The sequence below is a fragment of the Scyliorhinus canicula genome, chromosome 17, assembly GCF_902713615.1.
Source record: "Scyliorhinus canicula chromosome 17, sScyCan1.1, whole genome shotgun sequence".
NCBI lineage: Eukaryota > Metazoa > Chordata > Chondrichthyes > Carcharhiniformes > Scyliorhinidae > Scyliorhinus > Scyliorhinus canicula.
In genome coordinates this window covers 92,830,338-92,974,516 of record NC_052162.1, presented here as the reverse complement: position 1 = coordinate 92,974,516, position 144,179 = coordinate 92,830,338, and the positions used below count along the sequence as shown (strand labels likewise).

The window sequence follows — 144,179 nt, the reverse complement described above, 5'->3', positions numbered from 1 at the left end:
TTCGCAGCATTTGGATCCTAGATTTGGAACCAACCAATACGATGGAACACGTGCAAGCTCCACGGCAGCTGAAAACTACCGATAACTTAAATAGTAACTGGAAAATGTTTAAACAACAGTTCCAAATATATATGGCAGCTACTGACTTAAACATAGCCTCCGACGAGAGAAAGATTGTGCTGCTACTAGCAAGGGCAGGCCAGCAAGCTATAGACATTTATAACTCTTTCACTTAAGTTGAAAATGACGACAAAATTAAATTTCAAGTGATACTCACAAAATTTGAACACTGTAAAACATAGTCTAATGAAATCCTGGAAAGATTTAACCTACGCAATAGGTTCCAAAAAAATGGCGAGACAATCTCTAATTTTGTCACATATCTCAGATTAATATCACAAGGCTGTAACTATGCTGATTTAACAGATTCCATCATCAGAGATCAATTAATCTATGGACTCTCCGATGAACACTTAAGGGAATCACTAATACAACAAAATGATCTAACTCTAAAAACCACCACAGCAAAAACAAAAGAAAGAGCAGTACCTTGAGTTTCTTCAGAATAAAATGGGGAGAACTTCCTCCACGAGGTGGAAGAAGTTAAAATGGTGTCCTCTTCTCACAGTCATCTTCTTCTGGCCGCTGGCTCCAATTCAAATATGTACGCGCATGTGCACAGTCAAGAGAGACGTGACCCGGTGAGATCCCATTCTGCACATGCGCAAAATAGATTAGAATAGAATAGATTCGGCAGAGGAACTTCAAGCGCCGACCACGAATCCTCAATATATTAATGCCATTGACTCTGAAAGTGAATGGAACGCCACGGTGCAAGTGAACAACTTCCCAATCACGTTCAAGCTTGACACGGGAGAGTCCGCAAACTTGATGACAAGCAAAGATCTCGCATCCATCCCAGGGACACGCGAGATGATACCTGCTGCATGCAAGTTAAAAGACTACAATGGCAACCAGATCACCTCAAGAGGATCAAGCTACCTACAAGTAGTCAATAAGAGGGTCACAAAAGGACGATGCTTCGAGGTCATTGATGACAAAAAGACATCACTATTAGGTGCTCAAGCCTGCAAGGACTTGCAGCTGGTCCAGAGAATATTCATGCACATGAATGACTCATCACGACTAGACGATGACATCCAGCTGTTACTCAGCGAGTATCCTGACGTCTTTCGTGGTATGGTATGTTACCTTACAAATACAAAATCTTGCTCAAGGAAGATGCAAAACCTGTCATACATCCACCTCAGAGGGTACCAGCTCCCTTGCGAGACAGGCTAAAATTAGAGCTCCTATGCCTACAATCTCGAGGCATAATATCAAAAGTTACACAGCCAACTGACCTGCGTCAGCTCGCCTGTGTGTGTTAAGAAGTCATCAGGTGACCTCAGAATCTGTTTAGATCCCAAAGATCTGAACAAAAACATTCACTGGGAACACTACCCCATCCCCAAGCAAGAGGAGATAACATGTGAAATGGCAAACGTTCGCATCTTTACCAAACTTGATGCTTCCCAAGGCTTCTGGCAGATGCAGCTCGACGATACCAGCAGACTTGTGTACGTACAACACGCCATTTGGACAATACTGCGACAATCGCATGCCTTTTGGGATCATCTCTGCATCCAAAATCTTTCACAGAATCATGGAGCAGATGACGGAGGGCATTGAAGGTGTCAGAGTATATGTCGATGACATCATCATATGGTCAACGACAGAAGAAGACCACACTGCCCGATTGAGACAAGTCTTTAAAAGAATTCCCCAGTTTGGGTTGAAACTCATCCAATCCAAGTGCACCGTCGCACGATCTCTGACCTTCCTGGGTGACACTATATTAGCGCAAGGGTTGAGGCCAGATAATGAAAAGATCGCAGCAATCCAGAACATGCGGCAGCCAAGAGACAAGAAAGCTGTGCTCAAGTTTCTTGGATTCATCATCTTCCCAGGCAAGTTTATACCGAACTTATCAACAAGGACATCAGCATTACGAAATGTGATAGGACACAGAGTTTGACTGGACTCCACACCACCAAGAAGAGTGGGTGGATCTAAAGCACCAATTGATGGCAGGTCCAACTCTGACATTCTTCGAACCAACGAAACCCATAAAGATCTACACCAATGCCAGTCAATTGGAATTGGTGCGGTACTCCTCCAAAAGGATGACCCCAGTTGCATACACGTCTAGAGCGATGACCGCCACAGAGTGCAGGTATGCACAGATAGAGAAGGAGTGCCTGGGGCTGATCACAGGTATAACAAAATTTCACCACTATGCGTATAGCCTTCCCACGTTCCTAGTTGAGACTGATCATAGACCGCTGGTCAACATAATTGAAAAGAAATTTCAATAATATGACACCGCGCCTGCAACGCATGATGATCTGAGGAGGTATGACTCCGTACTGGTCTACACTACTGGGAAGGACCTCATCAAAGTTGACACCCTGTTCCGAGCCATTGACCCTGACAGTTCAGCTCCTGCGTCAATTTACGATGTAGAAGCTCAAGCATAGTTGTGCAGAGAGACTCTCCCGGCATCTGACTAGAAGCTGCAGCAAATTCGTCTGGCGACACGAGAAGATGCGACCTTGCTCCAGGTCATTCACAACCTTCAGCATGGCGGGCCAAAAGGATGGTGCCCACAGTTCCAAAACATCAAAACTGAACTGTCAGTAGTGGAAGGATTAATATTGAGAAATGACAGAATCGTCATTCCACTAACGCTCAGGTCAGACATGCTCCGCAGGATTCACGAGGGACACCTTGGAATCGAAAAATGCAAAAGAAGAGCAAGGCAATCCGTGTACTGGCCTGGGATAAATGAGGATAGTACAAACATGATACTCACATGTGACACATGTCAAAAACATCAACCAGCACAATGCAAGGAGCCACTCCAGTAGCATGAGATGGCTATGTTACCGTGGAACAATGTTGGCATAGATTTGTTTCATTGCATGGGTCGAAACTATGTTCTTATCATTGACTATTACTCCAACTTTCTGGAAGTAATGAAACTCCCGGATCTCACGTCCGCATCAGTTATCAAAGCCTGCAAGGAAACATTCTCGAGGCATGGTATTCCACAAACAGTCATGTCCGATAATGGTCCTTGCTTTGCGAGCTGGGAGTGGACAGAATTCTCCAAGAAATACAACTGTAAACACGTGACATTGAGTCCACACTTTCCCCAATCCAACAGCAAAGTAGAGAAAGGTGTACACATTATCAAACAACTCATAAGCAAGGCCACTGACTCAAATCACTTGGCTCTATTATCATACAGATCATCACCGTTGACCTCAGGGCTATCACCAGCTCAAATGCTCTTCAATCGAGATGTGAGAACAACGCTACCAGCGTGACACTTCAGCAATCCGGATCACTCACAAGTGCTTGACAAGATACAACATCAATGTCACAAACAAAAGCAGCACTATGACCGGCATGCAAAATTGCTGCAACCATTAGCGATCAATGACATGGTTCGACTGTGACACCCAGGTGGAGGATGGTCCAACACGGCAACAGTGCTATGACAAACAGCATCACGATCATACATTGTAAAGTCCAACGAAGGTGTGCTGTTCAGACACAATCGACGAGACCTGCTAAAGGTTCCACTTCCTGAACCTGTCTTTCCGACGTTAAATCTACAGGACTCACTCACTCGACAACACTTGATACCATCAGTCGGTGAACAGTCAGACATTAAAACCTCAGTGTCTCGATGCCCACTTAGGAGAGCCTCTCGAATCAGACACACACCTAACTGTCTGAACCTGTGCACATTGGACTGATGCAATCATTGATTTCTGTAATGCAATTGCACAGGATACCAACTATGTTTGTTCCATTCTAGTAACAACACTGAAACTATGTAAAAAAAAAAGGGGGGTGTAGTGATCTTTACATGGGTATGTACATAAGGGGGTAATGCGAAATTGAAAGATCACTAGGGGCAGCACTGGCGGGTATAAAAGCCAGATGCAAGTGGCTCTCTGCCTCTCTTGGTGATTAGACTGTGACAAGAGCGGGAGCATAGATCTAGCTCAGGGCTACTAGTTGGTCAGACAAACCTACTGTATATAAACATTGTAACCTTTCTACTGATATTGATCTTAAAGTAAGAACTCGCACAGTTGTTAAATTCTGTCACTCAATAAACCTTTCAATACCTCTGGATGACTTCGAGCCTTCTTCATCAAGGTGCAGAAAGCCTATGCCGCAACTGGATTGAATAACGCATGTTACACACAGTAGTGCTACCAAACACACTACAGTGTGTCCTAATTTCTTAATAAGCTCCCCCCCCCCCCAATTGAACATTGAACCCTAATCCTCAACGCAGCAAAACTAAAGAGCTGGTCATTGACGTCAGGAAGCAAAGTACTGTACACACCCCTGTCAGCATTAACGGGACCGAGTAGGAGATGGTGAGCAGCTTGAAATTCCTTGGGGTACACATCTCCAAAAATCTGCCCTGGTCCACCCACGTCGACACTACCACCAAGAAAGCACAACAGGAAACAAAGGAAATTCGGCATGTCCACATTAACTCTTACCAACTTTTACAGATGCACCATAGAAAGCAACCTATCTGGCTGCAACACAGCCTGGTATGGCAACTGCTCGGCGAAAGACCGCAAGAAACTTCAGAGAGTCATGAACACAGCCCAGTCCATCACACAAATCTGTCTCCCATCCATTGACTCCATCTACACCTCCCACTGCCTGGGGAAAGCAGGCAGCATAATCAAAGACCCCTCCCATCCGGTTACTCATTCTTCCAACTTCTTGCATCGGGCAGGAGATACAAAAGTTTGAGAAAATGAATACATTGAACCAGGAATGACACTGTGAGCCAAAGCAAATAGGGATAACCATATCTTTTATTGACAGACTTTAATGTGCTCAAAGTATTGTATTGTCTTTAGAAATTCCACAGTTTTACCAAAAAAAGCTATAAATGGGAGGTACAGATCTTATGACACAGGGAGTGTCATAAATACTGAACTTTGCAAGATGCTTATGTTGTGAAATACCCCATCCATTGACTCCATCTACACCTCCCACTGCCTGGGGAAAGCGGGCAGCATAATCAAAGACCCCTCCCATCCGGTTACTCATTCTTCCAACTTCTTGCATGGACTGACCTCATCAGCACTATACCTCTGTATGCTTCACCGATGCCGGTGTTTGTGTAGTTACCTTGTGCTGCTCTATTATGTATTTTATTTTATTTTATTTTATTTTCATGTGCTTAATGATCTGTTGAGCTGCTGGCAGAAAAATACTTTTCACTGTACCTCAATGCATGTGACAATGAACAAACAAATCCAAATCTAAATCCCTCTACTGCAGCCAACAAATTATATTTCAAGAACTGTTTTAAAACACTTAAAACGTTCCCTTCAAAAGGGCCTGAGCAATACTAAATCGTGATATTGATTTCCCATTAAATGCAGCAAAAGTAAGCGTTCCACTCTCCCTGTCTGTTAGCTTTGACAAAGAGTCATCGGACTCGAAACGTTAGCTCTTTTCTCTCCCTACAGATGCTGCCAGACTTTTTGAGATTTTCCAGCATTTTCCCTTTCGAAACAGATTCCAGCATCCGCAGTAATTTGCTTTTATATAAGCGTGCATCTTGTTTGCCTAAATTCTGAAAAATTCCAGTGAACCCACTTTACCATCTCAGTATATCGATCCTGGATGTGCCCCCAACAGAAAGAATCCAATGGACAGATTTTACTTGTTAAAACTTGGACAATAACAAAAAACCCGTACAATCAAACTAAAGTCAACATAATTCAAGCACCAACGAACAGGCAAATAATACTTCAATCAATACAATAAATTTAATTTATACACATATGGCATCAATAAACGTCCTAACGTTCCTTCCAGTCTTCCAGTAGAGTTCCACCACTCCTCAAGACACCATGTCAAATGTTCCAACAAACTTGCCAACTGTTCCACTCCATCCAAGTTTTCAAAATGTGACCACCAGCAAGGCATCCTTTTTTTCTCCAGGAACCTCGGTCCTAACAGCACAGATTCCCAGAGCCTCCTTTATCTGTCCTCTTTGATGAACCAAATAAACAGTTTAATTGGCTCTGGTAAAGTGACCTATTTCCAGTGAGAATTCATCTCCCTATCACCTTTTCCACTAAATAGTAAATACCTTTTCCTGGAAGTGGCTTGCATCTTCTGCTACAAGCGAACATCTGTGAGAGCGTCTTTATTTCCGCCAAGCTACAGCAGTACACCAGCTTTAACTTGAGATAGCTTTTCTTTAGTGAACTGTCATTTTCCTCGCACCCTGGTACACATGAGCACTTCCTATAAGTTTCATGATAACGTATCGAGGAACCACTTTCATGTCTTATCCCTGAATTTTGGTTAAAAATTAATTTCACTTTGGATTTTAAGGGGTATTTCACAATATAAGCATCTTGCAAAGTTCAGTATTTATGACACTCCCTGTGTCATAAGATCTGTACCTCCCATTTATAGCTTTTTTTTGGTAAAACTGTGGAATTTCTAAAGACAATACAAGACTTTGAGCACATTAAAGTCTGTCAATAAAAGATATGGTTATTCCTATTTGCTTTGGCTCACAGTGTCATTCCTGGTTCAATGTATTCATTTTCAGGTATTCCACAATAAATGAGTTATTCAAATTTCAGAACATTCTCTCCAGAATGAGAACGTTGGATCTGCACTTACAGCACATTCCTGTGGCCAACTAGTATATTCTTATTTGACATCTTGTAGACCAGTGTTGTTCAAACTTTTTTCCCAGAGACCCATTTTTACCAACAGGCCAACCTTCGGGACCCAACCCAGCTGACCTTCACAACTTCCGCTGGCTAACCTTCGCGACCTACGCCGGCCGTCCTGTGCAACCCACCATTTTCTATTACCTTGTTTGCTGCTGACAAAAGTGGAGGAAATGGTTTTGGGTCCCTTTGGCCTTCGTACACGCTCCTCCAGTGGAACCTGTTGGATGAAGGTGAAGCCTTCCAGTGTGGAGTCTCCATCTGTCCAAAGTTCTGCATTTTTTTCTGGTAAAATTTTATCAAATAAACCCCCCCCCCCACCACGAACCTGTTAAAAAAATATATATAATGAATAAAATAAATGAAAAAAATAAAAATTAAATGAGTATAATAAATGGATAAAATGAATAAACAGCCCCACCCCCCCTCCCGAACTTGTAAAACAAAAAACTGCGACCATTTAAATTAAAAGTTTGCAGCCATTTTGAAGGCCGCTTGCAGCCGGCGTTTTTAACAGCCGGCTGCTGCGGCTGTTGCGTGCAGATTCGAGCGATCGGGAGCGCAACGACGGATAGCTCCGCGACACTCCCGACACCCGCCTGCGACCCACCCGAGTCTGACAATGTCGGTTGTAGACTCCTGTATGCTCTTTCAGCGCACAACCAGCACACTCTCAATGCACTCCCAGCACACTCTGGTTCAACTCACAGCCTGTTCCGAGTACAATCATGATGCACTCCCAGTGCACTCCTCATCCACATGAATTGCAATGTGATTGATTTTTAACTGCCTCGAGACTATTCAGCTGCATCAAACCAGGAAAAGCTCTAACAAAGCAAAATTGGATGGACTCCTGGTATCAGCCTAGTCTTCAGGGGTAACAAAGTCAGGCAATGCCCTATTGGGCCCCGCTCCACCAACTCCCCCCCCCCCCTCTCCTTCCCCACCACCCTCCTTTCCCCTCACTCCCCTTCCCCCTTCCCCTACTCCCTCCCCATATGCTGGTACAGAGGGGAGGGTACCCAGTTTCCCCAACGTAAAATTAGCCCCGCATCCTTCTCCGTTCTAATGACAAAAGGCCTAGACCCCTCAACCTTTCCTCGTAAGACCTACTCTCCATTCCAGGCAACATCCTGTTAAATCTCCTTTGCACCTTTTTCAAAGCTTCCACACCCTTCCTAAAATGAGGCGACCAGAACTGCACACAGTACTCCAAATGTGGCCTTACCAAGGTTTTGTACAGCTGCATCATGACCTCACAGCTCTTCAACTCAATCCCTCTGTTAATGAACGCTAGCACACCATAGGCCTTCTTCACAGCTCTATCCACCTGAGTGGCAACTTTCAAAGATCTATGAACATAGACCCCAAGATCTCTCTGCTCCTCTACATTGCCAAGAACCCTACCGAACTCTGCCACTTCTCAGCCCAGCTCTGCATCCTATCTATGTCTCTTTGCAGCCGACAACAGCCCTCCTCACCATCCACAACTCCACCAATCTTCGTATCATCTGCAAATTTACTGACCCACCCTTCAACTCCCTCATCCAAGTCATTAATGAAAATCACAAACAGCAGAGGACCCACAACTGATCCCTGCGGTACACCACTGGTAACTGGGCTCCGGCTGAATATTTGCCATCCACCACCACTCTCTGACTTCCATTGATTAGCCAGTTTGTTATCCAATGGGCCAAATTTCCCACTATCCCATGCCTCCTTACTTTCTGCATAAGCCTACCATGGGGAAAAAGCAGTGCAGGTTTAATTCCTGTACCAGTTGAGGTTATTGATGAAGCTCCCTGCCTTCTCAACCTTACCCCTTGCCTGAGGTGTGGTGATCCTCAGGTTAAATCACCACCAGTCAACTCCCCCCTCAAAGGGGAAAGCAGCCTGTGGTCATCTGGGACTTTGGTGACTTTACCTGTCAAGCTGCATCTACCGATAATAGCATTGGTAGGAGTTAGCACCACATGGGCCTCATGGCACAAAGTTTTGCCTTCATCCACCCTCTTTCATGCTGTGTGGTATTTAGTTAAATAGGTTTGCCTGAGAACTGACAAGGCAGCATAAAACTGGCCATCAATGAGGCACTCTCTGTGAGTGACAGCAGAAATGTATTCCATCACATTCTGCAACATTGTGCGGAGTCTGTACGTTCTCCCCTTGTCTGCGTGGATTTCCTCCGGGTGCTCCGGTTTCTTCCCACAGGTCCGAAAGACATGCTTGATAGGTGAATTGGACATTCTGAATTCTGGCAGCACGGTAGCATGGTGGTTAGCATAAATGCTTCACAGCTCCAGGGTCCCAGGTTCAGTTCCCGGCTGGGTCACTGTCTGTGTGGAGTCTGCACGTCCTCCCCGTGTGTGCGTGGGTTTCCTCCGGGTGCTCCGGTTTCCTCCCATAGTCCAAAGATGTGCGGGTTAGGTGGATTGGCCATGCTAAATTGCCCATAGTGTCCAAAATTGCCCTTAGTGTTGGTGGGGTTACTGGGTTATGGGGATAGGGTGGAGGTGGTGGGCTTGGGTAGGGTGCTCTTTCCAAGAGCCAGTGCAGACTTGATGGGCCAAATGGCCTCCTTCTGCACTGTAAATTCTATGATTCTATGTACATCTCCCTCAACTCCACCTTTTCAAATTATTCCTATATCCTTTACTTCCCTTAAGGGCAGACACGAGCATAACTTGGAAGTGCATTGAATTGCGTGATAAGGCATAAGGCATTCAACCCAGCAGCATTTAAGGGCAGTGGGCACCTGCGCAACAACAATTAAAAGATCAATTAACTTTTTTTGTTTCATTTAGAGTACCCAAATCATTTTTTCCAATTAAGGGGAAACTTAGCATGTCCAATCCACCTACCCAGCACATCTTTGTGTTGTGGGAGCGAAACCCACGCAAAGACCGAGAATGTGCAAACTCCACACGGACAGTGACGCAGAGCCGGGATCGAACCTGGGATCTTGGCGCCATGAGGCAGCAATGCTAACCATTGCACCACTGTGCTGCCTCCGAGACTGTTTTTTCTGAAAAATGTTAAGGGATTGACTTTTACCCTGGAAATGTTTTCGAGAGGCTTTCTTTCAATTGGAACATAGGCATGCAGCCCACTTTATATGGCTGTTAAAATAATTCACAAGGTACTGTCCACAGCAGCCATTTATTTCTCTCTCTTTCACTATCTCTCTGAATTTTAATTAAGGATGTTTTTTCCTGCACCCATCCCCAACCCCAGGAGACAATGCGGCATCATCAGCTGAGCCTGCCATTTCAATGATGTTCAGGGGCTGAGGAAGAAAGGAAGAAGGTCACATAGTTAGATAATGCAATGTTAATGGCCCCAAGACTCAGATCTAGGCCTTGCCTTCCCTTCCCTTCCTAAACCTTTCTGACTCTCCATCTCATTCTTCTTTGACGGCACTTGATAAAACCCGTTTGACCTGGTTTTTGGCCATGTTAATATATCCTTGTATTGTTCAGGGTCAGTGCCGCTGTGAATTATCTTGGGAATGTTTTACTAGATTACACATTATTGATGCTGATGCACCATCAATTGGACTCAAGTCATGAGGTAGTTCCAAACAACAGTCTTTAATACACTAGATGTGTGCCCGGCAGTGGTCGTACAGAGAAAGGCCGACTGCCAGCCGGTACAAGTTCTTATACCCTGCCTTGTAGGTGGAGCTACCAACCACTCAGCCAATCGGCAGGAGTCACATGACTAGCCACAGCCAATTGGCAGAGAGGCACATGACTTGCCTGGGCCAATGGGCAGTGAGTCTGCTGTACCAATGGCAGCTTGGTTCTAAGGTAATATGATCTCCCTAGTCAGACTACCACATTCACCCCTTGTTGAGAAAGAAGCGGGGTGGGTGGGATGAATGACAGGAAAGATGGGGGGTGGGGGGTGTGTGACCCATAAGACTGGTAGTATGACTAGAGACCTTCTGCCCACTGGCCCGCGACGAACGTGTAAGAAAACCAATGTACTGTATACAGTGCACAGAAAAGAAAACAACAATAAAAATGAAAAGAAACAGGCAAGGAACATATGCAGAACATGAAAGTCCATCAAATTGACTCGATCAGCCGGATGGGTGCCTTTGGTGTCCTGCCGGACCTCCGCAGCAGCGCCGGTGACGTTGGAGCAGTGGTCATCCATGACTCCGGGAGCGGCGGTCGTGGTCGTTTGTCCATACTCCTGGTCGGAGCTAGCGGTTGTCGGGCCGGGGGAGGGGGTTCCTGTGCGCTGGGTTGCGGGGGCGCTGGGGGTGCTGGGGGCGGTTGGGACTGGGGGGAGGGTGTTGGTGCTGGGGGGTGTGGCCGCACTCCAGCGGGTGCCAGGTTCCGAAGGGAGACCATGTCCTGTCAAACGTCGGGATACTCCACGTACGCGTACTGCGGGTTCGCGTGGAGTAACTGGACTCTTTCAACCAACGGGTCGGACTTGTGCACCCGCACATGCTTCCAGAGCAGGATGGGCCCGGGGGTGGCCAGCTAGGTCGGGAGTGGGGTCCCAGAGGAAGACTTCCTGGGGAAAACAAGAAGACGTTCGTGAGGTGTTTGATTCGTGGCAGTACAGAGGAGAGACCGAATAGAGTGGAAGGTGTCTGGGATGACCTCTTGCCAGTGGGAGACTGGGAGACACCTGGACTGCAGAGCCAGTAGGGCGGTCTTCCAAACCGTACCGTTCTCCCTCTCGACCTGACCGTTACCCCGGGGGTTGTAACTGGTCGTCCTGCTAGAGGCGATGCCCCTGCTAAGCAGGAATTGATGCAGCTCGTCACTCATAAAGGAGGATCCCCGGTCGCTGTGGATGTCCGCGGGGTAACCGAACAGGGAGAAAATGGATTGGAGGGCTTTGATGATGGTTGTTGTGGTCATGTCGGGGCAGGGGATGGCGAATGGGAAGCGGGAGTACTCGTCAATCACGTTTAGGAAATACGTGTTGCAGTTGTTGGAGGGAAGGGAACCTTTGAAGTCCATGCTATGACGCTCAAAGGGGCGGGAAGCCATTATCAGATGCGCTTGCATGGGGCGGTAAAAGTGCGGCTTGCACTCCGCGCAAGTGTGACATTCCCTGGTTACAGTCCTGACCTCCTCGATTGAGTAGGGCAGGTTGCGGGTCTTGATAAAATGAAAAAAGCGTGTGACCCCTGGATGGCAGAGGTCCGCGTGGAGGGTGCGGAGGCGGTCCACCTGTGCGTTGGCGCAGGTACCGCGGACAAGGCATCAGGAGGCTCGTTGAGATTCCCAGGATGATACAATATATCGTAGTTGTACGTGGACAACTTGATCCGCCACCACAAGATCTTGTCGTTCTTGATCTTGCCCCTCTGTGCATTATCAAACATGAAGGCTACTGACCGTTGGTCTATGAGGAGGGTAAACCTCCTGCTGGCCAGATAGTGCCTCCAATGTCGCACAGCTTCGACAATGGCCTGTGCCTCCTTTTCCACTGAGGAATGACGGAGTTCGGAAGCGTGGAGGGTCCGGGAGAAGAAGGCCACGGGTCTGCCCGCTTGGTTGAGGGTGGCCGCCAGAGTTGCATCGGATACGTCGCTCTCGACCTGGAATGGGAGGGACTCATTGATAGCGTGCATCGTAGCCTTTGCAATGTCTGCTTTGATGCGGCTAAAGGCCTGGCAGGCCTCCATCGACAGGGGGAAACGTGTTGGACTGGATGAGTGGGCGGGCTTTGTCAGCGTAGTTAGGGACCTACTCGGCATAATAGGAAAAGAAGCCCAGACAGCGTTTGAGGGCTTTGAGGGAGTTGGGGAGGGGGAGTTCCATTAGGGAGCGCATGCATTCGGGGTTGGGGCATATCACTCCGTTACGCACTATGTAGCCGAGGATGGCTAGACAGTCGGTGCTGAACACGCACTATCCTTATTATACATGAGGTTAAGGAGTTTTGCGGTACGGAGGAATTTTCGGAGGTTGGTGTTGTGGTCCTGCTGGTCATGGCCGCAGATGGTGACATTGTCGAGATACGGGAAGGTAGCCCGTAAATCGTATTGGTAAACCATTCAGTTCATCTCCCTTTGGAAGACCGAGACCCCATTTGTGACACCGAATGGAACCCTTAAAAAGTGGTAGAGTCGCCCATCCGCTTCGAACGCAGTGTACTTTCGGTCACTCGCGCGGATGGGAAGCTGGTGGTAGGCGGACTTAAGGTTCACCGTGGAAAATACTTTGTACTGCGTGTTGCACGTTTTACTATGGGCGTAAAACGCGTTTATTGGAGTGTATTAACACGCCTCCGAGTTCGACGTGTGCTTAACACTGCTAGGCTCTGTTCTATGTAATTATTTAGCTCTGGAGTCGCCAGTTGCCGTATAGGCAACGTCACAAGTATTCCAAGGTCAAGTTCAAAGTAATAAAGACGATACACCGATTAGTAAAGTTCAAACGATCAATATTTATTATACAGTTATAATAAATACTCATGCACACACTAAGAGACTAAGCTATAACTAAACTTAAGCAAACAGAATACTTATCTAACAGGAACAGGCAAGGTCAGAGAACGAGGCCTTCGTCCTGGTTTTGTCTGCAGCCTTCAGCAAGCGTTCTGGTACTTGGGAGTCTAGTGGGCTTGGATCGCGTAGCGAGCGTTGAACTTACGGTTTCGGCGGCTGGTGCTCAACGGCTGGAGTCAGGATGCAAGGTGTCAGTCAGAGCCGGAGCACGGGTTTAACAGACCGGACAACACGAGGTCCCTATCTTTTATAGGGGTTCCATTGTCCTTCCCTCTTCTCGGGCGGGCTCTACCTATTGGATCAATTTCTTATCGATACTGGATTAATTCCCCAATGCGAGGGGGTCTCCGTGATGGAGGGGGCGTTTCTTATGTCCTTTTGTTTGGAGGTTTCTGGTGCCTCGATGTCTGGGTCTTGATTGGAATGTGTCCATTCAGAACCAAATGTATCTATTGTGTGGGTGTTCAAGTCTGATGGCCTCATTAGCATGCAAAGCGTTTTGCCATTTGCACCTAGCTAAGGTCTTTTCACCTGAGCCCAAACTGGTTTCTGCTGCTGCAGAATGCAAACTGCTCTTTGCAGACTGCTGTTCTGGCTAAACTGTCTGTTTCCCAGCAGTCTTCCATTTTAGTTTGGCTCAGTGTCCATTTTGCGTGGCCAGCATGGCTACATTCCCTCCTTGTGATCCTCACAATCATACTATTGTGAAGGATCACCTATGTACTTTGCCTTCCTTGTGTTCTGACCTCTTGCCAGTTCCTGTTCTACTCTGTTCTAAACTATGGGAAGAAGAGAAAAAATCTTTTAACTAACATTTCTACTTGGCCCTATGTCAAAGGGACATGCATTACTACAACTGGGAACCTCTACCTATCACTATTTTTTTTTTTTAAATAATTTTTATTGAATTTTTCAAAATACCAACATTTTAACCCCCCCTACATTTACATTTAAATTATAACAACACAAAGTCAAACCCCCCTACTTAACAAGAAAGAGAAAAAGAATCCCCCCCCCCCCCCCCACCCTACCCGCGCATCCCCCCCCCCCCCCCCCCGCCGGCGAACCGACAGTCAGACCAACTTATCATTTCTAGCAGCGTCCTCGGGCAGGCCTTGCCCGTGCCACCGCCGCTACCGTACTTCCTTCGTCGTTTTCCCCCCCTCCCCCCCCCCCCCCCCTCCCCCCCTCCCGCCCTCCCCTCCCCTCCCGGGTTGCTGCTGTCATGGCCTCAGTTTCTATCTCTGATCCAAGAGGTCTAGGAAGGGTTGCCATCGCCTGGAAAACCCCTGCACCGACCCTCTCAGGGCGAATTTGATCCTTTCCAATTGGATAAAGTTTGCCATGTCGTTTAACCAGGTGTTAACACTCGGAGGCCTTTCGTCCCTCCACTGAATCAGGATCCTCCTCCGAGCCACCAAGGACGCAAAGGCTAATATTCCAGCCTCCCTCGCCTCCTGTACCCCCGGTTCCACCCCAACCCCGAAGATCGCAAGTCCCCATCCTGGCTTGACCCTGGACCCCACCACTCTCGACACCGTCCCTGCCACCCCCTTCCAGAACTCCTCCAGTGCCGGACATGCCCAAAACATATGTGCATGATTCGCAGGGCTTCCCGAACATCTAATACACCTGTCTTCACCCCCGAAAAACCGACTCATCCTTGTCCCCGTCATGTGGGCTCTATGCAGTACCTTAAATTGAATGAGACTTAGTCGCGCACATGACGACGACGAGTTAACCCTCTCCAGGGCGTCTGCCCATGTCCCGTCCTCTATCTGTTCCCCCAGCTCTAACTCCCACTTATCTTTCAGCTCCTCTACTGGTACCTCCTCCACCTCCTGCATAATCTTATAGATGTCCGAGATCTTCCCCTCCCCGACCCAGACCCCTGATAGCACCCTATCACTCACCCCCCTGTCGGGGAGCGCGGGGAACCCCGCTACCTGTCGTCTGGCAAATGCCTTCACTTGGAGGTACCTGAACGTGTTCCCCGGGGGGAGCCCAAATTTCTCCTCCAGCTCTCCCAGGCTCGCAAACCTCCCCTCTATAAACAAGTCCCTCAGTTGTCTAATACCCGCCCTCTGCCAGCTCTGGAATCCCCCTCCTGTGTTTCCCGGCGCAAATCTGTGGTTCCCTCTTAGTGGTGCCCCTATCAGACCTCCCACTTCCCCCCTGTGTCGCCTCCACTGCCCCCAGATCTTGAGGGTGGCCGCCACCACCGGGCTCGTGGTATACCTCGTGGGAGGGAGCGGCCATGGTGCCGTTACCAGTGCCCCTAAGCTTATGTTGCCGCAGGACGCCCTCTCCATGCGCTTCCAGGCTGCCCCCTCCCCTTCCATCATCCACTTTCGTACCATCGATGTATTTGCCGCCCAGTAATATCCTGAAAGGTTGGGTAACGCCAGCCCTCCACTATCCCTACTCCGCTCCAAAAAGACCCTTCTAACTCTCGGGGTGCCATGTGCCCACACATACCCCATGATACTACTCGTTACCTTCCTGAAAAAGGCCCTGGGGAGGAAGATGGGCAGACACTGGAACAAAAACAAGAACCTCGGGAGGACCGTCATTTTAACTGACTGCACCCTCCCTGCTAGCGACAGCGGCACCATGTCCCACCTCTTAAACTCCTCCTCCATCTGCTCCACCAGTCTGGAAAAGTTCAACTTGTGTAGGGTCCCCCAGTTCTTTGCCACCTGCACCCCCAAATACCTAAAACTTTTAACTGCTCTTTTGAAGGGGAGCCTCCCAATTCCCTCCCCTTGGTCTCCCGGGTGTATTACAAAGACCTCACTTTTCCCCAGATTTAATTTATATCCCGAAAAGTCCCCGAACTCCGCTAGTATCCCCATTACCTCCGGCATTCCCCCCTCCGGGTCTGCCACATACAACAACAAATCATCCGCATAGAGCGAGACCCGATGTTCCTCCCCTCCCCTTGTCAGTCCTCTCCACCCCCCTGAACCCCTCAGTGCCATCGCCAACGGCTCAATCGCTAATGCAAAGAGTAAGGGAGATAGGGGACATCCCTGCCTGGTACCTCGATGGAGCCCAAAATATTCTGACCTCCTCCCGTTTGTTACCACACTTGCCATCGGAGCTGAATAGAGCAGTTTTACCCACTTGATAAATCCCTCCCCAAACCCAAACCTTTCCAACGTCTCCCACAAGTATTCCCACTCCACCCTGTCAAATGCCTTCTCCGCGTCCAGCGCTACCACTATCTCCGCCTCCCCTTCCACTGCTGGCATCATAATCACATTTAACAATCTCCGAACATTTGTGTTAAGTTGGCGTCCCTTCACGAACCCCGTCTGGTCTTCATGGACTACCCCTGGCACACAGTCCTCTATCCTGGTTGCCAGGACCTTTGCTAACAGCTTGGCATCTACATTTAAGAGGGAGATAGGCCTGTAGGACCCGCACTGGACCGGGTCCTTGTCCCGCTTCAAAATCAAGGAGATCAGGGCCTGCGACATTGTTGGAGGCAGAACCCCCCCCTCGCGCGCCTCATTGAAGGCTCGCACCAGCACTGGACCCACCAAGTCCACAAATTTCCTGTAAAACTCCACCGGGAACCCATCCGGCCCCGGCGCCTTCCCCGCCTGCATCTGGCCTATCCCTTTAATTAGCTCCTGCAGCTCTATCGGCGCCCCCAACCCTTCCACCAGCTCCTCCTGTACCTTTGGGAACCCCAATTTGTCGAGAAAGTTCTTCATTCCCCCTCTCCTCTTCGGCGGTTCAGACCTATACAATTCCCTATAGAAGTCCCTAAAGACCCTATTCACCTCTTGCCCCTTCTGCACTACATCCCCACCCCTCTCTCTCACTCCCCCAATCTCTCTGGCTGCATCTCGCTTACGAAGCTGGTGTGCCAGCATCCTGCTCGCCTTTTCCCCGTACTCATACGCCGCACCCTGCGCCCTTCTCCACTGCATTTCCGCCTTCCTAGTGGTCAGTAGGTCGAACCTGGCCTGCAAGCTACGCCGCTCCCTTAATAGCCCCTCCTCTGGCGCCGCCGCATATTTCCTATCTACTTCTAGGAGCTCCCCCACCAGCCTCTCCCTTTCCTGCCTCTCCTTCCTCTCTCTGTGTGCCCTTATGGAGATCAGCTCTCCTCTAATCACTGCTTTCAAGGCCTCCCAGACCGTCCCCACCTGCACCTCACCTGTGTCATTCGTACCCAGATAGTTCTCAATGCCCGTTCTCACCCTTCTGCACACCTCTTCGTCCGCCAACAGCCCTACATCCAGGCGCCACAACGGGCGTTGGTCCCGCGCCTCCCCCATGTCCACGTCCACCCAATGTGGTGCATGGTCCGATATCGCAATGGCCGAGTACTCCGTGTCCTGCACTCTCGGTATCAGCCCCCTGTTCAATACGAAAAAATCGATCCTAGAGTACACTCTGTGGACGTGGGAGAAAAAAGAATACTCCCTCGCCCTAGGCCTACCAAATCTCCATGGGTCTACCCCTCCCATCTGCTCCATGAACCCCCTTAACACCTCTGCCGCTGCCGGCCTCCTATTCGTCCTGGAACTCGATCTATCCAGCCCAGGGTCTAACACCGTATTAAAGTCCCCTCCCATGATCAGGCCCCCTGCCTCCAGTCCCGGGATGAGGCCCAGCAGGCGCCTCATAAAACCCGCGTCGTCCCAGTTCGGGGCATACACATTTACCAGTACCACACTCTCTCCCTGCAGCCTACCCCTCACCATCACGTACCTGCCCTCCTTGTCTGCCACCACCTCTGCCGCCACAAACGACACTCTCTTTCCCACCAAAATCGCCACCCCCCGGTTCTTGATATCCAAGCCTGAGTGGAACACCTGTCCCACCCACCCCCTTCTCAGGCGGACCTGATCTGCTACCCTCAAATGAGTCTCCTGCAGCATTGCTACATCAGCCTTCAGTCCCTTCAGGTGTGAGAAGACCCTTGATCTTTTGACCGGCCCATTCAGCCCCCTTACGTTCCACGTGATCAATCGGGTCGCAGAGCGACCCGTCCCTACTCCCTGTCGATTAGCCATGTCTTGTCCCTTGCTCGCCCCGGGTCATCCCTTCTTTTCTGACCCGCTTCCCATAGCGATGGCCCCCCCCCCCCCCACCCCCCCCCGGCTCTCCCCTTCTCGTCCCTGGTCTTTCTAGCAGCAACCCGGTGTCCCCCCCCAGTCCCCTCCCCTTCCCCCCCCCCCCCCCCCCCCTGGCTAGGACCCCTCCTAGCCGCGATGTACCCCACATCGTACTCCCGAGAGTCAGCTGGTCTCCGCTGACCCGGCTGCTCCTGCCACATTCCGACTCCTCCCGGTTCACCCCATCTGCGCCCGTGAAAGATCCCCTTAAAACCCCCGAGAAAGACCCGCATAATCAACCCGCTCCCCCCCGTCCCGTCTCCCCAACTTAACGCTATAAATACAAATACCCAATGGCAACTAAATACATAAATACTTAACTACATACTTAAATAACAAAATAATTAACTAACTATCAACTAACCGCGTGCCCAACCATCACCCTCCATCAAACAGTATAAATAACCGCAGATAACCATAACCCGAAAAGAAAAAAAAGAACCAAAAAACCCCCCCAAGCACCCAAAGAAAAAGGGTAGGAGGGGTAAATAACTAAGGGAAATTGGAAACGGGAAAAAACACCCCATAAGAAGCCAACGACCCACAATAGAGATTTCAACAGTACAAATATACAGAAACACCCAACAACTCGAAACCTTCAAAATATTCAGAAAAGTCAACCGTTCGAGAAAAAACACCCCAAACACTCCACGAAACTGTTACCCAGTTCCGACCTGGCCTGAAAAAGAAAAGGGCCACTTGCACAATCAAGAGTCCCCCGGCGGCTACGACCGCCGGTGCTCCCAGGTTTTAGTTCGTGTCCAACTTTTCCTCTTGTACAAAGGTCCAGGCCTCCTCTGGGGACTCGAAATAATGATGTTGGTCCTTGTAGGTGACCCACAAGCGCGCCGGTTGCAACATTCCAAATTTGATCTTTTTCGCGTGTAGCACCGCCTTTGTCCGGTTGTACCGGGCCCGCCGCTTTGCCACCTCCGCACTCCAGTCCTGGTACACCCTTACCGTCGAGTTCTGCCACTTGCTGCTTTTCTCCCTTTTAGCCCACCTCAGGACTTTCTCTCGATCACTTAGCCGCTGGAACCGCACCAGCACCGCCCTCGGGGGCTCGTTTGCCCTAGGCCTCCTGGCCATGACCCGGTATGCCTCTTCCAATTCCAGGGGCGCCGGACCGGCCCCTTCCCCCATCAGGGAGCTCAACATCTCCGCCACATATCCCGGGAGATCCGACCCCTCCAGGCCTTCTTCCAGGCCCAGGATCCTCAAATTTTTCCTCCTCATCCGAGTGTCCAGCTCCTCGAAGCGGCTCTGCCACTTCGTGTGGAGTGCCTCGTGCGCCTCCACCTTTGCCCCGATGACTGTGGCCTCCTCCTCCCTCGCGGCCATCTCCTGCTGCAGATCTTTAATCGACGCCTCTTGGATCGCCTGGGCTCCCACCAACCTGGTGGCCGTCGCGTTCATGGACTCTAAGAGTTCCACTTTCATCTCCGTGAAAAAACGGAGGAGAGCGGCCTGCTGCTCCTCCGCCCATTTCTTCCACTCCTCCGGTGCACCGCCGGCCGCCATTTTGATTTTCTTCCCCCGCTTTTTTTGGGGAGCTGCTGCCGTTTTTCTTGCCGCTCCGCTCCGGGTACCGACCATAAAATCGGTCTAGTTCTCCTCAGGGGACCTTCCCCCACCGGGATTCGTTTTTTCAGCGCCGTTGGGGCCCTCCAATTGGCCCAAAAACACCTTTGTTGCAGGAGCTTCCAAATGTGCGGCTTAGCTAGTCATAGCCGCAACCGGAATACCTATCACTATTAACCTTAACCTTAACTTAAACATTTAATCACTCTAAAATCTTAACCATTCACACCACAACATCACACTTCCCAACTCGGCAGCCGAGTATGGAACAATATAATACATGGCTGAATTTTATTTACAGAGTGTTGTAATCAGTGAGGGGTTGAGGGGTTTGGTGGAATCCGAAGATGGGGGATTGCACTCTATAGATGGGTGAGGTGCTGGAACGAGAGGCTCTCCTCTTCCATTTCCTCAACCTGAGGGTCTGCACTAGGATGATGAGGATCGCGATCACCAACAGTGATTCGATTATGTAGGACATGGAGTACCACGTCATGAATTTAGTACACCAGGTCTGAACCTCGCTGATCAGAGCTGAGCACTGGGGTTTTGTTGTACTAACATTTACGGTGGGGGTTGTGGGGGAAACGTGTCTTGTTTCCACACATATACATATGACATTAAACAGTAATAAGTGGGCTTCCATCATTTTGCTGTTCTTCTTCTTTCTCTTCCTTCTTCCTCCGGTATTGACAATCCTGGCTTCGACCTCTGTCTCGTCCTTTGAAACCTTTGGGATCAAGCACAGTATCTGTCAATACACAGTTTAAGACCTTTACTTGTTAGTGCATCTGTCTTTCAAAACCCAATTGACCCTTTAAAATGACTGGCTAAGTCACACCCTGTGACTCCCCTCATTTTTTTTTTTCAAAAAGCGAATTTAAAGACCAGCATACACCTAACAATCCTTCCTTCTGCGAGCCGTCTCGCAGGCTTTGCTGATTTACCATCCGAATGTTCCCGGATGTAAATAGCATGTGGGATGGTGGCCGGAGGGCTACCTAACGTAAAATGAAAACAAACTTGGAAACAAACATCCGAATGAGTTGCGTATGGGCCGCTACGGGTACGAGTTGGATGGGATCCCCGGGTAGGGCGTGCTGTGCCATACCCGAGCTTGGCTGACCAAGGGTTGGTTCTCAGACAGGGCGGGTCCTCAGTGCCGTTTGTCCACTGCCTGAGTAACCTGGAAAGAAACGGGTACGAATGTGTTCATCATGACTTGCAGCCTCTATTTCGCCGAATAGAGGGGCACCTAAAAAACCAAGGGAGCCAAGATGCTCCAACTGAGGACATGAGCTGGTCTTCAGATATTTTAGACGATACGGTGAGCTGCTCACCAGGCTGTCACAAGTGTTACAACTTTGGAAAAGATCTCCAATCAAACCGAAGTTCTCAAAAGTATCTGCGGACAAGCTAACGTGTATGTGAGGTGGTCACAATCTTTTCAGCTGAAAAGAAGATGTCCATCCTCCAGCTGAACAATGTACAAACCTGAGACAAACAAACATAAAACGAAGACAAACATACGTGCAGGTTCCATCAGAAAGGACATCGTTTCCCTCAAACGATTCCTATCTTACATCATCTGGACACCTCACTTTGATTCTGCCTCTGTGAACAGGGTCACAAAGGGGTTGCCGTGTCGGGAGTCAGACACCGTGTCGTCCTGCTCTCCCGGATCCCACACCCTTGTGTGGATCAGGCATGCTATTTTGGAATTGTGTGACCGGGGGTCACTCTCGTCATTGCGGACAAGTCTGTAGGAATTGTCCCTGTGCCATCGTGTAGTGTCGAGTGTGTTGTCGGGGTAGTCGGGGTCGGGTGGTGGTTCTGGGTTTTTAAGGTAAGTGACTTCCATGGGGTCACTGGAGTCGGGGTCGTAGTTGGTGCAGTGTGGGCTGTATGGCTGTGTGCTGTCGCTGTCCTCAGAGTCAGTGTCTGTCCTGCTGTCTCTGCTGTGGCAGCTTGTGGGCGTGTCGGGGCGTGGTCTGTAGTGGTCTGTGGGCGGAGTCGTGGGCGAGTCCGTTGATGAACTGGTCTGTGAGGGGGATGGTGGAAAAGTGTCTCTGGTGGGCGGGGTGAAGTGTTCTGCTGCATCCAGCAGGACATGGTGAGCATGGTTGGCCTGTGTTCCATATGCCTTTAACTGGTTTATATGGAACCACGCGGTCTTCCCATTAGGATATTTGATCCTGTAAACGGAGGGGCTAATTTTGTCCGAAATTGAGTAGGGACCGGAATATTTTGGAGCCAAAAAACTGCTGGGGTTATAAACAGATAACATTACCTGTTGCCCAACCTGGAATTCTGTGGTGTGGACGGTCTTATTGAAACAGGCAGTCCGTTGCTGTCGGCGTTTCCCTAGCTGGACTGCGGCTGCGAGCTGTGCAGACCTCACAGTCTCAACTAGATCTTTAACTGCCTTTTCATGTGTGAGGGCCGTCACTTCGGGGCTTGTCATGTCCAGTCCTAAAAGGAATTCTGTACCTTTCATAGGGCGTCCGGTCATGAGTGTGTGTGGTGTGTATCCTGTCGATGTGGAGACAGTGTTCCTTATGAACATAAGTGCAAATGGGAGCACTGAATCCCATGTGGAATTATTCTCTTGGACCATTTTCCTAAGGGTAGTTTTTAGGGTCCGATTCATGCGCTCCACAATCCCGCTGGACTGTGGATGATACGCAATGTGGAAGTTCTGTTTGATTCCGAATATTGTCAGGACGTTCCTCATGACCCGTCCTGTAAAGTGAGATCCCTGGTCCGAATCGATACTTCGGGGTAAACCCCATCTCGTGAAGATGTGGTGGGTCAGGATCTTTGCAGCTGTCTTTGCTGTATTTGTTCGTGAGGGAAATGCCTCTACCCACTTGGTAAAGGTATCTATCACCACCAGAACGTATTTATAGCCATTCCTACAAGGGGGCAATGGACCTATAAAGTCGATCTGGAGGTTTGTCCAAGGGCCGTTAACTGGGCGAGTATGCCGAAGTTGTGCTTTCTTAGAATACCTCTCCGGGTTATTCTGAGCACAAATCAGGCAATTCTCTATGTAGTGCGTTACATCATTCCTGAGATTAGGCCACCAACAGAGTTGCCTGAGGTGCCTCGTTGTTGCATCAATTCCCTGATGCCCGTGTCCGTCATGGAACAAGGCAATCATCTGATTCCTGTCCTGCTTCGGGACCACATAAAGTTGGTCCTTAATGATCACACCCTCATGTGTGGTCAGTGCGTGTTTAAAGTGCTCGTAAGCAGGCACAAAGTTTCCCTTGAAAACCTCCCTGAGGTCTCCGTCCTGTTTCTGTGCTGCCACGAGATCTTTAATATCAGTCTGTGAGACTTGGACTGCGCTCACAGGGGCGCTAGCTGGTGCGCTAGCTGGGGGGGTCCATAAGTGTCCTCTCCTGGAACCTGCCTTAGCCAACGCGTCGGCCTTTACATTCCCAGGGGGTGATGACCTATGGTGGCTTCGAACTTTTATAATGCCGAAGGTCCTGTCCTTCGCTTTCTCTAGGATATGCTGGAGTAAGGGGGCTGATGGAAGGGGTTTTCCGTCTGCGGAGACAAAACCTCGTGTCCTCCACAGGGGCAGAAAATCTGTCAGGCTATTGCATACATATAAGCTGTCTGAATATATGTCTGCTGGGCTGGGGAAAGAATCGGGGTGGTCCACTATGTACGCTATGGCTGCTAGCTCTGCTGCCTGCGCGCCTAAGTGACCTGGTAACTTAAGAGCTATCTCTTCGAGAGCGCGCCCCTGCGCGTCCTCTACATAGATGCCGCATCCTGTGATACGCTCACCATTTAAAACTGTGGAGGAACCGTCTACATAAATCCTCAAGGGTCCACACGTGTCTGTGGGCTGGGGGCTTTGTTTCGGGTTCCCTATCTTCCTGGGGGGTGTTTTTGCTAAGAAGGGTCCTGTGTTATGCAGGGGAGCTACAATTTCACAGTCATGGGGCTGTCCGGGGTATTGGAGGTTGTCTGCTAAGTATGTGTGGGTGCGTGTCCGTTTCACTGTAATGTCCCGTCCTTGTAAAAGTAGGGTCCACCTAGCTGCCCTAATCTGGCTAACTGAACCGTCCTTCAGTCGACCGTCTAGTAGTAGCTGTGTGGGTGTGTGTTCGGTCAGAATAGTAATGGGGTTGAGTCCGGTGATGTATGAGAAATACTGCACTGCCCAGAAGACAGCAAGGAGGTGCCTCTCACAGGCCGAAAATCCTTGTTCTACTGGGTCTAACAGTCGGGAGGCATAAGCCACTGGTCTTAGCTGCTCGTGCCGTTCCTGAAGCAACACGGCCGAGAGGGTCAGATCTGTGCTAGCTACCTCGATTGCGTACGGTGAAAGTTGGTCGGGGACTAGCAGCGCGGGTGCTGCACTAAGGGCTCGTTTTAACTCTTCCACAGCGCCTGTATGCTGCGGAAGCCATTCCCAGGGGGCTCCTTTCTTAAGGAGGTCTGAAAGTGGGGCGGCTTTTGTCGCGAATCCGTCTATGTGGTTCCGACAATAGCCAACCAGTCCTAAAAACGACCGGAGGGCTGATACATTTTGGGGAAGGGGCAATTTGACAATCGAATCAATTCTTTTGAATTCGATCTCGCGTTTGCCGTGCGTGATGACTGATCCCAAATACATCACTTTACTTTCCAATATTTGGGCCTTTTTCGGGTTAACTTTACAGCCAATTTCAGTTAAGAGTTCCAGGAGTTCGGCCAGAAGCGAAATGTGCTCTGCCTTTGTGTCTGTCTGCAGTAGTAGGTCGTCTACATACTGTACCAGACATTCGGGTCGGGAAAATTTCTCTAATCCACTTGCCAGCTGTCGGTGGAAAATGGAGGGTGAATTGTGGAATCCTTGTGGGAGGCATGTCCACGTGTACTGCTGAGTTTTGAAAGTGAATGCGAATTTGTATTGGCACGCTTTTGCCAATGGTATTGACCAGAATCCATTACTGATGTCCAATACCGTGAAGTACTTGGCGTTGCGACCCTGCTTGAGCATGGTCTCGGGACTAGTAGCTACCGTTGGGGCTACTGCGGGGGTTACTTTGTTGAGTTCCCGATAATCGATGGTCAGGCGCCATGATCCATCGGGCTTCCTCACTGGCCAAATAGGGGCATTGTTGGTGGAGGCTACCGTTCTCAGTACACCTTGGTCCAACAAGCTGCCTATAACCTTTTCTATTTCCACCTCTGCCTCGAGGGGAAATCTATATTGCTTTTGCGGTCGGGGGTCCTGTCCGGTAACATGAACTTGTCCAGTCATTCTACCACAGTCATGACGGTGACTTGCAAATGCTGTCCTGTGTTTGTTCAGTAGGGCCTTAATTTGTCTGTCGGTGTGGAGTGTAGTCAGGTCGAATGAGTACTCTCCCACTGCGCTAATCCGATTAGCGTAGTCTCCTACTGTGAGGGTGGCTGGGGCTCTGTCTGATCTCGCCATTCGCCAGACACACTGGTTCACTGGGTCGAACGACAAGCTGTGAGCGTTCATAAAATCTATCCCCAGGATGTGCTCTGCTGTCCGGGGAAGATTTACTAAAACTACGGGGTGCCTTGTGCTAATGTTCCCTAGCTGGATCGCTACGGGTGCTGTGATATGTCCCTGCTGCGAGTGTCCGGTGAACCCGCTAAGTGTGATGGTGGAGGTGGTCGGCCACGTGTCTGAGTGTGCCGTGGTTGTGGAGTTAATGGTGGTGCGGGATCCTCCTGTGTCCCACAGTAACTCTATGGGCTTCCCTTTGACTTTTGCCGTGACTACGGGCCTCCCTGATGAGTCCCATAGTGTGTCACAGACCCAAGTGGGGGAGCCCGAACACCGTCAGTTCGTCTCGTCCACATTGGTGGGTCCTGACTGTACTGCTACATTGTGGATGGGTTTTGCCTTGTTGCGGTTCAGAGTGCCTGTCTGCTGGCCTCTCTGAGATCGCTGGGGTGCATTACACTCTTTTGCCCAATGCCCTAACTGTCCACAGTTATAGCATTCCTGTCCTTTCTGTTGAGGGCTGCTCTTGCCTTCATTTACCCATGCGGGCTTCTGGTGCTCTCTGACTGCTTGGATATCTGCAGCAGCCTGAGCCTCTTCTGGGGATCTAACTTTTCCTTTTGCCTGAAGCGATTGCTCCCAAGCGCGGGACAATCTTTTCAGGACCCATTTTTCGTTATGGGCCCCTTCTGAGGGGTCGTAACTATTGCAAGCGCTCTGTCCTGCTTCTGTTGCGTGTGAGATAATTGTGCGCGTCCACTTAACCATGTTTTCGCGGGTTAAATGCGCTCTATCTAGCTGTCCGAAAACTGCGCTGAAATGAATCCACAGCCTTCCTGCGAATGCTGTGGGGTGTTCGGATCTCTTCTGCCTGCACTTATTCAATCCTTCTACGGGGTCACCTCTATTGTACCCGATGGCATCTAAAATGGCAGTGTGCATCTCCTCTAGGCTGCCTCCTGCCACGTTCTGTGGGTCGGGGAGGGCTGCCACTACACTCTGGTCTAAGCTCAGCACGGTGAGCTTAACCTGCTCTCTCTCATCCAGGCCGTACATGGTAGCCTGCTGCTTTACTTTAGCGAAAAACTGGTGGGGGTCTGCGGTGGGGAGGAACGGAGTGATCTTTTCACAAGCGTCCCTTAGCTGGGTTACTGTTAAAGGGGTGGTGTAAGTTATGTCTGGGGCGCCTTCTGATTCGGCTTTCCTCTGTGTGGTTACGGGATTCATGGGTGCGGTTATGATCTGAGCTGTGGGGGGTTGGGGTGCCTGTCGTTTCTGCTGAGCTGCGGGCGCACATGTTCCCTGAACATAACGCTGCGCTGTCTCGCTTAATTCCTGCCAATCTGGGGCGTTTTCCCCATCTAACTGAGCTCCAAAGGTGCTTTGGAAGCCATTCTGCACCGAAAGCAGAGATTGCAGTTCCGCAATCTGTTTCCTGCATTTCGCGTGGTCAACTGTGCTTTGTCTTTGTTCGGTTGTTGCAGCATGGAGTGCTCTCAAAGCTGCTTTGAGATCGGAACATTGCCTCTGCAATGCCTCCACCTGCTTTTCCGATTCCTGTCTTATCAGAACGGCACGTTGCACGTCCTGATAGGCTTTCTCATACTGGGTCTGGGAACTGCTCAGATGAGCTAGACAAGACTGGTGAGCCCTCTTGGCATCATCCACCTCTCTATCCTTCTCTGCCAACTTCCCTTTTAATTCCAGGTTTTCTTTCTCGACGTCCCTGACATCGACCTTACTCATTCGGTTCCTTTCCTCTAAATCTGTCCGGAGCGTCCTGATGACCTCCTCTGCGCCTCGCAACTGTGCCAAGCAGGACACAATTGCCATCGGCTTGCGTGCTTTACCTAAACTCTTTTTGTGTATTTGAGAGAGGTTCTCCCACCAAGTATGACCTATACTCCCGGGACCTGTCTCCTCATTTGCACAAAACTCTTTCCAAAGGGGCCATCCCTTTCCCTGCAGATATTTGCGGAGTTCCAGCTCCCACGTGGGACACTGGCCTACTCTGCTACTGCTGCTGGTCGCTGCGACCACAAACTTTGCTGGATCCATCAGACGTTCCATTGCCTGCATGGCCATTTCCTCTGACTCTCTTTTTATAATTTGGAACAGGGGGTTGCTGGGGTGGTGTTTCGTAAAAAGGGTACGGCTTACGCTATTTTCCGATCACAAAACTACCGAAAGTTTGTCGCAACAAAAAGCTTTCAGTTTTACCTTACAGCCCTGTTAGTACGCATGCACTAAACACACTTCCGAATTTCGCTTATTATTTTGAACACCTTGAATACTTGTGATCTCTTTCTTTCTCTGCAATTTGGAGTTCTAATTCAAATTTCAGGGTCCTGGACACTGTGGTGTTTCCACTTACAACAGGGTCCCGGCGGATGTCGCCACTAAATGTTGCACGTTTTACTATGGGCGTAAAACGCGTTTATTGGAGTGTATTAACACGCCTCCGAGTTCGACGTGTGCTTAACACTGCTAGGCTCTGTTCTATGTAATTATTTAGCTCTGGAGTCGCCAGTTGCCGTATAGGCAACGTCACAAGTATTCCAAGGTCAAGTTCAAAGTAATAAAGACGATACACCGATTAGTAAAGTTCAAACGATCAATATTTATTATACAGTTATAATAAATACTCATGCACACACTAAGAGACTAAGCTATAACTAAACTTAAGCAAACAGAATACTTATCTAACAGGAACAGGCAAGGTCAGAGAACGAGGCCTTCGTCCTGGTTTTGTCTGCAGCCTTCAGCAAGCGTTCTGGTACTTGGGAGTCTAGTGGGCTTGGATCGCGTAGCGAGCGTTGAACTTACGGTTTCGGCGGCTGGTGCTCAACGGCTGGAGTCAGGATGCAAGGTGTCAGTCAGAGCCGGAGCACGGGTTTAACAGACCGGACAACACGAGGTCCCTATCTTTTATAGGGGTTCCATTGTCCTTCCCTCTTCTCGGGCGGGCTCTACCTATTGGATCAATTTCTTATCGATACTGGATTAATTCCCCAATGCGAGGGGGTCTCCGTGATGGAGGGGGCGTTTCTTATGTCCTTTTGTTTGGAGGTTTCTGGTGCCTCGATGTCTGGGTCTTGATTGGAATGTGTCCATTCAGAACCAAATGTATCTATTGTGTGGGTGTTCAAGTCTGATGGCCTCATTAGCATGCAAAGCGTTTTGCCATTTGCACCTAGCTAAGGTCTTTTCACCTGAGCCCAAACTGGTTTCTGCTGCTGCAGAATGCAAACTGCTCTTTGCAGACTGCTGTTCTGGCTAAACTGTCTGTTTCCCAGCAGTCTTCCATTTTAGTTTGGCTCAGTGTCCATTTTGCGTGGCCAGCATGGCTACATTGCGCGATCCTGTTAACCAGGTCGGAGATACGGGGGAGATGATACACGTCCAGCTGCGTAAACCTGTTGATGGTCTGACTGTAATCGATGACCATTCGGTTTTTCTCCACAGTCCTAACCACCAGCACTTGTGCTCGCCAGGGGCTGTTGCTAGCCTCTATAACCCCTTCCTTCAGAAGCCGTTGGACCTCGGATCTGATGAAGGTCTGGTCCTGGGCACTGTACCGTCTGTTTCTGGTGGCGATGGGTTTGCAATCCGGGGTGAGGTTGCAAACAGGGAAGGGGGTGTTCGACCTTGAGTGACATGAGGCTGCAGACAGTGAGGGGGGGAATAGGGCCGCCAAATGTAAAGGTTAAGCTCTGCAGGTTGCACTGAAAATCCAGTCCAAAAAGTGCCGGTACGCAGAGGTGGGGAAGGATGAGGAATTTATAGTTTTTAAACACCCTTCCCTGGACCGTGGGGTCCGCCACGCAGCACCCGGTGATTTTGACTAAGTGCGAACCAGAGGCTAAAGCGATTTTGTGCTTTACTGGGTGAACGGGGAGCGCACAGCGTCTTACTGTGTCGGGGTGGATGAAGCTCTCTGTGCTCCCAGAGTCCAGTAGGCAGCTCGTCTTGCGACCGTTGAGGCGGATCTGTGTGGTCACCGTGGAAAACGTGCGGGGCCGTGATTGATAAAGTATCACCGAGGCGAGTCGTGGAAGGAACTCAAAGTCGTCATCCACTATGGAGTAATCGCTTGCGGGGTCCTCCGTGCTAATCCAAGATGGCGGCACCCGTCGGCCACACGTGGTGGGGGATGAACAAGATGGCGGCACCTGGGGGTCGGACATGGAGTTGGAGGCCCAAAATGCACGCGGGCCGCACGGCGTCGGGGGCCCAAGGTGGCGGCGTCCGTGAATCGCTCGTGGCGGTGGGGGGTGGAGGCAGCGAGGTCTGCAGGCCGCACGGGGCCCTGGAGGAGTGCAGGTGGGGGGGGGGTACCCGTGGTCGCTGTCCGGGACGACAGCGACCGACTTTGATAGACAGATGGCAGCAAAGTGGCCCTTTTTGCCGCAGCTTTTGCAGACTGCGGTGCGGGCCGGGCAGCGTGGGTGGGGGTGCTTGGCCTGACCGGAAAAATAGCAGCGGCGGCCCGTGGACTTATCAGGGCACCCTGCGGCGCATGTCTGGGGGGGTCAGAGTCGGCGGGGGTGAGGGGGACCGCGTGCCATGCTGCCCAAGGTGCTGCCACGTGGCCGGAGGCGTACGCACGGGCGTTGCGGTCAGCGACCTCCAAGGAGGATGCGAAGGTCCGTGCCTCAGCGAGGCTTAGAGTGTCTTTTTCTAGAAGCCTCTGGTGTATCTGGGGTGACTGCATGCCCGCCATGAAGGCGTACCTGATCAAGAGTTTGGTGTGTTCGGCCGCAGAGACTTGCGGGCAGGCGCAATTTCTCCCCAGGACAATGAGGGCCCGATAGAATTCGTCGAGGGACTCACCGGGGAATTGGTGCCTTGTAGCCAGGAGGTGCCACGCGTAGACCTGATTCTCTGACCCGATTAAATGTCCTTTTAGGAGATCCATAGCGACATCATAGTCCAGTTCATCCTCTATCAGAGAGTAAACGGCGGTGTCCACGCACGAGTGGAGGATGTGGAGTTTCTGTTCCTTTGTCGGGCGGTTTTCTGCAGTAGTGAGGTAACTGTTGAAACATGCCAGCCAATGTTTAAAGGTTGCTGACGCGTTTGCAGCATGCGGGTTGATTCGGAAGCATTCTGGCTTGATCCATAGCTCTATTTCAAAATTCTAGTGTATTAAATTGATGCACCATCAATTGAACTCGAGTCGTGAGGTAGTTCCAAACAACAGGCTTTAATACACTAGATGTGTGCCCGACAGTGGTCGCATAGAGAAAGGCCGACTGCCAGCCGGTACGAGTTCTTATACCCCGCCTTGTAGGCGGAGCTACCAACCTCTCAGCCAATTGGCGCGGAGTCACATGACTAGCCACAGCCAATTGGCAGAGAGGCACATGACTTGTCTGGGCCAATGGGCAGCGAGTCTGCTGTATCAATGGCAGCTTGGTTCTAAGGTAATATGGTCTCCCTAGTCATACTACCACAGATGTTGTTCTGACTCAGTGATCAGAAAGCTCCTCGCAAAAACAGAGCTCAGAGCTGAGCAATGGTGTTGGAAGAATGGTTATAATTCCTGGAGCACTAGGCCAAACTCCAGGTCTACTGGACTTCATTGAAACAATCATAAGCCTAATTACTAGGAGTATAATGTGCTTGGGATGAGTTGAATGTAATGGGGTTGGTGAAAGTTAAAAAGTGAAGTGAGGAAGCAGAAAGGAGGACATTGTGACAAGAAATCTTAAAAAAAATTAAAAGAGAATAAATAGGTGAGGAGGTTGGAGATGAGACAGATTGCAAGAGAGAGGGATGTTTGTGTGAGAAGGTAATATGAAGAATTTACAGTGCAGAGAGACCATTTTTCCAATCAGGTCCATGCCATTGGAGCTGCCACAGGAGCTTCCATGCTCAAACCCCCTCCTGTCATCCTCTTGCTCCCTCATCCTATAAATCCTTCTGATTGGAAAGTTTTCACAAGGGTAAACACTTCACACATTCCATCCTCTCCTGACATCAATTCGTTAATGAATCAATAAATTTGGTGTGAAATGCACAGTTTCAGTGCATTTTATTATTGTGTTGTACACAAATAAGAAGGTGATGTGAATGGAGGAAAGGTAAAGGCCGGGATTCTCCGAGTCCGCGCCGTGGGGGCGCGAGAATCCCACCAAGCCACTCCGACGCCGGGTCGCCGATTCTCTTGCCGCTGGAGAATCGGCGGCAACTGCGATGGGCTGAGTGCCCACCGAGTTCCAGCGGGTCCCACCGGCGTGGTTTACATATGGTCCCACCCGGCGGGAACTCGGTGTTCTGGCTTCGGGGGCTGTCCTGGTGGGGGGGCAGGAGGATCTGACTCGGTGAGGAGGGGGGTCGCCACGGTGGCCAGGCCCGTAATCGGAGGCTACCGATCGGCGGGCGTGCTCATTCCGTGGGGAGGGGTGGGGGGCTATGTTCCTCAGCGATGGGTACCTGTCGGGCTCCGCCATGTTGCCCGGGACCGGCGCGGAGATGGCAACCAGACGCAGGCGCCGGCGCAGAGACGGCCGTGGCACACATGCACGGACCCACGCTGGCTGTGTAGGGCCGGCTTTCAGCACCAGAGCAGCGCAAAGCACTCCGGCACCGTTGTAACCCGCAAAGAAGAGAATTACTGGGCCAGTAGGCCCGTTGACACCAGCGTCGCTCGTGCCGGTTTTGACGCCAGCGCCAACATGTGGCCGCGATATCAGGAATGTGGAACAGTTGGCAAATGGGAAGGTGTGTTTGAGATTCCTAAAAGGACCTGTCTGTGTTGTATCCATCATTTCTCTTCTTGTTCCTCCAATTCACGTTGCACTTCCATCTTCTTCCTCCTCTCCCTCCTCCTTGTGCTTCTCACCTGATTATATTTGTGCTGTTCACATATCTACATACTGACACATCCTGAGTGAGACACAGCCAGAGTGGGAATTGGAACGTGGTAATTTGGTGCATTGAGGTAATCAGGAAAGGTAAGTGGTAAAACTAATTTTACCGTTTTTCAGTAAAAAGTGCAGTGTGTAGCTTAGTGTCTGATTGGCTGAAGCTGCCCCCACCCTAATTGCTGAGGGGCAGTTATCTGTCAGTCACCTGATGCCTGCTTAGAGGCACTTGGGTGTGCATTGTATTCTTCTGTTTGAAGCTTAAGTAGTGTGAGTCACCCTGGTTTAGCTGAGTTCTATACAAGAGACAGATATTAAACACACACCCAGTAAGCTGCGCACATGAAGGAGAAACAGCCAGAGTGGGAATTGGAACTTGGTAATTTGGTGTAGTGAGGTAATCAGGAAAGGTAAGTGGTAAATCTAATTTTACTGTTTTTCAGTTACAAGTGCAGTGTGTAGCTTAGTGTCTGATTGGCTGAAGCTGCCCCACCCGAATTGCTGAGGGGCAGTTATCTACCAGTAACCTGAAGCCAGCTTAGTGGCACAAGGATGTACATTGTATTCTTCTGTTTGAAGTTTAAGTAGTGTGAGTCACCCTGGTTTAGCTGAGTTCAATATAAAAGACAGGCATCAAGTGCACACTCAGTAAGCTGGGCACGTGAAGGAGACACATGAAGGTGCTTTTTCCCTACAATTTTGTTTTCTTTCTTCTGGCTTGTAACTGTTAAGCTGCATTGAGAGAACAAGAGAGCACCCTGGGAAGGTAAGTGATTTTTATTACCTTCTCAAATTGTGTGGGGGGAAAAACTGAAGTGACATCCAAGTATAGCTGTGACTGATTGGCTGCTTGGGAATCTGTTAAATTAAAAAAAAAATTATATTGCAAAATAAATCTAATTGATTAACTAAATAGTGGGGTAACTAAACCTCAGGGCAGAGATCGGTATTTAGCATTTAATTTTACAGTAGAAATCTAGCGTCAGGACCATATAGTTCATTGTAACTCAATCTAACAACAATTCAAGTGTTTATTTTAAATTAATTAACTAGTGCTTAAATGTCACTCAGGGGTGCAGTGCTCCAACTGTGAGATGTGGCAGATCTGTGACGCTTCCAGTGTTCCGGTCGGCTACAACTGCAGCAAGTGTAACCAATGGCAGCTTCTCACAGACCACGTAGTTCGGTTGGAGCAGCAATTGGATGCACTTAGGAGCATGCAGCGTCATAGATAGGAGTTATAGAGATCCGGTCATACCCAAGGTGCTAGTAGAGAGATCGGTGACCACCAGAAGGGGCAGACAGTCAGTGCAGGAATCCTCTGTGGTTGCCCCCTCTTGAACAGGTATACCTCTTTGGATACTGTCAGGAGGAATAGCCTATCAGGGAAAAACAGCAGCAGCCAGAGAAGTTGCACCACGGCTGGCTCTGATGTTCAACTGGGAGGGTCAAAGCGCGGAACAGCAATAGTCATAGGGGACATATAGTCAGGGGCACAGATAGGCGCTTCTGTGGATGTGAAAGAGACTCCAGGATGGTATGTTGCCTCCCTGGTGCCAGGGTCCAGGATGGCTTAGAACGGGTAGTGGGCATCCTGAAGAGGGATCGCAAACAGGCAGAAGTGGTGGTAATTATTGGTACTAACGGCATAGGCAGGAAGGGGGATGAGGTCCTGCAGCAGGGGTTCAGGCAGCTAGGCAGAATGTAAAAAGACAGGACCTCTAGTGTTGTAATCTCAGGATGACTCCCTATGCCATGTGCCAGTGGGGCTAGAAATAGGAAGATAGAGCAGCCAAACACGTGGCTAAACAGCTGGTGTAGGAGGGAGGGTTTCAGTTATCTGGACCACTGGGACCTCTTCCGAGGCAGTTGTGACCTGTATAAGAAGGACGGGTTGCATCTAAACTGGAGAGGCATAAATATCCTGACCGCGAGGTTTGCTAGTGTCACCCCTTTCCCAGGGTAGAGGCGTCAATTACTAGGGGGCATAGGGTTAAGGTGTGAGGGGCAAAGTTTAGAGGAGATGCACAAAGCAAGTTTTTTAATACAGAGGGTATTGGATGCCTGGAACTCGCTGCCGGAGGAGGTGGTGGAAGCAGGGACAATAGTGATGTTTAAGGGGCATCTTGACAAATACATGAATAGGATGGGAATAGAGGGATACGGATTCCGGAAGTGTAGAAGATTTTAGTTCAGACGGGTAGCATGGTAGGCACAGGCTTAGAGTGCCGAAGGGCCTGTTCCTGTGCTGTACTTTCCTTTGTTCTTTGTTCTACAGGTCTCGGGGCAAAATCATGAGCCATGTGCTGATTGAATAATGCTTATCACTCAGTAACCAGCCTTTAACATCATGTGGTGAATCAAGAACTGCTGTGCAGAGGGCAAAATCCAAAAGGCTTCTGCAGGTCAATAAATAATAAAAAGGTGGTAAAAGGACGAGATGGACAGTTTAGCACAGTGGGATAAACAGCTCGCTTGTAATGCAGAACAAAGCCAGCAGGGCGGGTTCAATTCCCATACTGGCTTCCCCGAACAGGTGCCGGAATGTGGCGACTAGGGACTTTTCACAGTAACTTCATTGAAGCCGACTTGTGTTAATAAGCGATTATTAATAAAAGGGAAATTTTCATCTGAGCAAGATTCATTAAGGTGTTGACAATTATGTTGCATTTCTTGAGGTAAGCCTTCAGGGTGTCTTTGAAGTGCTTCCTTTGTCCTCCTCTTGTTCAGAAGTCTTCCTTGAGCTGGGCAATGGAGATTTGCTTTGCCAGTCGAATCTCTGGTGTCCTCATTTTCCAGCAATTTCACGTGCGGGAGGAACAGATTGGATCCTGAAGAAAGCTGCCGAAACTCTCTCTTGTTCCTATTCCAAGCGAGACATGACTGAATCAAATTCCGCCGCCTACGTGCCAGTCTGAAGATCAGTACTATCAGATCTCACGGTCCCGTCACCTCTTGCCAATCACTGTAGCATTTTGTCTGTGTGGGCAGAATGCTCGTATCCACCAGATAGACGCCTGGAGCGGGACATATTTTATCCTGCAGAGGGCGGCAGAGCGGCAACGCTGATTGGCTTTTGCAGGGAGTGAATTGTGGAAAGATGCTGTCGGGTGAGTTTCTAGAATTAATATATTTCAGGCAGTTGTTAAACCTGAGACACTACACAGGTAGTTTCTCCCACCCATCCTCCTCCTCTAACCAAAAAAATAGACTGTGTGGTGAGTTGGTGAGGTAACCTTTTCTTTCCTTTCCCTTTCTCCACCCTTCCACCACCTCTAACCTGCGGGGAGTGTGAAAACCAGGTAAGATTTTTTTTCTCTCTGTAATTGTCAAGTGGATAAATGGAAGGGATGGCAGTGCAATGTTCCTCCTGCAGGATGGTCGAGGTGAGGGACACTGTCAGTGGCCCTGCTGAGTTCACCTGCGGGAAGTGCACCCATCTCCAGCTCCTCAAAGACTGTGTTAGGGAACTGGAGCTGGAGCTGGATGAATTGAGGATCATTCGGGAGGCAGAGTCGGTTATAGATAGAAGCTACAGAGGTGTAGTTACTCCTAAGAATGAAGATAGCTGGGTGACGTTTAAAAGGAGGGGGAAGAAGCAGTCAGTGCAGGGATCCCCTGTGGTTGTTCCCCTCAATAAGAGGTAGACCGTTTTGGATACAGTTGGAGGGGGGGACCTACCAGAGGTAAGCCATGGTGACCACGTCTCTGGCACTGAGTCTGTCCCTGTGGCTTAGAAGGGAAGGGGGGCGAGCAGGAGAGCATTAGTTCTTAGAGACTCTATAGTTAGAGATGTAGAGCTTGTTCAAGGAGCAAATACTGCGTATCCTTGATATGTGTGTCCCTGTCAGGCAGGGAGGAAATGGTCGAGTGAAGGAACCATGGTTTATAAAAGAGGTTGAATGACTTGTCAAGAGGAAGAAGGGGGCTTATGTAAGGATGAAAAAACAAGGTTCAGTTAGGGCACTTGAGGGATACAAGATTGCTGAGAAGGAGCTCAAGAACGGGCTTAGGAGAGCTAGGAGGGGGCATGAGAAGTCCTTGGCGGGTAGGATCAAGGAAAACCCCAAAGCTTTTTACACTTATGTGAGGAATAAAAGAATGACCAAGGTGAAGTTAGGGCCAGTCAGGGACAGTAGTGGGAACGTGTGCATGGAGTCTGAAGATATCGGAGAGGCCCTAAATGAATACTTTTCTTCAGTGTTCACAAAGGAGAGGGGCAATGTTGTTGAGGAGGATAGTGCGATACAGGTTGGTAAGCTGGAGGAGACAGATATTCGGAAGGAAGATGTGTTAGAAATTTTGAGAAGCCTGAGGATAGATAAGTCCCCTGGGCCTGATGGGATATATCCTTGGATTCTTTGGGAGGCAAGGGATGAGATTGCAGAGCCTTTGACTTTGATCTTTATGTCCTCACTGTCTACAGGAATAATGCCAGAAGACTGGAGAGAGGCAAATGTTGTCCCCTTCTTCAAGAAAGGGAATAGGTATAACCCTTGGAATTATAGGCAGGTTAGTCTCACTTTGGTCATAGGTAAATTATTGGAAAGGGTCCTGAGGGATAGGATTTATGATAATTTGGAAAGATGCAGCTTAATCCGGGATAATCAACATGGATTTCTGAAGAGTAAGTTCTGCCTCACAAATTTGATTGAATTTTTTGAGGAGGTAACTAAGTGTATAGATGAAGGTAGAGCAGTTGATGTTGTAGACATGGATTTCAGTAAGGCGTTTGATAAGGTTCTCCATAGTCGTCTCATGAAGAGAGTAAGGAGATGTGGGATAGAGGGAAATTTGGCCAATTGGATAAGTAACTAGCTATCACATAGAAGACAGAAGGTGGTGCTGGATGGAAAATTTTCAGACTGGCGACTAGTAACCAGCGGTGTACCACAGTGATCAGTGCTGGGTCCTCTGCTATTTGTGATTTTTATAAATGACTTGGAGGAGGGGCTGAAGGGTGGATCAGTAAATTTGCTGATGACACCAAGATTGGTGGTGTAGTGGATGAGGCGGAGGGCTTTTGTAGGCTGCAAAGAGACATTGATACTATGCAGAGCTGGGCCAAAAAGTGGCAGATGGAGTTTAACCCTGATAAGTGTGAGGTGATTCATTTTGGTAGGACAAATTTGAATGCAGATTACAGGGTTAACGGCAGCATTCTGAAGAATGTGGAGGAGCAGAGAGATCTCGGAGTTCATGTCCATAGATCTCTGAAAGTTGCCACCCAAGTAGACAGAGCCATGAAGAAAGCCTATAGTGTGTTAGCATTTATTAACAGGGGGATTGAGTTTAAGAGCCGTGAGGTTATGCTGCAACTGTGCAAGACCTTGGTTAGACCACATTTGGAGTATTGTGTGCAGTTCTGGTCACCTCATTATAGGAAGGATGTGCAAGCATTGGAAAGGGTGCAAAGGAGATTTAGCAGGATGCTGCATGGATTGGAGGGTAGGTCTTATGAGGAAAGGTTGAGGGAGCTCGGGCTTTTCTCATTGGAGCGAAGGAGGATGAGAGGTGACCTAATTGAGGTGTATAAGATGATGAGAGGAATTGATAGAGTGGACTTTCAGTGATTTTTTTACTCGGATGGATGTAGCTGTAACAAGGGGGCATAACTATAAAGTTTGTGGTGGAAGATATCGGAGGGATGACAGAGGTAGGTTCTTTACTCAGAGAGTGGTTGGGGCGTGGAACGCACTCCCAGCTATGGTGGTGGAGTCGGACACTTTACGAACTTTCAAGCGGTTATTGGATAGGCACATGGAGTACAACAGAATGACAGGGAGTGGGATAGCTTGATCTTGGTTTCAGACAAAGCTCGGCACAACATCGACGGCTGAAGGGCCTGTTCTGTGCTGTACCGTTCTATGTTCTATGGCATAGAGGGAAATTTGGCCAATTGGATCAGTAACTGGCTATCACATAGAAGACAGAGGGTGGTGGTAGATGGTAAATTTTCATCCTGGATCCCAGTCACCAGCGGTGTACCACAGTGATCAGTGCTGGGTCCTCTGCTCTTTGTGATTGTTATAAATGACTTGAATGATGGAGTTGAAAGTTGGGTTAGTAAATTTGTTGATGACACCAAGATTGGTGGAGTAGTGGATAACGTGGAGGTCTGTTGTAGGCGGCAAAGAGACATTGATAGGATGCAAAGCTGGGCTGAAAAGTGGTAGATGGACCTTAACCCTGATAAGTGTGAGGTGATTCATTTTGGTAGGACAAATTTGAATGCAGATTACAGGGTTAACGGCAGCGTTCTGAAGAATGTGGAGGAGCAGAGAGATCTCGGAGTTCATGTCCATAGATCTCTGACAGTTGCCACCCAAGTGGACAGAGCCATGAATAACGCCTATCATGTGTCAGCATTTATTAACAGGGGGACTGAGTTTAAGAGCCGTGAGGTTAAGCTGCAACTGTACAAGACCTTGGCTAAACCACATTTGGAGTATTGTGTGCAGTTCTGGTCACCTCATTATAGGAAGGATGTGGAAGCATTGGAAAGAGTGCAAAGGAGATTTAGCAGGATGCTACCTGGATTGGAGGGTAGGTCTCATGAGGCAAGGTTGAGGGAGCTCGGGCTTTTCTCATTGGAGCAAAGGAGGATGAGAGGTGACTTAATTGAGGTGTATAAGATGATGAGAGGGATTGATAGAGTGGACGTTCAGCAACTTTTTCCTCGGCAGGATGTAGCTGTTACAAGAGGGCATAACTATAAAGTTGATGGTGGAGGGATGTCAGAGGTAGGTTCTTTACTCAGAGAGTGGTTGGGGCATGGAACGCACTCCCAGCTATGGTAGTGGAGTCGGACACTTTAGGAACTTTCAAACGGTTATTGGATAGGCATATGGAGTGCACTAGAATATTGGGAGTAGGTTGATTTGATCTTAGTTTCAGACTAGTTCGGCACAACATCGTGGGCCGAAGGGCCTGTACTGTGCTGTACAGTTCTATGTTCTATGCCATGGCACATCAGTAGACAGATGGGGCTAAATTCTCCGTTCCTGAGGCAAAGTGTTGACACTGTTGTGAAAACACGAGAGTTTCACAACGATGTCAAAGGGTCCACAGGTGGAGCGATTCAACCGTTCCTAAGGGGCTAGCAATGGCGTATCGTGAAAGGCCCGACGGACCAGCGGCCGATTCACTGGTTTCCTCATTGATGTGACGCCGTGGCTTCACTTAGTTATTCCCCCCCCCCCCCCACCATACACACAGCAGGCAAGATTGCCGCATGGAGAGCAACGCCGCGATTCCGTGAGGGCAAACTCAAGGCCCTCCTGGAATCCGTGGAGGAGAGGAGGCTGGTGCTGTACCCCGGCCGGGATGGAGGTCAGCAGGTGCCATCGTTCGCCATGCCTGGGCAGAGGTGGCAGATGTCTTCAGCGCCATCGGGGCGGTAGATAGGACTGCAGACCAGTGCAGGAAAAAACTGCATGAACTCCTCAGGGCGGCCAGGGTGAGTACCCAACACTGTGCCCCTGGCACCAAGCCACACATGTGACCCGCAACCCCCCCTCCCACCCTCCCCAGGGGACGGTCGCACCTCCACCCTGACCCACATGGCTGCACTCACCCATGCCAGGCATACTGGCCGTGTGTCCTGGCCACTGATGCAATCAGAGACCCAACCCTGGGCTGCATGCGTCGGACCGTCCAACACTGTTGCTGTTTCTGATTGCCCCCCCCCCCCCTCCCCCACAGGAGAAGTCTTCATATAACCGCCGGGAGTGGGAGAAGGCCAGAAGGAGGGGGGGGGGGATTTAGAAGAACTGCGCTCCGTGCTCGAGCAGAGGGCACGAGATATTGTCGGTGGACCGGAGGAGAGGGAGGTCGCCGTGCGGAGGTCGGCATCGCGCCATGAAGTGGACCCCCTGCCTGGTTGTGGGTCCTCACGACAAATGTGTGCCCACCCCAACCTCCCACACCCCTTCCCACCCCCACCCCAACAGCTCTCACCACCTCACCCCCCTGTCCCGCTGTCTAACCATACATGCTGTCTTGTATATTACAGGACCAGCCGGCGATGGCCACGCCTATCCGGGGCACCCCGCCCCCAGCGAGTGCCCTGAAATCCATGCACTGACGGGGAGAGCAGCCGGAACACCAGCCATCTCGGCCCGAGACGACGCAGGAGACCACCACCCAAGGGACAAATACACAGAGGACAAACACACAGGGGACCACTACCCAGGGAACACGCATACCCGAGACAAACACACAGGAGACTACGATCCAGAGGACAAACACACCGGAGACCACTACCCAGGGGACAAACAGACAGGGGACAAACACACAGGAGACTACTACCCAGGGGACAAAGAGACAGGGGACAAACAGACAGGGGACAAACACACAGGAGACAAACACATAAAAGACCCCAGACTTCAGGTCGGATGAGGACATTGACTTTCCGTCACAGCTGTCTCCAACATCCTCCACCATCTCAGAGACTATCACCTTGGTTTGGCAAATTAGTGAGAATGCTTCTGGGACACCCACTGGTGCGCACTGCACAGTGGTTCTGGTACAACAGGTGGAGGTAGGAGCAGCCGAGGTGCCGGACGTCGGAGGACAGCCTGGCCCCAGCAACCAGCTGCCAAACTGATGGATCCTGGGCTCATGGAATATCCAATCCCACCCATAGTGCAGGTGGCTTCAGAGACCCAGGGACTAGAGGCGGAGATGACGGCTGGTTTCCAGCACCTGCACGGGCAGGTTGAGGAGTCCATCCGCCTGCAGGAGAAGGGGATGGTGCCTGTCATGCCTGCCACCAAGGCCAAAACCACACGAGTGGCATCCGCGGTGGAGGCACTGGGGGCGACGGTGTCGGACATGGATCAGATTATGCAAGGCCTGGGGCATTCTGTGCAGACGGGGAACATGGCCCAGGACTGGGGCTGCCCACTCACAGGCAACCATGTGCCACAGCCATCTGGAGATTGCAGCAGCACTTCTCAGTATGGCCGAGTCACAGCAGACCATTGCTGACAGCATCCGCGGCATTGCCTAGGTGATGGTCGGTGTCGCACAGACACAGAGGGCGGTGGCCCTGGTGGGGTGCCGTCAAACCTTTCATCTCAAACTTCACTATCTTTTATTGTGTTGAGTTGTGGATGGCCGTAGTTCACCAGGTCGGCGGAAGAATCTTCTCCTTTAATTCTTCAGCCTATTTCACCTCCTCTTCTCGGTTGGTATCTTTAAATGTTCTGCACCCCTGGTACCATGTTGTGTTATGTGCTATAACCATTGTAATGATGTACACAGAACATCTTGTTATTTAACTAGAAAGATGATTTATTATCAAACACGTGGAAATATCATTAACAAACTACTATACAGGAAATGGATACTAAATTAATTCAATTAATTCTCCTGGAGCTACTCTAAGTGCGACTATCCACTCATACACCTTACTGCCAACTAGCGGGTATCTCAAAAATCACATGAAAGATGTCTGACGCCACCACCTGGTTGAAAGTCGCATTGCTAACTATATACAGAACTATGCACAGGCATATCACCACACCTTCCAGAATGGAAGGTCCACCTGCAGATGTTCTGTCCCCTGCCCCCATCCATTGCTGTGATGGCCTGGGACCCAGAGTTACCCTTGGGCTCCATCCTGAACACCAGAGGCAGGTCCTGGCATTGTTCAGGTGGGACCCAACATTTGCTCACCAACTTTCCAATCCCGGCCACAGTCTGAATATCTGCGGTAGCCTCTCGATTTCTGCAATGGGAACAGACTGTTCCATATTTCAGCAACAGATATAGAGCTTGGGATTGGCTGAGCCTCTATTCAGTGCACTTGCTGTCCCTTTTAAAATACAGCTTGAAGAAACATGTGGAAGCAGAATAATTGTACTTTGGTACTGACACCTGTGGAACTATTTCAAATGGTTGGTAACAGATAACTTTAGTCTGTGAATTGAATAGTTAATAACAGAAATGGTCTGAGATAAATGTGAACCGAGCTACAATAATTTTAAGCAGACTAACTTCTGACTATGAAAGAGTCATTGCATTATGTGGAATTTATTAATCCTTAACCAGGATTCTGGAGCTGTATAAAGTTCACAGTTGTCCCCAGTTCCAAATCCTGAGCAAGTGGAAGAATCATTCACCATTGACCACAAAATGGATCAGAGAGAATTTACTTTATCGGAGTTCTCACAGACCGACCCTCCAGAGGCCACGGTGAGTAATTTTATGAAAACGTAACAAAAAAACTCATGTAAAACTCTGAGAGGTGCTGATGATCTGGGGATTTTGGTTGTTGTGAATTGCAGAGTCTCTCTGTGGGGTTTAGGGTGTAAACTACCAACTGATTTCTGTCAAATGGAGAGTAGCACCTTGAACAAATGTTACATTTTTTTGACTGAGAGCGGGATTTAGCGACCAACCTGCTGCATGTTTGTCGATTATGGAGGTGGCCCGCCAATGGGATTTACTGGTCCTGCCGTTATCAACGGGATTTTCCAGCATGGGACCGAATTATCTCACTGGCTTGAACAGCCGGCAGATCGCACCGTAAGTGGCAACGCAGCGCCGGTTTTACCGCCATAATTTTTGATACTTGGTCAAAATTAAATCCTGGATGCAGGTCCCATAATGGCACAAGCCCGCCCCATCAGCAACATCATGCTTCAAGATTGGGCACCCTAGTCTAAACAAAATAAAAATTAGAAAGAGGCTTCCCCCACGGACACAGGAAACAACCCCCGCCAGGCACATGCCCTTCGCAACAGGAGGGAATCCACCCCACACGGACAAGGGGAGCACTCCTCCCTCCAACACACATGGCAAGCCCCCACGCAGACACAGGGAACCCACCTACAGACATTCCAATGGGAGCCCTGGCACTGCTATTGCAAGGGTTCAGCGCTAAGGCACTGTCATGGAACTGCCTGGGCTTGACCCACTCCCCTTTGGAGCTGCACTCAGCGGTACGGGGACTGCTCGCCGGGTACCTGTTTTACAAAACCTGGGCCGGGATTCTCACCTACCCGGCGGGGCGGGGGGTCCCGGTGTGTCAAAGTGGCGTGAACCACTCCGGCGTTGGGCCGCCCAAAAGGGGCGCACCTTTAGGGGCCAAGCCCTCACATTGAGGGGCTAGGCCGGTGCCAGAGTGGTTCCCACTCCGCCGGCTGGAGTGAACGGCCTTTGGCGCCACGCCACCCGGGGCCGAAAGGACTTCGACCAGCGTAAGTCCGCGCATGCGTGGAGCGTCAGCGGCTGCTGATGTCATACCGATGTATGCGCAGGGGAGGGGGTCTCTCCATGGTGGGGGTGGAGAAAAAGAGTGCCCCACGGCATAGGCTCGCCCGCCGATCGGTGGGCCCCGATCGTCTGCCAGGCCATCGTGTGGGCACCCCCCGGGGTCAGATCGCCCCGCGCCTCCCCCCAGGACCCTGAAGCCTGCCCGTGCCGCCAATCCCACCGGTCAGGTAGGTGGTTTAAACCACGCCGATGGGAGAGGCCTGTCAGCCACGGGACTTCGGCCCATTGAGGGTGGGAGAATCGCCGCGGGGGACCCGCCGACCAGCGTGGCGCGATTCCCGCCCCCGCCGAATCACGGGGGGGCGAAGAATTCGGGACATGGCGGGGGCGGGATTGACGCTGGCCCCGGGCGATTCGCCGACCCCCCGAACTGATTTGGGACTCCCCTTTGGTTTTCCGACTTGCTGCCATTCCCGTCCGCCGAAAATGGGGGCAGTAAATCTGCCTCCCATTAGTATTTCTGTTGTGGGTAAAAACTGTACTTTGAGATCTAGTCTGAGAAATTCTGATTTCTGAGTAGATAATTTCCTCTCCCCCGCTCAGGCTCTCTCCAATGAAGATATGGGTGACGAGAACTTCGAGCGAGGTAACTGGTCGTCGAAGTCTGAGTACTTGCTCTCAGTGATCGGCTCTGCTGTAGGTCTGGGCAATGTCTGGCGATTCCCTTACCTGGCTTACAAAAATGGAGGAGGTAATGTAGAAAAACATAGGCCAGAATTCTCCGGTCATTACATTTCAGTTTTCCCACTGGCTGCGCACCTGCGCCAGCGGATTTCGCAGCGGCACAGGATGGTTACAATGGGAAATCCCATTGACAATCGGTGGGAAGATCGAATCCCACTGCTCGCGAATGGTGGCTGGTGGACCGGAGAATCCAGCCCATAACGGCGGAGGAAAGGCAGGAACAAAATAATGCATTTATAATGAATGCTAAATTCTATGTACTGTGTAGGGTAAATAATACAAAGTTGAGTGTTTCTGAAATACGGAGCAATGAATTCAATATCGTAACCTTAAATTGTTGCCTATCAAATATTTTGCTTTAGAGTGTGGACATGTGACAAGGTGGCATTTCATACCCATCTCTGAAGGCAGTGAGACAGAATAACCTGTGAGAAGGGAGACAAATTAAGATCACACCACTTGCTGGTGGCGATGACCTTTTCAGCTGAGGATGTTAATAAAGCTCCATGACCAGCTATTTTGATTTTTGACTGGTAATTATTTATTTTGGAATATTCTTGAAAGCATCTTCGATGCAGCTTTATTAGGCAGGGTGTAATGGGCTGGTAATGATGAGAATTTGGACTTGTGTATTTATCCTGTTGTTAAGGTTCAGTTTAATTCTGCTCCCAGTAAAGGGGCAGGTGCAGGAGGCATTGGTCTGGACATCCACCAGTAATTTCACTGGGGTGAAACTAATGACAATGGGTCCCAGCCTGAAATCATCGATTGACTTAAGAACAGTGAAGAAATTCAGGACTGGGTATTTTAGACGTGTTAATTATATGGATCCGTACCCGAATGGGGACAGGGCCCCACGGCACTCGAAATTAGCTGGGTATTTCCCAGTGATCAGCACGCCGAGAAACACTCGCTACCTAATGCCCATCCAGGTAGATCAGGGACTCAGCGGGGACTCCCCAACAGGGCCACAATTATCCCTGTTTCCTGCACTGAGTAACTCTGCTCGGCAGAATTCCTCAGTATATTTTTAAATGGCATCCCAATTTCTCAACATGACCCCGATCCCCAAATCAAGACCCAACTCACTATCAGGGTGTCCCCAGGACCGCATCCCCCGCACATAGCACACCCTGGCCCAATCACCGCCGTGTAGAAAATGCCATCTCTGCACCTTGGCCGTGCCTGCATGGCACCATGGCAGTGCCCCTTCCAGCAGGTAGTGCCACCTGGGCACCTTGGCAGTGCCAGGCTGACTCCCAAGTGGACTAGGGGCTTTTCACAGTAACTTCATTGAAGCCTACTCGTGACAATAAGCGATTTTCATTTTTCGAATTGTCAAGCTGGCACTGCCAGCATGCCAGGGGTCTCCTGGCATTTGGTCACACTGCGCCATGCTATGTTGGTTTTAACACGCAACACGACCCGTAGATCCTGCTCCTATTTCCAGGAGCAATATTAATGCAAGGGGAGCGATCCAATTGCCATGCAGCGCCAGCTCGCCGCGATGCACCGTGGCGGAGAGCCCCCTCCTGGGATCTACCTGGCTTTCATTGCCTTGCAAAATCAAATGTGACCTCATGAGATATTTTGATGTAAATACCGCCCATTGCAGTTTATCTCATTCTTATGTGCAGATTCCTGAAGGACTTGAGGCTTCGGGATTCATCCATTTCAGATGGCACAGCACTCGTGAGGGCCTCCCAAGGGATCGGAGACTCCCAGGTGCATGTCCTTTGGGAAGGTTGGTACCCTGTCACTGCTGGTACCACCTGGGCAGCCTAGCTGTGCCACCTGGGTGCCAGCCTGGAACTTCCAAGGTGCCCAGGTGGTATTTTCAGCTGGCATGAACAGTGCCAGCGTGCGACATTGGCACTGCCAAAGTGCCAAGCTGGAAGTTTCTGCACGCGCGCGATTGGGATGGGTGTGCCCTGTGTGGATGTTGTTGGGAGAGGGGGCGGAGCATCCTGATTTCTTGCTGCACTTGGGAGTTTCGGTTAGCGGAGCCAGGAAACAGGCAGCTGAACCCGCTCACAATGGGACTTTGTTTGTATTAGTTGAATCAAGTCCACAATGTTTCTTCTGGGATCACAATATATATTTTCATCTGAAGCACTGATGCCATAATAAATTTTGTGTAAGCTACTTGACTGTCAGTCTTAATGTCATAGAGTTTTAAAGCACAGAAGAGGCCTTTCGGTCCATAGTGTCTGTGCCGGCCATCAAGCACCTATAAACTCTAATCCTATTTTACAGTACTTTGCCCATAGCCTTCTGGGTTGCATTTCAAATGCTCATCTAAATGCTTCTTAAGCATTGTGATTGTTCCCATCTCTACCATCCTTTAAGGCAGTGAGTTCTAGATTCCCACCACCCTCTGAATGAAAAGGTTTTTCCTCAGATCCTCCCTAAATCTCCTGCCCCTTACCTTAAATCTATGCTTCCTGGTTATTGACCCCTCTACTAAAATGATTTTTTTCTTCCTATCTACCCTATCCATGTCACTCACTGTCGTCTAGACCACCAATGCCTTCCCTGCTCGAAGAAAAACAACCTTAGTTTATCCAGGCTCTTTTCACAGTTGAAACGCTCCAGTCCAGGCAACACCCTGGTGAATCTCTTCTGCACCCTTTCCAGTGCAATCACATCCTTCCTATAGTGTAGCGACCAGAACTACACATAATACTACTGCTATGGCCTAACAAATGTTTTATACTGCTCCAACATGACCTTCTTGCTCTTATATTCTATGCCCCGGCTCAATAAAGGTACGTATGTCATATCTCTTCTTAACCACTTTATCTATCTGTCCTGCTGCCTTCAGGGACAAGGTGTAATAATAATAATAATCTTTATTATCCCAATAGGCTTATATTAGCGCTGAATGAAGTTACTGTAAAAAGCCCTTAGTCACCACATTGCGGCACCTGTTCGGGTACACAGAGGGAGAATTCAGAATATCCAATTTACCGAACAGCACATCTTCCCTCTTGTCCTCTGTACGTTCCAGTGTTCATTGTGTAGTCCTCAGCTTTGTTAATCCTCTTAAAATGCATAAACTAACACTTTTCAGGATTAAATAGAGCCTGTATTCAGATACTGAATAAATTTGCAAAATGTAGTCACACTGTTCTGTCAATGATAATATTTAGTTCCCGCGTTGATATGAAATGGAGCATTAGTTGTTGAACATCCATTTCAAACTGCCTGAATAAGCCTGGTCACTCTAACAACCAGATAACGTTTCCCTTTCCTATATTCTGCAGGTGCATTTCTTATTCCCTACACACTCATGCTGGCGCTCATTGGGATGCCAATGTTTTTTCTGGAATCTTCCTTTGGGCAGTTTGCCAGCCTCGGACCTGTTGCAGTTTGGAAAGCTGTGCCAATGTTCCAAGGTGAATGTTTATTGAATGACACAAATTCAGCAAAAGTTAAACCTCTATGAATCATTTAATTTTGCTTCGGGTGATAGAGAAGAGCTATCTAAGAGTCGACTGAATTAGTGTTGCTTACTTTACGCTAACACACTGTCATTCATTTTTTTTCTATACTGATGTTGGTTTCATCTTAATTTTTCAGAATGAGATATCGATCAATTAAAATTGCGTTATTTTTGTTTCGTTGCAACAACTGGGGATTGATGACATATTTAAAAGGGATTGAAGGATATGAATAAATACATTGTCATTCTGTGGAGGAGGGAATATAGTCTCTTTGAGTGAACTGATTGCATAGAATTACAGTGGACGTGCAATACAGAAACTATTAATTTGGTCAAACCGGTCCATTGATGCTCCACTTGAGCCTCCTCCATTCTTTCCCCATCTAACACTGTCATTCTACTCATATCCTTATCAAGCCTCTCATCGAGTGCACCTTATCCTGGGGCTGGTTAGCTCACTGAGTTAAATCACTGGCTTTTAAAGCAGACCAAGCAGGCCAGCAGCACGGTTCGATTCCCGTACCAGCATCCCCGGACAGGCGCCGGAATGTGGCGACTAGGGGCTTTTCACAGTAACTTCATTGAAGCCTACTTGTGACAATAAGTGATTTTCATTTTTTCATTTTTCATCCATTTGACTTAATCAACACCTCTGACAGAAAGTTCCCACTTCTCTGACTAAAGAAGTTTTTTCTGAAATTCCAACTGGATTTCTCAGTGATTGTCTTCAGTTGGAGGCTTCTAGTTATGCCACAAGTGGAAACATTGTATATGTTACTATGTGAGACCTGCATGTAAGAGGGAGGGTGGTAGCTGCCAGCTGGTCAGGAAAGTATTTGTTTTAGCAGCGGTGTTTCCTTTGTTATTCAACATGGCCAAAGAATTAGCATCCCATTTTGGGTTTCCCAAAATCCCAGAGTCTGGGTGTGATGACAACCACGACTGATGCTTTAGTATTTAAAGGGAAAAGTGGCAGAGGTCAGAATAGTTATAGGGGACCCTGCTTCCAAAAGCTACTGGAGGCAAAAGCATACAGGACGAGGTGAGAGGGCTGGCCTTTCGTCTATGACTTTTCCCTGGAGGTAATGCGATGTTAGAACCAGAATGGAGATGGACTGGAGGAGGAGGAGGAGGTGAGCTACACTGATGAAACTGGTGTGGCAGGCTGCTGTGGAGGCTGGAAGCAGCAGGAATGCGGTGCCCAGGACTTTACAGTGTTGGAAAAAGTGAGTGCTATCCCATTTTCAGATGATATCCATCAATCTCTGCCTTCGCCAGCGTTCTGCTGTTCAGCACTTCTCTAACCGATGCAGCCCGTGGTTCCATACATTCTTTTCTCTCTGGTTTTCTACTCAAATCGTATTCTGAGCAGCCCACACTCATCCTCACCTTCATCCTGCTGCTATCTCGCACCCCTCCATCATGGTCACCTACTGCAAACTTATCTCATTCCATCCTTCCCACACATTCCATTTAGCACATTTCCAACTGTCCACTTTCTCTCAATGCAGGATAAGAAAACACTGGAAGGCAGAGAGAGTCAGAGAATTGTGGGTCGACCTGCAGTCATAGCCACCTTGAGCTCAGATGAGAACATGCCTTGTATATCGCCAGGGTGGCACAGATATTAGGGATCACAGATCAATTGGACTCATCAATTGGACCAGTTAGTGATTTATGCCATCACTCTGGCAAGGCCGAGCCTGATAGAGACGGCAACCGGCTCCACCGAAGTCGAGTTGCCTTCTTTGAAGGGCGCCCCGATCAGAGCTAAAAATAACCTCCCCCCCGACCCCGTCGTAGAGGCTCTCTCTCCTTCCAATCATCATTGCCGGCAAAGTGGCAACCTGGCAAAGGCAACCTGGCAGTGCCAACCTGTGCCAAGCAACAGTATCAGGGCACTGCCCAAGCATGTCCCTTTCCCCGAGGGGTTACAATTACCTTAGTGCCACCAGAGGGATCTCCTCGACTATTTCCCGTTATGCCAAACCAGTTGTAAACCTTGCTGACATGACAAATGAATAGTTAGTAAGAAGTCTCACAACACCAGGTAAAGTCCAACATGTTTGTTTCAAACACTAGCTTTCGGAGCACTGCTCCTTCCTCAGGTGAATGAAGAGGTATGTTCCAGAAACATATATATAGACAAATTCAAAGATGCCAGACAATGCTTAGAATGCGAGCATTTGCAGGTAATTAAATCTTTACAGATCCAAAGATGGGGTAACCCCAGGTTAAAGAGGTGTGAATTGTCTCTAGCCAGGACAGTTGGTAGGATTTTGCGAGCCCAGGCCAGATGGTGGGGGATGAATGTAATGCGACATGAATCCCAGGTCCCGGTTGAGGCCGCACTCATGTGTGCGGAACTTGGCTATAAGTTTCTGCTCGGCGATTCTGCATTGTCACACGTCCTGAAGGCCGCCTTGGAGAACGCTTACCTGGTGATCAGAGGCTGAATGCCCTTGACTGCTGAAGTGTTCCCCGACTGGAAGGGAACACTCCTGCCTGGTGATTGTTGTGCGATGTCCGTTCATTCGTTGTCGCAGCGTCTGCATGGTCTCGCCAATGTACCACGCTTCGGGACATCCTTTCCTGCAGCGAATGATGTGGACAACGTTGGCCGAGTCGCACGAGTATGTACCACGTACCTGGTGGGTGGTGTTCTCACGTGTAATGGTGGTATCCATGGCGATGATCTGGCACGTTTTGCAGAGATTGCCACGGCAGGGTTGTGTGGTGTCATGGTCGCTGTTAGTAGGCTGGATAGTTTGCTGCAAACAATGGTTTGTTTGAAGTTGCGCGGTTGTTTGAAGGCAAGTAGTGGGGGTGTGGGGATGACCTTGGCAAGATGTTCATCTTCATCGATGACATGTTGAAGGCTGCGAAGAAGATGTCGCAGTTTCTCAGCTCCGGGAAAGTACTGGACGACAAAGGGTACTCTGTCGGTTTTGTCCCATGTTTGTCTTCTGAGGAGGTCGGTGCGGTTTTTTGCTGTGGCGCGTTGGAACTGTCGATTGATGAGTCGAGTGCCATATCCCGTTCATGTGAGGGCATCCTTCAGCGTCTGTAGATGTCTGTTATGCTCCTCCTTGTCTGAGCAGAGCTTGTGCGTTCGGAGGGTTTGTCCATAGGGAATGGCTTCTTTAATGTGTTTAGGGTGGAAGCTGGAGAAGTGGAGCATCGTGAGGTTACCCATGGGCTTGCAGTAAAGCGAAGTGCTGAGGTGACCATCCTTGATGGAGACGAGTGTGTCCAAGAATGCAACTGATTTTGGAGAGTAGTCCATGGTGAGTTTGATGGTGGGATGGAACGTATTGATGTCATCGTGTAGTTGTTTAAGTGATTCTAGGGCCGCTGCCCTGGACTCGACATGTATGCTCAAGCCTCCAGGAGTCACGTCAATGCCAGATTCATCAGTCGCATTCACAAGACAGCCCCGAACATCACCCAAGCACAACGCAATGCCATTTGCGCTCTCAAGACCAACCGCAACATCGTTATCAAACCAGCAGACAAAGGAGGGGCCACCGTCATACTGAACAGAATGGACTACTGCAAAGAAGTATACCGACAACTCAACAACCAGGAACACTACAGACAGTTACCCGCAGAAGTGGAGCATCGTGAGGTTATCTGAAAGACGTGCCAGATCATCAACATGGATGCCACCATTACACGTGAGAACACCACCCACCAGGTAGGCGGTACATACTCGTGCAACTCGGCCAACGTTGTCTACCTAATACGCTGCAGGAAAGGATGTCCCGAAGTGTGGTACATTGGCAAGAACAGGCAGACACTGCGACAACGAATGAACGGACATTGCACGACAATCACCAGGCAGGAATGTTCCCTTCCAGTTGGGGCACACTTCAGCAGTCAAGGGAATTCACCCACTAATCTCCGGATAAGCGTTCTCCAAGGCGGCCTTCAGGACATGCGACAACGCAAAATCACCGAGCAGAAACTTATAGCCAAGTTCCGCACACATGAGTGCGGCCTCAACCGGGACCTGGGATTCATGTCGCATTACATTCATCCCCCACCATCTGGTCTGGGCTTGCGAAATCTTACCAACTGTCCTGGCTAGAGACAATTCACACCTCTTTAACCTGGGGTTACCCCATCTTTGGATCTGTAAAGATTTAATTACTTGCAAATGCTCGCATTCTGAGCATTGTCTGGCATCTTTGAATTTGTCTATATGTTTCTGGAACATACCTCTTCATACCTGTTCACAATTTACATAGATGATTTGGAGTTGGGGACCAAGGACAATGTGTCCAAGTTTGCAGATGACATTAAGATGAGTGGTAAAGCGAAAAGTGCAAAGGATACTGGAAGTCTGCAGAGGGATTTGGATAGGTTAAGTGAATGGGCTAGGGTCTGGCAGATGGAATACAATGTTGACAATTGTGAGGTTATCCATTTTGGTAGGAATAACAGCAAACGGGATTATTATTTAAACGATGAAATATTAAAGCATGCCACTGTGCAGAGAGACCTGGGTGTGCTAGTGCATGATTCACAGAAAGTTGGTTTACAGGTGCAACAGGTGATTAAGAAGGCAAATGGAACTTTGTCCTTCATTACTAGAGGGATGGAGTTTAAGACTAGGGAGGTTATGTTGCAATTGTATAAGGTGTTAGTGAGGCCACACCTGGAGTATTGTGTTCAGTTTTGGTCTCCTTACTTGAGAAAGGACGTACTGGCACTGGAGGGTGTGCAGAGGAGATTTACTAGGTTAATCCCAGAGCTGAAGGGGTTGGATTATGAGGAGAGGTTGAGTAGACTGGGGCTGTAGTCGTTGGAATTTAGAAGGATGAGGGGGGATCTTATAGAAACATTTAAAATTATGAAGGGAATAGATAGGATAGGTGCGGGCAGGTTGTTTCCACTGGCGCGTGAAAGCAGAACTAGGGGACATAGCCTCAAAATAAGGGGCAGTAGATTTAGGACTGAGTTTAGGAGGAACTTCTTCACCCAAAGGGTTGTGAATCTATGGAATTCCTTGCCCAGTGAAGCAGTTGAGGCTCCTTCATTAAATGTTTTAATATTTATTAATATTTTTAAGGAATTATGGACACACAAATATGTAATGGCGGAGATTACCATGGTAACCAACTCTAATGGAACAAGATTCATTTTTCTGACTACCTGAATTCATGTGAAATAGTTTACTTCAAATTAATAGTTTCTGCTCTTTCATTGATCCATTTTTCCCCCCATTTTAAGGTGTGGGTATAACTATGGTCCTTTTTGGTGCAATTGATGATATTTCCTACACCTGCATCCTCGCCTACAGCCTGTACTACTTGTTTGCCTCCTTTCAAAACCCCCTGCCGTGGGCAGACTGCTTCAGCTGGTGGGGCGCAGATGAAACATGCAGCAGGACTCCCAAAGGTACTGTCTGAATGTCTATCGGGTAAAGTACAGTCTGAATGAGATAGAAAAATGGATAGCATTTGAAGAGGCAGAAAAATTAGGAGAATGGGATACAGCGATTTCAAAAAGCAAAAGATGGAAGATGGTCCATGGGAAGGTGAGAGATGGGCAGAAAATGGAAGCAAAACTGATAAGGTTTTCCAGTTCCAGGTGACAGCATTAAGCAATACCGATATGACATTATCAGACATTTCCCTTCCCTTCTTTAGATTTTAGTCTCCATTTTTGCTGGTAAACAGAATATTAATATTCATTACGAGCCCAACGGCTCCCACAGCTACCTTGGCTACTTGCCCTTCTCAGTTTTTCCATCTCCATTACATCTACTCCAGTGATGCTACCTCTCACACCAGTGCTTACAACAAGCCTTTCCTTTCCTTTAGCCAAGGATTTGCTCTCCATTGTTTGGCAGGACCTTCAACGATGTCCAACCCATTTCCTGCATTTGAACCCTTACCCCTTGTGGTGAATGTAACTTAGTAAGTCACACTGTATTTACCAATACCATTGTAAGCGCAGTAGCGTTATCCGACCACTAGGGGGAGTAGCTCTGGGAATGTTCAGGAGTTTGTACAGGGCTCCACCCTTGGCTCCGCCCTTGATTCCTCCCTCCGTACTGCTGTATACATACCCTTGTCCAGAGCCAGCCTGCAGTTCATCGAGAGTTCAACGGGTAACAGGCTGGCTCTGTAGTAAGTAGATTAAAACCACTGTTCATATCTTAAAGCACGTGTCTAGTGAATTGATGGCTCCATCACCCCTTCCCTTCTCTTAAGAAGAAATCCCCTTGTCCTCACTTCACACCCCACCAACCTCCGTATTCAAAGAATTATCCACCACCATTTTTGTCTACTATGGCATGAAGCCACCACCAAACACATCTTCCCCTGTCACCTTTCCAATTGGACTGTTCCCTCCATGGCAACCTGACCCTTTCCTCCATCACTCCTAACACTTCATCCCCTTCCCACAACACACTTCCATGCAATCATAGGAGATGCGTAGGGTGGCATGGTAGCACAGGGCAGCACGGTAGTACATGGTAGCACATGTGGCTAGCACTGTGGCATCACAGCTCCAGGGTCCCAGGTTCGATTCCATGCTGGGTCACTGTCTGTGCGGAGTCTGCACGTTCTCCCCGTGTCTGCGTGGGTTTCCTCCGGGTGCTCCGGTTTCCTCCCACAGTCCAAAGATGTGCAGGTTAGGTGGATTGGCCATGCCAAATTTCCCTCAGTGTCGAAAAAGGTTAGGAGGGGTTTTTGGGTTATGGGGATAGGGTGGTAGTGAGAACTTAAATGGGTCAGTGCAGACTCAATGGGCCGAATGGCCTCCTTCTGCACTCTATGTTCTATGTAACATCTGTCACTTTACCTACTCCATCCTCACTGTGCAAGGCCCCAAATACCCCTTCCAGGTAAGCAGTTATTTACTTGTCCTTCTTTCAATTTAGTCCACTGTACTCACTGCTCATAATGCTATCTCTCCAAAGGAAAACATCCTCGTTCAGTTTGCAAACTTAACCCCAATTTTCCAGTCATTTGCTGGTTCAATCAATCATATTTGTGTTCTCGGCCTGCTATAATGTTGAGGCAAAGCCCAATACAAGCGAGAATACCAGCCCCTCATCTTCTGATTAAGCACTTTATAATCTCTGATCACAACAATGAGTTTAACAATTTCAGTCCATGAAATGCGTCCTCTATTTTGATTTTGTTTCCTCCCAAGTGCAAGCGTCTATCTTCTTCTTGTTACGGCATCTTGGGCCCTGGAGTCACAACACTAGTGAATTAACCAATAATTCTTATAAACATACCCAAAGTATTTGGTTCTTCGCTGCGCAATAATCACAGTCATCCAGTTTGTAAATGTAAAAATTATTACAGTTTAGTCATACCAAGAACTATTATATGAAGCAAACATAACAGGTTAACGACAAGCTAATATCTACTACCCACTTTAACTACCCCACCATCTACTCACAAGCACAAGAGAGACAAACACAGAGGGGTGAAAAAATTATGAGGATCAAAGTAATAAGGGGCTGGATTCTCCGTTTCAGGGACTATGTCATAAAAACTGTGGCCTTTCACCCCAGAAAAACTGCCGTCAAAAGGCCACATATTCACCGCCCCGCAGGAGGCTAGCAGGGACCCGTTATGAAGCTCGCAGCTTTATCTGCAGATATGGGCCCCTGCACATCCTCGTCAGAGGCCGCGCATACGCATGGCAGTGGCCTCCAGCAGCTGCGCTGTGCTCCATGGTGGACTCAGACTACGTAAACAGGACCTCATAAATAGTTCCCCAATTGGCCGTGCGACCGACCCAGACCACCCGCCCAAAAGTAGCCCGGTCCCATAAGAGGTGGGTGATAAGCAGCGCGGCGTACTTCCCGGGTACGCCACTTTTCGGGGGCTGAAGAATCGAGGAAGCACCGCCGCTCCTGATTCAATGCGCAAAACTGGATTCTCCGCCCCAACCCTGGATGTGATTTCGGCGTCGGGGTCCAGAGAATCCAGCCCAAGAGTCTTTGCTTCAGATGGGGGTTCTTTTAGCACACTTTCTTTTTTTTAATATAAATTTGGAGTACTCAATTCATTTTCGTTAATTAAGGGACAATTTAATGTGGCCAATCCATCTACCCTGCACATCATTTTGGGTTTTGGGGTTGGAACTCATGCAAACACAGGCAGAATATGCAAACTCCACATGGACAGTGACACAGAGCCGGATCGAAGGGACCTCAGCGCCATGAGGCAGCAATTTATTTTTTCAAATTAAGAGTACCCAATTCATTTTTTCCAATTAAGGCGCAATTTAGTGTGGCCAATCCACCTAACCTGCACATCTTTGGGTTGTGGGGGCGAAACCCACGCAAACACGGGGTGAATGTGCAAACTCCACATGGACAGTGACCCAGAGCCGGGATCGAACATGGGACCTCGGCACCGTGAGGCAGCAATACTAACCACTGCGCCACCGTGCTGCCCTTAGCACACTTTCTTAACAGCAAGCTTGCAGATTAGATTCTTTGGCTTGCAGCATGAAATGGTCTTATTTGTAGAATCATTCATTCAAGGTCCCCAAAGTTTGGAAAATGTAATACTCAAAGGAAACAGCCTTTCTAGAGAGTCAGCATGGGCAGGATACTCCGTCCTGCCAGCCCTGATTTCCAGCGCACCATACCTTCATCGTTGTGGGATTCTCTATTCCTGCAGCCGGTCAATGGGGTTTCCCATTGTGGGCCACCCCACGCCGTCGGCAAAGGTGAGGGCATGGGTGCACTGGTGGCGTGGCAGAGAATCCCGCCGACGGAGAATTCCACAGCTTATTTATCATACTGGGCCTTCAGCTCAAGGTTCACATTCAGGTGAATGTCTTTCTGGAGAGACACTTTCTGTCAAATTAAACATTACTTTCAGCTTGTGGTTTTTCTTTAGGCCCCTTGAATCACTACAGAGCAGGAAGCCATTTGGCCCATTGAGTCTGCACCGACCCATTGAAACAGGACCCAACCCAGGCCCATGCACCACCCTATCCCCGTACCCCAGTAATCCTACCTAACCTTTTGGACACTAAGGGGCAATTTATCATGACCAATCCACCTGAACTACACATCTTTGGACTGTGGTAAGAAACCGGAGCACCCGGAGGAAACCCACACAGTCACAGGGAGAAAGTACAAACTCCACACAAGCAATGGCCCAAGGCTAAAATTGAACCCAGGTCCTTGGTGTGTGAGGCAGCAGTGCTAACCATTGTGCCACCTTGCCACTCAGTCAGCCCTCACAGTGGCCTTCAGGAGAGAATTAACTGGATCTTCTTGGAGAGAGTTTGTTGGATCTCTTCAGCAGGCATACAGAATCAAACTGAAACCAAGCTCAAGCCTCGGGGCTCTGATAACCAAATTAGTGGGATCAGATCCAATCATCACATGTTACCAGCAGAGCACAGCCATTTGGGCCAATTCATTGGTCACAAGCCAATCAATCAAACCAAGTCCTCACTCATGCAAGTCTACAATCAGTTGAAACTAACACAACCTTCCAGATTCTTCTGTTTGAATTAGTGCCTTAAAGTCACATGTCCATCAATCATCAATAGATCAAAAGTGCAACAGCAAATCAAAATTAAATGGATAATAAGGGAATCATAGAATTTACAATGCAGAAGGAGGCCATTTGGCCCATCAAGTGTGCACCGGCCCTTGGAAAGAGCACCCTAGCCAAGCCCACACCTCCACCCCATTTCCGTAATCCAGCAACCCCGCCCAATCCTTTTTGGACACTAAGGGCAATTTCGCATGGCGTAAACGGAATAAGCAGGAAGGACCCTTACATCCTCGTTTTCTTGCTTTCAGAAATTGCTGACCTTTATTCTGCTTTCATCATATTCTACTATTTTGTTTTCAGACAGTCCTGACCTTTATTCTGCTATTAACACCTGTTGGACCAATGTTTAGGGTCTATAATACTGTCTTACTATTCCTTTTGCCTTGTGTTCTATGAAAACATTGTTGTGTGATCACCCCCAGCCTCTAACCTATCGCTGACCTACTTGGCTCCAACTGCCCTTCTCCCTTACTTCAACAGCGGAAAACACAAAACATCCCTATTTCTCTTCAGTTCAGAAGAGTCTTATTGGACTTACAATGTTAATTCTGTTTCCCTCGCCACAGATTTTGCCAGACCAGCTGGTTTTTTTCCAGCATTTTCTCTTTTCATTTCAGATCGCTAGCATACGCTGTGAGGAAAGTGGTGAAGGAACCACCATTTGAAGTAAAGACTTATCTTTTGACCTTCATCCTTATTTTTTCATACCTTCCTCACTCTGTGTTTTACTTTTACTCAAAGAAATCTAGCATGTCTTGGAAAGGTCCTTCCTGTTTATTCCCTCATTTCCCCTTTCTTTTATTTTTGCCATTACATTTTTGATCCATGGATGTTTAATTGAACTGTGACTTTAAGGCAAAGCAACTTGTACCTTTAATTCAAACAGAAAGGCCCAGAAGACTGTGCTGTTTTAGATTAGTGTTTGCAGATTGGCCAGTGTCAGTAGTGACTCAGTTTGATTAATTTGGCTGGTGGTTAATGAATTGGTCCAAAGGGATGTGCTCTGCCCAGTAATAGGTAGCGATTGGATCTGATCTGACTGGACTGCTTTTAGAGTCACGAGTTTGCAGTTTGGTTTAACATTTGATTCTGCAGCTTTATTAGGGTTCTGACTAATTCTCCCACAAAAGAAGGAGCTAAACTCTCATTAGGAGGCGGTTGTGAGGGCTGTCTCTCTCTCCACCAACACTGGGTTTCATTCTCAAACCCCAACCTGAAAGCAAGGATTAATGTGAAACAAAGTGTCTATCCAGAAAGATATAGGCCTGGGTGTTAACTAAGATGAAGGTCCTGTTTGATAAGAAATAGAGCGCCTCTCCAGAAAGCCTGCTGCCAGTGAGTCCGAAATTTTCTAACCTGGATGAATGACTCTGCAAAGAAGGCCATTACTAAATGTAAACCAGAGACTTCCATCAACCAGGAGGCGCTGTGAGGAAAGTGGTGAAGGAACCACCATTTGAAGTAAAGACTTATCTTTTGACCTTCATCCTTATTTTTTCATACCTTCCTCACTCTGTGTTTGCCTGTCCTGTGTGTGTGGTTAGTGGGTGGGTCAGTTAAAGTTGGTAGTTGGTTTGCTTGTCATTATCCAGTTGAATTTACTGGATGTTTCATCATAGAATCATAGAATTTACGGTGCAGAAGGAGGCCCATTGAGTCTGCACCGGCCCTTACAAAGAGCACCCTACTGAAGCCCATATATCTACCCTATCCCTATAACCCAGAACCCCGACTTAATCCTCTGCACTTAACCTCAAAAACGGTGAATCCAGCTGCATGAGTCCAGTGGGGCTAAAATTTACAACAGGTGCCCACATGCATAAATAAATATAAATAAAAGTGCGCCTGTCTGAAGTAAAAGGCTCTGTGGACTACTTAAAATGTTTCTCAGAGTAGCTTTGCAGCCCAACATTCAATGAATGAAAGAGCCACCCACATGGCCTATTTAACTGTTCAGCTGCACTTTCAAGATTTAATTAAGGCTAACGCTTTTGACATATTATACAGTGGCCACAAGATGGCACTATCACATTATCGTTCTCATACCATCAATAATTACTTCATCAAACCATTTGATAGTCATATTTGATACTGCACCAGCAAGCTTCAATGCATAGTTTACTTGAGCTAAGAGACAGGCTGCATAGTACCTACACCCTGTAATACCTGAAGCTCACGTCGAACAAAATAGTGACAATTGTGATGAATTTACAAGGAATCAATCTTATATGTGCAGCACATACATTTTTAGAAAAATATTTAATAAGTGAATTTCACAATAAATGTTTATAAAAACATAAGAAATAAAAGGAAGAATAGGCCCTTCAAGCCTGTTGCACTGCTCAGTAAGATCACATTTGATCTGATTGTGATCTCAACTCCATCCATTTTCCATAGCCTTCGGTCTTTTGGCTAAGATCAAGCATCGATCAAGCCCAAGATGAGGTGCAATGCCTGTTCTTGTCAGCTTGGATCTAGTATGTCTCTCTTGTGGAGACCATAAATTGAATTTAATATGAATTTGAATTGGGTTTGGAGCAAGTAATGAGATGGATTAGGGTTTGCTCTTTCCTCTCTGAGAATTGGCTTTGTAACTTTAAGGATGGGATAAAAAATGTGAAACTCAAATCTGTGCTGAAGTCAGTATAGAATATATTCAATGACAAGCCTCCACAGCTCTCTCTCATCATTCTTGTTATGGATGAATTGCGTTTTTACTTACAAACCTGTTGATTATAATTTTTGGGCAGCAAGGGCCAAAGTCTTCTGGAAATTTATAAGTACTATTGGTTAGTTCACTTGTGTTGTGACTCCGGGGAACATAGGGTTGGTATTAACCGGGCACTTGCTCCAGGAGGCGTAACAATCTCGCATGGAGTGGCCCTTCCTTCTGTAACACATCTGCTGACATTATATTCTCGAGTTCTTTCTCATTCACCTGCGGAAGGAGCAGTGCTCCGAAAGCTAGTGATTTGAAACAAAGCTGTTGGAATTTAACTTGGTGTTGTAAGACTTCTTATTGTGCTCACCCCAGTCCAATGCCCGCATCGCCACATCTTTCTTTTGTAATCTTGCAGTTTTTCTATTTCGCCTCTGCTCATTTCACCCGTAAGGTTTAGATCTGGGAATACTCATTCCATATCTTCTCCCTAGTGTTAGCATCCTGTGCACAAATAAAGGGTCCCGCACCTCATCATCATGAAACCTGTGCAGTGGCCCACAAGGGTGTACATCTTATCAGCAACTATGTTTGCTGAGTGTATCTCGGCTTGAAGTTTACACAAGGATCAAGAGGTCAGGAGGGAGGGATCAGGTTGGAGACTATGTTTGGTATCCAGAGGAAGGTTCAGAAGTTGGGACCAATGCTTGGATGTCAAACACCCCGAGATCGTAAGAGTCAGAGCAGTGCTAATTAAGGTAAACACATCCATTATCTTTCACACACAAATGGTTTAGAAACGTTTTTGCCTGAGGCAGACAAAACTGGCAAAACATTTTAGGACTTGAAGCAGGTGTTAAATTGCTTCTTTGCATTTTCAAAGGGTCTAAGGTCTATTTCAGATGTGGGTAAAGGGCAACTCCCGTTTGTCCTTATCCAATACAATGGAAGTGCACTTCCAATCTTAAATATGCCCACGTATCCAGTCTGTCATTTTGTATCTTGCAGACTGCATAGATCCTGGAAAACGGGTAGTACATTGGGGATTTTACATGGTCAAAAGGTCTAGGCGTGTCACTGGTACACCTGTTGCCAGATAGATCATTTGATTTTATGACTTTCTGAAGCAGTTTGGAACAACTGAGTGGCTTGCTATACAGTGTCAGAGGGCAGTTAAGAGTCAACCACATCGCTGTGGATCTGGACTCAAATGTAGGCCATTCAGGTGAAGGTGGCAGATTTCATTCCCTCATGGATATGAGCAGATGTTCAGTCTGGGTGCCAGATCGGCCAAGATATCTTAAGCGGCCAGGAATTTCGGCTGAAGGCGCTAAAGAGCCTCAATGGAATTAAATGGGGCTGTTAGGGCCAGAATGACCACGGCGGGATTGCCAATGGCTCTTCAGTGATGGGTGGGCCAACCAGAGTGACCATTAAATCCTGCCTTTATTGGTATAAGTAAGAAACAGGAAAGAATTAATGATTAAAGATTAGAGAAACATGTAGTGAAAGCAGAGTGATTTATTTGTGGTGGAGCAGGGGACAAGCAGAGCAGCACATACCAAAATTAATTTCTTGATTGAGTCTCAGCTATTTTTTGTTTTTTCAAAAATACATCTTGAACCAACTCTGCAGCTGAAATATTAGGTTAATAAGTGATGAGGCAGATTTATCTAAAAAGATAAAATGTAGTGAATTTTCATTTCATAACCATCACATTATGATTGAGTCAAAGTCATGTTTGCAAGGAGGAAATGTGAAACAGCTCTTGACGTTCTAGTAAAGCTGTTTCCAATGGAATGGGACAGAGACAGTCCACAGTAAACTGGGAAAACCTGTTAAGGTGAAAATCTGAAAAATAACGTACAGGAATAATTTACACCTATAAAAGGGCAAGATGGCTACTTGCCAAAAAGATAGCTGTAGAAAACCGAAGAGGCAAGTGACATTATGAAACGAAAAAAAATTGCAAAAAATAGCACAAATCCTAGTAAATGGAATGAGGCAAATAACAGCAAAGGATACCAAAATAGATAGTACCAGCCACAAAAGGGAAGAATAAAAATAAACCTGCAAGGGACATTGTGACAACTGTGAGGAGCTAGTGACCAACAATGCAGGTAAATGAACAGGACATTTATTTGGAAACAAACAATTGTATACATAGTGCAAGTAATAAAAAAGCGTGTTAACTCAATGGCTCCAGGACTTCACCTGTCAAATAATTGCCTCTCCACGATAGGTCATATGACCTGATAACTCCACCACCCCTCAAAGAGGCATATCACCACAGATATCAAAATGAACATAAAAAATATTTTACAATTACATTCGGAAAAAGTCATCAGGGACAATGTGGGTCCTTTAAGGAAATGGTGAAGTAATTATTTTGCCTCAGTATTTCCAGTAGAGAAATACATCAGCATGTCAGACATCCCAAAGAAATTATTGTTGAATAAGGGACATGGACTCACAAAAATTACCATAAGTAATTTGTCAGGCCACATTTGGAGTACTGTGTGCAGTTCTGGTCACCTCATTTTAGGAAGGATGTGGAAGCTTTGGAAAAGGTGCAAAGGAGATTTACCAGGATGTTGCCTGGAATGGAGAGTAGGTCATACGAGGAAAGGTTGAGGGTGCTAGGCCTTTTCTCATTAGAACGGAGAAGGATGAGGGGCGACTTGATAGAGGTTTATAAGATGATCAGGGGAATAGATAGAGTAGACAGTCAGAGACTTTTTCCCCGGGTGGAACACACCATTACAAGGGGACATAAATTTAAGATAAATGGTGGAAGATATAGAGGGGATGTCAGAGGTAGGTTCTTTACCCAGAGAGTAGTGGGGGCATGGAATGCACTGCCTGTGGTAGTAGTTGAGTCGGAAAATTTATGGACCTTCAAGCGGCTATTGGATAGGTACTTGGATTAGGGTAGAATAAGGGAGTGTAGGTTAACTTCTTAAGGGCAGCACGGTAGCATTGTGGATAGCACAATTGCTTCACAGCTCCAGGGTCCCAAGTTCGATTTCGACTTGGGTCACTGTCTGTGTGGAGTCTGCACATCCTCCCCGTGACTGCGTGGGTTTCCTCCGGGTACTCTGGTTTCCTCCCACAGTCCAAAGATGTGCAGGTTGGGTGGATTGGCCATGACAAATTGTCCAAAATTCTATGATTAACCTAGGACAAAAGTTCGGCGCAACATCGTGGGCCGAAGGGCCTGTTCTGTGCTGTATTTCTCTATAATCTGTAATAGGAGTGGAAAATATAATTGCATTAAATAATTTTGTTTTTAAATCCCCAGAAATTAATTTCTGGTATGAAATTTCTGACAGATGACTAGCCATCAGGATTCCAATTCCTTCATTTCCTTCTTTTACATTCCTGGAAAGATGGAGTGGCCATGTGCAATTTTCCAATTTTCAAATCTTGAATTCAGGGAACTTTGGAAAATTACTCAGATTTATAGTTAACAACAGACCGATTAAATATCCTGAATAGCAGAGAGAGCCAACATGGATTTGTAAAGGGTAGATCAAACCTGAAGAATCTCATTGAATTTTTTGAAGATTAAGTTGGTGCACAATGGGAAGTATCTGTATGTCATTGATATGGATGTCCAGAAGGCATTTCATAAAGTCCCACATAACAGACTGTTAGCTAAACAAAGAACACAGTAAAGTACAGCACAGGAACAGGCCCTTCGGCTCTCCAAGCCTGTGCCGACCAGCTACCCGTCTGAACTAAAATCTTCTGCACTTCCGGGATCCGTATCCCTCTATATTCCCATCCTATTTACGTATTTGTCAAAATGCACCTTAAACGTCACTATCGTTCCTGCTTCCAACACCTCCTCCAGCAGCGAGTTCCAGGCACCCACTACCCTCTGTGTGAAGAACTTGTCTCGTACATTATTCAACTTCTCCTCATAGCTAATGCCCTCCATACCAGGCAACATCCTGGTAAATCTCTTCTGCACCCTCTCTAAAGCCTCCACATCCTTCTGGTAGTGTTGGATTGAACACTATACTCCAAGTGTGGTCTAACTAAGGTTCTATACAGCTGCAACATGACTTGCCAATTTTTATACTCAATGCCCCGGCCAATGAAGAGAAGTATGCCATATGCCTTCTTGACTACCTTCTCCACCTGTGTTGTGACCTATGGACCTGTACACCTAGATCTCTCTGACTGTCAATAATATTGAGGGTTCTACCATTCACTGTATATTCCCTACCTGCATTAGACCTTCCAAAATGCATTACCTCACATTTGTCCAAATTAAACTCTATCTGCCATTTTTCCGCCCAAGTCTCCAAACGATCTAAATCCTGCTGTATCCTCTGACAGTCCTCATTGCTATCCGCAATTCCACCAACCTTTGTGTCGTCTGCGAACTTACTAATCAGGGGCGAAATTCTCCCCTACCCGGCGGGGCGGGGAGTCCCGGCGTAGCGGAGTGGCGCCAACCACTCCGGCATCGGGCCTCCCCAAAGGTGCGGAATTCTCCGCATCTTTGGGGGTCAAGCCCTCACATTGAGGGGCTAGGCCGGTGCCGGAGTGGTTGGCACCACACTGACTGGCGCCCAAACCGGCTCCAGCGGCCTTTGACGCCCGGCGCTGGGGATGGCAGCAAGGCCTTCGCCGGTTCGCGCATACGCCGGTGCGTCAGCTGCCGTTGACGTCACCACCGGCGCATGCGCTGGGGGATTCTCTCCCGCCTCCGCCATGGTGGAGGCCATGGTGGAGGCAGAAGAAAAAGAGTGCCCCCACGGCACTGGCCCGCCCGCCGATCGTTGGGCCCCGATCGTGGGCCTGGCCACCGTGGGTGCACCCCCCGGGGTCCGATCGCCCAACGCCCCCCCTAGGGGCCCGCTCGCGCCACCGATCCTGCCGGCACAGAGTTAGTTCAAACCACGGCGGCGGGAGAGGCCTCTCAGCGGCGGGACTTCGGCCCATCCGGGCCGGAGAATAACGGCAGCACAGAAACCCGTAGCCTCCCGCCGCCCCCCATCATTCTCCGAGGCGGGCGGCGGGATTGGAGGCATGCCGACTTTTTGCGGGTGGGAGAATACTGGACATGGCGGGGGCGGGATTTCCGGCGGCCCCGGGCGATTCTCCGACCCTGCTGGGGGTCGGAGAATTTCGTCCCAGACCAGTTATATTTTCCTCCAAATCATTTATATCTACTACGAACAGCAAAGGTCCTAGCACTGATCCCTGTGGAACACCATTAGTCACAGCCCTTCCTTGAAACTCAAGGAATTGAAGGCGAAGTGTTGACTTGGTGAGAAAATCAGCTGAGTGGAAGGAGACAAAAAGTACAACTGGAGAATTAATTGTGCATAGTTTTAGTCCCCTTATTAGAGGAAAGGTATAATGGCATTGGAGATAGTTCAGAGGAGGTTCACCAGGTTGATTCCAGTGATGGAGGGGTTTGTTGTATGAGGAGGGTTTGAACAGTTTAGGCCTTTACTCTCTAGAGTTTAGAAGAATGAGGGGTTATCAAATTGAGGTACAAAAAAAATAATAAAAGTATGGATTAAGTATATGTGGAGTGGATGCTTCCTCTTGTGGGGCATTCCAGAATGAGAGGTCATAGTCTTAGGACAAGAGGTATCATATTTAAAATGGAGTTGAAGAGAAACTACTTTGCCCAAAGGGTTGTGAATCTGTGTAATTCGTACCCCAGATGGTGGATGCTGGGAGAGTGAGTATATTTAAGGAGGAGTTAGACAGATTTTTAATTGGTAATGAGTTGAAGGGTTATCGAGAACGGGCAGGACAGTAACGTTAAGGCCAGGATGAGGTCAGCTGTGATCGAATGGCAGAGCAGACAATATGGGCCAAATGGTCTAATTCTATTCCTATATCTTATGAACTTATGATGTGGGAATCATAGTAAGGGTATGACAAGTAATATCCTGCAAAGACTGGTGTCAAGGTTGCAACCATTCACTGTATTTCTTATTGACGTAGATGATGACAATGCAATGCCAGGTGATAGTGTTGATGGAAGTTTACAGAGAGATGTTGATAGATTGCTGGAATGGACAGAAATGTGGCAAATAGATTTCAATGTAGGAAATTGTGAGATAAAATTGTGAGAACAGGGGATTTTCTAAATGGTGAAAAGCTGTTAACAGTGGTAGTTCAAAGAAATTTGGGTTTCAGGTGTGTAGATAATTACCATGACACAAACTGGGACAGAAACAATCAAAATGGTGAATAGAATGTTCTAGTCCAGACTAGAACCCAACGGAATAGAAGCCATGCTTCAGTCATACAAAGCCCTGATTAGGCCACACTTCGATCTCTGTGATGATTTCTGGCCACCAAACCTCAGGAAGTATATAATAGCCTTGTGGGGTAACCAGCATAGATTACTAGAAGGATACCTGAACTTCAAAGGTTAAGCTAGGAAAAGAGGTTTTAGAAAATGCTGATGTTGAATTCCTTGGAATTTAATAATAATCTTAATTATTGTCATAAGTTGGCTTACATTAACACTGTAATGAAGTTACTGTGAAAAGCCCTTAGTTGCCACATTCCTGAGCCTGTTCGGGTACACAGAGGGAGAATTCAGAATGTCCAATCCACCTAACAGCACGTCTTTCGGGACATGTGGGTGGAAACCGGAACACCCGGAGGAAACCCATGCAGACACGGGGAGAATGTACAGACTCAGCACAGTCAGTGACCCAAGCCGGGAATCAAACCTGGGACCCTCGCGCTGTGAAGCAACAGTGCTAACCACTGTGCTACCGTGCTGCGACACATCTTTCGGGACTTGTGGAAGGAAACTGGAGCACTCGGAGGAAACACACGCAGACAAGGGGAGAACGTGGATTCTGCACAGACAGTGACCCAAGCCAAAAATAGAACCTGGGATCCTGGTGTTGTGAAGCAACAATGCTAACCACTGTGCTACCGTGCCGCCAATTCTGCATTTAAAAAGTTAAGTGGTGATTAGATCAAAGTTTTCAAGATATTAAAATGAACAGATAGGGTAGGAAGAGAGAAACAATTTTCATTGCCTGGGGAGTCGCGGTCCACAGATGTAGTCTGGAAATTTAAGCCAGACTTTTCAGGAATGAAATGAAGAAAGAGTTATTCACACAAAGGGTGGTAAAAATTTGGAATACTCTTCTGAAAATGGAAATTTATATTTATGATAAACATCAGTTAGCCATTGGTTTTAAGGGATATGGGCCAATGAATCATATATATAGAATGAGGTTGCAAATCATCCATGATCTGAATGAATGGATGAACAGACTCTCGGGTCTAAATGGCCGACTCATGTTCCTATGCTACTGTGTTTCTCTCTTTCTATATTCTATGCTCCAGCTCCTGCAACACAGAAATCTTCTGTCTTTATCACCTCATCTTTCATGATTTAGATTTCGAACAGTACAGCACAGAACAGGCCCTTCGGCCCTCGATGTTGTGCCGAGCAATGATCACCCTACTCAAACTCACGTATCCACCCTATACCCGTAACCCAACAACTCCCCCTTAACCTTACTTTTTAGGACACTACGGGCAATTTAGCATGGCCAATCCACCTAACCCGCACATCTTTGGACTGTGGGAGGAAACCGGAGCACCCGGAGGAAACCCACGCACACACGGGGAGGACGTGCAGACTCCGCACAGTCAGTGACCCAGCCGGGAACCGAACCTGGGACCCTGGAGCTGTGAAGCATTGATGCTAACCACTATGCTACCGTGCTGCCCTTAAGGTTATGATGTTAAGGTTCAGATCTTCAGTTATGGTAAAGATGTGCAGGATGCAGAACAGCATGCCAGCGCTTATTATTCTCTTCGGTGTACTGAATTTAATGAACTCTCCAGCCCTACAAAACAGTGTTCGTGAACCGTTGAATGCTGTTCCTCACTGCTCCTTCCGACTGATCCATTGTAGGTTTCTTCATGGAAGGATCAGAGCTGAGTATTAGGACTGTGACAACATTTACTTCCAATTTTGAGGACTTTGTATTGCAAGACTTCAGGTGATCACAGAGCCGCTCACGTCATGTGTCGATAGTCGTTGTCAATCACTAACCGTGCAAAACAGTTTCTCCAACATTTCCAGGAATGTCAGTCGCACTCTGCACACTCTCTGGGCAGAGTTTCTGTGACTGTGATGTGGACTCCCCCTGTTGGGTTTCACACTTTGGGCTCCTGTCTCTGGTTCTATACAACAAGATGCAGGGATTACAGCCCTGACTTGAGCTCTCCTTATTCATTCATACTGCTTAGCATGATGCAGCAAGAAATGGTGATGGCTTCAATTCTCTTCCTTCACGGACGATCTGTGCTTTCTCCAGTTAAGCACAGGTTCCTGTACAACTGAGAATCCCAAGTCAATGTTTAGAGATCAGCCCCAAATGAAGGAAATTGGAGAATATTCATGTATCAGAGCTAGAGGCAAGGTTAGAAATAGGAAAGAGATTAATTTAGACACAGGGCTCGATGGATGGGCATGAAATATCAAGGAAACCCATGTAGGTTTTATTTTTGGACATATAATTCCCTGACAATTAAACATGTGATTCATTCATACCCACCACACATCTCTTGGAACTAATATGGAATAAACTTCAAGCAAGAAATGTAAAGTTGAATCTTCGAGTAATATATCAGCCAGAGGTTAATAGTTACTGTGCTGTTGTGCAACATCAAAGGTTTTTGTTCTGCAAGCAGATCATGTGTTATCATAGGGTCTGTGTTACAACGGACACAAGTTGTGATGGGATTATGTCTTATAATGGAGTCATGTGAACCTCACATAAGGGGGGAGATAACAGCAAGGAATGTCCTGGAGAAGGTTTACATACATGGGGCTGGTTTAGCTCACTCAGCTAAATCGCTGGCTTTTAAAGCAGACCAAGCAGGCCAGCAGCACGGTTCGATTCCCGTACCAGCCTCCCCGGACAGGCGCCGGAATATGGCGACTAGGGGCTTTTCACAGTAACTTCATTGAAGCCTACTCGTGACAATAAGCGATTTTCATTTTTCATTGTTTCATCAGCCCAAGCCTGCCACCACTCAAAGGCCTCACCAATCCATCTGCTATGCCTTGCATCATGCCAGCTTGTATGGCTAGATCATTGTGCCAAGGAATAACAGCGGAGGCCCTGTGGCAGCAGGAATGGAACCAACATGCCACCATAAAAATCCACTTCCTCATCACAGACCCCGTACCCTGTCTACGCGCTTCAACCTGCCACGCCAACACTGGCACTCCTCAAACATCTCAGCATTGGTCAAGGCCTTTTGTGCAGCAAGTCAACACAAGTGGGGCCTTGCAGGGACCCAGACTTCAGATGTGAAGCCCCCTAATTCAATGACTCATACTGCTGAAGACTGTTCCTGTGGAGGGCTCAGAGAGTTCCATTTAGCCGCTGTGGAAGCTATTACCTAACATGTTGATTGCTGCATGTGCCAAAAATAAGTGATGCAATTATGCCGTGTATTAAAATGCAGTCTTGTATTGTAATGGGATCAGATATTACATTAGGATCCGTGAGTAACGCTAGGACCATATGTCCCACTTGAGGTTCTGTATTTCAATGGCATCACTTCAACTCCATGGTATTTCTACTGATTGCTTCTGCTGAAACTAAATGAAGCCACCAGTACATTGCATTTATATTGATATCATGAGCTCCTTTAGTAATTTGCTGACTGGTGGAACTGTAAAATTCCAAACCTTAATCTGTTTTAATGATTAGAAGCATTACAGAATTTGTAGGATAAAACTACCATTACACACAGAGTGAGCACAAAAGCTGGAATGTGCTGAGTGCAGTGCAGAGACTGTACTGCTGTGTTCTGATCCATATAACTTTCCCCATGTAATAAACAGGATTGGACCGATTCTGTCAGAGTGAAACAGTGCCCCTGAATATGTCTCTCCTGGTAAAACATAACTCTAAAACACATTCCCCATTTTCTAGATCCACTCTGCAATCTCACTCTGGATAATGGATATTCCGAAATCGTGAATGCAACATGGCTATATGTAAACAATGAAACTTGTCCAAATGGATCAGAAATCTACGTTCCTCACCAGGGTCCAAGTGAGCAATACTGGGAGTAAGTAAATAACTATAGATTGCTAGTAGCACCTAGAACCTGGACAGCTGTACCAGTAGCTTCCTCTCTGGAAGGTTCGTTGGGTGAATGTCCTGTTTAATGAGTGAAAAACTGTTTGATTTAGATAGAGGTACCGTTCACAACATACACCTGTTGCCAAACGCATAACAGGGGCCCTTTCATCAGTTGACAGCTCCCTGGTTTCTAACACTGCAGGTTCACTTTGACAATATTTATACAGTGAAACGTTTATTGGACTTTACATTTATTTCTTCAAGGAAGTGATTAACCACTAATATTCTTAAACATGAAACGGTTCCAATTATCAGGGACTGGTGTCCCTTTCTCTGTGTTTTTAATTGAGTCCAATGTTGTGTTTAACCCATAGACCTGGGAACTGAATTGGGGGAAAGTGTCTGGGAGCAGGGACCATGTTTAACAATATGAAGGAGCTGAATTCATTGGGAGGCACAGTGACTAACCTAGATAGCTTTAATGGTGCAATGTAAGGTAGTCAGTGAAGTACTGTTGGGAACTTTGAAAATAAATCTTTCACAGGATGTGGGCATCGCAAGCTAGGCCAGGGGCTGTTTAGCACAGGGCTAAATCGCTGGCTTTGAAAGCAGACCAAGCAGGCCAGCAGCACGGTTCAATTCCCGTAACAGCCTCCCCGAACAGGCGCCGGAATGTGGCGACTAGGGGCTTTTCACAGTAACTTCATTTGAAGCCTACTCGTGACAATAAGCGATTTTCATTTCATTTTCGTTTTCATTTGTTGCCGATCCTGACTTGCTCTTGAGAAGATTGTTTGAGCAGCCCTCTTCAACCGCTGCAGTAGGTGTGGTGTAGATACACCAACAAGGTACAGTCTTGAACTCAATTCAGATCTCTGGAGACTTCCATCAGCACTTCTTTAACTTTGCATCAAGACTGCATCAAGCCTATCAGTAGAAGTAGAGATACAAATCATAAAGAATATCAAATTCCATCTCAAATTGCATACAGGGGCTGGTTTAGCACAGTGGGCTAAACAGCTGGCTTGTGCTGCAGATCAATGCCAGTATCACGGGTTCAGTTCCCGTACCGGCCTCCCCGAACAGGCGTTGGAATGTGGTGACTAGGGGCTTTTCACAGTAACTTCATTGAAGCCTACTTGTGACAATAAGTGACTATTATTATTATTATTAGTTTTGCCAAGTATTCACTTTTAGGAGTGGAACTAATTCTGTTTAAATTGGATATTTTTCAAACCATTTGCCAGAATATATGATTTATTGTAGTTAATAGTGCTTGTGTGGAATAAACAATATTCTTAGAATAACTCATCTCATTTTATTTAGTGAAGTGGTTTTACGCCGTACCAGTTCAATCGATGAGACTGGGGAGATAGTCTGGTATTTAGCCCTCTGCCTGCTTCTGGCTTGGCTGATGGTTGGGGCAGCGTTATCGAAAGGAATCAAATCTTCAGGGAAGGTAAATTGGCTAGTGATGCAGAGTTAAAACCAATAACAAAGTACAAAGTTCTGCAACAAAGAACTCTAATTGATAAATCATTTAGGAGCTGGTTTATTACACTGGTTATGTTAAAATGCCTGTTGTGGCAACATGATGAGTTTGGACATCTCCTATTTCTCATCTATGTGTTGCCTCTCAGCAATTAAATCCAAAAGCACAGTGTTAGTTTGTGCACGTACATTGACGACTGCCATTTTTAACTCACCAGTCTTGATTTCACCATGTTATTAAATTGTCAGACTGTTCAGCCAACTTCCCAAATCATGGGAAATTTCATCCGATTAAGTACTGAGAAGACTGAAGCTTGATTTCTTAACAACCTGTTCTAGCCCTCTGGCGTCTGACTGAAGCTAAAGCTATCTCTTCACAAACTTGGTATCATATTTTACTCAGTATCAAAACCGTCTTTTCCACCTCCATAACATCACCCTTCTGCTTCATCCCCTGAAACGCTCTTTGCTTCCTTTCAGCTTCCTTGGCCCAAAGCTCTGGATTACCCCCCAATCATCAGTCTGCCTCTCTACCTTAGTTTCTTTCATTAAGACACACTTTTAAACCTACCAATTTGACCAATTTTTTGATCATCTGGCCTAATGGACAGAATTTTACATGCCTCTCAGGAATGGGATAGCTGACAGGAGGGTGCAGAAAATTGAGTGACATGGCAGGAGCACCATCCCAGCTTGTCCACCTTGACTTGTCTTTTACCAGTAGCAAGGGGGAAGCACCCGGCAATCTGACGTGACGTAGGCCAACTGATATCCTCAAGAGTCAAATTAATGGAAAGTCAAACGCCTCCTCTTGCCACTGCTGTTGTTAAACTTGCAGTGGAAAGGGTGCCTACGCCAGAATGTGAGGTTGCCCCATGATTCCTGGCTACCTTGTTGCAGATTGGCTAGCAGGATTTGGGCAACAAGAGGCAGGGATCCGAACTGTTTGGTAACACTCTTCCCAATGGAGGTGCACCCCCATGGTACTTCCCACCACTACTTGTTCTCTCTTAGCACATATGATGATGGTTTCCCCACACCCTCACCGAGGCCTTTCAGACTTACCCGCGGAACTCACATCCACCTCTACTCCCATCTCATTTAGTTATCCAGCAAATTGAACACTTCTTGATTGGGGACTGGATGCAGTCCCGGCAGTGGTCATGACACCATTTGATCGACCAGCAGAACTCAAGATTGGGAGGGGTTATTAAGTTACGAGGATAGGGTGGAAGTGAGGGCTTAAATGGGTCGGTGCAGACTCGATGGGCCGAATGGCCTCCTTCTGCACTGTATGTTCTATGTTCTAAGAGGCTAGACCTTTTCCGGGATTGGGGCGGAGGTACAGGCCTGAGCCAGTTAACAACTCGCTGATAGCTCAGGGATTCCCAGCAATGCCGAGTTGGGCATGCCTGTGACTTTTCACTTGAGGGGTGGGTGGAGAGACGGCAAGAGCAGCGAGGCCATAACTTCTGCATAAAATTCCAGGAAATGTCTCCATATGTGGCTCAAAAGGGGTGGCACAGTGATAGGGTGGTTAACACTGCTGCCTCACAGAGCCAGGAACCTGATTCTATTTCGAATTTGGGTGACTGTCTGTGTGGAGTTTGCACTTTCAACCGTGTCTGCTTGGGTTTCCTCCGGGTGCTCCAGTTTCTTCTAATAGTCCAAAAATGTGCAGATTAGGTGGACAGACTATGCTAAATTGCCCTTTAGTATCCAAAGATTAGGTAAGGTTATGGGTTCGAGCAGGGGATTGTGCCTGGGTAGAGTGCTGCCTCGGAGGGTCGGGTCAGACTCAATGGGCCAAATGGCCTCCTTCTGCATTCTAGGGGTTCTATGGTTCTATGAATATCATATTCTTTGATAATGGTCCTGTGAACCACCTTGGAAATTTGCTTTACATTAAAGGTGTTAAATCAATACACATTTTTGTTCTGACTGTCAAGCATGAGATACATAATTCATGAACACCAGGCCTGAGTGAGATCTGAAGATCTTTCTCCTGAGTGAAAGATCAGCAGCAATTTCCCCAAACCCCTGAAATGTGTTCCTCATTCAAAGATGTCACTTACTGATTCAAGGATTTGGGGTGAATTTTCAATTGCTCTGGAAGGCTGGGCAGGATTCGCTCAGTGATTGGGCAGATTAAGGTCATGGTTTTATTTGAGTGAAGTAAGATTTGTCTGAACAATGAGAATGACAAAGAAATCCGAGGAGTAAATGTATGCAGTTAAATATATTCATTGCACTCTGTTCAATTCTCCTGTTTAAATCTGTTCCTTCCTAGAATATGAGTTACAAAAATTCAGTCAATTTTGTTCCATTAATATTCAGTTATAAAATGCAGCTCAGTGTTAAATTTACCCTTCCCTTCATTATTACTCCTCCAATTATTTTCTGCTTCATTCTCCAATTTGATTACAATCCAATTAGTTTACCATTCACTTGGATTCAATGCTGCAAATGTTGTACCAGCAATACAGGAAAATTTAACAAACTCCTCTCTATGTCAGGTGGTTTATTTCACTGCAACATTCCCTTATGTGGTTCTGATCATACTCCTGATCCGAGGTCTTACCCTGGAGGGAGCCTATAAAGGAATTGAATTCTACATTGGAAGCCAGTCGGTCTTCTCCAAACTGGCTGATGCTGAGGTAAACACAATACAATAATCCATAGAATCTCAGCCATAATTTTCAGTCAAACTATTTCAAGTTTCTGTTTATCTTCTGAATAATCCAAATCAATTTTTGGATTGTTGCTCACTATAGGTCAGATTTCAATCATTGCTTTTTGGTGCAAGAGAAAGATTTTGGGTGCTAGTTAATGGAAAAGCTTCTAAGAATGTGATGCTCCAGCCTCATTGTGCTCTCACTCAAGCGAAATGAACCCGGTGAATAGCAGGAGATGCCGAAAGTGAGAACCGTGACAGGCACCAAACAATTTGTGATGCAAACAGCTCGCTCCCATCGGCAAAATCAGGATCTTACTGTAACATGGCGAGAAACTAATTATCACCACTTAAGCCCTATTTCCATACAATTAAGAGGTGCCACCCCATATCCAACGGCCTCCTGTCATTCATTGGTTTCCCTAGCAAGTGGTCATGCTGGCGCTGATTAGTACTGATTTTGAAAAACCTGAACCCAGCAGAAGGGCTTCTGCGGGGACCCGAGGCAATGATTGGCCATCTTTGCTCACAAGCAATGGGCCCGGGGGCGCTGGGCTTGCCACCCCAGTGATTGGCGGGGAGTGGGGGACCATCGGCTCGGGGCCCTCCACAGGGGACGGCCACCATGCGAGTGTGGGAGGGCAACCGGGGCAACACCATGGGGCATCAGCATGCCAATCCCTGGATCTTGTGTACCCATTCCAGGGTAACCCTCGTCCCTGCCCATCTGCCCCACCGCCCACGCAGAAACCCCATCAGCCATGCGGTTGAAGGCTATTGCTAAATGGAATTGGCAATCGAGGTTAAGTGAGCACTTCACACAATCCAAGTGGATTCCAGCGGGTAGGCGGGCCATGTACCATGTGGCATTCATTGCCTAGCATCCAAATCACACCTTGATGCATGGGTACTGTGCCTGAACATTGTGGGAGGCTTCACCAGACACGCAGCAGCCAACATCCAAACTCGCAGGGGATGGGACACAGATCTGGGGACATGTCCACAACCAGAGGGTGGGTGAGTGCCACGGGGAGGGGGAGATGCCGGGAGAAATGAGCCCAAGGTTCGGAGGTCAGCCCACATTGCAGATGAAAGTGACAGAAGCATCAAACATTCGTGCCACACATGTGTCAGGCAATAACCATCCTGTACAAGAGTGGATCTAACTACTGCTCATGACATTCAATGGCATTACCATTGCTGAATTCCTCACAATCAATATCCTGGAGGTTACCATTAATCAGAAACTGACCTAGACTAGCGATATTAATACTGTGGACAGGTTAAAGGCTGGGAATCCTAAGGCAAATAACTCGTCTCCTGACTCCCAAAGCCCATCCTCTATCTACAAGGCACAAGACAGGAGTATAATGGAATACTCTCCACTTTCCTGGATGAATGCAGCTCCAACACCACCGAAGAAGCTTGACACCATCCAGGACAAAGCAACCCACTTGATTGCTTCCCCTTCCACAATCATTCAAACCATGCACCACCAACGAACAGTAGCAGCTGTGTGTACCACCTACAAGATGCATGGCAGTAACTAACCAAGGTTCCTTAGACAGCACCTTCCAAACCCACATCCACTACGATCTAGAAGGACAAGAGAAGCAGATACCTGGGAATCCCTCCAAGTCACTCATCACCGTGGCTTGGACATATATCGCTGTTCCTTCACTGTTGTGGGTCAACATCCTGGAACTCCCTCCCTATCAACACAGTGGGTGTAGCTACACCACAAGGTCTGCAGCGGTTCAAGAAGACAACTCAATATCATCTTCTGAAGGGCAACTAGGGACGGGCATTAAATGCTGGCCTAATCAGTGATGCCCACATCCTGCAAATGAATGAAAAGAAAATAGCGGTTGTTTATTGTGTGTAACAATTCCCCATTCTATCCCCGCTGCCTCAACCTCCTCACCCCCTGCTATCCCCCAACCCGGTGCCCTCAGTAATCCTTGATATGCTTTGCCTTCCTATCTCTACCACTACATCTAGGTGTTTCCCCAGGAAGCACATCTGAGGTGGACGCAGCTAGCTGTTTACCATGTCCTGTGGCCTTCAATGCCCCGGCAGACATCCTCTGGGGGCTCTGGGGCTGGATGTCGCCAGCTTTCCTGTCGACGGCATATGCACTGCCGTGCCGCTCTGTTCCGGGTGCTGGCTGCGAGGTGCATACTCATCAGAGGAACAGGTCCGGGTTGGCACCTCTCCCACTTGGTGCCCATAATGAAATGAAAAAATGAAATGAAACTCGCTTATTGTCACGATTAGGCTTCAATGAAGTTACTGTGAAAAGCCCCTGGTGCCCTGGTGTTCACCATGAATAAAGGGACAGCTGGTGCAAGCCCTGGCTGCCTGTGTATCATCTGACTGCCAGCCCTGGCAGTTCCTCATGGTCTGCGCCATGGTATCAACGCCTTCGGCAATGCTCCTCAGCGGCTGAGATATTCTCTGCAGCACCTCGGCAATGCCCACCTGGGACAGGGACAAGCCCCGCAGCAGCTTAGTCATTCCCATATCTGTAAAGAATTGGAGAGGGAGTGAGACTGGTGACTCATGGAGCTTTCACCCTGGGATCCTCCAGTCCCCCATAGCCCATCCCCTCCCCTCCACACATCCCCTGCCATCCGAAATGCCCGGCCCACACACCCTCGGCTGCAGTGGTGGTGGTGGGGGGTGGCCCTCAACCCTGGGGGTGACCCCCCAGACCCTGTACCGCAGACAGCTGCACATAAAGATACCTGGACTGGGTGCTGGTCCCCTTCCCAGTGCACACACCCACCCCTTTGGTCGCTGAAATGTCCACAGTGCTGGGACCCAGCCCCTTGGTGTTCGGATATTGGCTGCTGCGTCCGTGGTGCATAATTCAAGCACAGTGACCAGGCTGCATGGTCTGATTGGGATGCTAGGCAATAACCCCACATGCTACATGGGACGCCTACCTCCAGGAATCTAGTTGGGAGCTGTGAAGTGCTCACTTAAGTACAATTGACAATTAGCAATAGCCGCGTGGCCCGAGGCCCCCCATGGTCAGTGGGATTTATAGAAGATTGATCGGGCAGACAGGCAGGGGCTGGGGCTGCACCTATTATGGGGGCATTCCTGCCCCCCAAGCATTTGGGCAGCAGCTCAGTGCCCACGGGCTCACTCCCCAGGAGGGAAGATGACTATTCACCTCCTTGGAGCCCCACAGCAGCCATTCTGCCAGCTTCACATTTTTAAAAGGTGTACTAATCGGCGTCCACGTGACCACTTGCTGGGGAGGTAGTTAGATCACAGGAGGCCATTAGATAGGAGATTGTTCTTGTTAATTGTATGGAGATTGGCTTTAAGTGTTGATTTTTGGTTTCACACAATTTCACGGCATCCTGATTGTGCCGGTTAGATAACAAACCAATCAGCCCCCGGCCGCGTTCTTCAATTTGGCTTCATCTGCGATCTAATGGCCACGTTGTACTTATGCCGTGAAATTGCATCCTTTACTTAAATCTTTGGGATAAGGCAGAATGGTTAATTCATTAGTTTTGGCTTCTCGATGGTAGCAGATTAAATGGTCCACTGTCGGCATCTCCACATCAATCAAAATTATGACAACGTCTTTATTAAAATCTCCTGGTGCTGAGTAATTCTCCATTCTATTTACCAGGTCTGGAAAGATGCTGCAATCCAAATTTTCTATTCTATCTCCATCAGCTGGGGTGGTTTAATCACACTGTCATCCTACAACAAATTCCACAACAACTGTTTCACAGACACCATCGTTGTCTGTGTTGTTAACTGTGCTACGAGTGTGTTGGCTGGATTTTCCATCTTCTCCTTCCTGGGATACATGGCTCACGTACAAGACAAGCCTGTTTCAGAGGTTGCGCAGTCAGGTACCTTCAGTCTAACTTACTGTCTTCGGTTAAAATATTTCCAAAACTTGAGACGGAAGAACCTCAGCCTTCCCATTCCGTGGTAACATCTAGATCCAGTAGTTGAGTTCCAGGAATAGTTTGATATGAACTTGCTGGAGTTTAACAATGTTATCACATCACTAACTTCATAATTGTAATTCATAAACAGAAATAGAAAGCTATTAGACAGGATTAGCTTAGTGTTGGGTGGGGTTACTGGGTTATGGTGATAGGTTGGAGGTGTTGACCTTGGGTAGGGTGCTCTTTCCAAGAGCTGATGCAGACTCGATGGGCCGAATGGCCTCCTTCTGCACTGTAAAAAAAAATTCTATGATTGTTCAACTGTTACCAACTCTCGGAAATCAATCATCAGTTAGATACGAAATTACACACAATCGTTGCAGGCATACTAATCAATGCTTGGGCGCATAGTAGAAGTTTTGGTGGGAGGTGATGTTCAAGCCTTAGACTAGAGTATCACACAATGACTGGACAGGTACTGGAGCTGAAAATTGAGCTGGAATGTCCTCAGATTGGCATTTATCAAAGTTTTCCCTGTCTTGCCTCCAAATTCCATCTTTGAATTGGCTGTTTATACACTGGAGTAGTAATCGCATCATCTGAATCTGCATCATGCCTGCACAATCAACGTCAAACACAGAAGTAAAAGATAATGAGGTGCCAACATTCAAATGCTTCAGATACACCTGCTGAACTAATATCCAGATTTCTCAAAGGGTATCGAACCCCACACTCCTCATCTGTCACAAATTTATTCATGATGTGGAGTTGCCGGCATTGGACTGGGGTGAGCAGTCGATGTCAATTATCTGGCACGTCTTGCAGAGATGTGTGGTGTCGTGGTAGCTCTTCTGAAGGCTGGGTAGTTTGCTGCAAACAATGGTTTGTTTGAGGTTGCCTGATCATCGACATGGATACCACCATTACATGTGAGAACACCACCCACCAGGTACGCGGTACATACTCGTGCGACTCAGCCAACATTGTCTACCTCATACGCTGCAGGAAAGGATGTCCCGAAGTGTGATAGATTGGCAAGATCATGTAGACGCTGCGACAACGAATGAACGGACATCGCGCGACAATCAACAGGCAGGAATGTTCCCTTCCAGTCGGGGAACACCTCAGCAGTCAAGGTCATTCAGCATCTGATCTCCGTGTAAGCATTCTCCAAGGCAGCCTTCAGGATGCGCGACAACGTAAAATCGCCGAGCAGAAACTTATAGCCAAATTCCGCACACATGAGTACGGCCTCAACCGGGACCTGGGATTCATGTCGCATTACATTCACCCCCCCACCATCTGACCTGGGCTTGCGAAATACTACCAATTGTCCTGGCTAGAGACAATTCACACCTCTTTAACCTGGGATTACCCCTATCTTTGGACCTGTAAAGATTTAATTACCTGCAAATGCTTGCATTCTAAGCATTGTCTGGCATCTTTGAATTTGTCGCTATATATGTTTCTGGAACATACCTCTTCATTCACCTGAGGAAGGAGCAGTGCTCCGAAAGCTAGTGTTTGAAACAAACATGTTGGACTTTAACCTGGTGTTACAAATGTATTCATCAGAGCTGGAGTGTGGCTGGACCTGACAATCTTCGCATTGGAAAGAATGAGTACATTCCGCACTGATATCTAAATTACTGCTGTATCCATACAGAGTAATACAATTAAATATATAAATACATATAGTGTAATATATATATAAGAGACAGAGAGCAAATATAGTAAATTATTGGTGCTAATTTATCAAAACAATAGGAGCAGGAGTCAGTGCAGGGATGTTAGAAACAGACGTCTAACACTGGAGAAGATCAAACACTGTTTTATTCAACGATAGAACTGCTCCACATATTTAGCTGTGGGTCGACACTATACTGATCTGACTGGTGACCTTGTAGTAGCCTGACCAGACTTACTAGCTACCGCATGGTATTTGCACTTGCTAGCTCGTGCACTCTGACTGTCTCAGTAGCTGGGTGCCGAGAGAGCGGGAAATCTAGTGCCTTCTGGCTTTATAGTGGTTGTGTCTTGTCTGGTGATTGGCTGTACTGTGTTGTATACTTACTGGTCATCCTATGTGTCAATCACTGCCTGTCTGCACTTCTTTATATACATGAGTGGATATTATGACAGTCAGTACAATACCTTTTCAAGACTGCTCAGCTTTTCAAGATCATGACTGAACTTTTGACCTATCCTAAAATCTTTTAATTCCTTTAGTGTCCCAAAATCTATTGATCTCATCCTTAAATATATTCATCAACTGAGCGTCCTCAGCTCTTTGTGCAGAGAGTTCTGAAGATTTGCAACTCTGACTGAAAATGTCAAAATGGCCAACTCCTTATCCAGAGACCCAACGTTTTGGGGAGGAATCAACTTCTCAGCTTCAACTCTGTCAAGTCCTCCAACAACATTTAAGAAGCTTGGCATTGCCCAGGTTTGATTCCGGCCTTGGGTAACTGTGTTGAAGCCGGTACCCTGGCGCTGTGAGGCAGCAGTTCTAACCACTGTGCTGCACTGTGGAGTTGCAAGTGGTTAAGGAGAATACTGTTGCTGCTAATTTTGTTTATATAACTAAGGGAAACTGGGTGCCATAAATATAAACTGATTTATTCTCCATCACAGACATCACTCACCATCATAAGTAATAGCAAAATCGCAGACAAAACACACAAATACTGAGCACAACCTAATCCATTTTAAAAATGTAGAGTTTAAATGAAGTCATAGATTTTAAATAAATAAATATCAGTTTTCAATATTTATCTTGTGAACAACATTAATTTTACCATTTCATATGTATTATTTAGGTTTCGGTTTGGTTTTCATTGTCTACCCAGAGGCCCTTGCGCAGTTGCCATGGGCATCTTTTTGGTCCATTTTATTTTTCCTCATGCTGCTCACTCTTGGACTCGACACTATGTTTGCAAATATAGGTAAGAATAACAATGCTTTATTAAACCACTTTCTTTCCCTTTTTCTAAAAGGAAGTTATATGAACCGAGGAATGTAAATGTTTTAATTGGAGCAGGATCTGGGTGCTGCTCATGATGTATACTTCTAATGAGGCTGAGGCCAGAACTTTGGGAAATTTGTTCCCCGGCCTCATTTACTTGGACTGGATTCTCCAACCTCGCGACGCCAAAAATGTGAATCGTGATCGGGCAGAGAACCGAGCATCATGCCCATATCGAGGTTTGCGCCTGGTGCTGATTTTGGTGCCATGCTCCAATACCCCCCCCCCCCCCCCAGGCAGCGAAAATGAGGTTTCTACCCCTCACTGATATTTTCATGCAATTAAATGCAATTAGCAGGTTGGACACTTCATTTTCCACCCTTCCGTGATGCTCCGCGCCTCTCAGGCGGAGGTCTCGCGAATGAGAATTACTACAGGTATTTACAAATGGGGACTGGACGCATGGCTGGCAGGGAGAGGAGGAGGCTAATAAAACACTGGAACTCCATTGTAAAATGTCAGGTTTCAGGTTTGCAGGGGAATCAGTGCACGGGCCTAAGGCAGTAGCGGGGAGCAACTTGCTGCAAAGTTCATGGACTCTGTGTGTTCCCCTGGTGTCGAGTGGCTGGCTCAGACCACCATTGCTGCAGTCTGTCTTTTAAACACACCCTTTTGGTGCTACTTGCAGGCTCCTGGCTGTTCACACTGCTGAGTTATGTCTGTGTCCTTTAAATGCTCAGAAGACCTCTGGTCATCTGGGCACTCAGCCAGGCTGTACCTCTGGCCACCCTCATACACTAGCTATATCATTAAGGGGATGGGCATGGCAAAGTTCAATCGGGGGTTCACCAGTCATTGGCACTCCTCAGAAGCGCTGCCCCATTGTAGATGAAGCAGAGCATCAGCAGAGTTCAACCCAACCAGAGGACAATTTCACTATGGAACCTTCCTAGTTCTCTGCCCTTCCCGGGGCAAAAGTCTCACAAGTGATTCCCACTCCTCCGGTTAATCAACTGTCTTCTGATTAGGCTAGCAATGCCGACTGCCTCTGCCACCACATCCCAGATGGTGTTCAAAAAGGCAGGTTTGAGTCTGCATCCCACCATGGGGAAGGTTGTCCCTCCACTCAGCAATGGAATGGAGCTGCAGGCCCACCTTGGGCTCCTGACCTCAGGAGGCAGGTCTTCTGTGAGCTATCTTCGTAGCTGCAGTGAGTGTGTGGTAAGGGGAGCGTTTGAAAACAATTCCACCTGCCAGGATCTTGAGTGCTAACTTCAGCCCCAGTGGTTAAAACGCCTGCTGGGCTGGAAATTACTCTGAGTTCCTGTCGGTCCTGGCCCATTTGCATGTCCTGATTCTCAAACTGAATTTCAGCCTCAAAAAGGACGTGAATTGCACGCAGTTCAGTCCAGCTGTTATGGGCCAGGGTTTAGAGAACCCAAAAGTGTCTCATGGAGTTCACCAGACCCACAAATTTTAATAGATTGTGGTTATGGGGACCACATGGGCCTACCTTACAGGTGTGATGCACCAGAGATCCACAGTACTTTTAAATTAAAACAATGTTTATTTATGAAACAAGTTAACACTTTAAAAACCCACAGTGAACATCTTAACAGTCAACACCAATCCTCCCCACAGATACAATATTCTATAAGTAAACCTCAATCTTTCTTTATTAACACCACAAGACAAAAATCAGGTTCAAATTCACTACTGAGAGCAGTCAGCACTTTGAAATCACCCAATTGATTTCTTTAGTTTGCAGAGAGAGATCCTTATACAGCTCCTTGCTTTGCCTGCAGCTATCCAGCTCTCAAAATGAAGCGAAAACACACCCTGTAGCAAACAGCCTAAAAAGAAAGTAAAGCAGCCAGACAGCCCAGTTCCACCCACACTCTGACATCACTGATAAACAACCATTTCATGAAGGTATATCCACTATAGCTATTTTTATAAACCCCCATTTCTTAAACACCCATTTCTTCAAGGTACTCTCACATGACAGCTCCCCCCAAGAAAAGAAAATAAACCATCAACTTCAAGATGGTTTCATTTTTCACCTTTTCATTTTCCTTTAAGAAATATGGACAATGAATATACGTTTTTTCTTAACAAAACAAACAAACATTTTATAATAACATAGTCCATTTTTGTTCTTCTTCCTCACATCCTTCTGTTCATCACATTCGTGACAAAGCATCGGCTATCACGTTTTCTTGTCCTGCCACATCTACTATTTCTAAATGAAATGGCTGCAACAATAAACTCCACTGAAACAGTGTTGCATTGTTATTCCGGAATCGCTCCAAAAATATCAATGGATTATGATCAGTATATATAATGGTGTCAGACGGATTGCTGGTCACAGAAATGTGAAAATGTTGCAAAGCCAGCACCAAACTCAAAGTTTCCTTCTCAATCATTGAATACTTTATCTGGTGAGAATTCAATTTTTTTGAAAAATAACCAATAGGCCACTCTGGTTCTTCATCATCGTCTTGTAGAAGCACCGCACCTAGGCCCACATCACTCGCATCAACAGCCACTTTGAATGGTTTGCTATAATTTGGGATGGCTAACACAGGAGATGTTGTCCACACAGCCTTCAGGCAGTCAAATGCCTGTTGACACTCCACTGTCCACTTAACTTTGCTACGTTTCTTTAGCAAGTCCGCCAGTGGAGCAACCACACTACTAAAATTTGGCAAAAAATTCTGGTAGAATCCACTCATGCCAAGAAATCGCATTATTTCCCTTTGTGTCGAGAGTATTGGAAACTCCCCAATAACATTTGTTTTCACATCCCGTGACACCATTCGACCCTGTCCGAGTGTATGGCCAAGGAAAGTGACTTGGGCTTTTCCAAATTCACTTATGGCTACGTTTAACACCAAACCCACCTCCTGAAGTTGATCGGATAATTCCATCAGTTTTAAATGTTCTTCTCATGTCAGGCTGAAAATTACCAGATCGTCGATGTATACCTAATTTTAAAGGGTTAAGTCTATATGGATGCTGTTTAATTGGAACAGCATTTCCCACATCTACATCATGTTTAGCCATTTTAGTACTTCCCAATTTATCTTCACATGTGATATCAATACCTCTTTCAGGTCAGTCCGTTTTTCCTCTGGAAGGTAACTCAACAATTTATCCCAATTTTTAAAAACATCCTCGTTTTCCAATTTACTTTGAGGTATGTCAAATTCAAAGTCATCTGGGTTTGATTCTTCACTTTGAGTTAGAATCATTAAAACCGCCTGCTTTTTCTCTCCTTCCCTTTCAAAGTACCTTTTAAACATATTCACATGACACACGGTGAGTTTTCCTTCTATCTATTTTCCTTACTCCCAGATGACCTCCCACTGGTACCTCATGTGCAACTTGCAACACCTCCTTTCTATACCCGACCGGCAATACTACTTGATAAGCTTCTGTCCACTTTTCATCCGCCTGTATGTGTAAATGTCTCCATTTTCTCATCAAGCCATCACTTTTACAGTAATAACACTCTGGTATACACTCAGATTCCTTTTCTGTGTATGCTTTCGGATACATCCGTTTCATCTCAATATCTTTCTGTTGTAACTCCGCCAATTTTGCTGAACTGAAAATGTCCGCCTCATCCTTCACCTGTTCTTGTTCTTTTTCAACCATCTGATCAAAAATCGTTTCTGACAATTGCACATCAATGTCATCTTCACGGTTTGATTTCTCCTCTTGTTTTAAGCTGTGATTTTGCGACCTTGTTACTACAGAATCCGGAAAAATCCCAGGATATTCGTCCTTCAACACATCAATTGTCTGATTTTCCACTGGCTTATCAACCACAGCAACCACCTGCGATCCAGCTATATTATTACCCAAGATAAACTGTATTCCTGGACAAGATAGTTTCTCTTTTACTCCTACTACCACTTCACCACTCTTCACTGGTCTTTCCAACTTTACCTTATATCATGGAACACTACTCCTCTCACCCTGAATTCCACATATTATCACCTTTTCTGGCAACATTCTTCCCAAACTACCGAACTCATCTTTTACTATTAAAGATTGACTAGCTTCCGTATCTCTTAAAATTGTGAGTTTTTTTTACCTGCTCCTCCTGATACACATGAGTAAACTTTACCTGCACAAATAAATATTTTCAAGAGATCTGGGACCTACTTATCAATCACCTCTTGATCAGGTTGTGCAATCGTTTGCACCTCCTTCGCTTCACTTGGGCTTTCCTTTACCACTTTAACAAACCCCACTGTCTTATCCTGTTTTACCACATCAGCCTTCTCAGTGCTTTTCCTTCAACTCTTACTTCACATGGCCGAGGTTATTACAGTGAAACATTTGAAAATTTTCATGTCCCTTCCACCTTCCTGGATTTCTTTTTAACCTGCCGTACACTCCTTATTCTTTCCCATCGGATCACATTTACCTTCACCACTTGAGTATTTCTCATGTCCACAGTTTCAATCCCTCACAGGCTGAAACTGATGTCAAAACCCAAGCTTTGTTTATGAACTAATTCCTAAACATCTGCCATTTCTGCTGCTAATCTCACAGTTTTAATCCTCTGCTCTTCCACGTGAGTTCTCACTACATCAGGAATTGAATTTTTAAACTCCTCCAAAAGTATAATTTCTCAGGGCAGCACGGTGGCCTAGTGGTTAGCATAACCGGCTCACGGCGCCGGGATCCCGGCTCTGGGTCACTGTCTGTGTGGAGTTTGCACATTCTCCCCGTGTCTGCGTGGGTTTCGCCCCCACAACCCAAAAATGTGCAGAGTAGGTGGATTGGCCACGCAAAATTGCCCCTTAATTGGAAAAAATAATTGGCTACTAAAAAAAGTATAATTTCTCTGAGAGCTTCAGATGTTTGATCTATTTTCAAAGCCCTTATCCACCTATCAAAATTACTGGGCGTGATTCTCCGCACCCGCGAAAAATCGCAAAACTGTCGTAAAAAACGGGCGCGTTTTACGACGGTCGTGAAGGGTCCATTTCCCGACGTATTCACTTCCGGGAGATGGGCTAGCAACGCGGCCGCGTCAATCACGTGCGCGATGACGACGGAACGTGGCGACGACACGAACATGCCCACGTGACGCCGCCCGACATCGTAAAAAGGCACGGGCGAGCACAGAATCTGTCGGCCATGATGTCGGAGTCCAGGAGAGCTGCACCTCGTTTTGTGGAGGCCGATGTCGAGACTCTGCTCGATGCTGTCGAGCAGAGGAGGGGCATCCTCCGCCCGCGGAGAGGGCATCGCCAACCTGCCAGTGCGGTACGCCAGGCCTGGCGTGAGGTGGCCGCTGCCGTCAGTGCTGTGGGGCAGAACCCTCGCTCTGCAGAGCAGTGCCGGAAAAAGCTACACGACCTCACCAGGGCTGCCAGGGTAAGTGCCAAGAAGGTGCCCCCTGGTCCCAACCATCCCTCCCCCCCCCCCCCTTTACCTAATCACCCACCTCCCCCCCCCTGGCACGGGGGGTGGAGGGGGATTGGGCCAGAGTTATTTGAGGATGGGTCACAAAGTTGTCACAGACCCAGCGCTCTGGCCCCGTGGAGAGATGCAATCGTCTTATGACAACTTGACCCCCAAACTGTGCCAGTATCTGAACGGACTGCTGATACCTGCCGTATTGTAATGATCTACCTATGTACCCTCCCCCAACAGGCCAAGTCCGCTCACAACAACCGTGAGCGGCATAAGACTGGAGGGGGTTCGCCCAACCTGCCCCCCCTCACCACCTTTGAGCAGAGGGCACTGGACCTAGTTGGGGGGTCTGCCACCCGGGATGTCACGCTATGCGAGGTTGGCGGAGCTGCAACAAGTGAGACAACCCTCCTTGACAAACACCCACCCCTCCCCCATCCTCTGTCCGTTCACACACCCTGCCCACTTGGACACCTCCCCCATCATCTGTCCCTTCACACGCTGCCCACTGGGACCGTCCAGCGGCCTGCCGAGCAAATCTAAATAACACGTCTCATTCTCTTCCCTAGGACGTGATGCCGAACAACCAGGGCCGTCTGGCTGCAGACGGACACAGGCATCTGCCGCCACCTCACCCGGGGCCGCACGACAGAGGGTGCCCGATCAGCGGGGAGCCCCATCCACCCCAACCCAATCTGCGGATCAGGACGCCCAGAGGGTGGCGAGACCACAAGCCACGGAAATGGCCAGGGATAACCCTCCGGACTCTGAGCGGCCCCACACCATTGAGGAGGGGCTAAATTGCGAAAACATCGGGTTTGCGGCACTGCTATCTCCCACAACATCCATCATCCCAGAGACACTCACCCCGGCGGGCCTATTTAGTGATGAGTCTCCTGGGTCACAGTCTGGTTTGCACATCACAGCTGAGCAGGTACAGCAGGTGGAGGTCGGAGCAACCGAGGGCCCGGACTCGCGGAGGCCAGACCAGGCCCAGGATGCAGCTGGCTCCCAGACGTTTTCGGAGTTCCTGGAGTTTCTCAACCCACCCGCACAGCCGATGCCTCAAGAAACCCAGGGAGACAACGACGGGATGAGGGCTTCCTTCCAGACTCTGCAGACCCTGTTAAAGGAGTCGAACCGCGTCCATGAGCAGGGAGTGGTGCCGCTCATGGCAGAGACCCTGTCCGACACCGCACGGATGGCATCCGTGGTGGAGGCAATGGGTCAGGTGATACAAGGCATTGGGGTTCATATGCACGCGTCATCCTCGGCCCTGGACAGGGTTGCCCTCTCACAGGCAGCAATGTGCCAGAGGCAAAACGACATTGCCGGCGCCCTGCAGGCCTTGGCCCAGTCTCACCAGGTCATTGGCCAGTCGCAGCAGTCAGTCGCCGAGAGCATCAACCGCCTGACACATGTGCTGGATGGCGTCGTGCACTCACAGGTTGAGATCGCTCAGTCCCTGGCGGGAATGTCTAACTCCCTGGACTCCGTCTCTGCAAACCTTCGGATCCTGGTGGATACCATTGCAGGCCTCCAGGACTGGCAGCGCCAGGTGTCGGTGGTGCGACGGGGCACCTCCCCGCTCGCACCTCTGTCCCAAAGTGAGGCCCGGGGGCCACCGGGCTCCCCGAGGGAGGAGGAGGTTTCGGAGCCCGTCCCATTAAGTCCATCACGGGACGTCCCGGAATTCTCGGCCTCCCCCCGGCCCATCCCTGGTGCATCGGGTGGGCAGCAGGCAGAGCAGGGTGGCACAACGTCACCCGAGACGCCCGCAGAGCAGCCTGGCCCATCAAGGCCGGGTCGCCCCAGGAAAGGCTTGGCCAAGGAGAAACGAGTCGAGGGGGGCAATTCGCAGCAATCCTCCTCCACTCCTGCTGTATCATCTGGGGAGTCACTTAGACATAGTGGTAGGGCCCGTAAGGCAACTAAGATAGACACTGAGTAAGTTGGCACGGGTGAAGGGCACAGTTTAGTTGTAGGGGCTAGGGCACCTGTAAATAATTGTTAACATTAAACGCACTGTTCCACCTTACTTGTAATACCGTGTGATTGTTCCACAGCCACAGGATTTGTGATGGTGACCGAGTGTCGCTGGGGTTGATGAGTGGTGAAACTTCGGTGCCGGGTGTGCAGTCCCTGCCCCTCCCCCCCCCCCCAACCCCTCCCACAGCTAGCCCACGCGGGTACGTGATGGAGTGTCAGTGACGATCTCAGCGGCCACCAAGGTGGATGGTTCAGCTATTGCCATGGGTCAGACTCTGTCTAACGATTCTGAGCTCACAGCTCATCGCAGAGCGGGCTGTCATCATTCCACATGGCACTGATCACACCCGCTGACACAGCCATCAATGTTGTGCCATACCGTCTGGACCCAGTGGTAAGGGTGATGTCGAAGTGGAGCAGGGTACATTGAGAGGGGGTGGGGGGGTTGCGGTGGTGGAAGTTGTGTGTTGACCCTCTGCACGACTAGCGATGCAGGTGGTGGTTTGGTGTTCAGCGGGGACGTCACATGTGATGCGTGAACCGTGCTGCCACCAAGGCGTCGCATGCCCGCCGTCCTCGCCGGGTCTGTCGTGCCGCCTCCTGGACATCACCAGCACCTGGGTCGTGTCTGCGTGCTGTGCCCGCCACTCCACCAGCCGCCTCCTCCTCCCTCTCCTCCTCCTCCTCCTCCTCCTCCTCTGTGCTGGAACCACTGCCACTGGCTTCTCTCTCCGCCTCCTGCAGCAGGTCATCTCCCCTCTGCATCGCGATGTTGTGCAGCGCACAGCAGACCACAACAATGCGAGCGACCCTTTCGGCCTGGTACTGCAGGGCCCCTCCGGAGCGGTCCAGGCACCTGAATCTCATCTTCAGGAGGCCAAGGCAGCGCTCCACCATACCCCTGGTTGCTGCATGTGCCTCGTTGTATCGTGTTTCCGCATTGGTCTGAGGCCTCCGTATAGGCGTCATCAGCCAAGACCTCAGCGGATAACCCCTGTCGCCTAGCAACCAGCCCCTCAGCCGGGGGGGGACGTCCCTCAAACATCGCAGGGATGAACGACTGCGCCAGTATGTAGGAGTCATGCACACTCCCTGGGAACCTTGCAGAGACGTTCATGATCCTCATGTGGGGGTCGCATACCACCTGGATATTCATGGAGTATGTCCCCCTTCTGTTTGTGAACACGTCCCTGTCCCCTGCAGGCGGGCGCATGGGGACGTGAACACAATCGATTGCCCCTGCACCCTCGGTATCCCGGCCATGCTGGCAAATCCACGAGCTCGTGAGTCTTGACTTGCTTGGTCCTCGGGAAAGGTGATGTAGCGGTCCGCGATGGCATAGAGGGCGTCGGTCACATCCCGGATACACCTGTGGACCGATGACTGGGAGATCCCGGAGAGGTCCCCGCTCGGAGACTGGAAGGAGCCGGTAGCATAGAAGTTAAGAGCGACCGTCACCTTGATGGCAACCGGGATCGCGTGTCCTCCCCCCGTTCCACGTGGGGCGAGGTGCGACAGGAGTTGGCAGATATGTATCACCGGCTGCCTACTCAGCCGGAGTCTCCTCCTGAAGATGATGTCCATCATTGTTAGGAAAGAGACCCGTCACGGTACACCCTCGGCTTTGGTCGTCGCCTCTGGCGCCGTGGCTGCACCCTCACTCTCTCCTCTTCCTCTTCCTCCTCCTCCTCCTCCTCCCCATGCTGCTTGTCGACTCGGCCCTTCCCTCTGCTGCTGCAGCTGGCCCTGCATCCACTGCGGGTTGTGGGTGTGGATGCTGCTGCATCACCAAATGCAGTGCAGCGGCCCCAACCACTGCGCAGAACATAGGCGTTCTGTTCACATACATTGTGCTAACCTACAGAAGGGTGGTGGGGGGCAGAGAAATGGGACATGTTAGTCGGAGGTTAGTCGACACCTCGGCAGCCGCCTGCCACGGGATACCTGTGTGTCCCGGTGGCCTGATCGCGCTGCTGACACGCGGGCAGCCTAACCCCTGGTCACTTTCTGCATCCAATGGCCAGTAAACTATGTCCTCCTCACGGGTGCGTCAGTGGCCTGTGGCCGTAAGCCACAGGGCAACCAGCGGCCATGTCCTCGTGACCGGCACGCCATGGCATGGTGGCAGACATTTTGTTACGGGGTTGGACGGCTCACTCGCTCACTCTCTACCTAACTCCCCCCACTCCCACTCCCCCCCATCTCCCCCGCTCCCCCCCGTCCCCCCCACTGCCCCCCCGTCCCCCCCACTGCCCCTCCCCCCCCCGTCTCCCCCACTGACCCCGCTCTGGACCCCCCCTCCCGTTCTCAGGGATGCCTTCTCCGTTGTGGCCAGACTCGAGCGGTGCGCTGAGTGGTGCACTGAGCGGTGCGCTGAGCGGTGCGCTGAGCGGTCTGCTGAGCGGTGCGCTCACCTCCTCCAAGCTGTCGTCAGCCAGCCCGACTGGTTGACAAACTTAAATAGCAGGTGTGTTTCACGCCGTGCAAACAGGGCGCGATGATGTCGGGACTTCGGCCCATCCGGGCCGGTGAATAGCGGGGGGGGCTATTAGTGGCGAATCTAGTCGTGTCGGGGGCGGGAAGGAGGCGTTTGTCGGGAATGGCGACTCCGAGATTTTGCGTGGTTCGGAGAATAGCGGGAGGGCGTCGGAACAGCATCGCCGTAAAAATTTGCGACGCCCGCTATTCTCCGAACCGTTGTGAGTCCGGAGAATCGCGCCCACTATGTTTGAGCCTTTAAAACTCCATGTATGTTTGACCAAATTCTTTCCTTAAATTTCTAAACGTTTGTAAGCTTCAGGCACTAGTTCACGTGCACCTAAGATGGATCTTTTCACCTCCTCATACATCTCAGATACCTCCTCCGGTAGTGATGCAAACACTTCACCAACCCTACCTACCAGCTTTGTTTGAATCAGTAATACCCACATGTCTGATGGCCATTTCATTTGTTTAGCTACCTTCTCAAATGAAATGAAAATGGCTTCTACCTCCTTCTCATCAAATCTTGGCAAAGCTTGGACATATTTAAATAGATTCCCATCAAGCCTTTGACTTTGATGCTCTTTCTCACTATCCTCATCACTATCATCCAACTGTACATTTCCCTTTACATCTGCCAATTTTAACTGGCTGTCATGTTTCATGGCCATTTTCTAAAGTTCAAATTCTCTCTTTTTATCTTTTTCCCTGATCTGTATCTCCCTTTCTCTTTCTTTTTGTTCTGCTAGTGCTATTCCTTATTTTCTCATTTCTTCTCTCTCCTTTTCTTTTTGCTCTTTATCTCTTTCTCTTTCTTTTTCCGCTCTCTCTTTCTTTTTCCTCTCTTTCGTATTCAAGCTACTTTAATTCTTTCTCATGTTCCATTTGTTTAATTTTGAACTGAATTTTTGCCATTTCCAATGAGTCAAACTGTATCTCAGGCAGCATTAAATGCTTAGCCACCACCATAATTACCTAATCTTTTCACATTTTGTCAATTAATGTTAACTGCAATGTTTTTGCCAAATCTAACAGTCTGCTTTTCGTCTCTGACCATAAGGTACTGAGTGTGACCGTCTCTACCCGCCAAAACTTCAGAGCCTCTGAAAGAGCCATTGTCCACAGCACACTCCCCACTTAAACTGGGATACCACACCTGAAAAGTAACCACAATATGCTCACCCCTCACTGTCTTTAAGTTCATTAAGCCAATCCAATAGATAGACTTTTATCCCGGAGGGCCCCTAGTGCATTCTGGGCCAGGGTTTGGAGAACCTCAAAGTGTATCATAGAACATAGAACAGTACAGCACATGGAGTTCACCTGACCCATAACTTTTAATAGATTGTGGTATGGGGAGCACACGGCCCACTGTATAGGTGTGGTACAGCAGAAATGGAAAACTATTTTTTTAAAGCAAAACAATATTTATTCCATGAACTTATGTTAACCTTTTTAAAACATACAGTGAACATCTTAGCAACCATCAATTCAAATACAACCCCCAAGAATACACCACGAAGTAATCCTTGAACTTTCCTTTTAAAATCCATAAGATATAAAAACACCTTTTAATAGAAAGACATCAGGATTAACTTCACTACTGAGAACAGTTACCACGTTGAAATCAGTGAATGAACATTCATAAGCTTGCAGAGATCCATATGCATCCTACTGTAATTGCAGCTTCTCCAAAACTAAAATGAAACCAAACCCCCCCTGCAGCAAAAAGCCTAAAGCAAAAGTAAAAAGCTGACAGACAGCCCAGGTCCACCCACTCTCTGACATCACGCAGTAGTAAACACCCATTTCTTAAAGGTACTCTCACTACAGATATTTATATACATACCCATTTAGAAACACCCATTTCTTAAATGTACTCTCACATGACAAACCCCAATGTGTATCATGGAGTTCACCTGACCAACAAATTTTAATAGATTGTGGTTATAGGGACCACACGGGCTTACCTTACAGGTGTGATGCACCAGAGATCCACTGTACTTTTAAATTAAATCAGTGTCTATTTCTGAAATCAGTCCACACTTTATAAACCCACAGTCAATGTCATAACAACAATCAACATCAATCTTCCCCACAGATACAATATTCTATAAGTAAACCTTAATCTTTCCTTATTAACATCCATAAAACAAAAGACCCTTTTTAACACAGAGGTGGTGGCCGTACAGGCTGGGGGGCCAGTCACCCAACAGGCCGAGGAAGAAGAGGTGCCAAGGAGGCGCCGCAAGAGACCTCATGTGTACTGGCACCGCCTGCAATTCAAGGATCTGCCAGACCGGGTATATCGTCGGAGATTCTTGCTGAGCAGAGAGACAGTGCGACGCAGCTGCCAGATGATGCCATACCTAGCACTGCGGGGATATAGGGAGGACATCCACTCCTAGTGACCGTCAAGGTATAATAATCTTTATTATTGTCACAAGTAGGCTTACCGTAACACTGCAAGTTCGCCCTGAACGTCTACGCGATGGGGTCCTTCCAGGCGCTGAATGGAGACCTGTCCGGGATTTCACAGACCTCAGCGCACAGGCATCATCACAGAGGCCCTACATGCCCAGGTGGAGCAATTTTGGTGTGGACTGAAACCATCAGGGTGCCTGGTCAGCGGGTTTCGCTGCCATCGCCGGGATACCCCGGGTCTACGGGGTGATAGACTGGATGCTGTCACCCTATGAGAACCCGGGGAAAACAGTCAGCTCTACACTAACCAAAGGGATCACCACTCAATGAACATCCAGTTGGCCTATGGCCATCAGCTGCGCATCATGCACCTGTGTGCCCGATACCCGGGCAGTGTGCATGACTCCTTCATCCTGGCACACTCGGTGATTCCTGATATGTTTGAGGGGCATCCCATCTGGCTGAGGGGTTGGCTTCTGTGCGACAGAGTTACCTGCTGAAGGTGGCTGATGACACTTATCCGAAGGCCAAAGATCGACGAGACCGGCTACAACGACGCTCATACAGTGACCAGGAGTGTGATCGAGTAGTACTTCGGCATCCTCAAGATGCGCTTCAGGTGCCTGGCCTGCTCTGAAAGGCCTCCAGTATGATGCTGAGTGGGTCGCCCGCATCCTCCACAGCATCGTGCAGCAGAAGGGTGATGCACTGGAGGAGGAAGAGTAAGCCTTGTCTAACGATTAAGATGCGGGGGATGGGGACGATGAGCAGGACATAGGTAGGGCCCGAGCAGGACATGGGGCCCAGGCAGGCAGGGAAGGCCGCACAACGTCATCATCAGGGCCAGCATGCATGGGACGCTCTGATCGCTTCCAGGTTCACCGACTAGGAGGGAGGGGGTGCTGGCCAGGGACATGGACAGCACATCACAGACCCACAGACCCTCACCTCCCACACCGCCAAACTGCCCACTTGTACACCCCTCCATTATGCGTACCTGCAGCGCTACGAGCTGGGGACCCTGGGTTGGCAGTGATAGGTGGTCTGGTCCATGGGATGGACGATGATGACACCCGCTCTGCGATGAGCTCTGCTGCTCTACATCGTATGACAACGTCTGACTCATGCACACAGTAGCATCTTCCACCTGGATGATCCCTGCATGCGAGCTGGCCAGTCCAACACATGGTCCTGTCGAATTCCTGGGCAGGGAATACTGGGAATGGTCGGGGCATGGGGAGGAATCATAGAATTACAGAATTTACATTGCAGAAGGAGGCTGTGCAGCCCACCGAGTCTGCACCGGCCCTTGGAAAGAGCATCCTACCTGAGCCCACACCACTCCTAGATCCCCCAATCCCACCCATCCCTTTTGAACACTAAGGGTAATTTAGCATTGTCAGTCCACCTAACCTGCACATCTGTAGACTATAGGAGGAAACCGGAGCACCTGGAGGAAACCCATGCAGACACGGGGAGAATGTGCAGATTCTGCACGGACCCAAGCCACGAATTGAACCTGGGACCCTGGAGCTGTGAAGCAACTGTGCTAACCACTGTGCTACCGTGTCGCCCATGAGGAGTAAGGGCAGGCCTCATCCAACGACAAGGATGCGGGGTGGGGGACGATAAGCACGACATGGGGCCCGGCAGACAGGGGAAGCCGCACAATCTCATGTCAGGGCCAGCGTGCACGTGCTGCACATGAGGTAGCAGTTTTCCCACAGGGCCAACACTGGTACCCTGCTCCCACCCAGCCCACACCCATCAGACAGAGCACCGAGGCAGGTTTTAACATTGGTAACAGGTGTTTATTGTGCGGAAATATATATACAGTCTGCTCCTTAACCCCAGCGCCGGCCCTAGGGTTGCTGGCGCCCCGGGCAAGCTGAACTTCGGCGCCCTTGGGGGGGGGGGGGGGGCGGGGGCGGGTCCGGGGGGGGGGGCGAGGGGGAGGCGGGGGGGGGCGGACCCGAGGGGGGGCGGGGGGGCGGACCTGAGGGGGGGCGGACCCGAGGGGGTGCGGACATGAGGGGGGGGACCGAGGGGGGGGGGGGCGGAACGAGGGGGGGGCCGCCCTGGGGGAGGGCGGCCACCGCGCATGCGCTGGTTGGCACCGGCCCAACTGCGCATGCGCGGGACCCGAGTCTCTGGCGCCCCCTAGCACATGGCGCCCCGGGCGACTGCCCGAGTTGCCGGTGCCTTGAGCCGGCCCTGCTTCACCCCGACAACTCAACTGTGCTCTGCTCCCGTGACAAATAACGTTTAGGCCTTATGGACCCTAACACTATTCTTAGGTGGTTTCCCCAGACGGTACAACAGGACTGTAGGCAGCCTGCTGTGACTCCTGCCCTGCAGCAAATGTCCCCTGAGGTGACCCTGCCTGGATGCGCCCGGCCGCTGCTCGGGTGCCCCAGCTGGCGTGGTGCTGCCCTGTTCTGCCCGCTGCCCATTGTATGTACCAGTTACAGGAAAGGCGGGTGGAAGTCAGAGATGCTGCGATATTCCAGCACCTCCCCTGCGGGAGTTACCGGCACAGGCCCCATCACCTCCTCCTCCCTCTGGGTGCCCGATTGCCCCCGTGCTACTCCAGTGACGGGGATGCAAGTGCAGCCATCCCCTGAGGCTCCCCACCACCTGGCGTGCCAGTCCTGGAGGCCCCCTCTGCTCTCGATCAGTGACTGGAAGCTCGCAGTCATCGAGCACAGGGAGTGGACCATTTCCATCTGGGACTGCACCACATCATGCTGTGACTGTGCCACATCAACCAGTGACTGGCCCACCTCCTTCTAGGACTGGGCCACCCTGCCTAATGTTTGTGCAACGCCGGACAGCACCTATCAATGCCACAGATGTTCCCAGCCATGACCTGCTGTGACTGCGCCATGCTGAGGAGTGACACTGTAATGTCCAGGTGGCTCTGACACATGGCTGTCTGTGAGAGGGCAGCCTTATCCTGGGCCTCAGCCACCGACTGCATAGAATACAGAATGCAGAATGCCTCAGGCCGTGGGTACCCTGATCCATAGCTGAGACCGTTGCCACCAATGACTCCACCGCGGATGCCACCCTTGCGATGTCGGCCTGGGTGGCACCCATGACCGGCACCACCCCTTGCTCCTGCACACGGATGGACTCCTTCAGGTCTGCCTGCAAATGCTGGATGCCTGCCATCATCCCCTGGGTCTCTGACTGCATCTGCATTGTGGCTGCAACTGGATGTTCCAGAAGCCTGGGACCCGTCTGCTGGTTCCTGGGGCCGGCTTGCCCTCCGACCGTCCAGCCCCTCGGCTCCTCTTACCTCCATCTGGTATACCGGATGCGATGTGTGGAACACACCAAATAGGGTCCCAGGAGCCTCTCCACTAATGTGCCGAACCGAGGTGATCATCTCTGGGATGTTGGAGGGTGTTGGAGAAAGTCAATGTCATGCTCCGACCAGAGTTTCAGGGTATCCTGAGTTTCGGGGGACGGGCTGGTGTTCGGGCATGGCTTCTGGCATGTTCTATGTAACCAACTGCGACATATGGCAACGAATGTTGGATGATCAGTGAAGTAACACAGAGAAGATTTGAGGCTGCAATGTTGTGGTTTTTGAGGTGAATAATGAAAATATTTGGACAAGTAATCCTACCAATGAAGAGGTACTGATTAAATCTGAGAGCAAAGAACTCTGCTGATGAAGATCAGCAAGGGACGGTGGGCAGGATTCTCCATTTGGGAAACTAAAGACTAGATTCTCCAATTTTGAGACTGTGTGGGAACTGTGGTGTTTTACGACAGAAAAAATGGCGGTGGTAGTTCTGCTGTCCCATGGGGGGAGGGGCCAGGTTACAGGTGTATGGGAGGTGGCGGGGTTAGTGCCAGGGGCACGGAGTAGCCAACTCGCCCCGGACGCCCTGAGGAGGTCGTGAGGTTTTTTACAGCACTGCGTTCCAGTCCGGGCGACATTGCCCATGGCACTGACTGCCTCTGCCACCTGTGCCCAGGCATGGCAAAAGGCGGCACATGGCAGCCATCCTCCAGCTGGGGTAAAGGGTGTCCTTCTCTCCTCCACGGCATCTATGAGAGTGTCCAGCTCAGCGTGCCTGAACTATGCTCTCGTTCCAACCATCATGTTGATTAGGATTGTGTATGTAGGGGAGGGGGGAGAAAGGATCTTTTAAGTGTGCTGCGACGTGTGAGCCTCATGTGCACCAATCACGGACACGGCGAATCCAGCACAATTTTCCATGGAATTTATTGAGTTCCACGTGGCGAAGGTGCTAGCCCATTCAAAGTACCAGTTGTGCCATTTTTTCTGTCGCAAAACACCACAGTTCCCACGCTGGCATCGGTACTTAGTCTCAAAATTGGAGAATCTAGTCTTTAGTTTCCCAAATGGAGAATCCTGCCCACCGTCCCTTGCTGATCTTCATCAGCAGAGTTCTTTGCTCTCAGATTTAATCAGTACCTCTTCATTGGTAGGATTACTTGTCCAAATATTTTCATTATTCACCTCAAAAACCACAACATTGCAGCCTCAAATCTTCTCTGTGTTACTTCACTGATCATCCAACATTTGTTGCCATATGTCGCAGTTGGTTACATAGAACATAGAAGATACACACTGGGCTAAATCGCTGGCTTTGAAAGCAGCAAACAGGGACCAGCAGCACGGTTCGATTCCCGTAACAGCCTCCCCGAACAGGCGCCGGAATGTGGCGACTAGGGGCTTTTCACAGTAACTTCATTGAAGTCTACTCGTGACAATAAGCGATTTTCATTTCATTTCACTGCAGAAGGAAGCCGATCGAGTCTGCACCAAACCCATTTAAGCCCTCACTTCCATCCTGTCCCCCTAACCCAATAACCCCGCTGAACCTTTTTGGACACTTAGGGCAATTTAGCATAGCCAATCCACCTAACCTGCATGTCTTTGGACTGTGGGAGGAAACCGGAGCACCTGGGGGAAACCCACGCAGACACCGAGAGAACGTGCAGACTCTGCACCAACAGTGACCCAGCAGGGAATCAAAACTGGGACCCTGGCTCTGTGCAGCCACAGTGCTAACCACTATCTACCGTGCTGCCCTGTAGTATGTGATGTAGTATGTGCTGCCCTGTAGTGTGATGTAGTATTCCCAGACTCTCAGATTTGTTTCCATAGCTAACTTCAAGTTGATCATACCTTATTTATTTTTTGAAATGCAACTTATCCTATTCTAATCCTTTGCTTTCTTTCTTGGTTGCATTTTCCATCTGATTCTAGGTAACATAATGCATTTAGCTTGTGGCCTTTTCATTCTTCACTGTGATCTTCCATTCGAGTCTGGTTTTCTTTTGGGACTTTTTTTTCTTACAATTAATGCTCAGCCCTTTCTTCTCACTTTCACTCACTGATTTATCCAAAATCTTTCGCACTGTCCCTTCAGTATTCATTCAGAATTTGGCTAGAGAAACCTACCAGCAGAAGTAAGAACTGTATCATCGGCGCATTTTATATTATTCAAGTTGTCCTCCAACGAATAATCCAGGAAGATCCTCAATGACTCGAGGTGTATTTGTATTATAAAACCTGAATAAATCTGAGAACACACCCCTTCCTGACCCCTTTTTCAATCTTCACAACATTGCGAGCTAATATCATTTCATTTCTCCACTTATTTTATGTACCCTTTTTAAACTCTTCCTGATCTAATTTCCTTTTGACTGATCCTCAGGATCTTTCACAGCATGGTGGCACAATGGTTAGTACTACTGCCTCACATCTGGGTTCGATTCTGACCTCGGGTAACGTTCTGCCTGGAATTTGCATATTCTGCCCGCGTTTGCATGGGTTTCCTCCGAGTACTCCGGTTTCCTCTCACAGTCCAAATATTTGCAGCTTAGGCTGGCTGGCCATGCTAAATTGCCCCTTAGTGTTCAAAGGTTAGTGGAATCGGGTGGGGATTGGATCCAGGTAGAAAGGTTGGTACAGGCACAATGGGCTGAATGGTTTCCTCTGCACTGTGGGGATTCAATGATTCAACAACTATTATGACAAGATAGAGCTCATTTGAATGCTGGAAACATTTCTTCTAAGCTTTCCCTTTGATCTTTTAGTGATAGTTTTCCATCAGTATCCCTAACAAGTCAGCAACAACTGACACAACTTGTATTTCCTTATCTTGAAATCCTCCAAAGCACTCCTCACTCTTTCTATTACAGTGAAAAAGCTCCAATTTTTCAAACCTTTTCTCACAGCTTAACCTCTAATTCGAGCAATCATTCTGATGAATCTTTGCCTTTCCTCCTTGGCTCTAATATTTTCCCAGCACAACTATACTTTTCCCAATTGTGCCCGAACAATTCCTTTTAGAAATTTAACATTGCTTCCTACTTCAATCAAAATCCCAGTGTAAAATTCCAGAGTAATTCTTGTAACCGTTTAGTGCCTTAAAGACCTCTGTATCTGCTCCCTGGATCTGTGAATTTTGCTACATTGACAAAAATCTCACAGAGGTTGCTGTGGACTGCGAATAGTCATTAGTAATAGTGCAATATACTGGTGGTCAGCTCCACTTCCCTTCATTCTGAGTTTGGTTAGCACTGATTCCTCACAGCGCCAGGGACCCAAGTTCAATTCTGGCCTTGGGTGATTGTGTGGAGTTTGCACGTTCTCCCCGTGACTGCGTGGTTTCCCCTGGGTGCTCCGGTTTCCTCCCACAATCCAAAGATGTGCAGGTTAGGTGGATTGACCATGCTAAATTTTCCATTGGTATCCAAGTATGTATGGATTAGGTGGGGTTGCGGTGATAGGGCAGAGGAGTGGGCTGTGATCGGGTGCTCTTTCAGAGGGTTGGTGCAGAATTTATGGACCAAACAGACTCCTTCTGCATTGTAGGTGTCATAATATACAGCAGTATATCATGGTGCAGACACACACTGATGGACACACACAGGGACCAATCAACATGCACAAACACCGCAGCCAATCACCAGTTAGAATACACACACTATAAAGGCAGAGGGCATCACGGTTCCCACTCATTCTGGGTGTTGCCTCTCAGTGGAACAAGAACTCATCAAGTCTAGCACAGACTCACACCACGTGCTGAGAGAATCAACTAGTTCAGAAAAGGCTTAGGTCTCTAGTTTAAATTAGCATCATTTAAACCCGCAGTTCTCGTGTGTCAATTAGTTAGTAGTTAGTTAATAAAATAGAGTTGAACCTTCCTCAGTGTTGGTAGTCTATGTTCACCTCTCAAGTCTACACTAGCCAACACTTCAGTAGGAATTCTATGATTTTGCTCATTAGGGTTCAGGAGGTAAAGGACCACAGATTGGGTGAAGTGCACCCCAGCAAGAACAGTGGTTGCTGCTGCAATGAAGACGTTTAGGGAATGGCTGGGAACATTATATTCATTCTGACTTTTATTACTATCCCGACTTGGTTTTGATTTTGTTCTGTAAATGGAAGATGTTTCACGTATCTGAAATGCCCATTTCATGCTTGAGACAACAGTCACAATAAAGGCATAAATTCTGTTCCACTTTCTCGATATGGGCTACTGTTTACTCAATCCCAGCCCTCATTCCAATCTTCAATTTCCTTATCTCTATAGTACAGGGCTCACCCATTGACAGAGGGCTTTAACTCTCCAAGTAAGAGGATAAACTAAGTCTCCCAGTCATATGGAGGGCATTGCCCCTCGGATGGGCCATTGCTTGGATCATTCCCTCTTCCTGAAATTTCTCACGAGGAGATAACCTCCAATTCCTCTCTTTATCCTCCTGATTACAGCCGCTGATGTTCTGGAATAAAGGCTGAAATGCCCTGCAAGTGGGGGTGTTTGGTCCTCTCTCCACCATGACACAGCAACACTAACCTCTCAGAACTGTTCACAGGAAATGGTTTTGGAGAAAAAAATGAGAATTGAGACTCTGATGTTATCAATTTGTGAGATTATCAGATTCTTGTTCCTGGCGCAAGTACACACTAAATACTAGCCTGTCTTCAGGTTGCATTCTGCCATGTAATCCTGTAAGGGGATGATGACCTGACCAGATCCCTCCAATGCTACGCATAGAAGACACAGTCCCTGTCTTCTATGCAACGCTGGTCTGCAGGGATTTGGTCTTTCCAGTAATCTCTGGAACTGAGTAAATTATGAACTAATCACATTTAACATTTTTTTCTCAACAGAAACAATTTTCACAATTTTACTGGACCAATATCCTAAGTTCCTACAATCAAAGCGTCTTTATCTGACACTTGCTGTTTGCTTATTATTTTATTTTATTGGCCTTGAGTGTGTAACCCAGGTATGTTGTTGTCTTTCAGTAGTTTGATACATAATTCTGGTTACAATTCTTTGAATCCAGAAACCAAGACAGGACTGTGAAAGGCCGTCAGCAATTTATATAAAATCAGAGCAGTCAGCTCCATTTTCCTTCACTCTGAGCTTGGTTAATGTTTGGTCACTGAGAGCCAGGAGGTACTGGACCAGAAATTGGGTGAAATTCACATCAGAGAGTGAATTTGCTGCTGCAATGAAGATGTTTAGCAAATGGCTGCAGAAGGACTGTGTGAGTTGGTCCTGGTGTTTTTCCACTTGTTTAATATTGTTCAGTGATTTTTGTGGGACTGACTTATACTTAACCTATCTGCTGTTACTGAATACCTAGTCAGGTTAAAGAGATGGAACTTAGCTTTGTTCATACCCTCAGATTCATCAGCAGGATATTGTTTGCAAGCTTCTATTTTGGTGTGAGGAAAAATCAGTTTGACACAGTTGGTAACACTCAGAGGAGGCAGTGCTGCAATGCTATTGTCATTGGATTAGTAATCCAGAGACCCAGGATAACACGCTGTGGACCCGGGTTTGAATCCCACCATGGCAGATAATAACATTTGAATTCAATAAAAATCTGGAATTGAAAATCTGATGGTGACCATGAAACCATTGTCATTGTCGGAAAAGCCAATTTGGTTCAGTATTATCCTTACCCCGGTCAGGCCTACATATGATTGATTCTTAAATGCCCTCAGGGATGAGCAATAAATGCAGCTCCAGCCAACAATGCCCATATCCCATGAACAAATAAACTACACAATATGGGGAGAAATGGTGGTGCTGTGGTATTGTGACTGCATGAGTAATCCAGAGGCCCAGGCTGATGCACTACAGACATGGATTGGATTGGATTTGTTTATTGCCATGTGTACCGAGGTACAGTGAAAAGTATTTTTCTGCGAGCAGCTCAACAGATCATTAGAGCTCGCAGAGAGTCGCCTCGCTTCAGCGCCATCTTCTGGATGTTTGGGTTCGAATCCCACCACACCAACTATTAGAATTTAAATTCAATTAATAAAAAATGTGGGACACACAAAAAAAATAGGTTCCAGTAATGGTAATCAAAAATCTATCATAGTTGTAAAAATGAAAGCTTCTTCCCCACAGCTACAAGACTCTTCAACGATTCCCCCTTAGATTGATCTGTTCCTTGTAAGAACACTATTCATGACGCCCTATGCTGCTCTTGCTTATGTATTTGCTTTGTTTGGCACCTTGTTCCGCACTGTAACCAATCACTGTTTGTCGATGTACCATTTGTCAATGTTCTCTGTTGATTATTCTTTTTGTCTACTATATATGTACTGTGTACGTTCTCTCAGCCCCAGAAAAATACTTTTCACTGTATTTCGGTACATGTGACAATAAAACAAATCAATCAATCAACAATCAGACTGTAAAAACCCACCTGGTTCACTAATGTCCTTTAGGGAAGGAATTATGCTATATTTACCTGGTCTGGCTTACATGTGACTCCAGCAATGTGGTTGACTCTTAACTTCTCTCTGAAATGGCCGTGCACACTGTTCTGTTCAAGGGCAATTCGGCATAGGCAACAAATGCTGGCCTGCCAGTGATACCCACATCCGATGAATGAATAATTAAAGAAAAAAATTCCTCGTCGAGGTCTGGTGGCAAAATAAATCCTTGAGATTGTTGAGAAACAAACGATCAGATGCTGCAAAGTTGTGATGTTAGCAAGCCTTGCAGGGTTTAATAATGATGAATTATGTGGTCTTTCTGAGACATAAATATGTTCCAGTCTTTAAACTGGCTACTGTATTTACCCACGTAACAATGTTACCTGGGACCTCGGCGCCGTGATGCAGGAGTGCTGACCACAGTGCCACTGTGCTGCCCCCACATAACAATGTTAATGGATGAGCAGCATGGTGGCGCAGTGGGTTAGCCCTGCTGCCTCACGGCGCCGAGGTCCCAGGTTCGATCCCGGCTCTGGATCATTGCCCTTATGGAGTTTGCACATTCTCCCCGTGTTTGCGTGGGTTTCGCCCCCACAGCCCAAAGATCTGCAGGTTAGGTGGATTGGCCATGCTAAATTGCCCCTTAATTGGAAAAAAATAATTGGGTACTCACAATTTAAATAAAAACAATGTTAATGGATTATATAATTCATCTGGGCCAATTTTAAGACACAGGATGTGGGTCGGGGTGACTGTGTGTGTAAAGACCTCACACATTAACAATGACATTCCAACTGTATATATGGTGGATCAGAGTGATAGCAAAGTGATAGTATAGCCAAGATAGGATCAGTTGCTTGAACGTTGAGTAAAAGTCGTAAAGTGGTGTTTCAGACCAATTGGAAGGGCATTTTTATATGCAGCACATTTTCTTTTCAGGCTGGAATTTACTGGGTAAAGTTACTAGATCATTTCAGTGCTGGATGGGGCATTCTTGTAGCCGCACTGCTGGAAGTGATTGGTATAAGCTGGATCTATGGTAAGTTCAACAGGGAAAACACTGAAAGAAAAATATATCATTACACCTTTTAATAAGTGCTTGAATGGATCTTCAGAAGAATCAAGACAAATAAATGGCTACGTTGATGTAACTAGTCCTTCCATCAAGAAAGTAACACTTTTAATGAAGATATTGAAGAGCAGCACAGTGGCACAGTGGGTAGCATTGCTGCCTCACGGCGCCAAGGTCCCAGGTTCTATCCCAGCTCTGGGTCACTGTCCATGTGGAGTTTGCACATTATCTCCATGTTTGCCTGGATTTCACCTCCACAACCCAAGGAGTGCAGCCTAGGTGGATTTGCCATGTTAAAATTGCCCCCGAATTGGAAAAAATGAATTGGACACTCTAAATTGAAAAAAAGAAATTGACGTGTTAAGCGGATTAATAAAGTGAACGTTAAATACCATTAGACAACATTTGAATCATTACCAAAAAGCTAGACACATGAAACACAGAGACTCATTGCAGGATCTTGTTATTGTTGGAAAACCAAACTCATGACATTCTGGACAGTAAACAACTGACCCTCAATACTTCACAGTTAAAAGAGATAAGACTTTAAAAAAATATATTTTTGTACAGAACAAAGAGCAATACCAGTCTGTTTTATAACAGCTAAAGTTTCTTAAAAGGCCAGCATAGTTAGAGAGACATTAAGTCTTGAGACACATAGAAAAAAAGGTTGAGAAAAAGCCACTCCACACTATTAAAAACATTTTACTGTATTGTAAGTGTAATCTTCTTCAAATCAATATTTGTTTGAGTATCCAAATTATCTATTTAAGTGGATTTAAAAGTTGTGTGTAGATCTGAGTAGAGTCATAACTATCTTTATTTGTCAGATACAGTCTTTATTGTTATAACGTCATCTATAATTGATTCTTACAATATTCATAAACAGGTATTAAAGAGTTGTCGTGTTATACTTATATAATTATGAATCCACAGAGAGATAACAAAATACTAGAATTTCAAAGTTAGGATTCAAGTACTGATATTGGTAAACCAAACAAGAGTTTTTTGTGCTATAATATAATTGTAGATATATTCTGTCCTGACATAATTTTGGTGGCTTGAAACTCCGAGGAGAGAGGCTATTTTAATTTGTTCACCCAGTCTATGGCTAAAGATCTGACATTTCTCTTTGTTGAAACTTGAAGTAAACAATAATTTTAATTGGGTAGATTTACCTTGTATGGTGGTGGGAATTCAAGTGATGTCCTCACTTTACAAAGATTTTCTGACAATTGGTTCCAAATGCCAAAAACGAGGCAGGCGGAGTCTTCTCTGTCAATCAGTCGTGAAGTTCCATTGTTCTTGTTTAGTTTACGCTACTTGTTGTACAGGGTAAATATTACTGCAGCCACTTTCCTCTTAATTGCAGATGGGTTGTTGCTCAACATCTTCACTTCTAACTTCCCCGAAGACAGGGCAAACTAAGTGATTGTGTCTCTCTGCTTTCTTGTTGTTCACAGGGGTGAACAGATTCATCAACAACATTGAGATGATGATTGGGAAAAAGAATTGGCTCTTCTGGCTGTGGTGGAGAGTCTGTTGGGTTTTTATCTCTCCGTGTTTGCTGGGAGTAAGGAGATGTTACTTCTTTTCATGATTAATACTGAAAATAATCATTCTGCAGATACGTCTATTTCATTGCTTTCCTGATCCTGTTTTGTGCAAATATTTAATTCAGATCATCTTAATCTGGTCCTTAACAACATTCACCCCACCAACATATGGACCTGTTGAGTACCCTGTCTGGGCAACAGCATTTGGCTGGGGTATGATAACATTCTCTATATTGTGGATCCCTATTATCGCTATTGTGAGAGTTGTCCAAGCTGAGGGCTCCACCTTGTGCCTGGTAAGGAAACACTATCTTTTACAGTTCATAGGACAGAATTTCTGTGAAGTTCCCCAATCCCTTATTGTTGTTCTGGTAGAAGATCACCTGAGAAAATAGTATAGTTTTCTTCATGATTTGAATTATTTAAACACTGAAGGGCACTATTCAGCCTATCTTACTTGCTGCTTCAAAGTGCATTCATATTTACTTCCAGACCACTGTGATATTTTGTGTGCGTGTATGTGTGTGTCGGCTGTGACTTAGTTGGTAGAAATCTTTCTTGATTCAGAAAACTGTGCATTCAAGCCCCACTCCAGGACTTGATCATAAAAAGTCAAGGCTGACAATCTCATACAGAGTCCTGCACTGTTGGAGTTGTCATCTTTTGGATGTGTTATGGGCCAGGCTTTCGAGAACACCAAAGTGTATCATGGGTTCCCCTGACCCACAACTTTTAATAGATTTTGGTTATGGGGAGCACAAGGGCCCACTCTACAGGTGTGATGCAACAGAGATCTAAAGTACTTTTAAAACAAAATATGAATCCAGTTAACATTTTATAAACACACAGTAAACATCTTAGCAACTATCAACTCAAATACTCCCCCCAAAGAATACAGTACTCTATAAGTAACCCTTAATCTTTCCCAGCAACATCCGTAAGACAAATACCCTCTTCAACAAAGATAGAAGATTTTAAATTCTCTACTGAGAGCAGTTCTCACTATTAAATTAGCAAGTGATCTGAAGACTTTCTTTACATGCAGAGAGATCAAAATTACACCTTGTTTGGCTGGACGCAGCTCCAACTCTGAAAACTAAACTAAACGCACACAGTAGCTGCCAGCTCAAAAATGAAAGTAAAGCAGAGACACTACAGCTCCACTACAGCTATGACATCACTGCAGCTATTTGAAAAACACCCATTTATTAAAGGTACATTCCACTGCAGTTATTTGATAAACACTCATTTCTTAAAGGTACTCTCACATGACAGATGGGATGTTAAACTAAGGCCCTGTCTATTCTCTCAGGTGAGTGTGAAAGATACCAGGACACTATTTTGAAAGCACTTGGCTGGTTCACAAGATATGATTCCTGGAATGAAGAGCGTGTCATATGAAGAAAGGTTGAGGACTTTGGGTCTACTTATTAGAGTTTAGAAGGATGGGGGGGGGGGAATCATTGAAACTTACAGGATACTGCGAGGCCTGGATAGAGTGATAGAGTGGACGTGGAAAGGATGTTTCCACTTGTAGGAAAAACTAGAACCAGAGGGCACAATCTCAGACAAAAGGGATGATTCTTTAAAACAGAGATGAGGTGAAATTTCTTCAGCCAGAGGGTGGGGAATCTATGGAACTCATTGCAGCAGAAGGCTGTGGAGGTCAAATCTCTGAGTATCTTTAAGACAGAGATAGATAGATTCTTGATTAATAAGGGATCAGGGGTTATGGGGAAAAGGCTGGTGAATGGGGATGAGAAAAATATCAGCAATGATTGAATAGCAAAGCAGACTCGATTCGATGGGCCGAGTAGTCCAATTCTGCTCCTGTTTCTCATGTTAGAACTGAAGTAAAAGTTTAAATATTATTTTCTTTTCTTTTCTTGTAAAAGCTTTTTTTAGAAAGTAACCAAGCTCTATTTGGTGCAGCACAGTAGCATTGTGGATAGCACAATCGCTTAACAGCTCCAGGATCCCAGGTTCGATTCCGGCCTAGGTCACTGTCTGTGCGGAGTCTGCACATCCTCCCCGTGTGTGCGTGGGTTTCCTCCGGGTGCTCCGGTTTCCTCCCACAGTCCAAAGATGTTCAGGTTAGGTGGATTGGCCATGATAAATTGCCCTTAGTGTCCAAAATTGCACTTAGTGTTGGGTGGGGTTACTGGGTTATGGGGATAGGGTGGAGGTGTTAACCTTGGGTAGGGTGCTCTTTCCAGGAGCCGGTGCAGACTCGATGGGCCGAATGGCCTCCTTCTGCACTGTAAATTCTATGATTCTATGTCTTATATATCACTCCGGGAATGAATCAATCATTCCACATCTCATTAAAACTTAAAAATATTATGGCACCTGGTCCTGTTGAGAGCTGACCAGGCATCCATAATAATGCAGAAATGAGGGGTGCACAGTGGTCAGCACTGCTGCCTCACAGTCCCAGGGACCTAGGTTTGATTCTGACCTTGGGTGACTGTGTAGAGTTTGTACCTTCTCCCCGTGTCTGCGTGGATTTTCTCTGGGTGCTCGAGTTTCCTCCCACAGTCCAAACATGTCCAGGTTAAGGGGATTGGCCATGCTCAATTACCCCATAGTATCTAAAAATGTGTTGATTGGGTTGTGATGATAGGACCAGAGAGTGAGCCTAGGTAGGGTGCTCTCTTTGGAAGGTTGGTGCAGACTCAATGAGTGAAATCATAGAATTTACAGTGCAGAAGGAGGCCATTCGGCCCATTGAGTCTGCACCGGCTCTTGGAAAGAGCACCGTACCCAAGCCCACACCACCCTATCCCCATAACCCAGTAACGCTACTCAACCAATACTAAGGGCAATTTTGGACACGAAGGGCAATTTAGCATGGCCAATCCACCTAACCTACACATCTTTGGACTGTGGGAGGAAACCGGAGCACACACAGGGAGAACGTGCAGACTCCACACAGACAGTGACCCAGCTGGGAATCGAACCTGGGACCCTGGAGCTGTGAAGCAATTGTGCTAACCATTATGCTACCGTGCTGCCCAAATGGCCTCCTTCTTCACTGTAGGGAATCTATGGACTCCATGAGGAGAAATGTTTTCTCTCAGAGGGCTCGTGAGCCTGTGGAGTCAAAGGGTATAGGGATTGCAGGAAAGTACAATTGGGACTACATTCATATCAACAATTATCTTATCAGATGGTTGAGCAGGCTCAAGGGGCCAAACAGCCGACTCCTGCATATGCCCATGTATTCATGTCTGCACTCTTTTATAACCACTAAATATTTTCAATCCTCTCGTGTACTTATAATAATCTTTCAAGCTATTAAATAAACCTTGCTCCTGATATTTATACATTATTTACATAGAACAGTACAGCACAGAACAGGCCCTTCGGCCCTCGATGTTGTGCCGAGCAATGATCACCCTACTCAAACCCACGTATCCACCCTGTACCCGTAACCCAAAAACGCCCCCCCTTAACCTTACTTTTTTAGGACACTACGGGCAATTTAGCATGGCCAATCCACCTAACCCGCACATCTTTGGACTGTGGGAGGAAACCGGAGCACCCGGAGGAAACCCACGCACACACGGGGAGGACGTGCAGACTCCGCACAGACAGTGACCCACCCGGGAATCGAACCTGGGACCCTGGAGCTGTGAAGCATTTATGCTAACCACCATGCTACCGTGCTGCCCCAATTTGTTTTATGATAACTTGTAATTTCCTTTGTCATCCAGTATGATCTATCTTTACCTTTCAAGGAAATGTCATATACACACAAGTAACAGTTAACCTTGTGTAAAAGTCAATACCTTACTTATTGCCCAAAACTCTGGTCTCAAAAACATGACTTTACCTGAGTCAATACGTTATGTTTAGTTTTTGTCTGAACTCTTTCTCCTGAATGACCTCTCTGCTTCACTACTTGATAAGCCTACCGGCTGAATTTTCATGTCTGTGGGGTCAACTTAAAGCAAGACAACTTGAAGTCTGCTGGTTAATTTAGGTTAGATTGTAACTATTTACTCCCAGGATTGAACAAATTTACCACAAATTGGTGCTCTAGCGGGAGCGAAGTGCAATCCCAGAATAGTCAGCATGTATAGGATTCCCTCAAAGCTGCCAAATCATTTGTCCGTGGTGAGTTTTTCACTTTCACACCAGTTATTTTCTTCTGCTGGATTTGAAGAAATTGAGCCTTCTGTTCTTCTCAGTCAAATCTTCAAAACCGTGCTGTCAGCCTGCCACCATGTAATGCTCTTCATCTCTTTGTCACAAAGGTACCAATCATACAAAATGAGTAGTGGAAGATTAACTGAGATTCTTTATTTGAAGATAAGTCTACATACAGATAGGTTTAACTGGGCGATTATAGATAGTACATCTCTCCTGCTGCTTCCAGCCTTGCCTACAAATCTATCCCGTACTATCCCATACCACTATCTAGATAGTAATAATTGACCGCAATATAAGATATGGAACTTTAAAGGTGCATGCACCTCTTTTTACAGCAATCTGAACTTTCTCTACAACTTGACTTCCTTGTTGGGACAAACTTCAGAGGAATCTGTTTTGGATCAAGAGTTCTTTTCTGAGGGCAGCACGGTGGTGCAGTGAGTTAGCCCTGCTGCCTCACGGCGCCGAGGTCATAGGTTCGTACTTGGATCTGGGGCACTCTCCATGTGGAGTTTGCACATTCTCCCTGTGTTTGCGTGGGTTTCACCCCCACAACCCAAAGATGTGCAGGGTAGATGGATTGGCCACGTTAAATTGCCCCTTAAATTGGAAAAAATGAATTTGGTGCTCTCAAATTAAAACAAAAAAGTTATTTTCTAATTGGAAGTTAATGATGGATTTTGCTCTTCCTTTCACAGAAAATTTCTGCCGCTTGCAAATCAGCTCCAGATTGGGGTCCATACTTGAAACAACACAGAGGGGAAAGATACAGAAACAGGCCAGCTTCTACAGAAAGCTCAAACTGTGGGCAACTTTTTACTTTCTCAGAGATGTAGACATTTCAGGGAAACATTATGCTCAATGTGTAAATAATGGCCCTTAAAATCCATCACCGTTCTGGAGTATTCCCACCATAACGTCAATAAAAATTCACTGGAGAGTCAGCAACTCAGTATGGAACCTCAGATGTTTCTGGCCTTTTTGATGTTTTCCCTCTGCAATGTTAGGGATGGAGTCTCCATGTGTACTAAATACTGACAACGACTGAGAAATGGATGGAGTTTGTAGTGGGATCCTTAATTATCAAACTTTCTGAATCTTGGGCCTCCAGTGGGACATAGGGTCTGGTTGTCAGCAGCATTGTGCATTGATCATCAGTGTAAGTGGGATTTACCAAGGCAAACATTAGGAGGCCTGGACCCCAGGAGAAGATCAGAAGCTTTTTAAAAAATTATTCAATATTGGCCCTGTAAGAGAGCTGCTGGAGTAACATTTTGTTTTTTCCAATGAGCAACCTTCATCCCTAATATGTCCACCTCATGAAGTCTATACAAAACTTCCCCCCTTAGAATTAAGGTGCCTTTTCTTGGCATTAATGGAGTCAGCGTCAAAAATCCTGATGGGGCAGATTCCCACATTTGTGCTGGGATATGCACTGCCTTCTTGTTGACTTTCTGGGTTAATCATTTTCAAATTGAACAATTTGTAATTGTAAAGCAACCGCTACATTTCTAACAATGAATTCAGAGACAAGATCAGGAGAATGCTGGAAGTGAAAATTTTTCCAAGTGACCCCTTTAGTTTCTCTTCAAAAACATCCCATGTATGAAATGATTAAGAAAGGATCCTGTTGATTTAAACAAACACTATCAGCCATTATTTCTCACTGTGATGTTTCCAGATTGTGTGTTCTTCACTGGTGTTTGTGGCTATATAATATTTCACTGACCCCGGAGAGTCTTGTCCACTTTTTCAACAGTTTCACTGCGGCAGGTACCTCAACCCAGCAGCAATTCCAAAGCCATTAGGATCACATGTACGAGAGTGGAAGCATCATTCTAACTGAAGCCAATGCCGCTCAAATGAGGAATTGCAGGAAAGGAGTGAGATATTGTATTGTTCCATTTAACTGCTCACATCCTCGTCTCCCAATGATGGAGACAGTTTTTGCGGGTTACCTGGTCATTTTTAAAAAATGTGTTCATTGGATGTAGGCATCACTGGCTGAGTCAGCATTTATTGCCCATTTCGTTGCCCTTGAACTGGGTGGCTTGTTAGTCCATTTCAGAGGGCATTTAAGAGTCAACCACATTGCTGGAGTCACATGTAGGCCAGATCAGGATGGCAGAATTCCTTCCCAATGTACTAGATGGGTTTTTAATGACAATTGACAATGGTTTCAAGGTCATTATTAGACATGATTAGACTTTTAATTGTAATGTTTTTCTTGAATTCAAATTTCACCATCTGTCCTGGTGGGATTCGAACCTGGGTGGGAGTTTGGCTCAAGTTAGAATCAGAGCTTGATGGGAAATGGAATGAGAGTTTGGTCAATTTAAAATCAGAGCTTGATGGGAAATGGAATGTCAAGTTTGTGTAATATGTGTACGTGCCTTGTTAGATGAATTACTTATGTGTTCGGCTTGGTATGGCCTTGACGCGATCGTAACTGTCTGTGGGAACCTGTGAACTGTCTGGGAACGAAACGCAACTGTGGGATGGGGTACTCCTTCCTTGATTAAAAAAAATTGCTATGAGATGCAGCTAATGAGCTAATTGTGTGGCTAATGATTGAAAGAAATAATTATATGAAGGAGGGGTTTGAGGGGTTTTACAAGTATATAGTTAACTGTAACTAAGAGACAATTGCCTTTCACTTGCTGTAACTCTGAAGTTACACTTGGGTAGCCCCGCGGTAAATAAAAGGTACTTTGAAGTTATCTGGTGTTCGACTGATGATTACCTTCAGACTATATCTGTTGGGGTTTTACCCGATGTATGGGCAGTGCATTTTATAACCGCCATTTGTTTGGGCAGCATCAGGGCCTGTAACAAGTGAGAAACTAATGCCTTGTGGGAAATTTGTTTGCCGGCGGATGTCAAAGATTCTCTATTTTTTTCCTTATACTTGGCCAAAGTCATGCGTGACTCCAAAGGCATCTCTAGAGTCTGTATAAATATTCACCCTTAAATCCCTTCCGAGGACACAGGCGCGAATTAGGGCAAATAACTCGGCTTGTTGGGCTGAGAACGGGGTTTCAAAGGCTACCTCCAAGGTTTTCCCGTCCTGATTTACTATTGCATATCCTGATAACCATTTCCCCTTTTCACCGATGGATCTGTCCTGGTGGGATTTGAACCTGGGTACCCAGAGGATTACCCTGGATCTCTGTTTTACTAATCTAGTGACAACACCATTGTGCCACCGCCTCACCCACTGTCACTGAACCCTTTTTGAGAAATATAACACAACAAGGATTCTCGGCTCATGGAGAGACAGGACCTCCCTCTCCACACCTGCTCTGTTTCAAAGAGATCACCTTTCAGCCTCCTGACCTCCTGCCAATTTACTCAGTGTCCTATCGTGGGACCCTATTATCCCAGACAACAATCTAGTGAAAAGCCTCCAACCCAAATAAATAAGAAAGCCAAAACTGCATACAGCACTCCAGATATTGTCTCACCAAAGTGTTATGGACCAGGGTTTAGAGAACTCCAAAGTGTATCACGGAGTTCACCTGACCCACAACTTTGAATAGATTGTGGTTACGGGGAGCACACGGCCACACTTTGCAGGTGGGATGCATCAGAAATCTGGAGTACTTTTAAATTAAAACAATGTTTATTTATGAAACCAGTTAACACTTTATAAACCCACAGTAAACATCTTAACAACTATCAACACCAATAAATCTCCTAAAGAATACAGTACTCTCTAAATAACTCTTGATCTTTTCTTGCAACAGCCATAAGACAAATATAATCCTTTTTACGGAAAGACATCAGGTTTAACTTCACTACTGAGAACTGTAATCACTTTGAAATCACTAAATGAACATTCATAAGCTTGCAGAGATTCGTACGCATCTTGCTGTGACTGCAGCTTCTCCAAATTAAAAACAAAACTAAACACACACTGTAGCTGCAAGCCCAAAGTGAAAGTAAAAGCAGACAGACAGCCCAGCTCCACACACTCTGACATCGCTGATAAACACCCATTTCTTAAAGGTACTCTAACATGACAAAAGTCCGAAATGATTGGAACAAAATGTGCCAATTCAGTTACTCCAATTCCATTGCACTAAATCCCAATGTGCCATTTCCCTTTCTAATCACTTGTTGTGCCTGTACGCTAACGTTGGGTTCCTTGTACAATTACACCCATATCCTCTGAAAATCAACAGGTTTCATGTCCATTAAAAATATTCTATTTTTACTGTATATGTCTCCACAGTATGCTCCACATTGTTACCCACTCATTTAGCTTGATATTGTTTTGTGGCCTCTTTGTGTCCTCCTCACAGCTTGATTCACACTTTGTATCATCAGAAAACTTAAGATATAATACTCTTGATCTCTTCATCAAAGTCATTAATATTGATGGTAAAGAGCTAAGGCCCCAATACTGATCCTTCTGGCACTCCACTAGTCACAGCGTGCCAACTGCAAATTGTCCTGTTTATCCTTGCTCTTTGCTTCCTGTCCATTAATCAATCTTATATCTATGATAACATATGACCCTCAAATCCATGCATTCCTACCTTTTATATCAAACTTTTGTGCCTATTTACCAAATGCATTTTGGAAACCCAGGTATTTAGCATTCACTAGTTTCTATCCTAATAGTTACATTCTCAAAAACGGCGAACAAATTTATTAAACATGCCCTTTCTCAAACCAAATTGCCTTTGTTGACCATACTCTGGTTAAATTTTACACTCGCTACCGGCAGATTTTCAGGTGGTGCGGGTGATATTGAAGGGACGGTATTCCCTTCGGGTTGCTTCCCACCAAGACCTCGCAATGATTTTATGCTGGAGGGGGCAAGGCCTTGGACGGAAGTTGGCTCTCGTCCCAATTAATGCCCTAAAGTGGCCAATTATTGGCCCTTTTAAGGGCCATTTCCCACAATGTCTCAATATGTAGGCTGGCGGAAGGATTCAACTTTTATGGGGGAAGCCCAGGAAATAAGAGATTTCCACCTCGGGCGGGAAGCAGGGGAAGGGGTGGCATCTCCATCATAAGCCCCCTCCTGAAGTCGAGTGGCAACCGGATCTCCGTTCCCCCCTGACTGCCTTTCCCTTGAGACCCTGATTGCCCACTTCATGCCAGCAACCCCCCCTCCCACCCCACCAGGCCCTCCTTTACCCTGCAACTCCTCGAACCCCTTGACCTTACCAGGGCCTCTGCTCCTCAGCATTGGGCTCCGAAGTCCTCCTGAGTTTCCTGCACCGTCCATTTGCAGCGTTGCCCATTGTTGGTGGTGGTGGTGGTGGTCGCCGCTGGTCAGTTAGGTTGGATGGCTTCTTCCTGAGTGAGGGGGAGGGAGGGAGGGGGTTCCGCCTGAAAGGCAGTTCCGTTCATTCGTGCGTGGAAATGGCGGTGGAATGGTCAGTGTCAGTGGAGATGCGATCCCTCCCCCGCCTCTTCGACAAGTCAAAGGCCGTCACGGGGACATTCCAGACCAACGGTTTTACCGCACGAGGCGCAGAGAGCCACGCGCGAGGATTATGATGTGGCGGCGAGCTCGAGCACCTGGCTCTGAACAGGTGGAGATCTTGAGTGTTAAATATTGCTGGACCAACAGATGTTCAGGGTAAGGGGGTAAAGGAAGGAAGGAAAGGCAAGGATGCCGGCACGCTTGACTAAGGAAATTACTCAAATGCAGCGCTGCAGAGTGAGGGGGCTCCATCGGGACCAAGGACAATTATTTGGTATGAGTTAAGAAACAACGTAGGACGATTAGACCGCTGAGTGCAGTTTATAAGCTGATATTCGGCTGTGTCAGGGCGAGGGAGGGAGGGGTTGGGAGAGAGTGAGTGAGTGAGCAGTGTGGGAGGGAGGGAGGTGAGAGAGGGAATGAGTGAGCGGTGTGGGAGGGAGGGAGTGAGCGGTGTTGGAGTGAGGGAGGGACTGAGTGAGCGGTGTCGGGGTGAGGGAGGGAGTGAGTGAGCCGTGTTGGGGTGAGGGAGGGACTGAGTGAGTGGGGTGAGGGAGGGACAGTGAGCGGTGTCGGAGGGAGGGAGTGAGTGAGCCGTGTCGGGGTGAGGGTGGGAGGGAGAGAGTGTGCGGTGTCAGGGTTGTTATGTTCTGCGTTGTGGCCGTATTACAGATGAACACAGAACATCTTGTTATTTAGTAAAATAATATTATTTACAAGATGAACATGTGGAAAGATAACTAACAAACTGTGACACAAGTGGTAACAAAATAAATGAATTCAGTAAATTCTCCTGGAGTTGCTTCTAGTGCGACTGCCCTCTTGTGTGACTTATTACCAATTGCTGAATCTCTTGAGTCACATGGTATATCTGTATCGCCACCTGCTGGTCAGAGGTTGTATCGATAAATATATACATTGATAGATTACTCTTTACATTGATGCATATTACCACATCCGCCTTCCTTTGAAAGAAGTTAACATTTACAAATGGAACTACTTTACAAAACATGAAAACATGATATGTATGATGACTTTAAATATGTACTGTACACAGTTGACTTCAAGTTCAGTTTCTCAGATCTCATGTAGTCTGGTTGATCTCCTCTGAATACGCGATTGTGTTCCATCTTCATTTATTGTTGCTGTTCCTGCTTGTTCTGTATTTATTGCTGTGGATGTTTTGCTGATCGCTTACTCTGATGGGTGGTTTGTATCCTCTTCCAACTCGTCTGCTGTACTCAAAATGAAGAGAAGTTGAACTTTCAACAGCACTCTTCGTTTTCTTCCCAAGACTGAGCCATCCCCAGTGATGACAAGAAACCACCTGCCTGTTGCAGTACCTTTGCAAGCCTTGACCATCTGTTTCCATTGGCATGCTCCAGTCTAACCATGTCACCTGCATGCAGTGGTTGGAGCTTCCTTGGTGACCTATCATAGAACCCCTTCTGGCTCCTTTTCTGAAGTGGCAGTTTCCACTCCAGTCTTCGATCCACAGGGTGAGTTGAAATGGAATGCAAGGTCGTTTGTAGCTGTCAATTTATTAGCATTGAAAAGTGAAGCCGAAAAATAGTTCAAAAGTGCCAGACACATGCCTTCCGGCTGTCAATGGCTTTCTTTAACAGGGGAGGGGTGAGTGGGGTCAAGGTGGGGGAGGGGGTGAGGAGGTAATCAGGGTCGGGTGAGGGAGGGGGGTGAGCAGGTGGGGGTGGGAGGGCTGAGAAATGTCAAGGTGAGGGAAAGGGTAAGCAGTAACAGGGTGAGGGAGGGTTGAGCAGTTTTATGGATGGATAGAGAATGAGCAGTGTTGAAGTGAGAGGGGGTTTGAGTAATGTGGGTATGTTGGAGGGGCTGAGCATTGTTGGGTTGAAGGAGGGAGTAAGCAGTAACAGGGTGAAGGAGTGGATCAGCAATGTATGGGTGAGGAAGAGGAGCACAGTTTTCCCGTACTTCCCCTCCCCCCACCCAGGTGATGGCATGGGTTGGCAGTTTCAGCGCACCTTGTCCATGGGATGGAGGATGATGACGCCTTGCTGTGAGATGAGGTCTGGTGATACTCATTGTTTGGCAAAAGTTTACTCCTGCCTTTAGGATCACCTTCCACTGTCCGCCTGCTTGATTTCTGCAAGTGTATTATTCGCTGGGTGGAGGGGTGGGAGATGGTGAACTGACGGCCTCATCTCCATCCCAAGGAGAATGGTGCGGGGCCAGAATGAGAAATGAACGACCCAGATGGTGTCACCCTCAACGAGATGTGGCAGGGCACAAGACCAGATTGGCACCTTATCCAGTGAGTGAATCCCAGTTTGTTCCTGTAATCTCTGTACCTGCATGTCCACCAGTGATGGGATTATACTTTCCAGAAGTGCGATACCTGTTCAGATGGCAGCTGCTCCCATGGGATCAGACAGCCCTCCAACCTCCTGCTCCCCTGAGAGTCTCTGCCTCCACCTGGTGCGCACCAGAAGATGACCGAAGAACCTCTTTACGAAAATGTCATTTTGAGATGATAGTCTCTGCACTGGTGGAGGTGAAGAGCGGAAAAGTCAGTACCTTCTCCAGAGTGGTACTCCGGGGTGTGATTGGGGGAAGCAGTTGCCCCGGATGGCTCGGCCTCATCTGATGGTAACCATGTAAGACAAAAGACATGGTGAAATCCTGGGAAGAATTGGGGTCTGTGGGAGAGAGGTGGCTAACTTGCAATAGGGATATCTGCATTGCATTGGGCTCTCACTTGTTTGCTGCACGCTGATGTCCATATCCGCCACTGCCCATTCTCCATACTCCTCTGCTGGGGTATGGACCCGCAGTTCAGGAATTCTTTCCCTCCCCCACCCCCAGCCTCTCACGCCTGTCATAGGCAGCCTTATCCGACGGGACAGAGAAAGGACATAGTGAGACGCTAAGAGGTGAGTTCTACGGGGGCCTGTAGCTGATGGCATGTGTGTGCAAGGCTCCTGGCCAAAGAAGACAATTCATATGTTGGGGTTTTGTGGAGGATTTGTTGTAACGAAGATGCAGGCAGGTGGATTTTGGTTGGTTTCTAGGTGATTGGGGACTGCTGTGAGGCCTGAGGGACAGGAATGATGCCAACGACACAGATGTTGACTCACTCGAGCTGCCCTGAGGAGGTCATCTTTTTCCAGCATTGCCAACCATTCTTTCTTGTGAGACTGGCCACCTCTGCCACCTCCCCCCACCCCCACCCCCACCCCCACCCCAGCCGCTGTTGACTCTTGTACACAAGTCTTTTGCCTAACCCTGGGGAAGAGGGTGTTTTTCTCCATAGCATCCAGCATGCTGTCCACTTCACTTTCACAATTCCAGGGGTTGGGGTGGGGGTGGGGGTGGGGGCGGCGGTCAGGTCTTCCTTGAGCCATCTTTTTGGTTGGAATGAGAGAGTGTGGTGAGTGGAACACTTCAATGCAGCTTCAGCTTCTCTGGCTCTTCGGTGAGAATTCTGGCAAATCAGATGCTAGCATGAATGAGAATTGCTCACAATTCACATGGGCAGGATGCTGGCCCATTCATATATCCTGAATTGAGGAACAAATAGCTTCCCTAATGAAAACGTAAATCACATGTTCCGGCGGGAACGCTTAGTCACCCAATTGGAGAACCCTTCCCATTGTATCTGAATGCACAGAACATTCACGATAAGGTAAACAAATTAACAGTATGAATAGATGTTAACATATACATTTGGATTGTGATTACGGATACATAGCTGTAGGGTGACCAAGACTGAGAACTGAATAACTAAGGGTATTCGATATATAGGAAGGACAGACAAAAAGGAAAATGAGGTGGGAAGATGTTGTTTGTTTAGGGTGAAATTATTGCAACAGTAAGAAAATATATTGACTCATAAAATCTAGATGTAGAATCATTTTGAGTAGAAGAAGCAACAAGGACTACATTAGTGAGAGCTGTCTATGTGTCTCCAAACAATAGTTGGGAAGGTCGGGGATGCCATTAAACAGGAAATGAGTGATGGGTATAACAAAAGGGTGCTCGAGTAATCATAGGTGACTTTCTTCTCCACGTAGACTGTACAAATCAAATTAGCAATAAGATTGGGGGATTAATTCCTGGAGTGCAAAATGATTTTTGGACCAATATGCCAAGGAATCAACTAGGGAACTGGCTATCCTAAAGTTGGTAATGTGCAATGATAATGGGTTAGTTAATACATTTATTGGGCAGGATCCTATAAGGAAGAGTGACCATAACATGGTGGAATTCGTCATTATGATGGAAAGTGAAGAAGTCTGATCTGAAACTTGAGTCCTAAATGTAAACAAAGGAAAATGTTGTTGGCTCCACTATATTGGGTAATGAATGACATTAAAAGGCAACACAGTCGATAGGCAATGGCTAATATTTAAGGAAGGAGCGCATGCATGGAAACAGTTATAGATCGTTTTCTAGCACAACAGGTAAACCATGGCCTAAAAAAACGAATTAAAGATTGTTTTAGATTGAAAGATGAGTCACATAAAGTTGCTAGAAGAACTAACAGCATTCGGATTGGGAGCAGTTTAGAATTCAGCAAAGGAGGACCAAGAGGTTGAATAAGAGGAAAAAATAGAGTATAAGAGTAAACTTACAAGAAACACAAAGTAAACATTTCTGTAAATGTGTTCGAAGAAAAGATCAATGAAGGCAAGTCTGAAAACTTAGTCTGAAACCAGAGAATTCATAATGGAGCACAAGGCAATGGAAGAGAAATTAAACAATAATTTTAGTTCCGTCTCTATGGAAGAAGACACAAATAACTTCCAAGAAAAGTTAGGAAACAAAGGGTCTCGTGAGAAGGATAAATTAAAGGGAATTTGCAAGAGTTATACAAATAGGTCTGGAGAAAATAATGGGACTGAAAACCAATTAATCACCAAGGTCTGATCATCTACATCCCAGGATAGTAAAGGAGTGGTTGTAGAAGTAGTGGATGCATTAGCTGTCTTCTTCTAAAATTGTCGGTCCTGGAACAAACCCAGCAGATTTTAGAGTGGTGAATGTATCCCCACTGTTTAAGAGGGAGCAGGAACAAACAAGTTAACCCAGCATTGTCAGTAGGGAAAATACTCAAGACAATTAAAAAGGAAGGGATACCAGCAAATTTAGAAAATTTTCATGGGATTAGGTAAAGTGAACATGAATTTATAAAAGGGAAACCATGCTTGACAAACCTGATGGAGTTATTTGAGGACGTACCACTACAACAGATGGGGTGGAAAAGTAGATGTGGTAAATTTGGATTTTCAACAAACTTTTGAGAAAGTCCCACGTAAGAGGTAGTGTGCAAAATTAAAGCGGTTGGGATTGGGTAATATATTGGCAATGGTGGAGGGGGCGGAGGGATCGAGGCGGGGTGGTGTAATCCCATTCTGGCCATGTCGGAATCCCCGAATCATGGAGCTGCCCCCCCTCAGTGGCATGGCTACGTGCGATGATCGGTTTGCTCTGCGGGGATCAGTTTAAGTGCAGCTCTCCCTTGTTAACAGGGAGCTGGCAGGTGTGGTCTCAGCGAATCAACAGATGGCCACATCATTTGTGGCATGAAGCCCATGGGGTTTTGTTAAGTGGACCAAGTGGTACACTTGAAGTGGTGCAGAGAAGAGTAACTGTTGATCCAGCACTTAACGGAATGAGAAACAGGCAAGTTAAACTTGTTTTAGTGTTGAGAAGTCAATTTTTCAGATCTGTTTCGATTGCTTTCCCATCTAACATTCCTAAATTTTCCATTTGTTTTTAGGCTGGGGTGAACTGGTTAAATTTACAGGAGGTTGCTGTGGAAGATTGGTCCTCAATATAACAACTCTGCAGGAACCCATGGATTTCTGATGATCTATAATAAGTGAAACAGGAAAAACACAAACAAAATAAAATAATTAAATTAAAACGTTCTATGTTGATCTTCCTATGTGTACAAAAAACATATGGGCCTTGGGAGCAGCAGGGTGGAGCAGAGCACTCCAGACACTTGGGCGCTGACCTAGGTGGGAGCAGTGGGGCAGAGCAGAGCTTCCAGACTCCAGAAACTCGAGAGCTGAGCTGTGAGGGAGCAACGAGGCGGAGCAGAGCAACCCAGACTCTTGACACTCAGGAGCTGGGCTGTGGCGGAGAAGAGACGCAGAACAGAGCAACCCAGACACTCGGCGCCGAGCTATGAAGGAGAAGCAGGGCAGAACAGAACATACCAGACAATTGGGATCTGTGCTATGAGGGAGTAGGAGGGTGGAGCACAGCGCTCCAAACTGCAGACGTTTGGGAGCTGAGCTGTGAGGGAGAAATGAGGTAGAGCACAGCGATCCAGACTCCAGGCACTCGGGAGATGAAGTGAGGTAGCAGTGGGCAGGAGCAGAGCACTCGGAAGCTGCGCTGTGAGGAGGCAGCGGGACGGAGCAGAGCAATCCAGACACTCGGGAGCTGAGCTGCGAGGGAGCAACAGGACGGCGCAGAGCTCACCAGACTCTCGAAACAGGGCGCTCCAGACTTTCGAGAGATGAGCTGTGAGGGTCAGCGGGGTGGAGCAGAGTTCTTCAGACTCCACACTCCAGACTCTGGGGAGATGAGCTGCGAGGAGGCAGTGGGGCACAGCAAAGTGCTCCAAACTCTCGGGAGATGAGCTGTGAGGAGGCAGCGGGGCAGAGCAAAGTGTTCCAGACTCTCGGGAGCTGAGCAGTGGAGCGGAGCAGAGCGTTCCCGACTCCAGACACTCGGGCGTGTCCTGTGAGGGTGCAGTGGGGCGGAGTACAGCACTCCAAACCCGCGGGAGTTGAGCTGTGAGGGAAATTTCCAAATTTGGAAAAAAAAATAAAGTACTTTAACCACTTTGGAACAGATTTGAACAGATTGAGCTCAAGAGCAGAAATGTTCAATTATGGAATTATAGTCCGAAAGTGAGGGTGACTTTAATTTAAGTAGCCAAAGTAAATTGACAGGCTGCCTGATAGTGGCAGTTAACTGTAACTGACATTCCTTGCCAGGTTCGTTGTCTGAAAGGTTGATTACTGCAGCATGAAGCTAAACCAAAAGTGAATGATCGCAGCGCTATATAACTAAGGGACTTTTTAAAGTGCACGCTTAATGAGGGAGATAGAGACCAAGTAAGTATATTTTGGAATCTGGTTCAAGGTGGGAATTTGATGTAGCAGTGAAAAGAGGTGCTTTAGGTTCACGTTATGTTTAATTCAAGGAGAAAAGTGTTCTGAATGAAGAGTTTGGTGAAGGATGAGGATGAGGTGCCTTAATTTTCTATTCTTTTTCAGCCTCCAATATTTGATTTCCCTTTTAGTGCAACAGAGGGAGCAGCTAAATCAGTAGCTGTTATTATTATAAACGTTTAAGTTTTATCAGTGTTGTAAATTTACTGGTGTTGCTAAAGCCCATTGAGAGGTGTAGGCTTTGTTAGTTGTACATTTGTAAGTTAACACATATTGGAAATGGCCGGGCATGTGATGTGTTGCGATTACAGAGCTTCTGGATACCGATGCGATCCAGGGTAAACGCATGTGGAGTAAATGTTTGCGGCTGCAGGAACCTTGGCTCTAATTTATTGTTCTGGAGGACGAACCAAAGACCTTGTGTCCTATCAGGGAGGGGGAACATTACTGAAAGAGTTAAAAATCTTACAGGTTTAAAAAACACAACAGACTCACACAGGCTGCTGCTTTCTAGCTGCTAAGTCTGCTAAAGTAAACTTTCTAAATCTGACCACAAGGCTGTTCTCCTGCTCCGGGCTCATCAGCAGAACTGAAGCGGGAGAATTCGACAAAGAAAGTTGTGCATTGTTGGTCTGAGGAATCGGATGATCTCCTATGGGACTGCTTAGAGTCAGTGGACCGGTCAGAATTTAAAACTCTGTGACCAGGTCTGAATATGGTGAATGTGTAACCACTATAATTCACACTGTACATTACTGTGTCACTGTGGGCACCATCTGTGAGCCATTGCGCGGCTCTGCCCACAGGGTGAGATGAGGAGCATGTACAGGGCTCCGCCCTCGACTCCACCCCCTTCAGAAAGTATAAGTGCTGCGGTCCTGCGTGTCCACCTTCAGTTCAGCATAGTCGCAGGCAGGCTCAGTTGTAAGCCGATTAAAGCCGCAGTTTACTCCAACTCGTGTCTCTGGTTGAATTGATGGTCACATCAATTTAATCAGCTTAAAGAACTATTATGGAATCAGCCCTCAAACCTGACTGACTGGAACTCGATCCACAGGCAAAGGAAATTTTTTTGCATTGGCTTCGGTGTTTCAAGGCCTACCTGGCTGCGTTGATGACCTCCTCTGTTACAGATGAACAGAAACTCAGTCTCCTCCACGCACGGGTGAGCCATCGTATTTCTACTCAACTTAATGAAGCTGACTCTTATACTGAGGCCCTCGCGATGCTTGACCGCCTGTACGTGTGGCCCGTGAACAAAGTCTACACGCGACACATCTTCACGACTCGTCGCCAGCGCCCTGGGGAGTCGCGAAATGACTATTTTTAAAAAATAAATTTAGATTAGCCAATCATTTTTTCCAATTAAGGGGCAATTTAGCGTGGCCAATCCACCTACTCTGCACATTTTTGGGTTATGGGGGCGAAACCCACGCAGACACGGGGAGAACGTGCGAACTCCACACGGACAGTGACCCAGAGCCGGGATCGAACCTGGGACCTCAGCGCCATGAGGCAGTTGTGCTAACCACTAGGCCACCGTGCTGCCCTTCTAAATGACTATTTACGTGACCTCAAAGCCCTAGCACGCGACTGTAATTTCCAGGCCGTGACAGCCTCTCAGCACATGGAACCCGCGTCCGAGGTGTCTATGTTGCGGGGTCCAATCAAATTATGTGCGGCAGCGTCTTCTTGAGAAAGGGGCCCAGGACCTGGAGGACACGGTAAAACTGGTGACCTCGTTCCCGGCCGATCACGCGATCCCATCGTGGACCCCCGACCAAAGGCTGCCCCAGGCCTACGCCGCGCGGCCACCCGCCCACCACGGAGGACTATCGTGCCATTTATGCGGCCAGCCCCAACACCCCCGACAGCAATGCCCGGCCAGCAATGCGACCTGCAGCAGCTGCGGGCGAAAAGGACACTTCGCTAAGGTCTGCCTGGCCAAATCCAAAAACTCGAAACTCAACTCGAACACTCACTCCTCCGACTCTCAGGCTTGCAGACCCCGTAACTTGGCAGCGTGTCTGCCGACTCCGCCTCCACACAACATGTGCAACTTACGAGGGCCGCCATCTTGGCCATCTCCCCCCCCCCCCCCCCCTGCGACCGGCCGCGTGCGATCCATGGGGACCGCCATCTTGGACGTCATCTTCCTCGCCGCCCACCACGTGCGATCCATGGAGGCGGCCATCTTGGACGCCACCTTCCTCGCCGCCCGCCAAATGCAATCCATGGGGGTGGCCATCTTGGCCGTCATCATCCTCACCACCCGCCACGTGCGATCATCTTAGCCATCACCCGCGACTCAACTGGAACAGTCATCGCGGGGCCACTCCAGCACCGCCGACCACGCCGTCTACACTCAATTCAGCGCCGTCACTTTGGACCCATCGCGGCCCAAGCACCTCAAAAGCTCCATGATGGCCGTCTGGATCAACGGCCATGAGACACCATGCCTCTTCGACTCCGGGAACACCGAGAGCTTCATTCACCCGGACCTGGTAAGGCGCTGTTCGCTCCCTGTATTCCCAACTCAGCAAACAATCTCTCTCGCCTCGGGGACGCACTCAGTCCAAATACAAGGACGCACCTCAGCGACTCTAACGATACAAGGCGTTAATTGCACAAATTTCAAATTGTACATTCTCCCAAACCTCTGCCCCCCCGCTCCGACTAGGACTGGATTTCCAGTGTAACCTCAGCAGCCTCACACTCGGCTTCGGCGGGCCCCTGCCTCCACTCACTATATGCAGCCTAGCAACCCCCTCGCTCATCGCTGACCTCACCAACTGCAAGCCAGTGGCCACTCGTAGCAGGAGGTATAGTCTGAAGGACAGGGTGTTCATCAGATCTGAAGTCCGGCGCCTATTGCGTGAAGGAGTCATAGAGGCCAGTAACAGCCCCTGGAGAGCTCAGGTGGTGGTCATCAACACCGGGGAAAAGCTCCGGATGGTGGTTGATTACAGCCAGACCATGAACAAATTCACACACCTTTACCGCCCCCCCCCCCCCCCCCTCGGATTGCAGACATGGTAAACCAGATCGCACAGTACTTCGTGTTCTCCACGTTGGACCTGAAGTCCGCATGCCATCAGCTCCCAATCCGCCTGGAGGACCGCCACTACACGGCGTTCGAGGCAGATGGCCGCCTCTTCCATTTCCTCCGGGTCCCATTTGGCGTCACAAACGGGGTTATGGTGTTCCAAAGAGCAATGGACCGAATGGTGGACAAGTACGGGCGGACCACTTTCCCGTACTTGGATAATGTCATCATCTGCGGCCATGATCAGCAGGACAACGATGCCAATCTCCACCGATTTCTCCAGACCACCCAAAAGCCCAACCTCACCTACAATAAGGAGAAATGCGTTTTTCGCGCCATCAGGCTAGCCATCCTCGGCTACGTCGTGGAAAACGGAGTCCGAGGACCCGACCCTGACCGTATCCGCCCCCTCTTACAACTCCCTCTCCCTCACTGTCCCAAGGCCCTCAAGATGTGCCTCGGACTTTTTCCGTACTATGCTCAGTGGGTCCCCCAGTATGCGGACAAAGCCCACCCAGTATTTCAGGCAACCCTCTCCCCACTGTCTGCTGAGGCTCGCCAGGCCTTCGACTGCATCAAGGCGGACATCGCTAAGTCCGCCATGAGTGCAACAGACGAGTCTGTCCAATTCCAGGTGGAGAGCGACGCCTCAGAGGTCACTTTCGCTGCCACTCTGAACCAGGCAGGCAGGCCAGTGGCGTTCGTTTCCCAAACCCACTCCTCTTCCGAACTTCAACACTCCTCAGTCGAAAAAGAAGCCCAAGCCATTGTGGAAGCCGTGTGGCACTGGAGGCACTACCTCGCAGATACGAGGTTTACCCTCATCACTGACCAAAAATCGGTTGCCTTCATGTTTGACAATTCGCAGCCGGGCAAGATCAAAAATGACAAGATCTTGAGGTGGAGGATCGAATTCTCCACCTACAATTATGATATCGTATATCGTCCTGGGAAGCTCAATGAGCCCCCAGATGCCCTGTCCCACGGCACATGCACCAGTGTGCAAGACGACCATCTTCAGGCGATCCACAATGACCTCTGCCATCCGGGGATCACCTGGCTCGCCCATGACATCAAGGCCCGCGACCTGCCCTTCTCCACTGAGGAGTGTAAAGCCATCACCAGGAATTGCTCGATCTGCGCGGAGTGTAAACCGCACTTCTATAGACCAGACAAGGCACACCTGGTAAAGGCATCCTGGCCCTTTGAAAACCTGAGCATCGATTTCAAAGGGCCCCTCCCTTCAACTAATCGCAACATTTATTTCCTCAACGTTATAGATGAATTCTCCCGTTTCCCGTTTGCCATCCCATGCCCCGATATGACCACCCCCACGGTTATCAGAGCCCTGCACAGTGTATTCGCCCTGTTCGGTTTCCCCAACTATGTCCACAGTGACAGGGGTTCGTCCTTCATGAGCGACGAACTGCGTCAGTACCTGCTCAGTAAGGGCATCTCCTCGAGCAGGACTACCAGCTATAGCTCCAGGGGAACGGGCAGGTGGAGAGGGAGAACGCAATGATCTGGAAGACCGTCTACTGTCCCTACGGATCAGGAATCTCCTGACCTCCCACTGGCAGGAGGTCCTCCCCGATGCGCTCCATTGTATTAGGTCCCTCCTTTGTACAGCCACGAATCAGACTCCTCATGATCGCCTATTTGCCTTCCCTAGGGGAACTACTACGGGGCTCTCGCTTCCGCCCTGGTTGAGGACACCGGGCCCTGTCCTCCTCTGAAAACACGTTCGGACACATAAGACTGACCCCCTGGTAGAGAGGGTCCAACTCCTGCACTCGAAGCCCCACTATGCGTTTGTTGAACACCTCGATGGCCGACAGGACACCATTTCCCTCCGGGATCTGGCACCCACAGGCTCTACTACCACTACCGCCGATGTACCTTCCACACTACACCCCGCCCAACTTCCCATGCCCTGCATCCCTGCGCCTATTTGCTTCCACGCGACACACCGCTTCGCAGGAACGAAGCTCAGGAAGAACCATCCCCAGAGTCCACCCCCGGACCCGCACTGAACATCCTTCCACAACACCGGTGCTTCGTCGGTCGCAATGCACTATTCAGCCGCCGGACCGACTGAATGTGGAGACCCATCACCCCCGCCGGACTTGATTTTTTAACGGAGTGAATGTGTAACCACTATAATTCACACTGTACATTACTGTGTCCCTGTGGGATCCATCTGTGAGCCATTGCACGGTTCTGCCCACAGGGGGAGATGAGGAGCATTTACAGCGCTCCGCCCTCAGCTCCATCCCCTTCAGGAAGTATAAGTGCTGTGGTCTTGCGAGTCTGCCTTCAGTTCAGCATAGTCGCAGGCAGGCTCAGTTGTAAGCTGGTTAAAACCACAGTTTACTTCAACTCGTGTCTCTGGTTGAATTGATGGTTGCATCACTGAACGAGTCGCCACTACAGTAACTAACTTCATTAGTAAGTGTGCAGAAGACTGTGTGCCAAAGAAGCAAATCTGCGTGTTTCCCAACCTGAACCCTGGATGAACAGGGATATCCACTGCTTGCTGAAGTCCAGGTCTGAGGCGTTCAAGTCAGGCAACCCTGACCTCTACAAGAAAACTAGATTTGATCTAAAGAAATCCATCAAAAATGCAAAACGACAGTACCGGACCAAACTCAAGTCCCAAGTTAGCCACATGGATCCCCGCCATCTATGGCAAGATCACAAGACATAACGGGCTGCAAGATGAATGTATGTAAAATCGTCGGCTCGAACCCACCCCTCCCTGATGAGCTCAACACATTCTATGCCCGCATTGAGCAAGAGGTCAGCGAGAGCGAGCCCTCCACCCCAGAAGGCACATTTGAACTTGTATCTGAGATCACCACTGCAGACGTCAGAGCAGCCTTGTCGAAAGTCAACCCACGGAAAGCCACTGGCCTGGGTGGGGTACCTGGACGAGCACTCGGGTCTTGCGCGGACCAGCTTGCGGGGGTATTCACAGACATCTCAACCTCTCTTTATATCAATCTGAGGTCCCTATCTGCTTCATGAAGAATACCATCATCCCTGTACCAACCAAAGTCAAGCAGCATGCGTTAATGACTATTGTCCAGTGGCTCTGACATCCATCATCATGAAGTGCTTTGAAAGGTTAGTCATGGCACGAATCAACTCCAGCCTCCTGGATTGCATTCATCCACTAGTTTGCCTACTGCTGCAACAGGTCCACAACAGATGCCATCTCCATGGCCCTGCACTCTTCTCTGGAATGCCTAGATAACAAAGACACCTATGTCAGGTGCACGGCGGCGGCCTCCAGGGGCCATGCCGAACGCCATGGCGGACTTAGACTGCAGAGGCAGTTGAAGAATGTAGGCCCCCCTGACCATCCCGATCTGTCCCCCAGCCGCCTATAAGGCCCCCACCCAGTTTCTGATTTCCCCCTGCTCCCCCCCCCCCCCCCCCCCCCCCACCCCCCCAACAACCAGGGCGGCCACAGACTGAGTCCCCAGCCACCACGCAAACTTCCTGAATGATAATAGGTGGTTAGAACCACGCCGTCGGGAACCCAGCCGGTCAGGAGCGGAGGATCGCTGGCCGGGCCTCTAGCAATGGCGAACATGCCGATTCCTGGGTCCCGGAGAATCGCCGGTCCAGCGCCATGCCTGATTTTGGCGTGAAATTGGATTCTCCGCCCCCACGCCAAACATGATTTCACCATGGGGCTGCAGAAAATCCAGCCCAAGGTTTGATGTTAAATATGTCTCAAGAAATAAATAGGCCTGCATGTGAGTTTCGAGTTGCAAGGCTCTATGTGATAAAAACTAAGGTGACTTTCCAGAAGGTCTGTACCTGTAAATATCATACTGAATGAATGAATGAATCTGTAAAGAAGACAGTTTCCAGCTGTAAACCAAGGACTTTCATCAAACAGCGTGCTATGAGGGAAGCCTGCTACAAAACCATCATTGGAAGCAAATACTCTTTTTTTTCTTTTGGCCCTCATCTTTCTTATTTCTCCGTCCCCTACCCCCCTCCCCCATGGCCTGTGTTTGTCTCTGTTGTGTGCGTGGGTAGAAGTTAGGACAGTTAAAGGGATGGTCATAGCTTAGTTTGCCATCATCTAGTTGTCTGTACTACATATTTAACCATTATTCTTGTTATAGGGTGGCACGTGGCACAGTGGTTAGCACTGGGACTACGGCGCTGAGGTCCCAGGTTCTAATCCCGGCCCTGGGTCACTGTCCGTGTGGTATTTGCACATTCTCCCTGTGTTCGCGTGAGTTTCGCCCCCACAACCCAACAATGTGCAGATTAGTGGATTGGCCACGCTAAATTGCCCCTTAATTGGAAATAAAGTAATTGGGTACCCTAAATTTAAAAATAAATCATTCTTGTTATAAATAAGCAGTAATTGTGTTTCAACTTACAAACCCGAATTATTTGGCGGCTGAGGGCCAAAGACTTCAGGAATTTTTGCAAGAATTATTGATTAATCCACTTGTGATGTGACTCCAAGATGAGTAGGGCTAGAATTGACAGTGCTCTTGCCCAGGGTGTTGTAACATATGCTATTACTCGGTTCCACTTGTTCAATCTTGTTATGTTTAAAACGTCAGAAATTACCTATACCGAAGGAATTAAATTTTTTTAAGATCCCGGATTTGGTCCCCAATTTTCTGCTCATGAAGCACACCGATGTTACCTGTGATGTTATCTCAACTAGGAACACCAGTTTGTGGGGATACATGATAATTAAGTGTCTGAACCATTTAACACGTACCCAGTTTATGTAGAATGTACCCCATGTTCCAAAATATATCTATGATTACTGAATTCCTTGAGACTTTCCTTTTTCCCCAAACAACATGTTAAATCAAGCTTATAATTACCACACAATACAGGGTTGATGCCTGGGGAAAATGTCTTTTCCTGGCTCAGCGAAGATACTTAAACTCTCTTTGCAAATGTTTCTGCACTGCTTTAGGTCCAAGACTTGGAGGCTGTTATCTGTTGAACTAGCCTTTCTGCTTTCTGAGGCTGCTAGATGTAAGCTGGCTTGTATTGCATCTGAGGGTCCTTGCAATTATACACTTATTTCCCTTTGATTTGCCTTCTGCATATTTGGCTATCTGACCCCCTGAAATTCCTTGACTCTAGAAATAAACATTTGCATGTCTCAATGAATGCCCAATCGTCTAGATAAGCTGTTTCTACTAATTGGGGATTCCTGCCTGATTCTGATGGGTGGCATGGCAGAAAAGTGGTTAGCACTGTTGCTTCACAGTGCCAGGATCCCAGGTTCACATCCTGCTTGGGTCACTGTCTGTGCGGAGCCTGCACATTCTCCCCATGTCTGCATGTATTGCCTCTGGGTGCTCCGGTCTTCTGCCACAAGTTCCGAAAGACATGCTTGTGAGGTGAATTGGGCATTCTGAATTCTCCCTTGAGCACCCGAACAGGCGCTGGAGTGTGGCGACTGGGGTCTTTTCAGAGTAACTTCATTGCTCTGTTAATGTAAGTCTACTTCTGACAATAATAGAGATTATTATTATGATAATCCCGTTACCGAGAAAGGCACATCCCATCCTGCCTTTCGTAAACTAGCGACTGCTGTTACTGGGAAGATTTTTACCTACTACTGGGTATATCAAATTCTATTATGTCTTGTGTTGCTGTTGTTATGAGGCAAATCCATGACCGTATCACAGTTAAAGCAAAAGCAAAGATAGGTGGAAGGTCAGAAAACTGGACAGGATAGAAGGAACAGTAAAGCATGACTTAAAGTATGAGAGAAAACTAGCAAGAAATATAAAAACAGATGTTTGATTTGATTTGGTTAATTGTCACTTGTACCGAAGTACAGTGAAAAGTATTTTTCTACGTCCAAGGGAATGTACACAGTAGGTACATAGCAGACAAAAAGAATAATCAGCAGAGAACATTAATAAATGGTACATCGACAAACAGTGATTGTACAGTGTGGAAAGGGGGCCAAACAAAGCAAATATATGAGCAAGAGCAGCATAGGGCGTCGTGAATAGTGTTCTTACAGGGAACAGACCAGTCCAAGGGGGAGTCGTTGAGGAGTCTTGTAGCTGTGGGGAAGAAACTGTTCCTATGTCTGGATGTGCGGGTCTTCAGCCTGATGGAAGGGTCTGGAAGAAGGAAATGCCTGAGTGGGAGAGGTCTCTGATAATGCTGGATGCCTCGCTGAGGCAGCGGGAGGTGAATATAGAATCTATGTGGGGGAGGCAAACTTGTGTGATAGGTTGGGCTGCGTTCACCACACTTTGCAGTTTCTTGCTATATTGGACCGAGCAGTTGCCATACCAGGCTGTGATGCAGCCGGATAGGATGCTCTCTATCGCACATCTGTAGAAGTTTGTGAGAGTCGATACAGACATGCCAAATTTCTTTAGCTTCCGCAGGAAGTAGAGACATCGTTGGGCTTTCTTGACTGTTGCATCAATGTGAGTGAACCATGACAGACTGTTGGTGATGGTGACCCCCAGGAACGTAAAGCTATCAACCGTCTCCACTTCGGAGCCATTGATGCAGATAGGGGTGTATGTGTCATGCTACGCAGCCTGAAGTCAATGATCAATTCCTTGGTCTTCTGACATTTAGAGAGTGGTTGTTTTTGGTACACCATGCAACCAACTGATTTATCTCCTTCCTGTAGTCTGATTCGTCATTGTTTGAGAAACGGCCCACCACAGTCGTATCATCCGCAAACTTATAGATTGAGTTGTAGTTAAATCTTGCCACACAGTCATGTCTGTATAGGGAGGACAGCAGAGGACTGAGCACACATCCTTGCAAAGCCCCGGTGTTGAGGACTATTGTGGAGGAGGTGTTGTTGCCTAGCCTGACAGATTGCGCTCTGTTGTTGAGGAAGTCAAGGATCCAGCTGCACAGGGAGGGGTCAAGTCCAAGGTTGCAGAGTTTGGCTTATAGTCTTGTTGGGATAATGGTGTTGAAGGTGGAGTTGTAATCGATGAACAAGCAGTCCTTGTTGTTGAGGCGTTAGAGTGTTGAAGGTAGAGCCAGGAAGATAGCATCTGCTGTGGAACAGTTACGGCGATACGCAAACTGCAGTGGATCGAGACCGTCTGGGAGGCTGGCAGTGATCCATCTCATAACGAGCCGCTCAAAGCATTTCATGATAACAAACGTCAGGGCCACTGGTCGGTATTCGTTTAGGCAGGCTACCTTGTTCTTCTTTGTTACTGGTATTATGGTGGTCTTCTTCATGGAGATGGGGACCTCAGAGCGGAGGAGTGAGGTGTTGAAGATATCTGAGAATACAATCGCCAGCTGGTTTGCGCAGGCTCTAAGTGCTCACCCAAGAATTCCGTCGGGGCCTGTCGCTTTCCGCGGATTCACTTTCAAGAAGGCAGCTCTTACCTCTGAGCCTGTAATAGTGGATATGGGTGTATCCCGGACTGTTGGGACGGGTGGCACTGATGCATTGGCTGACTGCTCAAAGCGGGCACAGAACCTGTTCAGATTATCGGGTAGGGATGCTCCTATTAAGAGTTTCTACAAATATTTTTAAAAAATAAATAAGTTACCAAAGTGAGTATTTGTCCTCTAGGAGCCTGCAGATGAATTGAACAGGTGTTTTGCATTAGTTTTCACAATGGGGAATATAAGTAACATCCCAAAAGCAGCTCAGGAAAATGACGGTCACCAGAGAAGTGATATTGAATAAATAGTTGGGTTTGCGGGGTGACAAGTCCATAGGTTTCGATGGAATTGATCCTAGGGTTTTCAAACAAGTGCCTCGTATGATAAATGATGCATTAGTTTTGATTTTCCAAAACTCCAGAAATTCGGAAAAGATCCCATTTAGATTGGGAGATAGCAAATGTAACTCAAAGGAAGGCGACCAAAAGCCGGAAATTATAGACCAGCTAATCTAACATTTGTTACATCTAAAATGTTAGAAACTATTATGAATCAAGTTAGTCGAGTACTTAGAGAAGTTTAAAGTAATCAAACTGAGTCAAGATGGCTTTGTAAAAGGGAAATCATGTTCAGCCAATTTATTGGAGTTTGTTTGAGGAAGCCACATGTGCTGTGGTTAAAGGGGAACCGGTGGGTGTACTGTACGTAGATTTTCAGAAGACATTTAATGAAGTACTACATCAAAGTGGGTTGAGGAAAAAATACCACATTTCGAATTTTCGCCAAAGGTCCTTTATTTAACACGAAGTTCGTGGATGGAGTTAGAGTGACCACAGTCCTTCTAATTGTTCCCCACTGTACAAAGGCAAGGCAGTACTTTATATTGTTCAATAAGCAATATAAAAAAAAATGAGGCATTCCTTTGATAAGCCCAGAGACAGAAAAGTGAGCAGCGTTAAACAACAGGCCTTGAATTCCTAGTGTAAGGACAATAACAATTGTCTGCTGTCAGCAACAATGTGCAGCTGTGCACTTGTTTACATGGACTGACCTTCTACTATTACATGCAGAACTTCTTGACTGAAACAAGGCTAATATATATCCATCATGCTTTGCCAAGTGCCTATTGCCATGAAATATAGTCAAGCAGCCGGTTAGAAAGAATAGTCCCTGTTAGTCCCTGCCAATTAGGGCACAAGTACCTCCCTTTTCAGCTAACAAAAAATCAAGTGCCATTCTATTCTGTAGGGCAATTGCTCTTACAGCAACCATCTCAGTTTCTATCTGGTTAACAGCTTCCGCAGTGTCATTAGCTACCTGCTCAAGGATGTCTCGTAATTCGTGCAGGTTGTAGTGTTGCTCGGTGTGCTTTTACTTAATTGCTCTGTTTTATAATCTTTGCTCTAGAGTCGCCAGGTATCATTCTTTTTTTTTAAATAATTTTTATTGAAAGAGTTTTTCCATACAGACATTTACCCCTACTAATTTGTAAATTATTTACAACACAATCCCTCTAGGCAAATATCCCTCCCTCGCCCGCCCTCTCGCGCGCACCATTCCTCCCCCCCCCCCCCCCCCCCCAAGCAACAACTTAACAAACAAGGCAGCCTACAGTTTCAGACATGAGCGGCGAGCAGACTTGCCCGCGTTACAGTCGTGCATGTCCCCCCACGACCATTGCTGCCCCCCCCCTCCCCTCCCCCCCCCTCCCCTCCCCCCCCTCCCCTCCTCCCCCCCCCCTCCCCCCCCCCGGGTTGCTGCTGCCACGACCCCGAACGCCTATCTCTGATCTAAAAAGTCAAGGAAAGGTTGCCACCGCCTGGAGAATCCCTGTACCGACCCTCTCAGGGCAAATTTGATCCTTTCTAGCTGAATATAGCTAGCCATATCGTTAATCCAAGTTTCAACGCTTGGAGGCCTCGCGTCCTTCCATTGAATTAATATCCTTCGTCGAGCCACTAGGGACGCAAAGGCCAGTATTCCGGCCTCCCTAGCCTCCTGTACCCCCGGTTCTACCCCGACCCCAAAGATCGCAAGCCCCCATCCTGGTTTGACCCTGGACCCCACCACCTTTGACACCGTCCTTGCCACCCCCTTCCAGAACCCTTCCAGCACCGGACATGCCCAGAACATATGCACATGGTTCGCTGGGCTTCCCCGACATCTGACACACCTGTCCTCACCCCCAAAGAACCGGCTCATCCTTGTCCCCGTCATGTGAGTTCTATGCAGCACCTTAAATTGAATGAGGCTCAGCCTCGCACACGAGGAGGAAGAATTGACCTTCTCCAGTGCATCCGCCCACGTCCCGTCTTCTATCTGCTCTCCCAGCTCCCCTTCCCACTTGGCTTTCAGCTCCTCCCCTGATTCTTCTTCCGCCTCCTGCATTATCTTGTAGATGTCTGATATCTTCCCCCCTCCGACCCAGACCCCCGAGAGCACCCTATCACTCGCCCCCTTACTGGGGAGCAGGGGGAACCCCTCCACCTGCCGCCTAGCAAATGCCTTCACTTGTAAATATCTGAACATGTTTCCCGGGGGGAGCTCAAACTTCTCCTCCAGCCCTCCCAGGCTCGCAAACCTCCCCTCTATAAACAGGTCCTTCAGCTGCCGTATGCCCACCCTGTACCAGCTCTGAAATCCCCCGTCGATGTTCCCCGGGATGAATCTATGGTTCCCTCTTATTGGCGCCGCCAACAGACCTCCCATTTCCCCCCTGTGTCGCCTCCACTGCCCCCATATCTTGAGGGTGGCCGCCACCACCGGGCTCGTGGTGTACCTCGTGGGGGGGAGCGGCCATGGTGCCGTTACTAGGGCCCCCAGGCTTGTGTTGCCACAGGACGCCCTCTCCATTCGTTTCCAAGCTGCCCCCCCCCCTTCCATCATCCACTTGCGCACCATTGACACATTTGCCGCCCAGTAATACCCCGAGAGATTGGGTAGTGCCAGCCCTCCACTGTCCCTACTCCGCTCCAAAAAGACCCTCCTCACCCTTGGGGTGCCGTGCGCCCACACGTAGCTCATGATGCTACTCGTCACCTTTTTGAAGAAGGCCCTAGGGAGGAAGATGGGCAAGCACTGAAATAAAAACAAGAACCTTGGGAGGACCGTCATTTTGATTGACTGCACCCTCCCCGCCAGCGACAGCGGTACCATGTCCCACCTCTTAAATTCCTCCTCCATCTGTTCCACCAGCCTGGAAAAGTTCAACTTGTGGAGGGTCCCCCAGTTCCTTGCCACCTGCACCCCTAAGTACCTAAAGCTCTTTCCTGCGCGCTTGAAGGGGAGTCTCCCAATACCCTCTCCCTGGTCCCCCGGGTGTATCACAAAAACCTCGCTTTTGCCCAAATTTAGTTTGTACCCCGAAAAGTCCCCAAACTCTGCTAATAGTTCCATTATCTCCGGCATTCCCCCTTCTGGGTCTGCCACGTACAGCAGTAGATCATCCGCATACAGCGATACCCGATGTTCCTCCCCTCCCCTAGTCAGTCCTCTCCATCCCCCTGAACCCCTCAGTGCCATCGCCAACGGTTCAATCGCCAGTGCGAAAAGTAAGGGGGATAGGGGACATCCCTGCCTGGTCCCTCGGTGGAGCCCGAAATACTCCGACCTCCTCCCGTTTGTCACTACACTCGCCGTCGGGGCCGAGTAGAGCAACTTCACCCACTTAATAAACCCTTCCCCAAACCCAAACCGTTCCAACGTCTCCCACAGGTACTCCCACTCCACCCTATCGAATGCCTTCTCCGCGTCCAGCGCTACCACTATCTCAGCCTCCCCCTCCACTGCCGGCATCATCATTACATTCAGCAATCTCCGCACGTTCTTGTTGAGCTGCCGCCCCTTCACGAACCCCGTCTGGTCCTCATGGATTACCCCTGGCACACAATCCTCTATTCTAGCTGCCAGGATCTTTGCCAGCAACTTGGCATCCACGTTCAGAAGCGAGATAGGCCTGTAGGACCCGCACTGCACGGGGTCTTTATCCCGCTTCAATATCAGGGAGATCAGAGCCTGCGACATTGTCGGGGGCAGAACCCCCCCCTCTCGCGTCTCATTAAAGGCTCGTACCAGTACCGGTCCCACCAAGTCCACATTTTTCTTATAGAATTCCAACGGGAACCCATCTGGCCCCGGTGCCTTCCCCGCCTGCATCTGACCTATTCCCTTGACTAGCTCCTCTAGCCCTATTGGCGCCCCCAGCCCTTCTACCAGCCCCTCCTGGACCCTTGGGAACCTCAATTTGTTTAGGAAGTCCTCCATTCCCCCTCTCCTCGTCGGCGGCTCAGACCGATACAACTCCTTGTAAAAATCCCTGAAGACCCCGTTCACTTCTTGCCCCTTCTGCACTACCTTCCCGCCCCTCTCCTTCACTCCCCCAATCTCCCTAGCCGCATCTCGTTTGCGAAGCTGGTGTGCCAGCATCCTGCTCGCCTTTTCCCCATACTCATAGACCGCGCCCTGCGCCCTTCTCCACTGCGTCTCTGCCTTCCTGGTGGTCAGCAGGTCGAACTTGGCCTGCAGGCTGCGCCGTTCTCCCAGCAGCCCCTCCTCTGGTGCCTCCGCATATCTCCTATCCACTTCCAATAGCTCCCCCACCAGCCTCTCCCTCTCCTGCCTCTCCTTTCTTTCTCTGTGTGCCCTTATGGAGATCAGCTCTCCCCTGATCACTGCCTTCAGGGCCTCCCAGACCATCCCCACCTGCACCTCACCCGTGTCACTCAAGTCCAGATAGCTCTCAATGCTCTTCCGGACCCTTTTACACACCTCGTCGTCCGCTAACAGCCCCACATCCAGCCGCCACAGCGGGCTCTGGTCCCGCGCCTCCCCCATTTCCACATCCACCCAATGTGGTGCATGATCAGAGATCGCAATGGCCGAGTACTCAGCTTCCCGTACCCTCGGGATCAGCCCCCTGCTCAACACGAAGAAATCGATTCTGGAGTACACTCTATGGACGTGGGAGAAAAAGGAATACTCCCTCGCCCTCGGCCTACCAAACCTCCATGGGTCTACTCCTCCCATCTGCTCCATGTACCCCCTCAGCACTTCTGCCGCTGCCGGCCTCCTATTGGTCCTTGAGCTCGATCTGTCTAGCCCGGGGTCCAGCACTGTGTTAAAGTCCCCCCCCCATGATCAAGCCCCCTGCCTCCAGTCCCGGAATGAGGCCCAATAGGCGCCTCATAAAACCCGCGTCATCCCAGTTCGGGGCATATACGTTGACCATCACCACTTTCTCCCCCTGCAGCTTACCCTTCACCATCACATACCTACCCTCCTTATCCGCCACCACCTCCTCCGCCACGAACGACACCCTCTTTCCCACCAGAATCGCCACCCCCCGGTTCTTTGCGTCCAATCCAGAGTGGAACACCTGTCCCACCCACCCCCTTCTCAGGCGAACCTGGTCCACTACCTTCAAATGGGTCTCCTGTAACATTGCTACATCAGCCTTCAGTCCCTTCAGGTGTGAGAATACCCTTGACCTCTTGACCGGCCCATTCAGCCCCCTCACGTTCCAAGTGATCAGCCGGGTCGCGGGACGACCCGCCCCCTTCCCCTGCCGATTAGCCATGTCCTGTTCCCTGCTCGCCCCGGGTCGACCCTCCCCTTCTGACCCGCTCCCCATGGCGATGGCCCCCTCCCCCCACCCCTCCAGTCCTCCACTTCCCATTCCTGGTCTTTCCAGCAGCAACCCGGTGTCCCTCCCTAACCCCCACCCCCTCCCCCCCAGGCTAGGACCCCTCCTAGCCGCGATGTACCCGCCATCGTACTCCCGTAAGTCAGCTGGTTTACGCTGACCCGGCTGCTCCTGCCACACTCCGACTCCTCCCGGCTCGGGGGGGGGGGGCCTCCCCCCCTTGCCACTCCTCCCTGGCCCCGCTCCAACGCGGGAAAGGTCGCCATTGCTAGCCACGCCCCGCGCTCCTCCCCTCCCCCCTCCTCTGCCCCGCGCGCGGGAAAACAGAGGAAAGCCCGCACTTTCGCCCTGCCACACCCCACCCCGCCATCTTCAGTTCCACCCCCGTCCCCATCCATGCCTGTAAAGAACCCCCCCTAGGAGCCCATATCCCCGATCTGCTCTCCCCCCCGTCCCGCCTCCCCAACTTAACATCATAAATAACAGATAGATAACAAATAACAATGTACTTAACAGTCGCCCTCTACCAAACAATATAAATAACCATGAATAACCACAATAACAATAACTAAGGGAAGTTGGCAAAGGGGGGAAAAACATCAGAAGAAAAACCAAAGCAAGAGTTCAAGATCCAAACAAAGAAAGAAAAAAAAAGGGGAAACCGTTCCAATAAGAGTTGCCCAGTTCCGACCCAGCCGAAAAAGAACCGCTTGTTCAGCTGAAAGTACCCGAGCGGCTACGGCCGCCAAGTATCCCCTGGGTCTAATTCGAGTTTAGTTTCTCTTCCTGTACAAAGGCCCACGCCTCCTCTGGGGACTCAAAATAGTGGTGTTGGTTCTTGTAGGTGACCCACAAGCGCGCTGGCTGCAGCATTCCGAACCTGATCCGTTTTTCATGTAGCACCGCCTTCGTCCGGTTGTACCGGGCCCGCCGCTTTGCCACCTCCGCACTCCAGTCCTGGTACACCCTCACCGTCGAGTTCTCCCACTTGCTGCTCCTTTCCCTCTTGGCCCACTCCAGCACTCACGATCGCTGAGTCGCTGGAACCGCACCAGCACCGCCCTCGGGGGCTCATTTGCTCTTGGCTTCCTAGCCATGACCCTGTAGGCCTCTTCCAGCTCCAGGGGCGAAGGGACGGCCCCTGCCCCCATCAGGGAGCTCAGCATTTCTGCTACGTATCCCGGGAGGTCTGACCCCTCCAGGCCTTCTGCCAGGCCCAAGATCCTCAGGTTTTTCCGCCTCATTCGGGTATCCAGCTCCTCAAAACGGCTCTGCCATTTCAGGTGGAGTGCCTCGTGCACCTCTACCTTTCCCACGAGGACCGTGGCCTCCTCCTCCCTCGCAGTCATCTCCTGCTGCAGCTCCCGAATCGACGCCTCTTGGGTCGCCTGGGCTCCCATCAGCCTGGTGGTCGTCGCATTCATTGACTCCAGGAGCTCCACTTTCAGCTCCGTAAAGAAGCGCAGGAGAGCGGCCTGCTGCTCCTCCGCCCATTTCCTCCATTCCTCGGGTGCGCCACCGGCCGCCATTTTGGTCTTCTTCCCCCGCTTTTTTTGGGGAGCTGCTGTTGCTTTCTTTGCCACCCCACTCCGGGTACCGACCATAAAGTTGGTCTGGTTCTCCTCAGGGAGCCTTCCCCCACCGGGATTTGTCCTTCCAGCGCCGTTGGGGCCCTCCAGTCGGCCCGAAAACACTTTTGTAGCAGGAGCCGCCAAACGTGCGACTTAGCTAGTCATAGCCGCAACCGGAAGTCCGCCAGGTATCATTCTGATACCACCACGAGTATCAAAGACAAGTGCTGATCAATAACTCAATACACCAGTTAGTAAGTTTCAAATCAAAACACATTTATTATACACACAGTCAATCACTACTCATGCATGAAACTCTACTTACTAGACTATCACTATAACTATAGGCCTATACTTAGCTACCAAATGGCGCACCAGGCCATGGGAACAATGGCCTTTGTCCGGGTCTGAATCTGCTGGCTTCAAAGTTGGTATGGAATAGTAGCTAGGAGCGCCTATCTCGTAGCATGCGTTGACTGGAGACTTACTTGGTTGGTGCAGCTGCTTGGCAGGTCTCTCCTTGTTGAGAGTCACGGTCAAGAGTTCTTTCGAGCTGCTAAGAGAACCTGCCAAGAAAGCCTGCCAAGAGAGCGAACTGAACTTGGGGACTCTATCTTATAGTCTGCAGGGGTTTCGCACCCTTGTGGGCGGAACCCGGACCTGGTCCCAATTAATTGGACCATGTTCCAATCGGTTCTTTCGATTTCTCCAATACTGGAGCTGTTCCCTGATCGCTGGGCGGTTCTTATGTGTTCGTTATCCTTCCTTTGTCCTGGTTCCTGCTGGCGCCGAGGAGTCTGTTTTGGTCCCAATCGCCTCAATGTATCTAATTGTTCCTGGGGATTGCTCATTAATATGTAGATTGCTTTTGGTTTCGGTTCTGTCTGGGGTCTGCAAGTCTTAATACACAGGAAACCTTGCACCTGCTTGTTTTTCTGTGCCTGGCCAATTTCCCTGTATTCTTGGCGGGCATCCATTTTGGAATCGGGAAGTGGCCACCCCAGGTCGCTACAGTGGACATTAGCAGCTATTCCTAATGGTGGCATCATAATTCCCAGCATTTGTGTCCATATCATAACACTTCGTGTCGTCCTGTGATGGGGTGGTCCCTTAGTTGGACGTGATGTACATAAGGGACCACATATCCCAAATAGCAGGAGCCTTCCCAATTTTCTGGTAACCACGGGTACGTCTTACGTCCACAGATACAATAGGTGCCGTTATATGCAGTCAGGTTTCCTTTACTATTAGTCATCATTAGTCCAATCGGATCCCCTCCCCAGGGACTGCCACTAGTTCTATTTTCAACCACTGACCAGTCAAAGATGAATAGCCCTTTAACTGTGAGGCGGGGCATAGGGGGTTGCCAATTCAAGGTCTGGTCGCACTAGCTCGTGCCGACTGGATAGGTCCCATGTGTTTGATGTTTCCCAGAGCATATGCTACCTTTTTGGGATTCCAGTATAATTGGGAAGGATCAGATAGGGCGGTTGGCATGTTACATTAAATCTCGGCCACCACCATTCATTAAACCTATTCATATCATATCCAGCTGATCTCTAATCTAACATATCCTGTGTATCCTCATCATGACCTGTATGATTTTGTCGCAGGGCCCACTCTGCTATCTCGTTACCAGTGAATGGGATGGGCCTTACGGGGATGCCCTCCCCCGAGCATCTGGGAATTTGTGTACAAACCCAACAACTGGACGTATTTACCCTTTCTGCATATGAGTGGGACATGTATATCAAGGTGTTAGTGTTCTGTTTATTAGTGTTCAGTTTAGCCTCTACATGATGTTGGATTAGTAGCATAATATATAAAAACATCAACGGTGTCATTCTCTTCAGGTCAGCGTTTCACGAGTACTCTCACAGTTCCGTATGATGGAGTTTGCACCGAGTTGCGTGGATCCAATCTGGCTTTTCCTCTACTATGGGGGCTGTGGCTGCTATTGCCCTTAAACAACTTGGCATACCCTTTACCACTGCACTTTAACACGGCTATTTTGCTGGGCAGCTGAACAACATCTAGTAAATTTAAAAACAATTTAGCATGCTTAATAGGTTGGCTGGAGGAAGTTATGAACCCCCTGCTTTTTCATAATTGTCCAAAATCGTGTACTACCCCAAAAGCGTATCGAGAATCAGTGTAAATGTTGACTGTCTTACTTTTAGCTAGAATACATGCCTGAGTAAGCGCAAATAATTCGCAGCTTGGGCAGATTCCACTATCTCGAATGGAGTTACGATTGCATAGCTGGCCAGGAGGGTCATAGAACATAGAACATTACAGTGCAGTACGGACCCTTCGGCCCTCGATGTTGCGCCGACCTGTGAAACCATCTGAAGCCTATCTGATCTACACTATTCCATTTTCATCCATATGTCTATCCAGTGACCACTTAAATGCCCTTAAAGTTGGCGAGTCTACTACTGTTGCAGGCATGGCGTTCCACACCCCTACTACTCTCTGAGTAAAGAAACTGCCTCTGACATCTGTCCCATATCTACCACCCCTCAATTTAAAGCTATATCCCCTCGTGTTGGTCATCACCATCCGAGGAAAAAGACTCTCACTGTCCACCCTATCTAACCCTCTGACTATCTTATATGTCTCTATTAAGTCACCTCTCAGCCTTCTCCTCTCTAACGAAAACAACCTCAAGTTCCTGAGTCTTTCCTCGTAAGACCTTCCCTCCATACCAGGCAACATCCTAGTAAATCTCCTCTGAACCCTTTCCAAAGCGTCCACATCCTTCCTATAATGTGGTGACCAGAACTGCACGCAGTACTCCAGGAGCAGCCGCACCAGAATTATGTACAGCTGCAGCATGACCTTGTGGCTCCGAAACTCAATCCCCCTACTGATAAAGGCTAGCACACCATATGCCTTCTTAACAGCCCTATTAACCTGGGTGGCAACTTTCAGGGATTTATGTACCTGGATGCCGAGATCTCTCTGTTCATCTACACTACTAAGAATCTTGCCATTATCCCAGTACTCTGCATTCCTGTTACTCCTTCCAAAGTGAACCACCTCACACTTTTCCGCATTAAACTCCATCTTCCACCTCTCAGCCCAGCTCTGCAGTTTATGTATGTCCCTCTGTATCCTATAACATCCTTCAGCACTATCCACAACTCCACCAACCTCCGTGTCATCTGCAAATTTACTAACCCATCCTTCTACACCCTCTTCCAGGTAATTTATAAAAATGACAAACAGCAGTGGCCCCAAAAGCGGTACACCACTAGTAACTGAACTCCAGGATGAACATTTGCCATCAACCACCACCTTCTGTCTTCTTTCAGCTCGCCAATTACTGATCCAAACCGCTAAATCACCTTCAATCCCATACTTCCTTATTTTCTGCAATAGCCTACCGTGGGGAACCTTATCAAACGCCTTACTGAAATCCATATACACCACATCAACTGCTTTACCCTCATCCACCTGTTTGGTCACCTTCTCAAAAACCTCAATAAGGCTTGACAACTTCCTCCCTGCCTGACAGGTACATACTTATCAAGGACACGCAGTAGCTGTTTCTTGAAAAAGCTCCACATTTCGATTGTACCCACCCCCTGCAGTTTCCTTCCCCATCCTATGCATCCTAAATCTTGCCGAATAGCATCATAATTGCCTTTCCCCCAGCTATAATTCTTGCCTTGCGGTATATACTTATCCCTGCCCATCGTTAAAGTAAACATAACCGAATTGTGATCACTATCACCAAAGTGCTCACCTATATCTAAATCTAACATCTGGCCGGATTCATTACCCAGTACCAAATCCAATGTGGCATCGCCCCTTGTTGGCCTGTCTACATACTGTGTCAGAAAACCCTCCTGCACACACTGCACAAAAACTGACCCATCTATAGTACTCGAACTATAGTATTTCCAGTCA

At 48.1% G+C, this 144,179-nt stretch overlaps 2 protein-coding genes across 3 annotated transcripts in view; both read left to right on the top strand.

Annotated features, from left to right (window-relative positions):
• The first annotated feature begins 42,373 nt into the window (after positions 1 to 42,373).
• LOC119951483 (sodium- and chloride-dependent neutral and basic amino acid transporter B(0+)-like) lies at positions 42,374 to 110,844 on the top strand. The gene is made up of 14 exons (XM_038774694.1): positions 42,374 to 42,563; positions 44,190 to 44,337; positions 47,597 to 47,728; positions 53,011 to 53,178; positions 69,951 to 70,089; positions 71,430 to 71,562; positions 74,111 to 74,251; positions 77,921 to 78,149; positions 81,011 to 81,136; positions 101,654 to 101,772; positions 104,165 to 104,264; positions 105,761 to 105,870; positions 105,979 to 106,149; positions 110,707 to 110,844. The coding sequence occupies exons 1-14, from the start codon at positions 42,504 to 42,506 to the stop codon at positions 110,842 to 110,844; spliced, it is 1,914 nt and encodes a 637-aa protein (XP_038630622.1). The 5' UTR covers positions 42,374 to 42,503.
• Positions 110,845 to 115,533: 4,689 nt separating this feature from the next.
• Positions 115,534 to 144,179, top strand: part of LOC119952308 (sodium- and chloride-dependent neutral and basic amino acid transporter B(0+)-like) — a 388,856-nt gene continuing 360,210 nt past the window's right edge. Inside the window, exons 1-2 of one of the 2 annotated variants that reach the window (XR_005457822.1) lie at positions 115,534 to 115,722; positions 121,207 to 121,319. The gene's annotated coding sequence lies outside the window, so the exon portion shown is untranslated. Of the gene's footprint in view, positions 115,723 to 121,206; positions 121,320 to 144,179 lie in introns of those variants that run through there. The other variant, XM_038775959.1, reaches the window with a different exon arrangement.

Excerpts from the sequence above, each read along its gene's own strand:
- LOC119951483 (XM_038774694.1), top strand. The coding sequence starts at position 42,504 with ATGGATCAGAGAGAATTTACTTTATCGGAGTTCTCACAGACCGACCCT. Across the intron at positions 44,338-47,596 it reads GGCTTACAAAAATGGAGGAG|GTGCATTTCTTATTCCCTAC; the intron begins GTAATGTAGAAA and ends TATATTCTGCAG. Across the intron at positions 104,265-105,760 it reads TGGTATAAGCTGGATCTATG|GGGTGAACAGATTCATCAAC; the intron begins GTAAGTTCAACA and ends TGTTGTTCACAG.